The sequence below is a fragment of the Panthera pardus genome, unplaced genomic scaffold (assembly GCF_024362965.1).
Source record: "Panthera pardus isolate Hobbes unplaced genomic scaffold, ASM2436296v1 HiC_scaffold_11, whole genome shotgun sequence".
Taxonomy (NCBI): Eukaryota; Metazoa; Chordata; class Mammalia; order Carnivora; family Felidae; genus Panthera; species Panthera pardus.
In genome coordinates, this window is record NW_026526666.1 from 100,902,891 (window position 1) to 101,025,611 (window position 122,721).

At 47.9% G+C, this 122,721-nt stretch overlaps 4 long non-coding RNA genes across 5 annotated transcripts; 1 reads left to right on the plus strand and 3 right to left on the minus strand.

The window, feature by feature from the left end:
* Positions 1-1,249: 1,249 nt before the first annotated feature.
* LOC109274049 (uncharacterized) lies at positions 1,250-15,783 on the minus strand. Its single transcript, XR_008420888.1, has 5 exons — positions 15,330-15,783; positions 12,823-13,015; positions 12,185-12,378; positions 5,009-5,396; positions 1,250-2,055 (listed from the first exon to the last, which is right to left on the minus strand). It is a non-coding gene; the product is annotated as an uncharacterized LOC109274049 (long non-coding RNA).
* A 5,770-nt stretch (positions 15,784-21,553) lies between these two features.
* Positions 21,554-24,385, plus strand: LOC109274362 (uncharacterized). Its single transcript, XR_002083561.2, has 2 exons — positions 21,554-21,884; positions 24,232-24,385. It is a non-coding gene; the product is annotated as an uncharacterized LOC109274362 (long non-coding RNA).
* Positions 24,386-37,805: 13,420 nt separating this feature from the next.
* On the minus strand, positions 37,806-61,371 carry LOC109274048 (uncharacterized). 2 transcript variants are annotated; one of them, XR_002083411.2, is made up of 3 exons: positions 61,216-61,367; positions 58,601-58,690; positions 37,806-38,582 (listed from the first exon to the last, which is right to left on the minus strand). It is a non-coding gene; the product is annotated as an uncharacterized LOC109274048 (long non-coding RNA). The 2 variants fall into 2 exon arrangements; XR_002083412.2 differs by lacking the exon at positions 37,806-38,582 and adding an exon at positions 40,475-41,200 and having other exon boundaries at positions 61,216-61,371.
* Positions 61,372-75,927: 14,556 nt separating this feature from the next.
* LOC109274360 (uncharacterized) lies at positions 75,928-78,613 on the minus strand. The gene is made up of 3 exons (XR_002083560.2): positions 77,960-78,613; positions 77,083-77,199; positions 75,928-76,588 (listed from the first exon to the last, which is right to left on the minus strand). It is a non-coding gene; the product is annotated as an uncharacterized LOC109274360 (long non-coding RNA).
* Positions 78,614-122,721: the final 44,108 nt, after the last annotated feature.

Below are 122,721 nucleotides of genomic sequence, written 5' to 3' on the forward strand. Positions count from 1 at the left end.
TTGAAACCAGCTCGTCACCTGCCCAGGTGTGGCCTGGTCCCCCACCCCCTGCCTGCTGCTGGCAGCACACCCGCTTACTTTCTGGAAACTTACCAAGCTCCTGCCTTTCCTCTAAACCTGATCATCCTCCCCTATTCCCGTCTCAGCCTCTGGCTGTTCTCAGATGTCAACACTCCATAATCTAGGTTACCTTCCGTTCTCCTCTTCCTCCTTTTGGCTTTGTCCACACAGCGGCCTCCCAGCTGCTCCCCTGCCTCCAGTCTTTCCCTCAGCAGGTGCCCCTTCCTCTTTGGGGCCATTCTCTCCATCGGTGCCCTGTCCTCATCTGCACCGGTCCCTCTGTCATGACTCCTACCTTCCTGATCTGAGAGTATCTTGTTCGGTTTGCGTTTCCCCCTTGAAATACTGACCTGCGTGCACGTGCTGTGTCTCAGCTGCCTGAGAGCTCTCTGCAGGCGAGGGGTCCAGGTGATACAGAGAAGTTCCCTGCTCGTGAAGAAGGTATTCTCTAGGGGAGGCAGGACATGGGCGTGGGTGCTCATTTACAAACACGTAAATGAGGAAGGTCATTGTCAGGCGATTCGTGCTACAGAGGCCGAGAGAACCTGGATGATGGGACAGCGGCAGGGGTAGCTGGGAGACCTTTTCCACGATGTCTTGCATTTCTGCGCACCTTGGGAACGGGCGGGGGTGGGGGGCACTGGCGGCCTGTGCCCTGGATTCTCTTTTCAAAGATGTTTGTTTAGTCAACAGTCTCAGAAGATAGAGGCAGAGCCTCCCTCCGGAGCAAAGGGCAGGGCGGCTGACTGTCCAGCAAAGAAAGATGATGTCCCGTTCGGGGCAGAAGGAGGACACCAGGTGCCCGTGTGTCCGTTAGAACAGATCCGGGCTCCCTGAACTCAGGCTTCCTCACCTGTGACACAAGCCCACCGAGGGGGCAGCATCGGCCTGGATTGCTGGGTGCCACCGACGTGCGGTTTGGGGAGCAATGGAAACCCATGCAAATGTGAAGCCTGGGCTGCGGGCTGTGCTGGGGGCACTAACGTCCTGGTCTCTGGCCCAGAGAGGCCCACGTCTTCTGCCGGCATCCATGAGATGTGGCAGGCTAACCTGTTAGCCCAGGGAAAAATCTGGTAAGTGAGGAGACCCATTCATTCATTCATTCATTCACGTGTATTTATTGCACTCCTGCCACTCACCAGGCACTTTTTTAAGTACTTGCATAGAATAAACCCCTCAAATATTCCGGTCCTATGAAGCTTATACTTTATTGCAAGGGAAGACCAACAATAAACTACCTAAAGAATATAATATATAGAAAGATACTAAGTCTAATATTATATAGCATCATATGGTGTATAATGTGATAAGTAACATGGAAAGATAGATCAGGGAAGGGCTGGGCTGGGGTAGGGGAGAAGGTTTATCGTTTTAAATGGATATGAAACAGAAGTGGCCCAGATTTTTTAGTTTTATTGGTGAAGGGAGGGCAGTTAGCATATTCTCGGTGGAGGGGGAACCACTGACGGGTATAAGCAGGGGAATGATGACCTCCAATTTGCTGTTTTAAGGATCGCCTTGGCTGCAGGGCAGGGAGGGGGTGACGGTGGGGAGAGCAAGGGAGCAGAGGCTGTCAGCTGCCCAGGAGGGAGGCCGGATGTGGGCAGTGGGACGGAGATGGAGAGAAGTGTCATATTCCGAAGAAGGGAAGGGAGGGGAATATATTTTGGCAGTAGAAATGACAGAGGTTTGCGACAGATTGGTTGTGGAGTGTGAGAAAGACAGGAATCCAAGATGACACTTGGGTTTCGGACTTGAACCACTGGGTAAAATGGAGGTGCCACTGATGGGGGGGCGGGGAGGCTGGGGGTGGAACAAGTCTCCATGGAGACTGACCACGTTGTCCGTGATTTATAGATTTCATCTCAACACACACCTCTGTGCTCAGAAGTGAGAGCCACGTTTCGTGACAATCTGCCGGAATGTGGAAGCCTTCCGATCTCTGGCGTTTCTCTCTGCGTGGTCTCTGGTTCTTACATCCGTGAATGTGTGTATCTGTGTGTGTTGATGCAGGAGGCATATCAAAAGATTTGGCAATGTCATAGTAATAGAAACGTATAATAACATGTTAATAATATATATACAAATAATAATAGAAATACATAAGTACACAAATCACGACATAAAACTCATATACTATAGTATATATATTATATATAACACTTGATGGAAATATAGAAACATTTAAAATGTGCCTTTTAAATCTCAAATATATATATTTTTATAGAATGATCACAAAGTGGTAAGTTGTAACATACCTCATTCATCTATTCGGTCCGGTAATCTCTAAAGCATTGGTTGACATTTGGAAATTGCAGATGTAATTTTTGTTTGTTTCTTAGGTGTGGCTGTCACTAGCCATATGACACCACCAGCAGGTCTGAGCTGTCATTGGACATGGGGATGGCATTGTCAGGAAAAGTGGTGAGAAATCGGAAAAGGGGAAGAAGAGAACCCTGGGTGTCTCCAGTCCTTCTGGCTTATATGCACTTTTGGGTTTTTTTAATTTTTTTATTTTTTGTTTTTAAATTTACACCCAAGTTAGTTATCATGTAGTGCAATAATGATTTCAGGAGTAAATTCCAGTGATTCATCCCCTACATATAACACCCAGTGCTCCTCCCCACAAGTGTCTTCCTTAATGCCCTTTGCCCATTTAGCCCATCCTCCTGCCCACAACCCCTCCAGTTTGTTCTCTGTATTTAAGAGTCTCTTCTGTTTTGTCCCCCTCCCTGTTTTTATATTATTTTTGCTTTCCTTCCCTTATGTTCATCTGTTTTGAATCTTAAAGTCCTCATATGAGTGAAGTCATCTGATGTTTGTCTTTCTCTGACTAATGTCGCTTAGCATAATACCCTCTAGTTCCATCCACGTAGTTGCAAATGGCAAGGTGTCACTCTTTTTGATTGCCGAGTAGTACTCCATTGTATAGATATACCACATCTTCTTTATCCATTCATCTGTCGATGGACATAGTATGCACCTTTGGTTTTGAGCTACTTCACAGCTCTGTGTGTTACAGAAACTGGCAGTAGTATAATTGATCTTTGTCCACAGAAATGCAAATTAATATTATCCACTGGAGATATGATAGACTATCCCCCTGGGGATATGGACCTGTTTTGGATCAACTTGCATATTTATTTCAGCATTCTTGATTTTCTCTATAGTTTGTTCTCTGAATTCTCCTTTGCGTGGATTGTAACATCCTACTGGCTTCTTCATCAGTTAATGAGTTATATCTTTGACACACATTCATCTAATAGTTGTCCAAGTTAAGCTGATTTTACCATTTAAAAATTATTTTTAACAACATCAAATGTTTCCAAAGATCATCTATTAAGTGGGTAGTTATTAGGTTATCCAAGATCCCCATAACTAGAGATTTTCTCTTAACGTCAACGATATCGGTCAAGATGCTGAACCCTCTCTTAACTTCTATTGACCTAACAGCAATAACATTACAATCTTTTCTGACTGCTTTTATACTGCCTGATACTTTTTAAAAATTTAACATCTTTATTATCAAATAAGTCACAGACAATGTCTTGAAATGTCATTTTAATTAATTGGCTTAATTTGTTATGTTTTTCCTTCATCTGCAATCCAGAAGTTCTGTAAAGCTTGTTGGCCAAGTTTCAGGATTCAGTAAATTGGAATAACTCAAAAGTTTTCAAAATTTTTCATATGTTGTTCTTAAATACATTCACATACAATTTTGTAAACAGGCTAATATATTCAATCTTGAAATTGATACAGTCTTCCCAAATTGTTATAGATCATTTTCTTATTTCTGTCAAGTCTTTCTCTTCATTTTTGCAAATTTATCTACAAGTAAGTTCAACCACTTTATCATTCACTGCATTCATGTTGGCTTTAATAGCTGAAACCTTTCTTTCTTTTTAAGCAATCTTTACACCCAATGTGGGGCTCGAACTTACAATCCTGAGATCAAGAGTCGTATGTTCTACCAACCGAGCCAGCCAAGCACCAGGAACACTTCTTTCTTATAAAGCTAAGAAAAGCACTGAGTTCTTTTTATGACATCATTTATCAAGGTCACGTATCTGCATGATGTTTTGTTTTCCTACTGTTTATTTCCATTTCGCAGTTTATTACCATTCAAGGCTAGCTACGCTCTCCAGCTGGCTCTTGAAGGTCTAGTAGATCCAAATATTCTTCCAGTTTTCATTTTTTCGGTTCCTTCCTTTTCAGACACATTATTTGATTTTCTTTGATAGTCACTCAATAGATGGTAGAAAATATTTAAAGTTACTTGCTATGAACCTTTCATTACATTGACCCCAAATAATTGAACGACATCTATGACACAAGAGTTTCTTTGTGTGTTTAAAATTTTTTTTAACTTTTTTTCATGTTTATTTGTTTATTTTGAGAGTGAGAGACAGGGGGAAGGGCAGAGAGAGAGAGGGAGAGAGAGAATCCCAAGCAGGCTCCATGCTGTCAGCACAGACCCCAATGTGGGGCTCGACCTGAGCCAAAATCAAGGGTCTGATGCTTAACCAACTGAGCCACCCAGGCGTCCCACTTTGTGTGTTTAAAAATGGATTGTAGGGGTGCCTGCGTGGCTCAGTAGGTTGAGTGTCCAACTTCGGCTCAGGTCATGATCTCACGGTTCATGAGTTTGAGCCCTGCATTGGGGTCTCTGCTGTCAGCACGGAGCCTGCTTCAAATCCTCTGTTCCCCCTCCCTCTCTGCCCCTCCCCCACTCATGCGCTCTCTCTCTCTCTCTCTCTCTCTCTCTCTCTCTCTCTCTCTCAAAAATAAACATTTAAAAAAATAATAAGGGTGAAAAAATAAACAATAAAGAAATATATGGTAGGGGGGACATAGTTTTACAAAATCCCATTAAGGAGAATACGAGCAAATGTGTGGAAGCCCACAGCAGTACACTATTCTACGTAAGGATATTTTATAATTTATTTACCTTCTTACCTGTCAATGGGTGTCCAGGTTCTTTGCTGTCATAAACAATGATGCAATGAACATCTGTGTGTTCACACTCCCCTGAGCAGACGTTTCTCCAGATTTATGCTGTAAGTAGGATTTCAGGGTGAAAGAAATGGGCATTTTTAACTTTACTTGGTATTTTCATCTGCTCCCCAAAGTGGATGACCTGACTTACGACCCCACCACAGTGTCTCCGCGCCCCTGATTCTCCACGTCCTTGAAGACACTCGGCCCCATCAGACCTCTTCATCTTTGCACATCCTGTAGGTCTGGAGTGATGCTTGCTTCCTCACTGTCTTCTTCTGATTACCAGGCACTGTGCCAGGCCGCCAAAAAGGGACATGGTCCTGTCTTAGAGGTCCCTGCTGAGTGAAGGGGAGCAAGTCCAGAATAACTTTCAGGGACACCGACCCGTGTTGGGCTCTTCATATTTTCCCCTCTCTGGTTCTAAGAGTCTTCCCCAGGGCAGGTGTATGGGGCAGAAATTCCCCGGAAGCCATCCCCTCCTTGTGTTCTGAATTCACTGGGAAGATAGATCTTGGAGGTCCTTGGTTGGGAACAGTCCCTGAGACTGCTCCGGGGATGGAGAGACTCCTCCTGGGGGCGGCTTGGGCACCAGGGCTCCAGTCTGGGCTGGGATGCCAGTGTCTGGGAACGGCCAAGAGTGGAGTGGGTGAGGCAAGGCCGTCCGGAGTTACGGTGTCCCTCTGATGGGACTGCCTCTAATATTTCACTCTGGTTAGGGCACTGGACCAGGACGGGAAGCATCAGGAGGCCTGAGAATGAAAGTCATGAACTTTCCTGCTTCCCTGGGTACGATGGAGGCTTGGAGTCCAATTTGATTGAGGAGGAAGAGGGAGACGGATGCTCCACTGCACCTGTGTGTGTGGGTAAGCCACGCGGTAAACAGGCCATCTCGATGCATCATTAAACACGTGTTTCTACAGGGCAACGGCGTGCGTGGACACCGCATGGGCACTCAGCTCAGTCCCAAGGTCAGGGGACCTTGGAGGGGGGGAGTGTCCCTCAAGGGGGAGGAGGAATCAGACCAAAGCATCAAGTGTTAAGGAAATTGGGTTTCTCTTTGGAATAATAAATGGAGGAATATCAAAGAGAGGAATAAATCTGCATTTGTGAAAGATGATCCTGCCTGCAGTGTAGACAATGGATCAGGGGTCAGGAGACTGGAGTGAGCAGGGGAGACTTGGCAGGCAATGATGCAGGTGACACTAGGTGGTCACAATGGCTGTGACCAGAAACACAACCCCGGGGGGCCTGATGCTGCTCTGGTGGGAGGGGCTGGGAAGGCAGCGACAGGCCCCGAGGAGCCCAGGAAGAGCGGGTGTGGGTGGGTGGGTGTGAAGGCGAGGGTTCTGTCAGGGCCCGTTCCATTGGGCAGCCTGGGGACCTAACAGGAAGTGAGGACCTCGTCAGAAGCTCATGAGCAGGACCGGGGACCAGTCATTTAGTTTAAGGGTCACTTAGTTTAAGTAAAGATACAGGGGTGATGACATCACCCAGGGAGAGCGAGAAGGCGGAGAAGGAGAGAGGGTCTGGGACAGGAATGGCTATTGCGTAGTTTCAAGATACAGTTAAGTTCCATTGTGAACTGGCTGCCTCTACCTTTTTTTTTTTTTTTTTAATTTTTGTTAATGTTTCTTTTTGAGAGAGAGAGAGAGACAGAGAGAGAGACAGAGCATGAGCAGGGGAGGGGCAGAGAGAGAGGGAGGCACAGAATCCAAAGCAGGCTCCAGGCCCCAAGCTGTCAGCACAGAGCCCTACGCGGGGCTCGAACTCACAAACCGTGAGATGGTGACCTGAGCCGAAGCCGGACGCTCAACCAACTGACCCCCCCGGGCAACCTAACCAACTGACCCCCCCGGGCAACCCTGTCTCTGTCTTTTTGTTGCCATCCTCGACGTGAATTTATAATCGTTTCCCCCAACCTTACCTTACAGAGCATTTCATATAAAAATGAACCACTGCTTCTATTATCCTGAATACTAGAAAAACCGTGTCACAGGCTACAAGGGCCACATGTGCTGCTGTGAGTTGCCTTCCCGGCTGCACGTTGTGTTAGTCCTGAGACTCTTAGCTCATGGGTAGCTCATAAAGTTCCTAATTAAATGGGAGTGGGAAAATACGTTTATTATTTATTTATTAGCAAACAGCCTTTGATAATGAACCTGAGCACCTTGACGACATGTACCGACAGGATCTTTTCGAATCTGGGCTCATCGGGACGGCTACAGAGAAGGGGGTGGGCTCTTTTTTACAACCAGACCAGAACTACTCAAAAGGTGTTTTCCTCTTCGAAGCGGGAGATTTAGTCAAGCGATTACGCCCTTTGAGAGGACACGATTGAAATGCTTTTGGGGGCAAGACTCTCTCCTAAATACCTGCCTCAGGGGCTCAAGCCATCTCTTTGGAGGAGGATGAGGGGGCTTGACTTTTAGGATCAGCCAAGTCGTTGGGAGCCAAGTGTGATGAATGAGAGGAAAGACTGAGCCAAGTAATAGCAGATCAGCAAACTTGCGGTATCCCCTCCCCCGTTCGGGCCTCCCCCTCCCCTATTCTCACCTACTCACGAAGGGCATTGCCATCCACCAGCCTGAAAAACAACTTCATTAGAGCATTTGTTTATAATTTAAATTATAATTCACCCCTCCTTAGTCAGTTTTGTGTTTTCTCTAACACACATTCCAGAACATTCCGTTCCGGTAAAACACAGGCACCGAGAACGTGTTCAAAAAAATTCTAGGGGTGCCTGGGTGTCTCAGTCGGTTGAGCGTCCGACTTCAGCTCAGGTCATGATATGTTTGTTGAGTTCGACGCACACATGGGCGTCCCTCCCCCACTCTCTCTCTCTCTCTCACTCTCTCTCAAAATAAATAAAACATTTTAAAAAATATTAATTGAACTTCAAAAGGAGCTGCAAGCCAGAGGAAGTAGCAGTGGGCCGGCAATGGACGACCTACGGTAACAAGACGGTACCCTACTGTTTTCTTCAGTGATTTCAAAGCTATTCATGTAATTCGCATCCAGCCACCCAGAAAGATGGGCCAGGCAAGTCCCAATATCCCTATTTTACAGAAAAGGGCGCAAAAACCAAGCTTATAAGGGAAGGAAATGCCGTGGTTCAGACGGGACGGCTGATCATTAGAGCTGGAGGGAATCTGGTCAGATGTCGAGCCTGAGGTCACTTTACGAGTGAGAAAACGGGGGCTGGAGCAGTGAAGTGATTCATTTGCCACATCTTAGCTGCTTGCTAGGAGAGCCAACGTTAGATTCCAAGTTCTTCGGTTTCTAATCAAATTCCAAGAGGGTGATTCCAAACACGTCAGCGAACGGCAGGATCACCGCAGCGAATACATGTGCGTCCTCCCCGCAATGACGCAGGACGGCAACACTCATCTGGGGTCTCCGGCACCAGACTGCCTGGGTGGGAACCCTGGTTCCGCCCCTTTGGGACTCAGTAAACTTGAGGGACCTCATAAATCGATTCACACCCAAGCGTCCATGATTAATGTGATGTCTATCCCAGTCGAACCTACTTTTTGAAAGAGAATGCCTGGAAATCTTTAGCCCCCAGGCACCAATCTCCGCTGCTGGTGCCTCACCTAATACCTGACACAGAGTCAGCACTCCATAAATAATGGAACTCAGGCGTAGTTGAACTTGAGCGTGGAGGTTCTGGAGCAAGAGGGACCGTGCTGAAATTCCTCAGTTCATCCTACAGACGTGACGCATTCCCTATTCCCCGAGGTTTTTGTGGCCCCGAAAACTTACTTTGGGATGGGCAAGGATAAGCTAATGAATTAGGGAAATCTGGCAAAATTATAATAATAAGGTAATAAGCTCTATTATATCAGTTTTCAGGGAGTTAGAGTGAACCATTCCAACGAAGACACTGGCTAATAGGTTGCTGTGGCCAGAAGCCCATAAAATACATCAAGGATTTCCGCAAAGCTGAGAATATGTTCCCACCACTCTCAGAAGCGAGGGTACCAGATGCACTTTAATTATGGCATGTCAAGAAAATATCTTGAGGAAGAACCATTAAAAAATAATCAGGAGAAGGAGAGAGAGGCTGATATTGGGGTTAGAATAAGAAGGTAAGGATCTTTTTTTTTTTTTTTTTTTTTTTTTTTTGCCTAGAAAGACAATGGCTCTGAGGAAAAATAGAGAATAATTTCTTTTTTTAACTTTTATTTATTTTTGAGACAGAGAGAGACAGAGCATGAACGGGGGAGGGTCAGAGAGAGGGAGACACAGAATCTGAAACAGGCTCCAGGCTCTGAGCTGTCAGCACAGAGCCTGACGCGGGGCTCGAACTCACGGACCGCGAGATCATGACCTGAGCCGAAGTCGACGGCTCAACCGACTGAGCCACCCAGGCGCCCCAGAGAATAATTTCTTCACGGATTTTCTGTTTATTGGACAAATTTACCAAATGCCTACTTGGTCCAGGCACATTTAGGTGCTAGAATTCACCAACACACAAGACAGACCAATCCTTGTCCTTGTGTGTGTGTGGGGGGGGGGGGGAGGGGGGGGGTCACTGAATATTAATATAAATTTTTTTTTCCAAATTTTGGAAAATTAGGTAGAAAGATTATCTTATGAAGCCTGAAAGGGATATATTTAGACCAAGCATAAGAACCCCTGCACAATGCCCGGGACTAGAGCAGTGCCCTGTGGATAATTGGTCATTTTATCTAACAGAAGTGCTGTTGTTCTTAATATCCTTTATCTTTGCGACATTAAAACTCCAAGAAAACTCCAGAAAAAGTAGGCGAAGGACAGCAGGCAATTCAGAAAGAAGAGAAATGGCCAATCGAATCAAATGCAAATTCGACTATGTGCAAAATCAAATGCAAATGAGAATGTATGCAAATTTAAATGCAAATTAGAACACATGCAAAATTAAAGGCAAATTAAGACATAACAGTGCAAGTCGCTAGAAACTTCAAGAGTTAGTAGCTACGCAGGTAGGAAAGGCTAACGGATTCTAATAAATCCACACAAGGTGTATAATGGTTGATTAGTGAGAACTAGACATTGGGGGATATGAAAACCAACACTTGAACAAGAGTTTGTTGTCAGAGGCTCCTAGCATAGCTCATTGAGTTTAACCCGAGATTTCTGTTCTGCAGGCTCACGGACCCATTCCTGGGGACCACCATGGGGAGGCGGAAAAACGCCGAGTTGAATTTTTGGCACGCGGCCCAGCCGGGCTTTCTTATGTAACAATCGCCTGAGCTAGTTAGTATGAGAACTTTTGAAATAAAAGCTAAGAGTGGCCAAAACAAATATGTGGCCAGATTAAAGCCAGCTTGGCCAATGTTTCTCTAACATTCCTGCTTTATAAACATAGAAAACAGCAAGAAAAGAGAAGGTTGTGTTTTTGCCACAAATCATACTTGTGATCCTTGTTTGTCTGTCTCTGTTACAGCATCTTCACTATCAAAAGCTTGAGCATTCCAGAGAGTCCACTGGGAGCTTTCGAAACACCAACCAAAACAAAGCAAAAGTCAGGGATGGAGAAACTAAGGTTCCCTGGTCTCTTGTGGGTGTCACCGAAGTTTTCGCTTTCATAACCGATGTCGGGTCTTTCAAGCAAACGCCTAGAACTCTGCCCTCTCTGCAAACCAGGTATTTGTGGACCAGGTGATGTATTTGTTCAGCATATCCTGTGCCTTTATTCCCAGAAGAAAGGGAATGGGACAGAACACTCTGTCAAATAAACAATTGCCCAAGGTCTTGGGCAAGAGAAATTGGGACAGGAAGCAGACAGCGGACTCTTTGCCCTAGGTAACTGCCTGATAAGGTAAACACACCGTGTACAATGAGTTCCTGTCCTCCTGTGATAAATATTTATATGCTGAGCCCTGTGTTTGAAAGCACTAAACCATCCCTCAGTCTGAACATTGACCTTTCGATGCAGAACACCGGGCTAATTTTACAGGTGATGTAATTAATTTTTGTGGCTCCAAGCCGTACTGGGAACGAGAGAAATGGTTGTTTTGGTGATTGTTTAAGAGGGATTCGGCAGGCTGCGCACAGCGTTCGGGTAACAGTATCAGCACACGGTCAGCAGATTTCTTAGTGACACCTGGAATTCAAGGATCTTAGGAAGACGGTGGTGTAGGGAGCTTATCACAAACAAACTCAGGTTCTCCGGATGTTAGAGGAGGTGATGAACTCGACCCTGTGTTCAGGCACGGCCTTGCACTAATGTTCGGAGCACGCCAAGGGCTTTATTTTTAGCAAATGGCTTTAGCATGGCCCCAAGTTTCTGTGACCGGGATGTACTTCACTTTAACATTAATAAGATGTACAGGCAGACCACTATTTCACGGTGAGCTGAACTGACCCCGTCCCCCAGAACGTAAAAGGCCGATGACGATTGAGGAAAGATACTTGCCACGAAACAGCACCATCCCGTGGTCCAAGCTGGAAACCAGGGTCCGTCCGCACCCCTCTCTCTCGCCCCTGTGTTCGGCGCATCTAAAGACCTTGTTCCACCCCTGAAATATCTCAAATGCACACACTGCCCCCATCACACTTTGCCAATTCTCTGCCTCTCCCAACTCACCCTTTGCACAGGTGTCCCCGGGCACGAACTCACAGCAGTGCCCTCTGCGCTTCCGTTTCTCATTAACTGGCACATTCTCCGGTTCTGCATCTTGGGTCCCCCTCCCCTGACCCACCCTCTGCCAGGTCTTGTGGATCGGCCTTCTGGAACACCTTGGAGCCATCCACCCGCATCACTGGGGGTTCACTGCCTCTACCCTTTCTCACGTGGGCCCTCACGTCCCACTTGGACCGCAGAAATGACCTCCATGACCTCTGGGGCCCATTCAGCAGCTCCGGCCTCAACGTCCCCAGCAAAGCCAGAGGGACCTTTCCCAACCACAAGCCCGATGAGGCCACTTCTTGGCTGAAAACCAGTTCGGACTTCCCTCCGCCCTGAGGATGAAGACAAAGCTCCCATCCCACTTTCAGGGCCTGAGTCACTACCCTAGTGCCACCCCCAGGGTGGGCTGCTCAGCCATGCCAGCTCCCAACACCGGGCCCAGGGGACTTCCTCCCTTTTCGCTCGTTCATTCGCTTCCAAAATCTCATCCGCGTCTGAGATCAGCTTACTTACTCGCCTGAACATCACAGGTGCTCAGTGCATGTCTGTGGAATAAATGAATGGATGAAAGAACCAACCAAGGAAACCTCCGTCCCAGGGTGATAAACGGTGAACTCGTCCGAGAAAATGGCAGACCTTAAAGAAGACCATACGCTAGGAGTCCAGGCCCTGGATGGCCATCTTATCCATAGCTGTGGACAAAGAGTCTAGAAAGGAAAATGAACAGTTGCTGGCCGACTGTCTGACCGCCTCACCTTGATCTGGAACTCTCTAATCTCTGTGCCCACCCCCCAGTCCCCTGCACTGGTCTTCCTTCACATTCCAGCTCAAAACACATTCCTTCATGTTGCTGGACACGCCCGCCTGCCCGCTCCTTTGGGCCTCAGGGCCTTGCACCTGCTAATATCTCTCCAGCCCCTCCCCCTCCCACCGCAAGTGGTTATTTCCTACTCCTTCATCGAACTGCAACTCCAATGTCACTTCCTGAGAGGAACCTTCCGGAGCCCTAGGCCAGATCAGATCCCCTCACAGCATGCCAGTCCTTGCCCAAACACCAATCAACCCATTTTGCAAATACGGGTTTGGGTGCCTCTTTCACTACCATCTACCTTCTTGCCCCATGAAGGCGGGGATTGTGGGGTGTTCCTCACCTCTTCAGGCAGACCTCCATCCAACACAGCAGCTTGTCTAAAGCAGTGCCCAACTAATATTTGGTGATTTTTATGGAAGCACAGGGAGTGTTGATACTCTAATATGCTTTACGTATGTGACCCTCAGACTCCAGGAGAACGAGTGGGCAAAGGAAGTAGCAGGCAATCCAAACGATACAAACGGTCCAGCAACCTTAGTAGCAACGAGGGAAACGCACGTTAGAACATAACAAAAGATCGCTTCGACATGATAAGTTGCAAACTCTCCGAAAAGCAATCATAACATCTGCAAGATCGACGCCATCTCTATCAAAATCCTAACAATCTGTTTTTGCAGAAATAGAAAATCCCTCCCAAAAATTCACATGCAATTGCAAGGGACTCTGCACAGCCGGAACCATGCTGGACAAAAACAAAGTAGGAAATCTCACCCTGCCTGATTTCAAAACTTCCTACAAAGCTACAGTAATCAAAACGGGGTGGTCCTGCCACAGAGGCAAGACTTCTAGACCAATAGAATAATCTAAAACAGGAAAATGAAATAGATATCCCAGAAAGAAATCCTCACCTAACTGGTCAAATGATTTTCAACAAGGGTCCCGAGACCATTCCATGGAGGAAAGGACAGTCTTTTCCCAACGGTGTTGGGAAAACTGGACATCCACATGCACAAGAACAAAATTGGACTCTTCCCTAACACGATATGCCTGCTCAAGTGGGCGAGGGGCAGAGAGAGAGCAGGACATAGAGAATCCCAAGCAGGCTCCTCACTGTCAGTGCAAAGCCCGACGTGGGGTTCAGACCCAGGAACTATGAGATCATGATCCAAGCCCAAATCAAAGGTCAGATGCTTAACCAGCTGAGCCACTCAAGCATCCCTGCAATTGCATTTTTAATTGTATCTGGATGGTCTTCTAGAAGACGCGGGAACAACAACTTCAAAGGCCACAGGTGTCCCTTCAGCGGCGGGTCTTAGATGGATGCTGTGGGGGCCACTTGCCGTCCTAGGGGGCTCAGGGGTTTTAGCTGTTTGGGCATCTGATAAAGGACTGATCACCACTCCCGGGTACCCGGCCTTCCTCTTTGTTACCAGAACTGGGCTTTTACTTCTGAATGTTATGAACCAAGCTATTTGAAACTTTCAAGAAAGTGTCTGCACAGTCCAAATCATAAAAGAAGCCAGACACCTGCAGAGGAGGTGGGCAGGTATGAGGGTGATACCCCAGCGGTGATGTCTGCTTCCCCCACAGCCCAGGCGGGGCCCTGTGCTGGTGTCATGCTTTTAGGGGCCCCCACTTTGGTCTGACTGCACCCGCCCTCATAGAGCAAGGAGCCTGGTCTCCACTTCCAGGCTGTACTCTGGTTTCCTGGGACCCCGGGATCCTCTGCCCCAAGGGTCCCCAGCCAACTTGTAGGGTCTGCCCTTCTGTCAGCGGGCCAGGCTATGGTGTGTGTCCCTCTAGGCAAGAGGGCCAGGGGAGGGACAACGGGCCTCATCCAGGGCCATACTCTCGTGACCGCTGTGCCCAATCGCAGGCCACTGTACCACTGCAACCTGCATTAAAAAGAAAAGCAAAATAGGTGGGGGGCCTGGGTGGCTCAGTTGGTTAAGCATCCGACTCTTGATTTCGGCTCGGGTCATGATCTCATGGTTCATGAGTTTGAGTCCCACGTTGGGCTTTGTACTGACAGCTTGGAGCCTGCTTGGGATTCTGTCTCCCTCTCTCTCTACCTCTCCCCTGCTGGCGTTCTCTCGCTCTCTCTCAGAATGAATAAACAAACTTTAAAAATGTTTAAAAAACACAGCAGGGGCGCCTGGGTGGCTCAGTCGGTTTAGCATCCGACTTCAGCTCAGGTCATGATCTCGCAGCTTGTGAGTTCAAGCCCTGTGTCGGGCTCTGTGCTGACAGCTTGGAGCCTGGAGCCTGCCTCGGATTCTGTGTCTCCCTTTCTCTCTGTCCCTCCCCTGCTTGTGCTCTGTCTTTCTCTCTCAAAAATAAATAAACATTAAAAAAAAAATTTTAAATAGAGCAAGATAGAAAATACAGCAGGCATATATAACTATTTTGGTAAAATATTGGTTTCTGTTATATAGTCTGGGCTTAATGTCAAACGCATCTCCTCCTGTGCGTCTCGGCCCGGAGAGCCTGACAAAGCAGGTAGGACACACAGGTGGGCGTAGCCATGGCCCCTTCGGTGGAGAGAGACGCAGGGAGGCCCTGTGTCCACAGACCCCCGAGACCACCTGCACCAGGCGGCTCTAACCTGCGCCCGCGACGAGGCCAGAACCCTTGTCCCGCTCTCCATCCTCCACCACGATCACCCTCAGAACCGCTGTTGACTTGCCCAGACACCTGCAGGAGCCTCCTCCCTGGTTTCCCGGTCCATGTCTCCTCTGACCCTCTCCCCTCCCCCATCCATTCTGCTCATCTGTCGCTCCGTCCCGCACAAGCCCTCAGGGCCTCCTGTCCAACACCCCAGCTCTGTCCCAAATGAGCCTCACTCACTGGCCTCTGGCCCTGGCTTCTCCTTCCAGCAGGAGTACTTTCTGTCCGGTTCTCCTGGCTGCTCCCATGTCTTCCAGGTCTCAGCTCAGACGTCCTCTCCTCGGAGGCGCCTTCCCGAGCCCCTCTGTCCCTGTCACAGCCCTGAGAGGCTCTTTTGCACACTTGCCTGCTTGCCGCCCGGGCCCCTAACCTTCCCGCCAGAGGGCAGCTCCAGGACAGCATGCCTGGCGCACAGCAGGTGCTCAATAAACACATCCTGGGTGAATAAGGAAGTTATCAGAGTGACCTTCTAATGCAGGACGGTGCGGGTGACCCAAAGGGGCAGATCGGCGCACGGCTTGAGGCTGGCGTGGAAGTGACGTTAAGGTTCTACTCGCGCGGAAGGCCGGAGGGTGAACGTGCAAAGATTTCTCCCAGCGTCTTCGGTCTAGACTCTCGGATGTCTGCAAGTCTGCGCGTAATCATTAACTTTTATTGGGGACGTATCGAGCTGTACTGCAGATATAATGTAATTGTTTCCTCGCTGCTAGCCGGCTGTCACTGGTTGAGGCAGGAGGATCTATGTGGAGCCCTGCTAGATTTCCCACAGAGACCTGCCTCGGGCACTTTCCAGTTATTACACCCCGGGAAAAGGCCATAAAACTGATATTAGGCCCCAAATGACTTTTACAGCTGGAGACAACCAAAACTCCTGTGTTTTCATCCCAGGACCACAACTCAGTCGCGAAACGTCCCAGCATCCCACTTGCCAGCAGCATTTTCATTTTAGTTCATTTTCGGGTGGCCGTGACAGCCACGAGGGGCGGGATTTGATTTTCTCTACCTTCGGTTTGTAGAGGAGGACTTTCGTGCACTTTGACTAATGGGACCTTCACTCCCTGGCTCCCTTTATTACCCTGCCCGCGGGACCCCGGGATCCCTTTTCCTCTCTCCAACATCGGCAATCTGTGTGATGGGAGAGGCCGTCTGGGGAGACGCAGAAGTTGGTCGCCAGCCTCCAGTTTTACTAATGGGCTGTCCCCAACTTCTCTAAAGAGCCAACCGAGCTTGGGGATTGGGGTCAGCTGGGACCCCGGTTTGTGGTTCACGGCTGCTGTGGGGTGCATACTCTCAGGATGAATAGAGGGTCACCGAACATTTCTCTTTTTGGAAAACGGAGCCTTTTACTTTTCACGGCTTTGTGGAGACGCAGCTCGCGTCCCCTCCAGTTCACCCGCTTGAGGTGCACGACGCTGGGGCTTTTAGCGCGTTCACAGACCCGTGCACTTAACCCTGCAATTCCAGAACGCCTTCGTCACCCCAAAGAGAAACCGACACCGATTAGCCATCACCCCTCCGGCCCTCCCTTCCCCCCAGCTCCTGGCAACCACGGATCTACCTTCTGTCTCCGTGGATTGGCTTCTTCCACACGTCTCATCTAAGTGGAAACCTACCACATGTGGTCCTCTGTGTCTGGCTTTCACGCAGCACGGTGTCTTCAAGGTTTATCCCCATCGTAGCTTTTCTGCAGGTGTCTGCGTTTTTATTGCCAAACAATAGCCCTCGGTGTGGGTGTGTCACTTCATCCATTCATGGATGGAAAAGTTACTGACCTTTGGTGCTCGAAGGGACATGGCAGGTCCTCCAATGCAGCCCTCAATTTCACAAAGGAGAGAAAGGAGGCACAGAGAGGGGAAGTGACTTATCCAGGGAGGCACAGCCAGCCTGGGAGACCTGATACTGACTGGAGCTTTGGTCTTATAAATCATGAAATATTTCATGCTTACTGGAAAGTTAGAAAAAAAATACAGTGAACTCTCTCTCTCTGTTCACAGCCTTTACCCATTTCTCTTCGGGGTTTCCTTTTCTTTAATCACTTGTAGGAGTTCTTAGTAAATTCTAAAGGCAAATCATTTGTTGCTTACAAACCGTACCCAGCTTTTCCCAGTCTGTGGCTTGTATTGTCCTTTGGTTTCTGGTGTTGATGAGGTTTGGTGGACAGAAGTTTCCAATTTTAGTGAATTGTCTGTCTTGTTATTTATGGTTTGTGCCTTCCGAGTCTCGGTTAAGAAATCCTTTGTTAGGGGAGCCTGGGTGGCTTAGTTGGTTTATCATCTGACATTATATATATATATATATATATATATATATATATATATATATATAATGTTTATTTTATTTTTGAGAGAGAGAGAGAGAGAGAGAGCACGAGCAGAGGAGGAGCAGAGAGAGAGGGAGACACAGAATCCGAAGCAGGCTCCAGGCTCTGAGCTGTCAGCACAGAGCCCAACACAGGGCTGGAACCCATGAACTGTGAGATCGTGACCTGAGTCGAAGTCAGACACTTAACCAACTGAGCCACTCAGGTGCCCAAAGCATCTGACTCTTGATATTGGCCCAGGTCATGATGCAGTGTTCTGGGATCAAATCCCGTGTCGGGCTCTGCCCTAAGCTTGGTGCCTGCTTAAGATTCCCCACCTGCCCCCTTTCTCTCTCTCTCTCTCCTTCTCCCTCTGCTCCCTCCCCCATTCATGTGCTCTTTCTCTATCTCTAAATAAAATTTTTTTAAAAAATTAAAAAAAGAGAAATCCATTGTTAGTATTCTCCTAGCTTTTCCTCTAAATATTTTCAAATTTTGCTTTTCACATTTAATTCATCTGGAATGTACTTTCTTTCTAGGTTCTTGGCGGGGGCTCTGTAGCAAAGACAGATTAACAAAAACACCCTTTTTTTCTTAATGTTTATTTATTTTGAGAGAGAGAGAGAGAGAGCACGCACACAGTGAGGGAGGGGCAGAGAGAGGGAGACACAGAATCCAAAGCAGGCTCCAGGCTCTGAGCTGTCAGCACAGAGTCTGACGTGGGGCTCGAACTCACAAGCTGCGAGATCATGACCTGAGCCAAAGTCGGGTGCTTAACCCTCTGAGCCACCCAGGCCCACCCAAAAGCATACACTTTTATTTCAGATAAATTCTACATGACACAGGAGCCTTCACAAGGAAATGAAGACTCGAAGAGTAGTTAAAGCTGGGTGCTTTTTTTTTTTTTTTAAATCTGAGTGCTTTTATACCGGGTTCGATGAGGAGTAGAAAGTCATGGGAAAGCATGATAGGACATTGGGGTAGGAGCCAAGAATAGTAAATTGGAGGAAACTTAGTGAGGTCTATTCATTCAGATTTCTCTTGGCATCCCCCTCATCTTTGAAGATGAGGATATTCCTTTCCTCCAGGTATACAGAGAGCACCTGTCGCATGAGGGTCTATGATCTACTTCAGGGGAAGGTCAGAGAGTCCTTCCAGCAACTACTGCTGCTCAGATTCCTTCCACGTAGGTCAGTCAATATGCCAAAGTGCCATATTTGGGGGGAGCGTGTCTCCCACCCTGTCAAGACAGTACCTCCTTTACCACATAAATTATACCCATATACCTGTGGGTTTAATTTTGGGGCTCTGTTCCTTTAGTCTTTTTGTCTACTTCTGTGCCAATACCATATGTCTCAATTCCTATAAGCTCATAATAAGTCCTAATATTTAGAAGGGCAAGCACAAGCCCCACCACCTCTCACCTTGCCCTCTTTCTTCAAAATAACCTTTGTTTTAAGTTTGTTTTTTTGACTTGAGAAAGAGAGAGAGAGAGAGAGGAGAGGGAGAAGGAGTGTGTGTGCATGTGCATGTGAGCAGAGGAGGGGCAGAGAGAGAAGGAGGGAAAAAGAAAATTCCAAGCAGGCTCCTTACTGTCAGCTCAGAACCATGAGATCATGACCTGAGCCAAAACCAAGAGTCAGACACGCAACTGACTAAGCCACCCAGATGCCCCTAAAATAGTCTTAACTTTTTGTCTTGTTTGCTTTTCCATCTAAACTCCAAGATAAGCTTGCCCATTCCTCAAAACTCCTTTTAGGGCTTTGATTGGTATTGCATTGAATTTATATGTTAATATGAAGTGTACTAACGTCTTTATGAGACATTGAATATTCCTATCCATGAAGATGGTATATAGATCTCCTTTTTTAAATGTTTCAATACAGGGCGCCTGGGTGGCTCAGTCGGTTAAGCGTCCGACTTCAGCTCAGGTCATGATCTCGCAGTCCGTGAGTTTGAGCCCCACGTTGGGCTCTGGGCTGATGGCTCAGAGCCTGGAGCCTGTTTCCAATTCTGTGTCTCCCTCTCTCTCTCTGCCCCTCCCCCGTTCATGCTCTGTCTCTCTCTGTCTCAAAAATAAATAAACATTAAAAAAATTTTTTAAATGTTTCAATACATAGATTTTAAACAATTTTATAAATTGTATGATTTATGTTAGAAATTTTACCATTATAGTTTTACAATTTACAGAAATCATACACATCTTTTGTTACATTTATTCCTTGGTTATATAATTCTTCTTGCTATTGTAAATGGCGGTTTACAAACTATATGCTGTTGCCAGCATCTAGGAATACACATGAGATTAAATATTAATCTGAGATTCAGCAGCCATGATAAATTCTCGGAGTTCCCAAAAATGTATTGAGTTTTTATGCAGATGATCACATTATCTGTGACCTATGACAGTTTTGGTTTTTTCCGTTCGAACTTACACCTTTTATTAACTTTTTTGTTCTTCATGCACAGGTTAGGACCCGAATCCTTCATACGGCTGAATGGAAGTGGAGACAGTGGGCACTGCTCCTCATACCTGACATTAAAGGAATGTTTCTCATTTAATCTTTAAGGGTGATGTTTGCTGTAGGTTTTGCCAAATGTCCTCTATCCAGTTCTAGAAGATCCCTTCTGTTTCTAGTGACTCATGAATCCTTCCTCTGGTTTTAAAAATGGTTGTTATTAATTCATATTTGCATTATAGAAGTAACATATGCTCATAGAAACAGAAATCAAATAGGATGGAAGTAGAAACACTCCATCCCAGCCCCAGCCCTTCTCTTCAGACAAAACCGCTGTTACCATTTTGTTATTCCTTCTAAAAATTTTCAATGCACACGCAAGCATATGTTGGTATGCCCCTATTTTTCCACACAAAAAGATTACATTGCCGTCCTGTTCTATAATTTTATTTTTTTCAAATAAAGCAACTTGGGCATTACTCTACGTTGGGACACGTGGGTCTACGTCATTCTTTTTATTTTTATCTTTTTTTAATTTTTTAATGTTTTTATTTATTTTTGAGGCAGAGAGAGACAGAGCATGAGCAGGGGAGGGGCAGAAAGAGAGGGAGACACAGAATCCGAAGAAGGTTCCAGGCTCTGAGCTGACAGCACAAAGCCCGATGTGGGGCTTGAACCCACAAACTGCGAGACCATGACCTGATCTGAAGTCGGACGCTCAACCGACTGAGCCACCCAGGCGCCCCTACGACATTCTTTGTAATGGCGGCACCATACTCCACCGTATGGATGCCCACGGCGGTTTAACCAATTCCCTTCCAATGTACATTTAGGCTGTATCTGTATTTGCTTACTAGTCTGTTTGCTGGCTATTACACATAATGCCTTAAGGCACATGCTTGGGCATAATCTTTGTGCCCTTGTGTGGGTACATCTGCAGGATGAACAGGGAAAGTTCCTAGTTGTGAATCTCATTGTGTGACTCCCAACCCCCTTTCCCTGAATCACCCTGCTCCTCACTAAAGGAGACCCAGGAGGACTTTGCTTGCCTCAGTCAAGACCCTCCCAAAACACACGGGTCTTCTCTCCCTGACAAGACGTCAGGCCAGGGACACAGGGGGCAGGCAGCCCGCCTTCCTCTGCTGTTCCCATGGACCCATCGGTTCCTCTTGGCTTGTCTCAGCCACTGCAGACTTTGGAAGGTAGGTCCGCTCACCACGACGCTGCCAACGCCTGCTGCCGCTGCAGACTTTGGACCTGACTGTTTATTTAGACTCACAGTGTCTCCTGCTCCTTCCTCGCCCATGCCCTGCCTACCTGGGTGCCTGGTACCTGCCGGCTCCGCCCCCCTCTCAGGAGCACCTGTGGCTGCGTGCTGTCTGCTTGTTCTTCTTTTTTTTTTTTTTTTTAATTTTTTTTTTAACGTTTTTTTTTTTTGTTTTTTTTTTTTTTTGAGACAGAGAGAGGCAGAGCATGAACGGGGGAGGGGCAGAGAGAGAGGGAGACACAGAATCCGAAGAAGGTTCCAGGCTCTGAGCTGACAGCACAAAGCCCAACGCGGGGCTCGAACTCACGGGCCGTGAGATCATGACCTGAGCCGAAGTCGGGCGCCTAACCGACCGAGCCACCCAGGCGCCCCTGCTTGTTCTTCTTGACACGACTCCTGCATCTGTGGCATTTGTTTGGTCCTTCTTGAAGAAACGGACTTGCCACGCCAACCCCTTGCCTGTCTGGGTCCCATGCCTTCAAAGGGGGCCAGATACGCCATCCCAAAATATGCTACTGTGGCAGGAGGACTATTTGGGGCTGAAGGCAACTGAGAAAACGCGAACACAGGAAGGCCTCTCTGCTCTCCTGTTATCTGCCTGACACCAGGGCATGGCCTCCCCTTGTGAAGGTGTCCCAGGCTTCTCCTGTACCACGATGGGGAGAACAACCCTTATCATCAGAGATGGAGACTCTGCAGGGTGTACCAAGGTGACTCTTTATGTACCAAGGTGACTCTGCACAAGCAAATCTCTAAATCACCCTATCTGCCCTTAGTTCCCCCGTATATCTACCTTCCCGCAATTTGCTGCCCCCTAGAAGCCCCCTTTTCTTTGTCTAAGCCCTTTTTTTACAATATAAAGCCTTTTGTTAAAATGGTACATAAACTGCCAAGCCTAGCCACTTTTTGGGGGGGTTTGCTTCTTTTCTGGGCAAGTCCCCTGCGTGTAAAATCAAAAATAACATTTAGGGGCACCTAGGTGGCTCAGCTGGTTAAGCGTCTGACTCTTGGTTTCTGCTCAGGTCATGATCTCACGGTTTGTGAGTTCAAGCCCTGCACTGGGCTCTGTGCTGGCAGTGCAGAGCCTGCTTGGGATTCTTTCTCTCTCCCTCTCTCCCTGCCTCTCCCCTGTGCATGTACACACTAGCTCTCTCTCTCAAAATAAATAAATAAACCTTAAAAAAAAATCTGTATGCTTTTTCTCTTACTATTCCGTCTTTTGTCAGCTTAATTTGCACATCCCAGCCACACACCTACGAGTGTTGAGGAAGTTTGTCCTCCCCTGCGTGATCCATACTCCATTCTCAGCCACAACCCTATGCTGACCAAGGGCCCACAAGGAGTGCTCAGTCCACTGAGTGCCCTCTGTCACATACTGACTACCCTCCAGCCAGGTGATCTTTCCAAATGAACACCGTATCGCCTCACTTTCTCTTTTAGGACCTTTTTTTTCAGCATCTCAACGCAATTAGAGAAAACCCAACCACCACTTAATGACCTGCCTCTCACTCCCCCTTGCAACCCCTGCAACCGCAGGGACTACAAGGTGCCCCCTTCCTCAGTTCTTGGCCCTTCCTCACTTCCGGGCTTTGGGTGCGCTGCTCTCTCTGCTGGACGCCTCCTTCACCATCTCTTTGCAAGGGTCAGCTTCCTCCCCGCTACAAGCAGGGATCATTCTTGATCACAGCAGCTCCTGTCTTCCATGGTCAACTCACCATGTTTCCCCCACCGGAAGGAAGCTGATTTTCCTTGGAAGAATTACCCGTCCCCCATTCTATGGTGTCAGCCAACATGCCCCACCTTCCCAAAGGATGTGGCAAAAACCCGGCCAATCCGGACCCTCCCTCTGGAATTTGATCCCTGACGGTTGGGCATTTGAATTTTCAACAACAGCAAAACAGTTGGAACAGATTTATCTCAAAAGAGAACGCCCCTTAGCTGTCGTCCTTCTGACAGTCTTTCCCCCGCTGCTCTCTCCCCTTGTTCTGCCCATCTCCCTCCTTTCTTTACACGCCCTCCTACTCCTTCTATTTGGAGAGTTTTCCCTTCCCTCCCCCAGCCTCCCCTCCTCATCAGTCTCTGTTCTTTGCACTCAAAGAACCCGCCTGAGACTCTCCACCACCCTTCTCCTCCGGGCCCCCTCCTCCTCCCATTTATCCAGCGCCCAATATAAATATTTGATGAACGACTAACAAAGGCTAATAATGAATGTGTGGCACTTTCCAAGGGGGCGGGGGAGACACCCTGCAAGCAACAGGAGTGAGGTCTCTCGAGAAAGGCACAAACAGCATAATTAGTAAGTGCATCATATACTTACTTTTCGCTTTGTTTGTGCGGCCTCCTTGGGCATAGACATGTGGCTTCCGGGAGAGGCTGGGAGGGACGAGCGAAACTCCGTGCCGTGAATTCCTCGGCACTGAAACACCCCGTCTGGCCACCTTCACCACGGAGGGGGACACCAGTGGTAAAAATATGGGACGGTGTTGTCTTTTGATGAGAGGGAAGGTACTCCAGGGAGTGGAAGAGCGACACATCTATTCAACTTTCTGATGACTTTCTAAACGCTGAGACTTGACCTCATGCGTTGTTAAACTGATGCTTTGCTGCACTCCAGTGACCAACAGGAAGTGACCAAAGGCCCGCACTTGCCCGGCAGGAGGGACACAGGTGCATCCACAGGAAATGAAGATGTCTGTCCCCAGACCCCGTGAGGGCCACCAAGTCCCAGTGCCTGGTGTGCTGCAGGAGCTCAATAAATATGTGCCCCATGGCTGGATCTAGTTTCTGATGTTTAAAACAATTTTTTTAATTTAAAAAGAAATTTATTTATTTTGAGAGAAAGAGAGAGAGAGAGAGAGAGAGCAGGGGAAGGGCAGAGAGAAGGAGAGAGAGAATCGCAACACGGGGTTCTATCTCACGAACGGTGAGATCACGGCCTGAGCCAAAATCAAGAGTCAGAGGCTTCAACACCTGAGCCACGCAGGCGCCCCTAGTTACTGACGTTTTGTTAAAAGACTTACGTTGCTAAAGCAAATTCTTCGTTTTCCCTTGTTTCAGACATAAACCGGACGGATGGAATCTGGATCTGGAAGATCATCTCCGGCAAGCACCCCTCTGATGATGAAATCCCTTCTAGATCCTGTTGGCTATTTCTGTACCGCTCTGGATTTGGGAAGTTTTTCCTTACGTTAAGCCAAAGACCCTATTACAAGTGTAGACAAAACGAGTCTACACTCTCCCACGTGGTCACTCCCCAAATACGCGGAGACATTCTATCCTTTTCTCTGGGACCCCGACCTTCACCCCCCCTCCCCCCAGCTTGTAGCCTAAAAAAACCTCACCCCCACTGACTGTTTTAACTACCACTCTGGCCCCTTCACCCAAGACCCCTCCATCTATTCTCCAAAACTGGGGTCCCCAGGGCTGGGTCCTGGCCGTACTTCGTGGACCGCTCTAAGGGCTCTCCAGTCTCACTCATGCCCGTGACTTGAAGCACCTTCAGTCAGCTAATGTTTTCCAGATTTATACCTGTGGCCCTGACGCCCGGTCCCCCATGCCAGACCCACATCCCCAGTCAGCTGTTTGGGCCCTCCCTCGGATGTCCCACCTCCTCCCCCTGCACCTGCTCCCACCTGGACCCTCTCTCAGTGGGCAGCACCCCCTTGGCCAGCCGCTCAGACACAAACCTGGGAGTCCTGCTGCTTTCTTCCTGCTCCCGCCTTGCCTCAATTCCAGTGAATCACAAGGCTTATTGACAGTATCTCCAAGGCTTGTGAGATCCCTCCCACCCTCCACCCCCACAGCACGGTTATGGGAGCCTCCCCTCACTCCTTTTGAAAAACTCATTGATGAGTTCCCATGGGACCCAGAATAATATCAAAATATGAGCCACGATCCCTGACTCTCCATCTTTATTCTCTACTCTGTGATCTCGACTGTCTGCCACTCTGGGCTTATTTGGGCTCCCTGGGAAAAGCAACCTCTTTCTACCACAGGGCCTTGGCATATGCTGTCTGGGTCCCCTCCTCTCGGCATGGTTGTCTCCTGCTTCCCCGAGCCCCCTGGTGCTTTCTCACAGCACCTAGAATAATTTGTTATCTAATGAGAAATTTACCTGTATATGTATATGTATATATGAGTATTTACGTATATGTATTTTTGTGGTACGCCTGTCCCCACGACTAGAGTCTCAAGTCCATGCAGGCAGGGGTCTGGTCGGTTATCTTTCTCCCATGTCGTTCCTGACACCAAGAAAGCTCTTGGCACATAGTAGGTGGTTGGTGAATATCTGCTCGGTGACCACGCTGATGATTCAAGGGCACATTTCCCGCCAATCTCTCCCTTGGTGGCCCATGGGGCCAGGCAGCTCTAACTATTCAAAACCCACACCTCATTGTCTCTCTCCCCAATCTGTTTCTCCCTGTGTAACCCGGGTCTCAGCGAGCAGCCCCACGACCCTGGGGGCCACCATCACCCCCATATCCAAAGAGTCCGGCCAAGTCTCGTCCATTCTGTCTCCTTAATAACTCGCATTTCTGCGCCGAACTTTCTGCCCTTATGACTCTGAAGGTTTTGTTCAACCCTCAGGCCTCACACCCAGTTGCCTTTGTAGCCTCTGATCCCGGCGCGTCCCCCTTCCAGCAGTGCCAGCAAAGCACCCTTCCTAACTTCCCCGTGACAGCGTCGCTCCTTTCTTTGCCGCTGGTGGGAGCGCCATCTGACTGCCCCATTCACCCTTTCCCCCCCCCACCAGTGTGTTGGGGAGAAGGGACCAAGCCCCCCTCCAAGCCGGCGACGCCCTGCTCCTTGGTGCCTCGGCTTTCTCACTTCGGGGAGAATTGGCAGGTCCGCTTGGCTGGGAAACCAGCAAGGCCACACTGTGTTCGCTCTTCGTTCGGGGATAAAAATGACGCTTTGGTCTCCAACTGCCCTCTCCTGTCCCAAGCGCCCCTTCCTAGCGTCTACCCATCCCCCCCCCCCCCCCCCCCCCCCGCAACGGTGAACGTTAAACGTAAGATAAAAGGTGGGAAGCACTTCGGAAAGCGTCTGGCACAGAAGTGCTTCAGAAACGCTACGAAACATAAACCTGATGGGGAAGGGGATTGTCGTCAGCCCCCGCCACCCCCAAGCTGGGGGAGGCGCTCATCCAAAGCAAAGCTGTGCCCCCCTTCCCCCCCCCCCACCCCACGCCTGGGAGGGAGAGAGCGGGGCTCCATGAGCAAGCCCCAGACCAGATCCCTCGAACCAGAGGGGCGCTGCTGAGAACCCGGTGCCCAGGCTCTGCGTGGGCTGTTTTCCTTTCCTGCACCCTGCAACCCACTTAATCTGCACTGAGGGCCAAAGCTCGCTTGCTGGGGCTGTGACTCAAAGCCCTGTCATCTTCCGAATAACTTCTCCTTCCTCCCCTTCCCCCTCCTCCCCCCTCCTCTTTTCTTCTCCTTCCCCCTCCTCCTCCCCCCTCCTTTCTGCTCCTTCCTTCCCCTCCCCCTCCTCCTCCTTTCTTCTCATTCTCTTTCCTCCTCCTCCTCCTTTCTTCTCCTTCCTCCTCCTCCTTCCCCCTGTCCCCCTTCCCCTCCACCTCCTCCCTTTCCTCCTCCCTTCCTCTTCTTCCTCCTCCTCTCCCCCTCCCCTCATCTTCTCCCCCTACCTTCCCCTGCTAGTTCCTGTTTCTCCCCCCTCCTCCCAACCAAATCCCAGACCTGCCAGGTCTGCCTCTGAATGTTTCCTCAACTGTCCCCTCCACCCACTGCTCCTGCCCGTAGGTCTCTGGATGATTTATTACCAGCCCCTAGTCCCAGGGCTCCCAGCCGCCCCTCCCCACTCGCAGCCAGAGGCCTCCTTGCTCTCGTCATCCCCAACTTGGAAACCCCTGACAGCTTCCACTGCTCACAGGATGAAGTCCATACATCCCTCCCCAGCTCCGGGGCAGCCTCTTCTCTGCCTCCCTTGAGCCCCCCAAGCACGAGGAGGGTGGGGGTGGGGGGACACACGAGCCGCCTTTCTGGCTGTGCCCTCGCCAGACTTCTACTGTCCTATCACCCTTTCAAAGGACCAGTCCACATTCTTAGAAACAGCAAAACGGACCCGGGGTAATTTAGGCAGAAGGACAATTTTGGAAGGGTATTGAACTGAGCAGCGGCCAGTAAGAAGGCTCAGAACCAGACCTGCGAACAGCCAGGAAGAGGCCCACACACCACGTGCCATTTTCCTGGTCCCGGGGTCATGCTATGGTCGCGTGAGACCTGACCACAGCGGGGAAGGGGACCCGGGACCTCTCTACAGTCCCTGTGACTAGCTGTGGCTCTATACGTATTTCAAAGCAAAAAGTTTTAAGGAAAGAAAGACAAGCCGGGCAGGGACAGGGCAGGGCAGGGCAAGGACGCTGTTGCTGCTGCCTGGGCAAATCTGGCAAAATCTCTCAACAGTCCCTGCTTCCACGCGAGCCATTCAAGAGCATCCCATCGGCCACATCCAGGTGTCAGATCCTTGGCCACCGGGGAGGGGAGAGTCCCGTCCCCTCACGCTTCTGTCTAGGCAAGTGAGGTCTGTTCCCCACCTCCCCACCCAGGCTCCCAACTGGGCAGCCGAAATCGATGCCACGGAGAAGGGCAAAGTCCTCGTCAGGGAAAGTCTGCAGCCCCCAAGCCCCAAGCCTGGATCATTTGCATATCTTTATCACAGCAGCCCTATGACACCTGTGTAGTCATTCATTCAACAAACATTAACGAGCGCCTCTCTGGGGCCAGATGGGGGGGGGGGGTACCGCAGCCAGCAAGGTGCAGGCACGAATCCGCCCCCCCCCCCACCCAGTCCTGCCCTCATCATTTTTCATTTTGCCTTTCCTTTTCTCAGGGAGGAGCATCCCTGCGATTGCTCTGAGAGGTCCCTACCAGTCTTGGATTTGTCCACGGCTCGTCACTGTCTTTTCTTTTTAGGTACCTGCTCCTAAAAACCTCAGCTCCCTCCCCCGCGGAAGACGTCTATGACTCTGAGCCCATCTCCCCTTTTGAGATGCACGTCTTAGAATCATGAGCCTCCTCGATACCTTTTGAAATCTCCCATGCTGAAGATTAGAAACTACGCCTGACTCTGTTGTCCTTCTCAGATACCGTAAATGCTAAGGCTCCACAGTTGGCTACTTCCAGATTTCTAGCCTGTCTACCTGGCCAACAGTCCCTCCATATGGTGGGCCATTCCTGGGAGTAGTTCCTTTGAGACGTGAAATTGTTAAGTCGGGAATTTGTCAGAAGCCTCACGATCTAGTTTCCACATAGCAGCAAAAATGACTTTCTTGAAACACGAAGCAGATCATGTCACCCCCCCCGCCTTGTTGGACCCCCGGAAGCCCCTGCCCTCCTCACCAAACCCAACCTGTACCACTCCTACTGTATTCTTCCCACTCTTTGAATTATTCTTCCCACTCTTTGAATATCCCCAAGCCTTTCCTGCCCCAGGACCTTTGCACCTATGGTGTCCGCTCTCCTTTGCTTAACTAGCTCCTTCTCTTCCTTCACGTCTCAGGGTGATTTCACACTCCAGGAGGTTTTCTCTGATTACCCTTCCCTCCTTTGGTCCCTCTCAGTTATTTTCCATCTCAGCCCCTTGTATTGAGTGCCTAGGTTAACTTGCATTATATTTATATTTATATTTATATTTATATTTATATATTTATATTTATATTTGTTTGGTGTTGGGTTTTGCTTGCTTACTGCCATTGGAAGGCCAGGTTTAGGAGGGCAGGCACTATGACGTCCGGTCTCATTCACCATTGTGTCCCCAGCACCTCTATCCCAGTGCCTGGCCAATGGCTAATGCTCAGTAAACTTTGGGGGGCGGGGTTGCCAACGGTGAAAGGATCTGATTTTTGTCAAGTGGCTTCCCGTAGATGTCTCACTCCTAGACTCTGCTCTCTGCCCATTTGCAGAGGTCTGTTGGAAACAGGATGGAATTTCTCCTGGGTCCAGGTGGCCCACAGCATGCCGTGACAGCAGCTAATGTCTGTCTCCCTCTGATCTTTACAGGGAGCTCCTCTTCATCCCACGACCCTCGGACTTACAGCCAGGTCTCTCTGTTGTGGATGGAGCACTCCTTACTTCGTTCCGCGAGACCCTGCTTCCTTCTGGGCCACGAGTATCATTTCTGCCGTCCTCACTGTTCCCCAGGCACTTCCTGTCTCCTGTCCTTTCTCCATCACCCCGCTGTCCTCCACAGCAACCCAAATCACAGATCCTTGGGAGTTTTTCCCCTCGCCTCCGCAATATTCAGCGTGAAGCTTGCTTGGCGTGCAGCCCGTCTTTGGGCAAACACATTCTGCCCCCGGCCCGTGCCTTCCGCTTCTAGCTAGGAGTGTTCTGGGATCTGAAGACATATGCAAGTCCCAGGAAGTCAAAATTCAAGCAGCCAACCATTCACCTGCCTCAGTTTCTTCTTCAACCATTCCACGGCAGAGGTTGGGAAACCTCGCTTCTGCCTCCTTCAGTGGGGGGCCGGGGACCCCAGTCTCCTGAGGGAGCCACGCTGGGTAACACTCGACCACGCATCTCCCGTGGCCACGTCAGGCCCGGTGGACCCCACCACTCCCCTTCGCTGAGAGTACCCCACCCCGGTGACTCATCCCGCTCTCCCACATAACTTGCCTGCTTCTCCGGAAGACATGGTTTCTCCCCGGGCCTCCTGATCTCCTTCCTCTCTGGGGCTTTCCCACCCCCACCCCTGACTTGGGTGTTGACTCCTTGAACGGCCCTGTGGTTCCGTGAGCACGTGTGGCCCACCGCTGCTCCCCGCGGAAGGCCCAGGCTCGCCACACCGGGCCGGCTCTTGGCCGGCTCTTGGCCGGCTCTCCGCGGAGCCCCAGGCAGCACAGCTAGGCTTTCTTCCGTCTTCCGTGCTGCAATCTCCTACTCTCTTTGATCTTGGCCTGGGTTTCACAGGGATCAACTGCTTGCTTCCTCGGTTCCTACTGGACCGCAGGTTCCACTAAGAAGCCAAAGCCTGAGGTCGGGACCACCTCTGCCCCATGCACCCTCCTAACCCCAAGCCCCAGGCATACTCCCCACGCAGTGCCGGCGCCCTGATCTTTTTGAAGGAATGAAGAGACTCCGTCCGGGAGCCCTTCATCTTGCCGGGGACGCCAGACTCATCCTGAACAGCGTTGTTTTCCTCTAGACCTGCTAACCAGCTTGCACCTGCTGCTGCTGTCACCCAGAAAGGTGCACACGGCTCACCGCGTGTCCCTGGGACTGCCGTCTCCGTGTCTCGGATGGGAACGGAATCCCCACCACGGCTGTGATCGCCCATGGCTGTGAGATGATGTGTGTTAAGCCTCCGTTTCGGCACTGGGCATGGCAGATACAAGCAGGTACCATGACTACACAGTGGGGAGGAGGAGGAGGAAGAGGAGGAGGAGGAGGAGGAAGACAAAGGCATCAGTGATGACCAAGGTGGTGATGAGGATCCTCCCTGGCTGACTACGGAACTGAACCACGTCTCTTCCCCAGGCTGTAGTTCGTCCCCACCCCATCCTGAGGAAGCTTTAAGCCACTTCCTTTGCACACATATATTTCCTCCCACCCAGGATCAGGAATAAAGGCTTGGCGACTCTCAGCGAATGATGACCCATCAGCCAGCGAGAGCAGGCGGGCAGTGAATCACCTGGCAAATGGGAGGAAAACCCTCCAGGGCAAAAAAAAAAAAAAAAAAGCATTCACATTTCTTTTGTTTCAAATTTGCAAATCTCTGCAGTCCCCGGGAGCTCTTATCTTGTTTGTCTCCAAACTCAGGAAGTGGATATTCTTGGGATTCTGGGATGGATACAAATAGGTCTGGAAAGAATCTTCAAAGAGTTCCATGCAACGGTGATCCACTGGATGTTTCTTTTCCAAAATCATTTATCATATAATAAAATCTTTTTAAAACAAAAATGTTTAATGCTTATTCATTTTTTGAGAGAAAGACAAGAGAGCCGGAGCACGAGTGGGGGAAGGGCAGACCGAGGAGACGCAGAATCTAAAGCAGGCTTCAGGCTCTGAGCTGTCTGCACAGAGCCCGATGTGGGAACTGTGAAATCATGACCTGAGCTGAAGTCGGACGCTTAACTGAGGGAGCCCCCCAGGTGCCCCGATCATGTAATAAAATCTTAGGGATCCGATTAAATGATAGAACCACCCATTTTAATTAATCTCAATAGAAAGTACGGCAGGCGAGGAAAACACTTTCCTCTTCCCTCTTAGGTTCTATGCCTGGGCCTGTGAACTGAGCCGACAAAAGCCAGATCAACAGGAAATAGACATACAAATTTTACTTGCCATCGATATTTTAATTTTCAAGTGAGCAGAGGCCTTCCTAGAAAAGAAAGAAAGACCCAGAGGAGCAGTTCAACGTGGGGAGCTTAGATACCATTTTAACAAAGAGGATAAATTATGGAGAAGTGACAAGACAAAGGAAAAGGGATGTGGGAAGATATATGTATGGGGGAAACGAATGAAGACAAGGGGTCCTGAGTAAAGTGTTGTTTACGCAGACTCAAGTCGGGCACCCTCCGCATCTCTGGTGATTTGCCTTCTTCCCTTCCTGGTATGAAGAAGGGAGAAACATCTTCAAAGGAAAATACAGGCTCTACTTGAGGCTCGATAATAGCACAGAATGCATTTCCTGAGTCCGTTTTTTTCTCGTTTGCCTTCAGCTCAAAATAACCCTCATGCCAAAGTATGCATTGCTTTTAATGTTTACTCATTTTTTGAGAGAAAGAGAGAGAGAGAGAGAGAGTGCAAATGGGGGAGGGGCAGAGAGAGAGGGGGAGACACAGAATCTGAAGCAGGTCCCACGTTCTGAGCTGTCAGCACAGAGCCTGACGCGGGGCTCGAACTCTCGGACCCCGAGATCATGACCTGAGCCGAAGTCGGACGCTTAACCGACTGAGCCGCCCAAGAGCCCCATAATCCCCTTCAATATTTTAAAAGAAATTTAGTTATGTCACCCTCAAAACTTCTTAGAAACCCAAAAGAAAGGAAAATAGAATCTTGCCCCCTGGAGACACAGAAGATTTATTTAGGGAACAGAGAAGGATCATTTCAATCAGCATTAAGGTACTCATAGACAAAGGAGGGCTGCTAAAATCATACAGGTATGTTTTTCTCTTACATAAATTAAATGTTTTCTCTCTGGGGGGGCACCTGGGTGGCTCAGTCGGTTAAGCGTCCGACTTCGGCTCAGGTCATGACCTCATGGTTTGTGAGTTCGAGTCCCGAATCAGACTCTACACTAATGGTGTGGAGCCTGCTTGGGAGTCTCTCTCTCTCCCTCTCTCTCTCTCTCTCCCCTTCTCTCTCTGCCCCTCCTCCATTTGCTCTCTTTCTCTCTCCCAAAATAAATAAGTAAACTTAAAAAAATGTTTTCCCTCTGATTTTTCTTGTTCAGCAAAACTTTTTTTTTTTTTACAACATCCATGTAAATGATTATAGTCTTTAAACTAGTGAGGTTGAAATAGATTATGGTTGATGTCACTCATTATTTAGAAGAGGGTAAATCATTCAAGAGGAAGAGTATCTTATTTGTAGTTTTCCTAAAAAGCTTGGTCTTCGGACACCTGTGAATGGAGAGGACGGTTCCCGAAGCCCCCAGGCGGCCCGCGCCACAACATGCCTCTGCTCTGCCCCAGGGTAGGACGCCTGGGCTCTTGCCAGCTTGAGGCCCGAATGCCCAGGCCTGCCTTTCTCTCTTGAATTATGCATAACACTGAAGGTAGTGCTTTGGGCAGAGACGATGAACTTGGATCTGGCCACTTTCTGGCAGTCATTCATACATTTCAGTGGAAGCTAAGACTGACACTCGTTCCATCAGGATCAGGGTGAGACATCCTATTTAGAATGTTTCCTCCAAAAGCCCGCTGTTCCACAAAATTACATTTTGTTTTATTTTACTTATTTGAGAGAGAGCGAGAAAGGGAGAGGCAGAGGGAGAGGGAGAGAGAGAAACTTAAGCAGGGTCCATGCCCAACTCGGAGCCCAACTCCGGACTTGATCTCACGACTATGAGATCATAACCTGAGCTGAAATCAAGAGTCGGATGCTTTACGACTGAGCCACCCAGGCGCGCCCAAAATTACATTTTAAACATACTCTTCCCATCTCCTGAAGTATAAAGGTAAGAAAAATGGAATCAATTTTGTTATACATGGGCAACATCACAGAAGACCATAGAGTTAAAGTCAAGAGTTAAATTTACGATAACATCAAAAGTAATTTTTTGCTCTTAGAAGCTTTATAATTTTCCTAACCAATAAATAACGCTTAAATGTTTTTTTAAGTTTATGTCTTTATTTTGAGACAGAGACAGAGAGAGCAAGCGAGAGAGGGGCAGAGAGAGAAGGGAAGAGAGAGAATTCCAAGCAGACTCCGCAGGGTCAGCGTGGAGCCCGATGCGGGGCTCGAACTCACAAACTGTGAGATCACAGGCTGAGCCGAAGCCAAGAGTCGGACGCTTGACTGACTGAGCCACCCAGGCGCCCCAATAAATAACTCTTTAAATTAAGAAAGCATCAAGGAGTGACACCAAGAGAAGAAAGCATTGTTTTAAATAACCCAATGTTCAAGTCAGATTTTAGAATGGGTGTTGCCTACGCTCTTGAGGATGGGTCGCTATCTTTGTTTGTGACCAGGAGCCCCCAGAGAGGAAGCTTCTAGTAAGTAACCAGCTGACCGAGGCAGCCATTCTCCTTCAGGGTAGAAATTAAGAAGGGAAGAGTAAACCCCCAAAGCTAGCAATCTGCGAGCTCCAGGGGTCGCCCAGGAGGACGCTGGGAAGGTCTAGAATCAGAAGGCGTTGAAGATGTTCAGCCTGAGGGTGGTCCTAGTGGGAGCCCTCTTGACCCCTGCAGTGTAGACAGTTTTTTCTGCCTCAAGTCTCTCTTTTAAGATTCTTGCCCTTTGCCAATCATCCCTCTCCCCAAAAATAGAACACACAGAGGGCGCCCTCCCTGCCCCCCTCCCCTCCGGCTGCTCAGCCAGAAACAGGGGTCCCGGCCGTCCCCAGGAGCCGCAGAATCTCCGCAAGGGACCATGAGCCTGTAAACCCTCCACTCCCACCACAGACCCATTTTCTGGAGAGTAAAAGCAAAATCAAACAAAAGGTCATCATACTCCGATCCTTTCTTTTTGAACTCAACTGCTAGGCAAATGGGGGTTTTACAGTTTAGAGCTGAATGAGGGTGACTTCAGCCAAATCCGGCTTGTTTCGGAATAAATGTAAAATAAATTCAAATGACCCTGGCTCAGAGATAATGGACCGGCTAGCCGCTCCGGGCAAACGTAAGAGAACCAAGATGGGATTTATTCAGCTCTGAGTTGTGCCTCAAGCCCCAGAGCTCCAAAAATTACCATGAAAGTGTCCATCAGGCCCAAGCAGGCCGGTTACATGGTTGGAAGCATCTGAGCGCTCAGACTCGAGTCCAGAGGTGGTTTTTTTTGCCAGAACCGTCTTCCGGGACTCCAGGCCCTCTCTGGGCAACCCCCCGGGGAAATTTCTGTAAGTCACCGTGATTACTACACGGAGAGGGCCAGCCAGTGGTGGCTCTGAAACCCATTCTTATGTCATACCTTGGGTTTTTTTTTTCTGTTTCTAAAGTGGCTTCTTCCGGGGCGGACAGCGAGGCCCCTCAAACGTCAGGGGCAGAAGGAGCGGCTCCTTGTGGGGCCCCGTCCCAGCATCCCACCTTACTGGGGGTTACCTGGGTGCCACTTAGCAAACGGCTGGATTGTCTCTGTCAAGTGGGGATCCCTGTCGTCGCCCTGAGCCCCCCCAAACCAGGACAAGTTTAGTGGATGCTTAAGTCTGAGCCTGAGGGTGACTCAAAAGCAAAATCTTTCCGGAGTCGAATATTGCTCTGACCTCAAGGGGGGGGGGGGGGTACATCACCTAAGGGCGGATGAAGGTGGGCGTGTTCCGCACCCCGAGTGGGGGGTCCAGGGGGAGGACGCCTTGTAGAAATTAAGTGCCAGCCACGACCTCGCTCTTCGCCCGCCCCCCTCCACCAAGCCCAGGATTGAACTCTGGTCGGTGTTTCTTTCCGGGCCCCCAGGGACACCCCCCCACCCCCACCCCACCTCCAGGTCACTGCTGGAAGGTCAACCAAACCCTGTCACCAGGTCAGGTGGCAAGAAAGCCAGGGTTCACTCCCGACCTGCGAGCACTTAACAGGAGGCTCAAGTTCGGGCGCGGAGTGAAAATAAACACCCGCTATAAATAAGCCGCTGAATTTCTTCAAGGCCCAAGCGCGACAAGGAGAAGGTGCCACCGCACAAGAGCTCACTTGAAAAATTCTCAACGCGTAAAAATAACTTTGATAACCGCGCGAAGACGCCTGGCTCAGGGGAAAGGAATGGGCCCGCCGCGGGCCCCCAGCAGGGCGCTGCAGGGAGGGGAGAGGCGGGGCAGGGGAGGGGGGCGCTGCTGGGGGAGGGGGGGTGGATGGGCCAATGGGGGGGCGCTCAGTGGGGTGCAGCCGGGGAAGTGGTGCGGGGGTGGAGCGGAGGGGGGGGAAAGGGGGACGTTGGGGGGGGGGGGCCCATGACTCACCGCGGGGCTGCGACTTAAAAGGGCCCTGGCTTCTTCCGGGAGGGGGGAGGGCACGGTCAAGGGGGCAGACTCTCTCCCAAAAGTGGCCCCACTCCACCCCAAGGCTGACCTCCAGGCCTGATCCAAATTGTCACGGGGTTTGGGCCCCTGCCCCCTTTCGCCCCTCTCCCCCTTCCCTCCTTCTTCATCCATCCCTCCTCCTCCTCCCCTCTCCCCTTCCCCTCCCTGCCCCCACTCTGCCCCTCCCCCTGTCCGTTCCCCTCCCTTCCATCCCAGCCCTCGCCTTCCGTGTCCAGACAGTTGTTTCAGCCATAAAATATGCTCAAACACCTACTCCTTCTCCCCCTCCCCATCTTTCACAAAGTCCCACCCTCCAGGGGTGGGCCGCCCCCCCTTTTCCTCCCCCTCCTGGGTACACTCTCTGAAGAGCTTGCGCCCTGCCCTCTCCTCAACGTGTTCTTTTTAAAACAAGGAGATCTTTATATCATTTTAAACTTAAAGAAGCTTCAAGAATATTAAAGAACCCCCCCCCAAGCCCTTCGACCAGATTCCCCTCTCCTGACCATGTGGTAGCATTTCCTTCATCATCGTCTGTCTCTATAGATGTCTTTTTCCAAACCATTTGCAAGTAAATTGCAGACATCGTGTCTCCCTCTCCCTAAATACTTGGCTGTGTTTTCACCAAGGCCAAGGACATTAAAGGCAGAGCTAACAAAAGAAAGACTTTTGGGGGATGCCCAGTGACCTCGCAGGAGATGCCCAGTCCGGTGGCCTGGCAGGGTTCATTGGGCTTGACCTTTCTGCCTCTTGGTCTCTGCCTCTGTCTCTCTGTCTCTCACTTCTCAGAGGTGGGTCTCTCCAGGGTCCAGCTCTCTGTGTCATATTGCAGACTATCTCTGGAGGAGGCCATGGGCTCCCAGGAAGTCAGCTGTCACCGAATCTTCAGCCTGGGTCCCCCTTCTACCAGAATGTCCACGGCTTTCCAGGAAGTGATGCCCGAATACCGTTCTCCCACTCACTGCTGTGCACTAGACAAGTCATAAAACCGGAGTCATGGCCTCTGTCCCACACCCTCTCCCACCTCCCTCCGCTGGGCGCTCCAACAGAATCCCCCTCACCTTTGAATTCTGTGGCCTCCCCCCACCCCCCTCCCTCCTCCCTTCCTGCAGACTCCACTTCCCAGAGCCCCTCACCTACCCATTGTCTCAGCACGGATGTGGACAAGGCTGTTGTAACAAACAGGCCTCCGATGCACGGGCTTAACTGAGAGGTGGATCTCTCAGCCTTTCCTACAACAGCCAGGCCGAGTGGCTGGCAAGGAGGCTCTGCTCCCCTGTCTCGCTCTCTGCCTTCCTGTCCCGTTCCAGGACACTGGACTCATCACTGGTTGCAGCTGGGTCCCTGACAAGCTTGTCGGCCCAGAGAAGGGGAAGGGGAGGTGAGGGGCCACGCCGGTGTTTTAAGGCCCTACCAGTAAGTGCGTATCTGACCCCAGCTGACACTGGCAGGAGCTTGGTCAGACAGCCCCACCGGCTGCCGAGAAGGCTGGGAAATGTAGTTTTGAGCCAGGTAGGCCCGTGCCCTCCTCCCCCATAGTCACCTGCTCTGTGAGAGACCCGAGGCAAACATTTATTGGGCACTTAGTGTGTGCCAGGCTCTATGATGGCCATTGTCCCAACATCAATCCTTTTAATCTGCACAGGTGTCTCAGCAACATGGAGACGGCTAGGAAGGGGCTTAGGTAGAATGGAGACCTTCTAAGGAATGTTCTACCAAAGTCCTCACACTTGGGGCCCGGACTTAGATTATTTTCTTTGCGTGTCTGTCTCTCCCCTCCGCCATCTCCCAAGTACAGGCTTGATCAATGTTACGCTAAGTGGTCAGGCAGAGTGGGAGTTTTAAGGGAGCTCGTGAAAATGGCATAACGTCACCTCGTTGGCAGTGTTCGGTTATCCCCCTGCGTCCACTGTGTGATAAGTAGCTCTCAAGCCCTGTAAGAGGTCAGGCAGAGTCTGGATGCCCACCTCAGGAAGATTACATGGGATCAGATGAGTCTTGAAACCCTGGCAACCCTAACATGCTGTATTTCTCTGCCACTCAATCCCGATAATTCAGAGTGTGTTTGTGATTCCAGGCGGCAAACCTGTTCCCCTGTTCAGGTACCGAGCACATCGGCATGTCCTAAGAGGGCTCTTGCAACGTGCGTCCTGGGAGGAAGAGACGGGTAGGAAACACATCAACACGCAAGTCAACAACAGCGCAGACCGAGACGAAAGCTAGGAACGGCATGAAATAAATAGGACGAGCGCATGCCTGAGGACCAGGGAAAGCCTCTCTGAGCAGGTGACCATTCAGTGGAGACCTCTACAAGGGAAGGGGCAGCCTGGAAGACCGAGCCCAGGGCTGGAGTGTCTGAGGTTCCCAAAAGCAGCCAGGGAGGCGGAGCGGCTGGGGCTGGAGAGAGGTAGGAAGGCAAGTCAAGGCAGGCGACATAGCCAGGGGCTGGGGCCCGTTCCAACGGGCAGATAGATAGGTCTCACTCCGCTATGAGTGGGGCAGTGATGCAATTCTACTTAGATTGTGAGACGATTGTTCTAGCCGTTGCACAGGAGGTGGGTTTGGTAGAGCCAGAGTGGAAACGGGGCACATGATGAGAAGATCTTTGAACGGTCTTCCTCCGGAGAACTGACAGGGGCCTCGAGCGGGGTGATGGTCACGGAGCCAGAAGTGGTGGGTCTGTGTTTCATGGGTGGCCCTCAGGCCTTGCTGAGAGTGCTTCTCTGTAGGTAGCTGCTGTCTCCTTTTCTCTTACGTATCAGTACTCAGTCGTTATACCCCTTGGAATAGAGGAATCACAACACAGGACCTGTCTGGTGATCAGCGTGACCTCCTACCTCCCAGGTGCTCTAAAGCTACGTCTTGTCTCTGGCTTTGCAGATAACGCTCATGGTGGGGCTCATCACGTTGGCCTTCATCACTCTTTGGGTAATAATAACTCCCGGAGAGAATCATGGACACTGGCCTTGCTTCCTTCACACCCAGTCCCATTGGAGAGACCGACAGTGAACAAGTAAATACACAAGTCTGACATGGCACTTATGTGGAGAGGTACACAGTACCAGGAAGACCCACAAGGGGGGCTTTGACCCACCGGGAGCAGTAAAGGAAGGCTTTGAGGAAGGGACTACAGGAACTGAAACTGGAAGGAAGGAAGGGGGTGGGGGTGGAGAGCACATGGACAGAGTCAGTAGCATGTGCAAAAGCTCTGGGGCATGAGGGTCAGAGTTCCTTCCAAGAACCTTTACTGAGCAGATAACAAGGTAAGTAGGAGGGGACAAGAGTGTTTGTATCCGAAGTCGGAGACATTCCTTTACCATCTCTGGGTCATCTGTGCGGATGAGGAAGCTGGTCAGAGACTTGGAAAACAGAAAGGAGTTGATAAAGGCATTCGAGCAACATTCCCAGACTATTCCTGATTTGCAACTTGTATTGCTAAAAATGCCTATTTAACTTAGAGATGGTAAGTCCTGTTAGAAGCCAGTGGTTTATATGAATGACCCAAGTTCTTTTGGAATCTCTCTGCTAGCCCAAAATTAAGAGAGCATATAGGATCAGTTTAGCATTTATAAGCACCCATGGCACTGACATCCTTGGATAAGATTCCTGAGTAATGCTAATCAATCCCACAAAAGGAGAGGAAACCAGTTATTCAGCTATTGTTTTATCTTTGTGCAAATTCCAGGGCAGTCCAAAGGCTGCCCCAAACTATTGGAAGGAGAGCTTCCGTATCTCCAGATCCGGAGACCTTGCCTACTAAACTTTTCTTTATTAAAAAAAGAAAGAAAGAGAAAGAAGAAAGAAAGAAAGAAAGAAAGAAAGAAAGAAAGAAAGAAAAAGAAAAAATGGATGGGGCGCCTGGGTGGCTCAGTCGGTTAAGCGTCCGACTTCAGCTCAGGTCATGATCTCGGGGTTGTGAGTTCGAGCCCCTTGTCGGACTCTGTGCTGACAGCTCGGAGCCTGGAGCCTGCTTCGGATTCTGTGACTCCCCCCCTCTCTCTCTCTCTCTCTGTCCCTCCCCCGCTTGCATTGTCTCTGTCTCTCTCTCAAAAATAAATAAACGTTAAAAAAAGAAAGAAAGAAAGAAAATAGCTCATTAGGACTGATGAGAATGAAGTGCCCACCACAACACAGATGGCCTTCTCTTCATTTTTTTTTTTCTTTTACTATCAACTTGGAGCACCTGGGAGAAAGTAGGCCCAACTTCCCACCCACTCCTGCCCTGCTTTTTAAAAGAGTTCCCTGGGGAGAAGTTGCCACATTACAGAAGTCGTGAGATGCCTGCCAGTTAGAAAAAAGTTCTTATAACCCGAAGCAGTGTGTGTGTAAAAGCAAAATTAAAACACAAACAAAAAAAGGGGGGAGGAAGGGGCCTCAACACATACTGCTTTAAAACCAAAATAATTTTTCTCGATAAAAAGATCACTGGGACCTGATTTAAAAGAGAAGAAAAAATTCAAGCAGAGTCATGGCACAAAAATTAAGTTTAAAAAAAAAAAAACCACTTAAGATGGAGACGAAAGGGGGGGCGGGCAGGTGGGAGGTGTATTCGTGTTCAGTTTCAGATGTATGAAAGTGTTGACAGATACCAATATCCCATAGCCTTCAACCCTGGGAATTTATCTCTAGGAAATAATCTGAATGATTAAAGTGAGTCGTATCAACACAGATGTTCACTGTTTTATTATTTGCGATATTTTAAAGAAGTAAGACTTTTTTTCTGGGGAGAATGGGAATGGGGTGTTATGTGTCAGTCAAATGGTCCAAAGGCATTCAGAGTCTGTGAAGGTGTGGAGGGCGGGTTAAGAGTGGGAGGACCAGGGGTAAGGTGGTGGTGAGCTGGTCTAGATAAGAGACGAGGAAGGCCTAAGGCTGCAGCCTCGAGGTTAGAGAGGAGAGATTAGCCAAAGAGATATTTAAAGGGTCATCTAAATGTGCACCGGGAGAGGAAGGGAAGATTCTGGAATGATACTCAGTGGATGAGGGTGGATGGTGACGTAACCAAGGAGGATGGAGAAAACAGGTGAATGAGTCTGGTGTCTGTCTGTCTGATCAGCGGCTGGGGGGGCTGGAGTGAAGGGGTGGAGCTCTGTTTGGGGTATGCTAAGCTTGAACTAGCCAAGGAATAGCAAGGCAATGATGTTCAGGAGGAGGCCATGGAAAATGTTGGTCTGGGCTGAGAGACAAAGGTGGCTGGAGAGAAACGGTGATAAATAAACGTTTCCCCAAAGAAAGGCGAGGTCATCGGTGGCTTCCTCCTTTCTTTCTCTTGGTCTTCATCCTGTTGGGTCTTTCAGAGTAGCTGACTCAGTTGACTGTCTTCTGGAAGGTCTCTCTTCCGTGAGTCCTTGAACACACACATTCCTTCCTTTTTCTTACTTTCACACTTGCTTCTTTCCTTTTCATTTTAAAAATTATTGAAAAGTAAATATTTCTCCCCCAAGTAACCTAGGACACACAGCCAATTAAAAAGAAAAATTAGGGGCGCCTGGGGGGCTCAGTCGGCTGGGCGTCCAACTTCAGCTCAGGTCACGATCTCACAGTCTGTGACTTCGAGCCCCGCGTCGGGCTCTGTGCTGACAGCTCGGAGCCTGGAGCCTGCTTCAATTTTGTGTCTCTCTCTCTGTTTGCCCCTACCCTGCTCGCACTCTTGGTCTCTCATAAATAAATAAATGTTAAAAAAATTAAAAAAGAAAAAGGAAAATTAAAGTCACAAAGCATTTTGCTGTGTATTCTTACCCCCCAAATGCTAATTGGTCGGGTCTCTTCCCCATCACACACACTGAGCACACACTCTTCCAGTGATCGCTCATCACAATTAAAATGGAATAATTCTTTGGATTGTCCCTTCTCTAAAAAGCTGAGTAGTTAATGAATGTATTCACATAAACGCGTTTTTACCGAAAGGAGATCAGTTGGTAGGTAATGTTGTGCAGTGTATTTTCCATGTGCACGAATGCATCACGAATAGTCTTCACAGGTTCCTGTCAATCTGCAAGAGCCCTTTTGCTGCTACCTGGTGTTGAATTTAGCTGTACGGCTGAGCCCAAATTTATCTCAATCCCTTGTTATGGGACAATTGAAGTGTTTCCAGTTTTTCTCTAATCTACTGCTTTCGACATCTTTATATATAAGTCTCTGCCTGCTTCTTTGATGGTCTTTTTAAAAAATTTAAGGTTATTTATTTTGAGAGAGAGAGAGAGAGAGAGAATTCCAAGCAGGTTCAACACAGTCAGTGCAGAATCCGACGCCAACCTCGAACTCAAAAACCGCGAGGTCGTGACCTGAGCCAAAATCGAGAGTCGGATGCTTAACCCACGGAGCCACCCAGGCACCCCTCGTGTCGGGTTTTCATTGGGTCCCAACCAAACTAGTCACAAGTTCCTCCACCCACTAAATCCTGAATTGTTCTAACCCGGTTTCCACTGTCCCGTGTCTGTTTGCAGCCTGGGCAAACCCTGCCTGCAACCCACTCCAGCCTGGCTTCCAGCACCCGCCTCTGGGTCCACCTTCCGTCTGTCTGTCCTCTCCCTTGCCCACTTCTCTGCAGTGGCCCCACCGCTGGGACAGACACCGGTCCCCAGTGTCCCCAGCCTGGCTCAAACGTGCCTCCTGGAATCAGTCTCCTCTGACCCACTCCTGGAACATTCTACTCCCCTCCCCTGAGCCCCACACATGGTGTGCCCTCCACTTCATGACGTGGACGGTGCAGTCCACCCCAACACTGGGCCCTTTGGGACAACAGATGCCCTTCTCTGCTCACGTCTGCGCCCATCACCCCTGTTCCCCCCCACCCGGCTCCCGCCACAAACCCGCAATATTTGTTTGTTAACGGCACTGTTAATAAATAACATTCCTCTGGGATTTAGATGTACACAAGTTCACCCACGGGCCAAAGGTGATCATTTACCTGTCCTGTGACTTATTCTGAAAAGGACGGAGCCTGGAACCGGCTGCCATGCCCCTCACCAGGGCTGATGTGTCCCTAGAAGCCCCGCACACGTGTAGCGACTGTGCTGTGACCAGTGCCCATGACCGTGCGCACGGTGGGCATGGGGTGCACATCATGTGCATCTTTCTCACCCAGGCGAAGGCGGGACGGCGGAGGTGACAGTGCTTGCCCACCCTTCCTCTGGGGCAGGGTAACCGAGCGGCCCCACAAAGGGAGGGGTGGGGCCGGGCCGCGCTCTCCTGCCTCTCTTTCCCAGAGGCATGTAAGTTTCAAGGAACTCTGTTTCGTCCTGTTCAGAAAGATGAGGCAACCCGTCTAGAAAGGAAGCGGGGAGTTGCCTTCCTGCTACAAGCTAAGGAATGTCACGTCGCTTCAGTGCTCTTCACATTCCCAGAAATCCGTCTTGGTTGAAAAGGAGGCAGATGACTCAGTATGTTCGTTCCCCTGGCTGTCGACAGATTAACCGCTGAGCCTGAGTGGTGCTCCTGGGGACGGGCTGGTGGAAAGTGATTGCCAAGAGGGCGCGTCCCCGCATGGGGGCGGGGGGGACGGGGGGGGGGGGGGGGGCCCCCGCTGTGGTCCCCGGCCGTGTGGGGACAAACCTAGTAAACACCGTATAGTTTTCTCAAAGCTGGAATGGGTGGTCCTGGGTCCACATCGCGTTCCTGTGAGCTCTGAGCTATCTAGAGGTGCCTGACCAAACCCCCGTGAATTCAGTCATGGTTCTGATTATTTGCTTTGCAGAACTGGGGGTTTGTGTATGTGTGTGTGTGGGGGGGGGGCGGGGGGGAGTCTGTCCTTAGAACAGGTTCCTGTAAATGATCCCTCTCCTTTTTTTTTTTTTTGGAAAACGTGAAGGTTTATTCTCACTTGGTTCCTCCCTCCTTCATTCTCCAGATTAAGCCTTTTTCTAGCAGAGAGACCTGGAAAATTATTTCAAGGGCAAGAATTTGGCAACTGTCCCTGAAAACGAAGCACATGCTTTGCAGGGGTTTTATGACCTTCCAGAAGGGCAGCCACCTGTTCCTTCCCACCCACCTCCGGGCGCCTGGCTACGGGGCTAATGAGCCATGAGACGGGACCAGTTGCCAGCCTTTCCTGCACAGGCTCTGAGTTTTTCAGGGGCCTCCTCTGACCTGCAGTCCACAGGCGCCCCACCCGCATCCTGCCAGCCCGTCGGTAGTCACTGGTCCAGGGCCAATAGCCAAAAGCAATGCTGAGCCATGGACACCTCCCACGGTATTTCGGTTTGCAAACTTATATGTCCAAACATATATTTACTCACCTGGAAGAGAGAAAACTCGGATTTCCCCGTGGGTGCCACCCTGTGCCCCCAGTGTATCTCAACGTCTCCTAAGCCGATGATCACAGAAACCCTCCCTGCTCCGTGACGCCACGCTTCGTGCCCATGCGGCAGTTCAACTGACGAAGACGCAGCCCTTCTGGATCACCCGCCCTCGTGGTGGGGGCCTTAAAGCCCCTTGGATATGAATACGAGGCAGTGGCGTGGAGGCCAGAGGCCAAGGGCTTGGGGCTAGACAGACCAAGGATGGCTGAGACAGAGTCCGCCCCAAATCTGTCATGGCCCGGGTCGTGATGGACAGGAGCTGGAGGTCCTCCAGGAAAAGCTGTAGCCAAAGGCTTTCGGGAAGAAAGGCAGACACTCAAGGCATCCCCACCTGACCTGAGCCTGTCATCCCCCAGGGCCATTGCACCTCTGGCCACGTCCTGCTTCCTGGTCATGTGGCAGTGAAACACACAGGGCCCTGTGCTCAGAGGGGACCTGTGCATGGGGTTTACTGCTCCATGATCATGATCTTGAACTTTTTTTTAAGTTTATTTATTTATTTTGAGAGAGAGAGAAAGCAAGTGGGGGAAAGACGGGGGGGGGGGGGAGAGAGAGAGAGAGAGAGAGAGAGAGAGAGAGAGAATCCCAAGCAGGCTCTGCACTGTCAGCAGGGAGCCCGACATGGTGCTTGAACTCACGAACCTCGAGATCATGACCTGAGTGGAAACCGAGAGTTGGGCGCTTAACCAACGGAGCCACCCCGGCGCCCCTGGGCTTGAACTTCTTAATAATTTTCTTCCTGACCTTGCGATAGATAATGCAGGATCCCTACTGTCCTGGCCACAGAGATCTTTTTAAATAATTCTCGGTGGTGGAAAAACAATGGAAAAGGACCTACGTTTGACGTGCCATTCCATGATCCAGCTTTACCGTGTGAGAAATTTCACGGCATCTCGGATCCTGGGCTTGGTGGACGGTGAAGGCAAAGTCAAATCAGAAACATAAAAATTACGGAGACCCTCTCTGTGACAACGTTCCATAATTGTTGCTCTCTTTAGAAAGCTTTCTCGTGGAGAGGCGGATCGAAACATAAAGCTTCACGCGCCGTCGTATCCCAAATGAGCCAACATCGTGTTGACCCCCCAGAGCCTACCGTGGGCTGCTGACGCACAGCTACACCAGGTGTGCACGGCAGAGCCTACATAGTTACTGTTCTCCAAAATACCACAGAAGTACGTCTAGAAAGGGCATAAGGAGGTTCCGGATCGGTGGCTGAACTGTCCTCCTCCAGATCAGCACGAAAGTACACAGTCACCTGGGAGAGGCGTGTCCCAGACGTAAAAATCTCCAGCAAGGAGTTCTTGGGAACACTAACTACATCCCCACCGCCGTCCGGGCAAAACCTCTTCCGGGCTGCAGATGAGGAACTCGGTCCGTCCAAACGTCAGGGACCTTTTCCCTCTACCCAAATCTGTGGCAGACAGTTTTCCACCCATAAGAAGGAGACTCATACTCAAAATTCCCTGCCTTACTTTTACTTCTCCCTAAAGCGGGACGCGGATTCTAAGAAACCGTGGTATCGCCTTACTGCACGTGCCGACACATTTTACAATTTGGGACAGAAAGTTAGTATCCACACGGGGATCCGCGGTGATGGCTCGCGAGATTTCCATGCTGTGACAAATATGTTTCTGCACTTGAGACTTTTCGTTTGGAGGGCTAGAAAGGGGTTTTGAGGAAGTTGAGGATCTCGCCGTTTCTATCTGGCGCCCTCCAAGGTGATGAATTACCCTCGGTTGTGAGAGAGTCGTAGCTCTTTGCCTTGTTACCTGGCACGGGCCGGTGTTTTAAAACAACTCGCCGGGCCCCCGTGAGCAAAGTCTTTGGCGATGGAGCGCAGTTGGGATTTCAGAAATCCTGTTGATTTAGAGTGTCAGGCTGGCCCAGGAAAAGGGCCAGACAGCTGTGGGGAAAGTATATAAGTGGGAGGTAATCATCAGGAAAATTAACAAAAGGCTTCACGGATTGTGTCATAACAGATGCTGAAAACAGTTAAAATCGCACATGTTGTTATTCCTTCTGGTTCAGACTCAGACAGTGAAGTTAGCGATGAAGGAATTTCCTCCTTGACTCCGAACAAAGCTGGGATACAGGTCCAGGGTGTCTTGAAAGAAAAGAAGACAGAGGCTTCCCGTCTGGCCTTCATTAACCTGTAATCTCATAGCAGGTGCAGCAGTCTGGGGCAAATACTTGACGGAAAGCAAGAGGCGACTCTCTTCTCTTCAAAGATACGAGTGGTAGAGACCCCAAGGTCTACTTAGCCAGGATCTAGCCAGTTCCAGGCCGAAACTGCTCTCCCTATTGACACATTCTGGAAAAGCAACCAAACCTTCTGGTACACGAGTTTTCCCAGGCGCAAAGTCAGAAGAAAAGACCTCGACCTGTTTCATAGAACGGTTGCAAGGAAAGCACAACCGTGGGTATCATTCGAGAAAGATTTCACTCGTAGCTAATTGTTACGTAAATGCCTAAGACTGCCAGGCCCCTGGGGTAAAGTTGCAGCCTCTAGGCCAGTTCACCTGTTTGGAATCTCTTGTCGGGCATTAGCAAATGTCCCTTGTGGGAGCCTTCGAGACATAAAAGTATATGGGAACTAGAATGTGCCCTGTGATTGCTAGAGACTGAACTTTCCGCAATTTGGGGCTGAATAAGGAAGCAAGTACTTCTGTGTGCTTCCTTGGCCCATTATAAAGTCTTTTTGGTTTTTTACAGACACATTTCATCTGCAAATGGCCCGATGGGCCGGGTACAGTTATCACCTAGTATTTCCTCCATCTTAGAGATGAGGAAAATGAGACACCCAGAGGCTTTCCTCTTTCCCTCGATCATGGATCAGAATGTTTTACAGCTAGAAGGAGTTTCAGGGATGTTCTAGGTGTTTCTCGTTTTACAAATAGCGGGCCCCCGAGCTGAGCGGTGCCACGTTTTCCGACTCGGAGCACTGTTCATAGGAATCGCTTAGCTCGACCCATCTACAGCCCGGTGCATCAGCCCTGGTCACTATTCCCACCACGGGGCAAATGAAAGAACATTCTTCTTCGGACTTGGCTGCGATGTGTCTTTTTGCAGAAGGCACCCTCACTGGCGGAATGCCAGAGGGCCACGCGCAGGGTGGGACCCTCGGTCTGCCGGTGGGAAAGTCGGCCAACCGTCGTCTGTGATTTCCCGAGTTAGCATTTTGTGACCTGTACCGCAATCTCATGAAACAGGCATCCACGGAAAATGCGGAAAATGCAAACAACTTCTCCCAAGGGTGGCCATTCCCCAAGATTCTCCCAACCCCGGGTTCCAAGGCTCGCCTTCTTGCCGCTGTCCCTAAGGCATTGTCCTGGGCTGGTGACCAAGGCAAAGCCTTGAAAGGCTGGAATGGACTCCTGAAACTGGAGGGTAGGCTAGAAGGAACAAGCAAGGAGCCAGTTCAGAGACGGGGGCGGGCCCAAGGGAGGCAGATCCAAGTGGAGGCCAAGGCTGGGAACCTGGGCCCCGGAGCGACACGTTCCCCTGGCCCTCTGTCCTGAGCAAACCCAGCGCCGGTTACTTGTTGACTGATGGGGCCTTGACTCTGGGATCTAGCAGCCCTCCTGACTTCTACCAGAATGTTTTAGGCTGACTCAACCGCCTCGCAAGCTCCTTTTAGCACACAACAGCTGGTCACTGAGCCGGGGCATGTAACCCCCTGGACATCTGAAAGACTCGTGCCCGCCTGGCTCTGAGGCTGCCTCCCTCACTTCCCAGCCACATCCACTTGGGCAGGTCCCGGAGCCTCTGGGTGTCTCGTTTTCCTCGTCTGTAAGTGAGGAAGTACTAGGTGATAGCTGTACCCGTCCCATCGGGCCATTTGCAGATGAAACGAGTCCGTCCACATGGGAAGCACCTGGCACGGAGCTGGCGCATAGTAGGTGCTCAGGTGCCCACACCGGGTGGTTGTCACTGGCTCCTGCACACATCCCTCCCAGCCCCGGGCGGCGCTCCCCTGAAGGGACCTCACCAGGACCTCATCCAGGCTGAGGACACGCTGCCTTCTGAGTCAGGCCATTCCGTTTTTGGACTGCTCTGACTAAGAACATTCTTCCTTATGTTCAGTCCCGTCCACCTCCCTGCAACTCCCACTCACTGGTCCCGGCTCTGCCAGAAGGCAAATGTCAAAAAAATATTCTTGAAAGAGAGGACATAGAATGTAAATAATAATGAAAGAATCGGGTTGAGGCATTACAGCCACCGACCCCCCCCTTCCCCAGCCATTCCCACAGCTAAGCACAGACAAGGGGGGCGGGGGGGGAGTCAGACCTTTCAGTTGAATTTGAAAACCGGCAAAAAGTGCCTCGTTCCTCTGTGCTTCCTTTAGAAATGCACGAAAACAACCTCTTCCTCCATTTTTTTTTTTCAGACCCAGAATGTGCTGTCAGACTGCCGTGAGACCGAATGTGCAAAGATGATAATCACAAGGGCTGCTGCGGAGACGTGACCTGACCTCACTTAATACGTGCCGTCCACCCCGTAATCACTGTGCGTCCAAGGGGGTGTGCCCCAGGAGCAGGTGACTCGTGGCAGACCTCCCGTTTGCAGAGCCTTTCTGGCGTCAGTTGTACGATCACGACCCGCGTGTCCCTTTCCCGCCTTCGTGGCATGTGCCAGGAGGGCAGACGAATGCAGACATCTTTTCCTCTGCAGATTTGACAGCTCAGCTCTCCAGCGACTGAATGATTCAAACCATTTCAAATGATTTGAAATAGAGCTTTTTAGTATTGCAAGATGCGAAAGTTCTGGAGACCTGTTGCACAAGCCCGTGAGTACACCGAACACTTACCGAACCACAGACTGAGGAATGACTCAGATGGTAAGTCCAAGGCTACGTGCTTTCCACCACAAGAAAAAGGTGTATTCAGGGCGAAATATACAGATGAAACCATATGACAAAGTGGCTTCAAAATGGTACCAGAGGAGGCAAAAGTTCATCACGCTGTAGATGTACGACTTGTGCACTTTTCTGTAACATTAGACCTTGTTGGAAAGTGCACGTACATGGGGCCCCTGGGGGGCTCGGTTGGTGGAGCGTCCGACTTCCGCTCAGGTCATGATGTCGCGGTTCATGAGTTCGAGCCCCGCGTCGGGCTCTGCGCTGACGGCTCAGAGCCTGGAGCCTGCTTCGGATTCTGTGTGTGTGTGTGTGTGTGTGTGTGTGTGTGTGTGTGTTAAAAATAAACATTAAAAAACTTGGAAAAGCGTCCATACAAGAAATAATAACAGAGGAGAAGGATGCAAAGGGGCCATAGTGGGAACAAGTTCATCCATAGGCTGGCACCTGCAGAAGTTGGGTGGGCACCGGGTCTATGCCTGTGTGTTTGTAGTTTTTCATAAAAAAAAAAAAAAAAAAAAAAAAGAAAGAAAGAAAGAAACGCACAGAACATTTAAAATGCTAGAAAAAAAATGACTTGAGCATTTCAAGCATAAATCAGTGAAAACTCAGGGCATGGGCTGGGACTCCCCGTGGGTGACTTGGGTCCACAGCTCTTGGTGGTAGAACCGTCACATTATGTTTCGAAACCAAACGTCATCTGGCCGGGCAGGTGCCAGTGGGAGTACTACTCCCAGAGCCCGCCAAGTCCCCATGCCTGTGGGAGCCTCCTGCCACTTTGCGCTGTCCCTTGGGCTGAGCCCCCTTCCCTCACCGTGGGACAATCCAACTGTCTCCCTCCTCGAGCCTAAAACAAAAAAGCTTCTTAGCCCCACCCTCCCCAGGGGTACTGGCTGGATGAGGCTCAGACCTCTCAAAATCAACCAGGGGTTTGGGAAGGAAACGGTCTGCCTTTCTCTGCGGTGCCGGCAGGATGGAGCCCGGGTAGGCAAACACCCAGGCGTTGGGTCTGGACTTAATCCTCACCAGGTCACAGCAGCTAAGACCCTCAGGGCTCAGGAGGCCACGTGCTCACTCCCTCTCCGGGTCTCCAGGGACGGCCCAGAGTGCGCCTCCCGGGCAGGCTGGCTCCCAGCGGTGCCCCACGGAGTCAGGCCTGGGGTGGGAGTTGGGCCCGGGCCTGGCGGGCAGGGGGCCCCCCCTGCCTGGATTCTTCAGGGCTCAGAAAGAAAACCTTGTGTTTTCAGACAACCGTGTGTTTTCAATATGAGCCGGCCCCGATGCCTCCCTCTAAGTGGGTCCTACATCCCTTGCAATCAGGCAACCCAAAAAGCGGGGTCCCTGAGGCCTCCTGACATGGCTCCGGGGGCCACTGCCTCTAGAGCTGACCTCCCAAGGCTTCTGGAGGACAGCAGCGTCCGGCTCACCTGCTGCTCCCTTCCTCCCTGCACCTGGCAGAGGGGTCAAAGGTTCTGGTCTTGAACCTCTGTGCTCTGCCCTTCCAGGGTCACAACTGCTAGTTTAACAAGGGCACGAACTCCTTCCTGAATCACCAAGGGACACTGACTGACTCAGCGTCCAGACGGCCGTCCCGGACCCTCCCTCCACCCGGAGCCCTGGCTCCACCATCTCGCTGCCCATGCTGGCCCCGGGGTCCCCTCCTCACTCACCCAGCTCCCAGCTCCTAAGTCACGGGAGCCCCAGGGGGACACAGGGCTGTCTACCCCTCCAAGTCATTCTTTTACCCACCTGTCACTTTCTTGCACGAGAAACCTGCAGCTCCCACGACCAGAGCCTTTTACGCGGGCCCCCAGCACCTCTCCCCACCTGCTGTCAGAAAACACTAACAGGGAAGTCGAACCCACGGGGGGACTCCCCTCGAGGGTGCCACGCACCCCTAACTGTGGGATTGCAGAACCCAGGGGCTTGGCGAGGTGCCAGGTCAGCTCCAAACGCTCTCTGGGGAGCCTTCCCTTTTCTCTGGGTGCTTCCACCACCTGGGCCACTACCCGGCGTTGTTTCCCCAGCCTGGACTCAGTCTCCAGCAAGTATTTTACTGACCCCCTGCTATGTGCCAGGTGCCGGGCTAGACGGCGGTCACCCTGGTGACGCTGAAATAGAAAAGGGACGGAGGTCACCGAGCTCCCCCCTGGGTGCCAGGCAGCGTCCTGCGTGCAGATTTGGACTCAGCTGATCCTCAACACAGACCCGGCTGGTCCTCAGAAAACCCCGTGAAATGGGTGCCTGCATCATCGGGTTTCCCAGGTGAACAGATGAACAGAAGTGCCCGAGGTCGCCAGCCTCCAGCCCGTGTCCCTGCAGAGCACGTCTAGCAGAGGGCAGGGCGGTGAAGGGGGTTGTGGACAAACACGTGGCCCTATGGGGTTACAGAAGGAAGCGTGTGAGAAGGGCCCCCGGCCCAGCGCAGGAGGGACGGTGGGGAGGTGACCGCCGGACAGAAGGAGGCCGGGTGAGCAAGGTGTGTGTGCAAGAGCTGTGAGCGAGAGGACCCAGGGCTGTCCTCCGTCCTCGGTTCGGTCCCGGACACAGGAAGCTACAAGGGACGATATGGGGACAATGGATGAAATTCGAATACGGACTGTGGATTGGACACTAGCTTTCTGTGTATGTCAAGTTTCTTGATTTTGATCATCGTGCTGTGGTTGTGTGCGAGAATGCTTTAGTTATTAGGAAACACACACTGAAGTATACGGGGCACAGTGCCTCCCACCTACTCTCAGAGGGTTCAGAGACGATATGCACCTGTGCGCCTGTGTGTGTGTGTATATACGCGTGTACGTGTGGCTGTGTGAGTGGAGAGAGCTGGAAAGAGAGACAGATGATGGTACGGCAAACAGGCAAAGTGTGAACGAGTGAATCTGGGTAAAGGGTATATGAGAGTTCCTTGCACTCTTCTTGTAACTTTTCAGCAAATTTGAAATTATTCAAAAATTCAAAGTTACCAAGAACATATGAACGTAAACAGCAGTACAGCAAACTATAAAAACCAAACAATCCCCATCAAATACGTTAGAGGGATTGCCTGCAGGAAGGAGAGGGTGCAGGGGGAAAAAGGATGAGAATGGAGGGCACCAAATGAAAGAAAGGAGTAGAGAGAGGGATGGAGGGAGAGAGAGAGGGAAGGGCAGAGGAAAGGAAGAAAAGAGGAGGAGGGAGGAAGGGAGAGAGGGAAGAAGGGGGAGGGAGGGAAGGAAGGAAGGAAGGAAGGAAGGAAGGAAGGAAGGAAAGAAGGGAGGGAAAGAAGGAAGGGAGCAAGGAAGGAGGGAGAGAGAGGGAAGGATAGAGGAAAGGAAGAAAGGAGGCAGAGGATGGAGGTAGGGATGGAGGGAAGAGGGAGAGAGGGAGAGAGGAAGGAAGGACGGAAAGGAGGAAGGAGGGAAGGGAGGAAGGAAGGACGGAAAGGAGGAAGGAAGGAAGGAAGCAGGGAAGGAGGGAAGGGAGGGATGAAGGGAGGAAGGGAGGAAGGAAGGAAAGAAGAAGGAAGGAGGAAGGGAAGGAGAATCAGAGAGAAGAAGGAGAAAGCCTGGGTCCTTGGAGCTCCTTCCTTCTCCAGACTTCCTCTTTTCATCTCCAGAGGATGGCTCCCAAGACCTCCTGTCTGCCCGGGTCAAGCATGCCAGGCCTGCAGGCAGAATTGCTTGGCACAGGACACTCCCACTGTTAACTACGATGCCCAGCCCCAGTCACCCCACCCCCTCCTTCCCAGTGGCCCTACTTTCCCGGGGGGGTGGGCAGCATGGCTCCCTCAGGCTCCAGCTCCCTCTCTTCTTCCCTTCATCCAAGCTGCAGCCAGGTCTCACTCTGTCTTCCTTTGACCTGTTCCTCTCCATCTCCTTTTCTGTTCCAGCGCTCAGAACCTCACCGGGTGGCCTCCTGCCTGGGCTCATCCCCCCACCCCAGTCTGTGCACCTGCTGTTCAGAGACATTTGCGGCCCGCCGCGCGTCCCTGTAACACGGCCACTCTCCCGCATGTAATCCAAGAATATACTCTACCTCAATCCACTCTCTCCCGTCTCTGATTTTTTCACAAGTATTTGTCTCAACCTCCAGCTTTATCAAAAGTCCTTGGAAGCAGGCGCCTGTCCTACCTGGACATCGATTTTCCCCCTTGTGGTGCCTTGCATGTGACTGGATGCCTGGCAGGGGGAGTATAATAGACGCCTAGTCCATTAAAGGGTTTTTCCTCATTTCTGAGTAATTCAGTTATTCCAAAAGACATTCCGATGCTCATCTCCCGTATTTGGAATAACAGCAGAAGACGAGAAAGGACATGATCAGGACCCTAGGGCAGTTTGGGGTCCCTCCTCCGGGTGCCCCAATGTCAGAGGCAAAGGCCCTCAGGATCTCTCCTAAGGAAGGCTCTGCTAAAAACCTGTCCCTCTGGGGAACTAGAGTCCGGTTCTGAACAGCTCTGTATTTCCATGTTCCTGATGGAAAGGGTTGAAAAACTTACGGTGTGGCTTTTAGAATATACATTTATTTTTGTGACTGTTCCAAAGCTTACCCCAACTTAAAACACACTCCCAAATCGGGTGCTGCCTCTGAGACGCCTCGTTTCCCAGCCCAAGACCTATGTTTTTTGGTATGGCCACAAACAGCAATGGATTCTGTTTCTGGTTTGCTTCAAAAACAACTCTAATGGCCCAGTCACTGTCCAAACAAGGAAGGGGCCGGGGGCGGGGGGGGGGGGGGGCCGGTAAGCCCGCCTCTGTCATCATCGGAAGTCAAGTCACTAGCTAAATGTCTCACCAACCCCAGTCAATATATTTAATTCCTTGTTTCTTGATATTTCATAATTTCAGCTCATAAAAGAGACCATGATGTAATGCCTAATAAATGCCAGAGTAGCCTTTTCGAGAAGCAACACCAGGCAGGGTGCCTAAGCCAAGTTTGTTCAGGCAAGGGTTCAGGTATCTGTCGTCATGTTTCATCGGAGAGGCGGCTTCACAAACAGGGTTCGAAGAGGTTTTGATCTATCTGGACTTCAAAGCCTGGTGGTTTGACCCCACACAAGATGGGCTCGCTAGGATGTCTACGTCACTGGGGGAACAGGTACCAGAACAGGTACGTCCTCCCAGGGCCAATGATATCAAGGACCACTTCCTGTGAATGGATTCCTTTTTTTTTTTTTTTTTACTATAATGTAAACTTCCTGTTGCGATTGTCACTCATTTCCTCTCGTCCAGTTCTCAGGGGAGCCGGTCTACCGGTTCGTCATAATTCTCTGCACAACGTTTTGGCTTTTCCGTATGAGCATAGCGTGATGGGTCTTGGCTCTCCGTGGACCATCTGCTCTGAGTTGTTTGTCGAGGTGTGATGCGTTTTTCTCCCTAATTCCCAACCAAGGTCTCTTTTTTCTTTTGAAATTAGAACACATCCTGGCTATTCACAGATCCAGAGGGAAGAGCAGTGTCTTGGCCATGGAAGGGTGTTCAAACTGTGACTTAGGCCCATCAGATGCTATATTCAAAACAACCGGTGGGGTGAACCCCGGGCTGCCTCTCTTCCAAGATAGTAATCACAGGAGGAAGAAACCTCAGGGATTCTCAGGTCCAGCCTTCCGCTGCGTGGGCTTCCGTGGAGGCCCTAGTCATCCACAGTGATGGTTTTTAAGGACACAGGTGAGAGGCACATCCAGAATTACCCACCTATGGACTCCCCCTCCTCCTGACTTTCTGCTGAAATAATCCAACAAATGTATCTGGGGCGATGCTAGACCCCTCTAGACCCCCACGCAGCCCTGGAGTCCCCTGGCACGGAAGCTGTCCAGGATGCAGGTGACTAGCAGAGAAGGGCCACTCGGGGCCTTTCGGGGAGTCAGACGGGCTCGGCAGAGGGGGCATCCACTGTGGCTGCGGGAAGCAGGGTCGGGTCCCAGGTGGCTTCAGGCTTCCTGGAGAGATTGCTTCCACCCCTCGCACCCCTTCTCCCATCATCCCCCTGGACTGCTAAAGAAAAATGACAATGCAGCTTTAAAATATCCCCTGCCCCCATTTTTGACTGGATCTAAATTAAATGCCCAGTAACCCAACCGTGTGGCTTTGAAACTTTGTTCAGGATTCCATTCACTTGAGGGCCCAGTATGTCCTGGGTTCTGTCCTGGGACTAGGGACAAGGTACCTGCTCTCATGAGCCCAGTCCAGGAGGGACCGGACTGCCAGATAAAATATTGCAAAGAATATTCTTCTACTAAGGAACTATGCAGAGTTTATCTGAGATCCACATTTAACTGGGTGTCCTGCTTTTCCATGTGTTAAATTTGGCCACCCTAAGCAGGGAAGGTAGACATGATTAGGGAGAGAAAAGCCCAGAGCCCCCAGCCCAAGGCTAAGCTGTGGGATCCTGGGAATGCAGTCTCCCTTACAATGGGTAAATTTTTTGTTTTTAACATTCTTTTAACAATCTTTTGTTTTTAACATTCTCCCCTCACTTTTAAATATGTGCAAATGGCCTGACATTGCAAGACTGGTCCTGTGTCCTTTGCCTCTAAGGCTCCGTCTCCCCATTTCCCCATCCTGCTGATCCTTTGCCCTCTGGCTTCTGTTGGGTTTGGCCAGAGGGCAGTATGTGCAGGAGACGAGTGACCAAAGGTTACAGCTCCTGCCTGGGGGCTTCTGGCTTCTCCGCACAGCTATTGTCTCTTTAGAGCCTGCGGTGGCCTCAGCCAGCCCTCCCCTCCCACCACCCTGCTTCAGCACCTAGCCCCGGTGCACGTCCCCATGGCAAATAAATCCTGCTGAAATTTCCCGCTTTAGTTGAGGGACCCACTTCCTGCACAGAACCGGACTACACTAATAACAGCCGTCGTTTCTTGCACAAATTAGCCTACAAACACAACACAAGTAACCCAAAGTCCCATTAGGATTTCTTGTTTTGTTTTGTTTTTTAAAAATTGATGAAACGATTATAAAACTTGTTTGGAGCAAAAGTAGGAAGAATAGCCAAAACTTTTTAAATTTTTATCTTATGGAAAGTAATATTAAGAGGGAATTTGTCCTCTTAATTTTTAAAGCTTGGGGTTTTAAAACCTGGGGTTAAGCTACAGTAAATAACAGGTAACACAGAAGAGAAGGCTCAGAAGCAGACCAAGTAAACATAGGACTTGAGTAGACGAGAAAAGATAGCATGCTAAATCTTCTTAAAAATATTATTCAATCAATAGTTTTGAGACACCTCGTTCATGATTCAGAAAAAGAGGAGAGGGAAAAAAAGCTAGATCCCTACCTCATATTTTACACACACACACACACACACACACACACAAACAGTAAAAGGATAAAAGAGTTAATGTTTAAAAATATATTATAATATTTGATGAATGCATAAGTAAGTATTGTCATCATATCAGCATGAGAAAGAGATTTTTTTTAATTTTTTAATGTTTTTATTTATTTTTGAGACAGAGAGAGACAGAGCATGAGCAGGGGAGGGGCAGAGAGAGGGGGGAGACACAGAATCTGAAGCAGGTTCCACGTTCCAAGCTGTCAGCACAGAACCCGACGCGGGGCTCGAACTCGGAGTGTGAGATCATGACCTGAGCTGAAGTCGGGTGCTCAACCGACTGAGCCACCCAGCCACCCCTAGAGAAAGAGCTTTCTATAGCATAGCAAGAACCATAATTTTTAAAATCCTGAGATTTGAAAAAAATAAATAAAATTTAAACATCCTGAGGTTTGCATATGTAAGTATTTATACTTCTGAATGCAAAAATGCCATAATCAAAGTTAAAAGACTGATAACAAGCATATTTTCTGCAAACATTAAAAAAAAGTTACAGGTTAAATTATATAAAGAGGCCTTATAAATCAATAAAAAAAGATGAATTCTCCAATAGAAAAACAGACAAAGACTGTGGCTAGGTAGCTTTCTAAAAATGACTGATAGGTTACCAAGATGTGTTTCATCACATTAATGATCAAAGATATTCAAATTAAAATAAGATTTTTTTTTGGACAATCATATTTACAATGTTTAAATATAAGAGCCCTTGTGGATAAGGATATGGGAAGAAACACACTGGCAGGATATTTCTGGAAAGATACTTGGCAATAGTTATCAAAGATCTTAGAAAGAGAGGGGGGCAACTGGGTGGCTCTTCGGGTCTAACTCCTGATTTTGGCTCAGGTCATGATCTCATGGCTTGTGGGTTCAATCCTTGCATCGGGCTTTGTGCTGATGGTGAGGACAAGAATCCTCTTTGTGTTCTCACCAAGTGTTATGTCCACTTGCCCATGTGCCCCCAGTCCCTAACACAGTGTCTGACAAATAATCTAAACTCGCTATCTTCAGATTAATCGATTTCTGGAGGCTTTGAACCTTCAAAACTTCCTTAAGAGGCATACTTTTATTAACTAATTAATTTATTTTGAGAGAGAGAGAGCAGAGGTAGCAGCAGAGAGAGAGGGAGGGAGCCAGCATGGAGCCTGATGTGGGGCTCGAACTCACGAACCATGAGATCATGACCTGAGCCAAAACCAAGGTTGGAATGCTTAACTGACTGAGCCACCCAGGCGCCCCAAGAAGCATAATTTTATTCAAAAGTCTTTCTTCTTTTTCAGACCTCCATAGATATGGAGGTCATATGTTTGCATTCTTCCATTAAAAACCCTTCACATTCTTGATAAAGTAATCAAGATGCCTCTTAGTCAACTGTTTTATTAATGAAACCACTCTGGTTCGCTTAACTACTCACAAAAAAAAAAAGAAAGAAAAGAAAAGAAAAGAAAAGAAGAAAAGAAAAGAAAAGAAGAAAAGAAAAGAAAAGAAAAGAAAAGAAAAGAAAAGAAAAGAAAAGAAAAGAAAAAAAAATCTATGGTCAATCTACACCCTGTCCAGTGTCTATATGTCATTGTCAAGTCTCACTGGGTATCACATTTCATAAGTGTTTGACTGACGCAATACACGGGTAATACAATTACTCTCCAAATCATACTGGTTGTTATTGTTTGTAATGTCAACTGTTACTCATGTTGTGGTCATCCGTGGGCCCATGCTCTTTACCCTCCCACCTTGGATTTAGTTATTCCCTATTCGCTCTTCTAATGAGTTCATTTTCTTCTATAACTTTTGTCTTGCAATTCTCCACTAAGTTTTATAATTTTTAAGATAATGTTAAATCTCATTCCTGTTTTACAGACGTGTTTGCTCCTAAAGGTTCAGTGAATACCATTTGGCCAGATCTTGAGGGTCCGGTCATTAAAACCAATATTTGACCTGGCATAAATAACTTCCATAAAATAAACTTCGAGGATATAACAGAATATCTGAAACTTTACTTCAAACATTCAAGAATGAGAGCTTTTAAAATTTGATAGCCATATTTTAAAGGTTTAACATTACAGGGGAAAAGTCTCTCGGGGATGCCAATGGTATCTCTCTCATAGGCACAGTTACAATATTAAAAAAAGGTGCTCACGGGTGCCTGGGTGGCTCAGTCGGTTGAGCCTCTGACTTTTGGTTTCAGCTCACGTCATGGTCCCGGGTTCACGGGATCAAGCCCCACATTGAGCTCTGCATTGGACGTGAAGCCTGCTTGGGATTCTCTCTTTCTCCCTCTGCCCCTCTCCCCTGCTGATGTGTGTTCTCTCTCTCTCTGTCAAATATAAATAAATAAAGTGCTCACCTCCCGTTGCCGATGGAATAGCACATAATGTTTCTCTTCTCTCCAACACCCGTGTTCATTTATTCACACTTTTTATATTCTCAGCTATGCCTGGAGAGAAGATAAGTTATCATTAATACATTATACATGAGTTTAGAGACTTTTTCTCCTGGTGCAACTTGGCTGTTATGCTGGTAATTCACCCTTCAAGATGTGGAGACTTCCCAAGTGGGGCTTCTCTTGAAAGGCTCATCACCTAGATGGATTTTACTGTAAATTATGGTCCTTAAATATTTTGCTCAATGTTATGAATGCAAGTCGCCAAAGCGATCCCACGATGAGAATCGCAAAACAATCTAATCTCTCTTGCTCTACTTTGTACAGTTATTTACGTTTTTATAGACCTTTTTGCCACAATGCTCTTTCTAAAGTTATCTAGCCAACACACATCCCCTGTTCATGTTCAGTGTCGACCTACCTCCCTATTTTTTTATTTTTTGAGCATCATCATTTTTGCGCATAAAATTAACATCTCACGTCATCAATTACTACAGCATCTTTTTCTTTTTTTTTTTTAATTTTTTAACATTTTTTTATTTTATTTTTGAGACAGAGAGAGACAGAGCATGAACAGGGGAGGGGCAGAGAGAGAGGGAGACACAGAATCTGAAACAGGCTCCAGGCTCTGAGCTGTCAGCACAGAGCCCGACGCGGGGTTCGAACTCACGGACCTTGAGATCGTGACCTGAGCCGAAGTTGGACGCTTAACCGACCGAGCCACCCAGGCGCCCCTACAGCATCTTTTTCTTGCAATAACCATTATGCATTGATGGTTCAGCTGACAGAATTTTAAGATAAAGAGCACCTAGAAGATATTTTCCCCAAGGAGCATCTAAAATACATATGTTTTGGGGCTCCTGGGTGGCTCAGTCGGTTAAGCGGCCAACTTCGGCTCAGGTCATGATCTCGCGGTCCGTGAGTTCAAACCCCATGTCGGGCTCTGTGCTGACAGCTCAGAGTCTGCAGCCTGTTTCGGATTCTGTGTCTCCCTCTCTCTGACCCTCCCCTGTTCATGCTCTGTCTCTCCCTGTCTCAAAAATAAATAAAAAACGTTAAAAAATTTTTTTTAAAATATGCATATTTTGAAAGGGAGTGTATCAATACTAACACAGCATTCTAATTATCTTACTTATATTCCTGACATTAAGCTCATGGGTTACGGTGGCCACCTTTGTGATTACACACAAGGTCAGGGATGTCAGAAATGATGTGTGGAGGGCAGGGGTGTGGCTCCCCTGTCAAAGTCAAAGCCACAGTGCAGATTTGGGGCAAATACTAGAGCCAACGCTAAATTTTGGTGCAACCCTATGTCGTCAAAGAGTGTGGACTGTGGAAACAGATGGCCTGGGTTTGCCTCCTGATTCTGCCACTTACCGGCAGTGTGGACTTGGATGAGTTCCTCTGTCTCCCCATCCATAAAACGGGGATAATAGATTGTGGTGCTTGAAAGAGTGCCTGTCATATAGTTAGTGTAAGCGTATAAGTATTCGCTGCTGCCTTTCTTATTACTAACTGGTATCAGTGAACCTTAACTCATGATTTGTTGCCTCCGGTAAACTATTCTCAAAAGGAAAGAAAAGAGAGAAATCAGGCAACAAGCAACAAGTGACTGGAGCACAGAGACCTTCCGTGTCATTTAGAAAATTTTGTAAGAGTATAAATAACAGAGTTCATCACAATTCTCTCTCATCCTTTACCCTATATAAGGGTTTTTAGTTAGCTGAACAAATGTTTAATAACTTAATTATGGGAACTGTCAAACCTACGCGAAGATAGATTAGTGTAAGGAACCACACGTGCCCACCCCCAACTTCCACGATGAGCGACCCCCCGGCTTCCTGTTTCACTGGGCGCATTTGATCAGAATCCCCAAATCCCTAGCATCACTGGTCACGTGCCAGACAGGGCAGCGCGGAGCCAACTGTTCCACCAAATCACACCGTCTAAGGTGTGATGGCTTTTAACTTATCTGAGAGATGGAAGGAAGGAGGGAGTAGGAATTTAGCCCCTGGTCCAAGTGTTTATGCTCAAGAATCATTTTTCACACTGTTGATTCAAATTCTGTTCCAACTCTTGATAATAGAAGAGGCACAAATCACTTCAGCTGATTTTGGTCTTAGGTGTGCTCACAAGTGTCAAATACTTCTGTGGCCAGCAGATCAAACAAAAGCTCAAAACACTCCGATGTCAATGGACCAAACACAGACTCTTAATGGTGGCCTCATCTGGCTGCATCAATGCATTCATCTGCCAAGTCACCCACACCCTCAGGCCTAGAGAACCGGTCCCCATAGCGCCCTTCAGGCTTGGTCATATCCCGGCCTCCTTAGAAAATGTTTTAGGCACATTTAAGGGTGAACAGACAGGGATGCTGGTAGCCAGGTGCCCGGAGTCAACAGGTCTATCAGCCATGGGAAGCCTGTGTGCCTTGCATGACGGTTGGGAAGCTGTTCACGGTAGTTAGTGCTTGATATATACTGACTTACTTAATCCTTACAACTCCCCTGCAAAGAAGACACCATCATCCTCTATTCACAGTCGAAAACACTGAAGCACAGAGAGCTGAAGCCACTTACCCATGATCACACAGCCAGAAAGTGGCAGCCATTGCCAGCACAGGATCCTGGGCACTATCAGTCTCTCTAGGAAATCTTTTCTCATTACCACGTTTCCAACTTAGCCACTCCATGACATGCACGAAAGCCCAAATGTATGGCCTCTTCCCCCACCTCATCTGTCCTCGGAGATTCCATATGATGTCCCAAACTGCTAACGCGCATGAGCCAAAAAATGCTGACCACAGGTGATGCTCAGATGCCCTCTGGCCAAATGGCCAACCACACAGAAACTATTTAACCCATAACACCTACAGCTGCTCAAAGTATTTGATGATGATAAAAAGGAGGCAAAAGAAGCAAGATAAGATCGGGGAGAGATGATTGAAAACCTGTTTTATCGTCTTGGATGGGTCAAAAAGCCCAGAAAGGAGAACACTTCTAAGTTCCTCATTGACACAAGATGCAGACTCTGAATGTTTTAGCGTTCTCGTGCTCTACTCTTATGCATTGGGAACTTCTTATTCTTTCTGGCACGATCTCAGATCTGTGTTTTCATCTCTGTGAATTCCTGAGAATGCAATCATATTACCTAAGTCACACTCGATCTGCCCTAAAACAAATACGCAAACAAAAAAGTTTCAGAAAGCTCAGTGATTACCTGAAATTGATGCCAGTGTAGACAGACATCGTGACCGGCACAGAATAGGCTGCAGAAATGAAGCACTCATTGTTTTGCAAAGTTTTTGTTAGCCAGAACAGCACAAATCTTTCTTTTGGTTGAGATGAATCACCCAAATCAGGAAACAAAGTGATTTTAATAAGTAATGATCACAGTGACGCATCATATTTGTAATATTTACAAAACGTTCTTGACATCATCAAGGCCGTGGGCCTGGAAGAGGGGAGGGAGGAAGAAAAAGTGCGAACATTCACTGAGCACCTGCCATAAGCCAGGCTCTTCCATTTGCCTGGTAAATATCGTGGGGAGGCAGGTGTGGTTATTCTTGATTTCTAGATGAAGAAACAGACTCAGAGAGATTAAGGAATGCACCCCAAATCCCACAGCTAGAAAGTGGCAGAGCAAAGGTTAGGGGACAGTTCTGCCCAGCGCTGAAGCCCATGCATTCGCGTAAGCATTCTGCTGCCCCTTAGAGTTTCCTGAGAGAAACTTTTGAGAAATTATGTGGCTTCATTCATTTCCCAAAGATGTGGTTTCAACCCTACACCTAAGCAGAAAATGACATTTTCTTAAGATGCACAACTTAACGGAAGCACCATGGAGGAAAAGCCAAAGACAGTCAACATGCCTGAGTTTCAGATCACTGGCTTTAATTACTGGCAAAGATATGTCATCTTGGGACTCGTATTCTCTAGTGTTGCCGCATTAAGATTGTGGAAAGCTATATCACAATATTCATGATCCTCCCAAATATAAATGGATTGAATCTATCTGTTAAAAGGCAGACATTACTATATGGGGAGAAATCCTGTTTGGGATACACCTAAGCAAAAAACACATGGAAAAAGATGTACCAGGAAAGTATTAATCAGAGGAGAATCAGCATAACTGTATCACTATCACAAAAAAATACACTCTAAGACAGAAAATGTTACTATGTCATGATGTAATTTTCAACTCACCAGGAAGACGTAAGAATTCCAGGTGTATACGCGCCCAATAAAAGAGTCTCGCTCCATATAAATAAAAAATTGATAGACATAGAGGGAGAAATTAACAAATCTACCCACAGTTCTCTCGCGATTATTGCTAAGTCAAGCAGCAAAAAATACTCAACAAATGTATCTGGACAATTTTGATCTAATGGCCATATGTAACATCCTAAATGTAACCATTGAAGAATATCCATTTTCCTTAAACACACACGGAAGGGTTATAGAAATTAGTCACATACTAGATCATGAGTCCATCTCAACAAATTTCAAAAAATAAGTATCGCATCCATCGCGTTCTTTAAACACAATATAATTAAATAGAAGTCAATAACAAAACGATAGGAAGTTTTCATATATTGGAATTTAAAAAAGAGAATTCTAGGTAATTGATGACTCCAAAAAGAAATTATTATGAAAATTTAGAAATACTTAGAACAATAATGAAAAACACACACTTGTGTGTCATGGCAAAAGCACTACTCAGAGGCAAATGCGTGGTCCTAAATACTTACACGGTAAAACCTTAGTTTGTGAGCATAATTCATTCCAGAAACATGCCTGTAATCCAGGGCACTTGTATATCAAAGCAAATTTCAAGAACCATTGGCTCAGTTGTGATCATGTGACATTCCGCGTCACGTGCGACTCATCCTGCAAGACATCACTCCTTTATCAAGTTAAAATCTATTAGAAATGTTTGCTCGTCTTGCAGGACACTCTCAGAACAAGTTACTCACAATCCAAGGTTTTACTGCATTCGCAAAGAATAGAGACTTGAGGGGCGCCTGGGTGGCTCAATCAGTTAAGCATTGACTTTGGCTCAGGTCATGATCTCACGGTTCGAGAGTTCAAGCCCCACATCAGGCTCTGTGCTGACAACTTGGAGCCTGGGGCCTGCTTTGGATTCTGTGTCTCCCTCCCTCTCTGCCCCTCCCCCATGCACATTCTGTGCCTCCCTCCCTCTCTCTCTTAAAAATAAATAAACATTGGGGTGCCTGGGTGACTCAGTTGGTTAACCATCTAACTTAGGCTCAGGTCATGATCTCCCAGTTTGTGGGTTTGAGCCCCAAGTCAGGCTCTGTGCTGACAGTTCAGGGCCTGGAGCCTGCTTCAGATACTGTGTCTCCCTCCCTCTCTGCCCCTCCCCCACTCTCTCTCTCTCAAAAAATGAATAAACATTAATAAAATTTTTGTTTAATAAATAAACATTAAAAAATGTTTTCAAGAAAAGTGCAATTTCTCAATGCTGACTCAAGAAGAAATAGAAAGCTTGAATAGTCCTATAATTATTTTAATAATTGAAATAGTCCTAAAAGACCTGCCAAAGTAAAACACCAGGTTCGGATAGTTTCACAGGTAAGTGCCCCCACATTTTCATGGAACCTATCATTCCAATCCAATGAAGATTCTTCTTGGATTCACGAACAAAGACAATACTCTCTAACTCATTCTATGAGCCTAGTGTAATCTTAATTTACAAAAGCAGACTAGGTCAGGAAGAGAACGAAAATTATAATTATATAAATATTGGTGCAGAATTATTTTAAAAATTAGTAAAATAGTCATTTTTTTGAGAGAGAGAGAGAGAGAGAGAGCGCGAGCATGAGCAGGGGAAAGGGTTAGAGGGAGAGAGAAAGAGAATCCCAAGCAGACTCCACACTCAGCACAGAGTCCAACACAGGGCTTGATCCCATGCCATGACCTGGGATCCTGATCTGAGCTCAAATCAAGAATCGGATGCTCAACCACCTGTGCCACCAGGTGCCCCAGATGTATTCATGTTCTTAAAGGATCATGTTATATTTCTCCAGGAGTGCAAGGTTGGGTTGACCTCAGGAGACCTATGAGTGGCATTGCATCATGAAGAATTCACTTTATCCAAAGAGAGATCTGGACTTTGTTCCAGCTCCTGGGAGGTATCCTCTAAATTCTTGAAATTTCCTGAGTAAGAGGAGCGTTTTTGTTATTCATGATGGGCCCCCTGGACCACCCTTATGAGTTTATCCTGATAAGATGACTCAGGGTGGGGACTGCCCATGCCAGAAAGACCAGTGATGTGATTAGAGAGCTGGGGCTTTGGGCCACTTAAAATCAGCCTGCCTTCGGTGGGGTGGGGAGCAGGGGTGTTGCTGGAGACGGAAGTCAAATCCACATTGATTGAAAATAATTCAGTCAATCATACCTATGTAATGAAATCTTGAGCACAAGTCTGGACACCAAAGCTTCCTGGGTTGGCAAACTTTGCTTATTGCCACACTTTGATGCTGGGAAGGTAATGCCTCCCTGAGGACACAAAAGCTTTGTGTCTGAAACTCTCTCAGTTCCAAATTCTGCCTTAGGTAACTCTTCCTTTGGCAGGCTCTGTTTTGTATCTTTTTGCTAAGATAAACTGTAGTAATAAGTATAGCACTTTCTTGAGTGTGTGAATCATTGTAGTGAACCAAGGGAATCCAGACCCCCAACTGTGTAGTCAGCTGGTCTGGGAGACAGGGATGCTGAGGACTCCTGAACTTGCGCCTGGCATCATAAGTCTTGGGCAGACTTGACAGTCTGGAGGACTGTGCCCTTCACCTTGAGTTTGGACAACTCTGGGTTACCATCCTCCACAGTAACAGACTGAGAAAAAACTCGATAATTTCAATGGGTGCAAAAAAAAAACCTGATAAAATTCCTCTTCGTTTCGATTAAAAAAAAAAAAAACTGTTAGTAAACTAGGATTAGAATAAAATTTCCTTAACCTGACAAAGACTACAAACAAACAGTATAAATACAAAAATGTTTGAGATACTCCCTTAATTTTCTTAATGTTTATTTATTATTGGGAGACAGAGACAGAGCATGAGCAGGGGAGAGGCAGAGAGAGGGAGACACAGAATCCGAAGCAGGCTCCAGACTCCGAGCTGTCAGCACAGAGCCAGACGTGGGGCTCGAACTCACAAACCACAAGATCATGACCTGAGTCAAAGTCAGACACTTAACCAACTGAGCTACCCAGGCACCCCTAGAATGCCAAGTTTTGAATTGGGAAGCTCATAGAGGTAATACAGAGCAAGTTCTTTTCGAATGACTAGAGCACTTGACTATAGCCTATTTTACATTGTTCTAGCTTCTAGAACAGAGGTCTTATGTCACCAACAAGAAGAACTTCACTGAGCATATGGACCAGGTAATATATTATTTTTTAGCATCTCTCAAAGAGTCAGACATTTACATAGTAAGTAGTTGGTTAATAAATGTGTGTGGTATCTGACCAGAGTCTGCAATCGGTTAACAAAATGCTAAAAATTTAGGTACTTTCTTTCTCTGCTTTTTGTTTTAAGTTTATTTATTTATTTTTGGAGAGAGAGTGTGTGTGAACAGGGGAGGGACAGAGAAAGAGTAAGAGAGAGGATCCCAAGCAGGCTCTGAATTGTCAGCACAGAGCCCCACGTGGGGCTCGATCCTACCAACCATGAGATAATGACGAGCCGAAATCAAGAATGAGTCAGATGCTTAGCCAACCGAGCCACCCAGGCGCCCCTCGGGTTATTAGTGAATTAAACTTATTTTGCCAAGTTGAGGAGGTAGCGTTTTCAGTGATGTTTGTGTGCACGTGCGTATGTTCACGTGTCGTGCACACGGTATTGGCTCGAAGAATACTGCTTCTTTTGATGAGCACGTGGAATTACTGAAAGCTGTTGTGATTTGCTACAAAATAGTCAAGAACAGTAGAAATCCCAGAATCTAAAGTGAGTAGGACCTTCAATTGGTTGGATAATTGAAAATTTGGGTCAAAGCAAGTGATCATGGAAAGTGAAATGGACAGGGGTGCCTGGTGGCTCAGTCAGTTAAGCGTCCGACTTCGGCTCAGGTCATGATCCCGCGGTTCATGAGTTCGAGCCCCGCATCGGGCTCTGTGCTGACAGCTCGGAGCCTGGAGCCCGCTTCGGATGCTGCGTCTCCCTCTCTCTCTGCCCCTCCCCCACTCGTGCTCTGTCTCTCTCTCTCTCTCTCTCAAAAATAAACAAACACTAAAAGAGAAAAACTGTCAAAAAAAAGAAAGAAAGAAAGAAAAGAAAAGTGAAATAGAGACCCCTACACGTGTTATTACCACGTAAACCGAGTGCTTTCGCATGCAGGTCTGCTGACTGGAGGGGAGCTGGGTTTTGCGCGGGTCCCCAAGGCCACGTCGTCCACAGGGGTCCACGACAGCCATACATCTCCAGTGGCACTCAGCATGTCTGGAAAGTCCGCGTCACCTGGTTATCGCATGTTTGCTTTCCTTCCCACCCTCTCCTTAGTCGTGAACACCCGGGCCTCTCCACACGGGAGCCCTGGAAAGCAGCCCAGCATCACCTGCGACCGTTCTAGAAACACACATCCTCAGGCCGCACCCCAGACCTGCTGATTCAGAAGGAGGTGGGGCCCAGCTGTGTAATTTAACACAATCTCCTCACGATCCTGACGCATGCTCACGTTTGGGAACCACTGTTCTCCGCTCCGAACTCTCTGTCCCTTTCAGTTCCTCTTACTTCGCTGAAAAAAACAAAAAACAAAACCAGAAGTGAACCTTCCTTGCCGCGCCCGGAATCACTCCCAGGCACACTCAGCCTTCTTTCTGCTCCGATGTGCCACGCACCTGAAAATCGTCCCTGATTCCTCTCCCTCCTTGAAATCGAGTCCTGTCCCCGGAGTGTGACCGAGGCCGGCCACTGCTGTCCATCTCCTTGACCACACCCCAGTCGGAGTCCCCAGGGTCTCATGACCGGATTCCACAGTAGCCCCCTCCCTGGTCTCACTGCCTCCACCCACAGCCACAGGCCATTCTCCCCCAGTACCCAGGGCGCTCTCCTCAAGCACAAATCGGATTCCACGGCTTCCCTGCTCCAACCCCTCATGAACCTGGAGGAAAAGTCAGACCCTCTATGCAGGGTTAAAAGCCCTGTCCGACCCGGCTCCTTTCAACCTCCCTCGCCACTCGTCACATGGTTCCCAGAACGGCTGCTCCCCACACTCGGCCACGTTGGCCTTCTTCCCCGAAATACACCAAGGTTTGTTTCCACCTCAGGCCCTTTGCACAAGCTCTTCCCGCCTGCCTAGAAGGCTCTCCTCAACTCTGCGGAGCTGGATTCTTCTTGTCATTCAGATCACAGTTGAAACAACACAGAGAACCTTCTGCCGGTCTAATCTAAAGTAACAAGGGGGGCGCCTGGGTGGCTCAGTCGGTTGAGCATCCGACTTCAGCTCAGGTCACGATCTCGCGGTCTGTGGGTTCGAGCCCCGCGTCGGGCTCTGTGCTGACAGCTCGGAGCCTGGAGCCTGCTTCCGATTCTGTGTCTCCCTCTCTCTCTGCCCCTCCCCTGCTCATGCTCTGTCTCTCTCTCTCTTTCTCTGTCAAAAATAAATAAACATTAAAAAAAATTTTTTTTTAATAAATAAATAAAGTAACTAGACCCGACACAATGTAGCTATGAGCTTTTCTGTCTGCCTCCCCCCACCAGAACCTCATGGGGCAGGGACCACAGGGTCCTTTCCATCCTCCCTGCATCAGGAGCGCAGCACGCAGTGGGGCCTCAAGTACCACTAGCCGATGATGAACACGCGTCGACAGGAAAGCCGCCTTAGAGGGGCCGGTCGCCGATCCTGTCTCTGGAGCAACACATAGACGCTCCACTCTCTTTCCCAGCTGATCAAAAAAGCCTTCCGGGTCCGGGATGCACACGTCTCTCGAAAGCCCGCGACGCTGGATTTGTGCGTCTGTTAGACGCATCGCTCTCCGAAGCACACTTTATTTAGGATTTCCGGAGTCAAGGAAGCTGCCGCTGTCCACGGACGTTGGAGTGTAAAAAAGTCCTCTCGATTCTCACGCGTGGCGCTTAGGGTTAACGAGGATTCTCTCCGCTCTGGGCTCAAACGCCCATGAGTCTATGAATTCCTACATAGAATAAGCAGGCAAAACCCAGCGTCCTCTGTGTGCTTCTTCACAGATCCTTGCACTATCCCCAACTCCCTTCAACCTCCCCACCCTCGCTCCCCAGGGTCCGTCTCGCCTGGTGCAAACCCTCCCTCCGCAGCCCCTTCCATCCACACCCCTGCCGGCCGAGGAGCCTTTGAAAACAAGTATCTCATGGGATCGGTTCCCTGCTTGATATTCCAGGGGCTCCTCTCTGCAGGTGGTGACGTCCCTGGATGTCACGGTGCTCTGCCAGCCAGCTCTGACGCCCCCCCCCCCCAGCCCCCGCCCCACTGTGCCACCACCGCCTCATTGCCCCTGCTCTTGGGCTGTTTCCCTCCCCACCCCCCAACCCTGCGCTGGTCCCTTTCCTTCCTTTTCTGCTGTGATCTGTGGCTCAGCAGCCCCCCCCCCCCTTGCCCCGGTGAGGCCGGGGTGTCCTGGGGAAGGAGCCCGGTTCAGGGCAGCAAGAGCGGTCACCTGCATTACAGGCCCCGTCGGTGGTCACTGCCTTTACCTCCCCTCACCATGGCTTCCTCCCAAGAGGGAAGCGCTGTCATGAGCCTCCGGGCGGGGACACCAAGGCCAACTTCAGTATGGTGTCTGCGCCCCGGGGGATGGGGAGACAGGGGTTCGGATAGAGGCCTTTGAGGCCCAAGCGCACAGCCCTGACCATCGCCTTATGCTGCTGATAGCAGAGCGGGGCTCCAGGTGGCCCCTGTGTCATTGGAGCTCTCGCTCCCGCCGGGGGTCCCCGCAGCCCGGGCAGGGGCCTCCTTAGGGCCAAAGGCGACACCGGCCACCTGTTGGTGCACGCTCAGGACTCACTGTGCACGGGCTTGGTCCTCACGGCCCCTAAACTCCCTGTGCTTTTTCCTCGTGAGGAAGGGAGGGGGGATGGTCTCCCTCCTGGAGCTGCCCACCCCCCCCCACCACCACCCGCCGTGGGCCGCACGACCCGGGACGGGATGACACCGCACGACCCGGGACGGGATGACACCACGGAGGGCCACCAATCGGTCACGCTTCACCTAGGGGCAGATATGCGACTTGCGCTCAGGGGCAGCCCCTCCGAGCCTGAACAGAGGCTGAACCGGATGAAACTTTGGCCTCGGCCACTTTTTTTTTTTTTTTATGTTTTTAATTAAATCGCTTGGGTCACCGACACCCTGCAGAGACTCTGAAACGCAGCCTTGCATTTTGTTAATGATACACCATCTGTTTGTTCACACTGTGCGATCACATGATCTTTGCTCTGCAGAACATCCTGTCTCACTGGCCTAAACCAGTTTGTGGGTGAAATGCTTGGGACGAGTGCCAGAAAGTCTTCTCTCCGCCTCGCCTCCCCTCTCCTCCCGCTCCCTCCCCTCCCCTCTCCTCTCTTTTCCTTTTTCTTTTCTTTCCTTTTTCTTTTTCTTTTCTTTTCTGCTCTTCTCTTCCTTTCTCTTCCCTTCCTTTATTCCTTCCTTCCTTCTTTTCTTCCTTCTTTCTTTATTCCTTCTTTCTTTTTTCTTTTCCCTTTCTTTCTTTCTTTCTTTCTTTCTTCCTCTCCTCGCTCCCTCCCTCCCTCCCTTCCTTCCTTTCTTCTCTCTCCTCCCTTCCTCCTTCTTCCCCACCTTCCCCCTCCATCTCACCCATTTTAAGATCAGCTGTTGACCCCAGATTGGTGGGCAGAATTTGTGTTATTACCCAAGCCACCCACCTGCCCCTTTTCTGTTGCAGTCTTCGGGCCTGACCTCTGATAGGTGCCAGCACAGACAGATGAGGTGCAGACAAGCTCGGCCAACAGGGGGAGAGCCCACGCCGGACACTGGAGGGCCGTGCTGCCCACCCAGGCTGCAGAGAAATCCGCTTACAACCCCGGGGCAGCAGAGGCTGCAGCTGCCCTCTGCCCTCACCACGGAGCGTCACCGACTCATCTTTACCTACAACACTCAGGACGATAAGCTCTTCTTACACGACAGTTGGATTCGATCCCTGAAGAGGCTGCAGTGGGGTAGTTTTTAAGAGCTTTATTCCTTTCAATGAAGACTGGCCCTCAAAGAGAAAAAGCAGGGGCGCCTGGGCGGCTCAGTCGGTTAGGCGTCCGTCTCTTGATTTCGGCTCAGGTTGTGATCCCACGGGTTTGTGAGTTCGAACCCCGCAGCGGGCTCTGCACTGACGGTACGGAGCCTGCTTGGGATTCTCTCTCTCTCCCTCCCTCTGCCCCCTCCCCAGCTCTCATGCTTTATCTCTGCCTCTCCTGTGCATGGTCTCTCTCTCTCAAAATAAATAAATAAACTTTAAAAAAGGAAAACGTAACAGAAGCACAGCTTTTGACCCTCTTATGGGAAGCTCCATTGCTCTTGAACCTGGAGAGAGAGAGAAAGGGGGGGGGGCAGGCTGGTCTACATGTCGCTTCCCACACGCAGGTGTAGGTGTAGGGAATGCAGCCATGACTGACACCCCACCACTGACCTCGAGGAACCTGGGATTTGTGTGACAGTTGTACGGCCTCAAAATATTATCCGTAGAACATTCAGAACTTGGACACTCCGAAGTGTTGGTCTGTCTGCCCTGAGCAACTCTGCTTCAGTCGCTGTGGGACACTGTGCGATAAGGTGACAAGCTCCGGGAGTGCCCTTCCGAAGGGACCAGGTGCCCAGAGCACCGGGGAGTCTGTGGGGAGGATACCAGGAGACGGCCCAACCCACTGGCATTTAAAAGCCTGGGATGCTCATAGGCATGGAATCCCAACGATGCACCTGTCAACAATGACTCCTTGTGCACATATCCCTGGGTCTCTTGGCTTCTTCCTTATGACAACAACTCCCTCGGGGCCGCTCTTTCCCTGCTCTTGGAGCAGATTTCACTTTCTGACTGTAATTGGGGGGGAGGGGTGCGACGCGCTGTCTGATTTCACCACTTCCTCAGGGGCCCAGATGATAAGGTTTAAGGTTTGTGTGCATGTGTTTGTATTTATGTGTGTGCGTGTGTGTGTGTGTTTATGCCAACAGATAGATTTTTTTGTGGGGAACGTGGCCCATGTGGATGATTCATCCTTAGGTGTTTCACACTTGGGGCTTATGAAATACTTTTCCAATCAGCAGAGAACCAATAACCCAGAACCTCTCTTATCAACTTCTGATAGGAGTTTGCAGCCCATAAAACCCAGCTCGCATACTCCCTGCCGAGAAAACATGTGCACCTGCACTTCTTGGCCCAGAAGGTCGTTAGTCACTTCGTGAGTCAAGTGCAACCATTGTTCCTCCTGTCCCTTTGTCGTTGAAGGAAAGCAACCCCACTCCAGGAGTGGACAGCGGCAGGGGACCCTGAGGGGACACGTGCTCCTCTGCCGACTGTGTCAGGCTGGACAAGCGGCGAGTGATGCTGACCACGGGCTTTTCCTGAAATCCATCAACGCCTCTGTGCAAACTCAGTTTTGGTAGATGGATCCATACCGGCACCAAAATAATTTGTGTCCTTACTTCTTTTTTTTCTTTAAAGTTTAGTTATGTTTATTTTTGAGAGAGAAAAGAGAGCGCGAGTGGGCAGAGAGAGAGAGAGAAAGGGAGACAGAGAATCCCAAGTAGGCTCTGCACTGACTTGGGGCTCACACTCACAGACCATGAGATTGTGACCTGAGCTGAAACCAAGAGACAGACGCTCAACAAACTGAGCCACCCAGGCGCCCCTGTCATTATTTCTAAAGGATCAAGTTATAAAAGAGAAAACGGTGGCCTGTGACCTGTACCAGGAAAGGAACACGAAATACCCCTTTAAGCTTGGGGTAAGAATTCCAGCCCCGGCTTCCCCAGGGAGCCCTTGGCTTCATGCACAGAAGAGACCATGCACTGCTCTCACCCAGGCCCAGGGGTGACTCTTTGGGCAAGAGCGTGATTCACTTTGCGAGGCTCCCCGACCACTGCTGCCCTGGGGCTGCGCTGTTTTCCTTTTCCCTTCTCTGCATAGCCGGGCTGGATAATTTTATAATCCAAAGAAAGCAGAACTAATTTTACTGCTGGATCCACTGCAGAGTAAAATAAGCCACAGAATGAGTGATCAAGATGTGTTCACCCGGGAACTACCTACAGTACGATGCTCAATCACAGAAACTCTTCCTCAGAAGGTATATCCGGAAGCAGCTTCAGCCCTGGAAGAAAATCAGAGTAGGAACGTGGTCTTTGCAAAGGGTCATTGAAATGTGTCAGGGGGCAGCACACCCCCCACGTGGGTCTTTTCCAGAATTCTCGCTCCCCTGGCCCTCTGCCCACCACTGCCGTTCCCATCCTTGAGGGCCTGGGTCAACCCTGCCTCCTACAGCGGCCACCCCAGCCCCTCCCTTGGGTGAACTCCCACGGGACGTGGGACGTATAGGTTAGGACAATCTAGGTCAGGCCACGGCCCTGTACGACCTCAAATCCTACATGGCACGTCCTACCTGGTCTATAAGGCTCTGGCCGTCAGAGTCACCCAAATGGACGTGGGCTCCATCGGTCACGTGTGCCTGAGGTCAGGGCACGTGCAGAAGGAAACAGGGCAAAATGCACACTGACCTTTCGAGGTTCCACTGAGTCAAATGGCCACAGAGTGGATGGGCAGTGCCCTCGTACAAGAGCCCAGAAAGGAAGAGACACGAAGTTCTGGTAAAGAACTCTAGTGACTTCCACAGGGCCCAGATCACCACATGAGGTGCCAGCTTGGCACAGGGGTCCACGTCTATGCAAATGTCATAGCAAAGAGCCCCAGGCCGGAGGCAGGGGAGGCCCACTTGGCCAGCCCGGGCTATCGGATCCACACACAGTATCCAGTTCTGCATGAGAACAAAGGCCTCGTTCTCGGGGTGGTTGGGCCCCAGCTGCCTGCCCAGGGCCCATGCCGGCGGCTGCTCTGCCGACCCAGCACGGTAACCGGTGCCTCTGGGCTCAGCACGGTCCTGGGATACAAGATGTGCCACCCCTCTTACGCCTTCGCCTTCGGCTTCCTGAGGACAGGGGCTTGTCTTACCCTCTGTGCCTTCGTTGATTCGGTAGCATGTGCTGGGCACTAAATCAGAATAGGAAGAGAAAACAAAGCCCAATCTCTGTCTTCGAGGGTCTCAGACAGACCCTACTGTGAAACACGTGATCAACGTGCTGAATGCGGTGATCCCACACCACAGACGTCTTCACGGGGCCCGGGCAGGTGCACTTGGGAGCAGGAAGGGGCCAGGACAGGGTTCTGTCTTCTCCCGAGAGACCAGTGAGGAAGAACACAGAGAACCAGAAGTGCTTTCTCTCCCCATCGGAAGGGTTAGGGTTGGCCGCCGGGGTGGCCAGCCGAACTCCAAGGGCGGAGAGTGAATGTTCTAGGCTTTGTGAGCCACATTTTCTGTGTGTGTGTGTGTGTGTGTGTTTTATAACGCTTTAAAAATATAAAAGCTATTCTTAGCTTGCAGCTTGTACACAAACACAAACAGGCCAGGGCACACCCACTAAGATAGAAGGCTTGTAATCGAAAAGACAGATAATAACAAGTATCGACGAGGATGTGGGGAAATGGGAGCCTCATACAGCGCTGGTCAGGGCACACAGTGGCGTGGCCACCATGGAAAACAGGGTGGCACTTCCTCAAAAGGTTAAACATAAGGGCGCCCGTGTGGCTCAGCCGGTTGAGCGTCCGACTTCAGCTCAGGTCATGATCTCACGGTTTGTGGGTTCAAGCCCCGCGTTGTGCTCTGTGTGCTGACTGCATGCGAGAAGCCTGCTTGAGAGTCTCTCTCTCTCTCTCTCTCTCTCTTTCTGTGTGTCTCTGCCCATCTCTCTGTTTCTCTCTCTCTAAATAATTAAATAAACTTTAGAAAAAAACCAGGTTAGACACAGAGTCACCCACCGCGTGACTCAGTGATTCCACTCCAAGGAAAAGACCCGAAAAACTGAAAACCTATGTCCACAGCCAACTTGTACCCGAATGTTCACGCCACATTATTCGTGACAGCCTAAGAGCAGAAACAGCCCAAATGTCCATCAGCTGGTGAACGGGTGGGTGAGACGTGTTCCATCTGCACGATGGGATATTACCCGGCAACGCAAAGGGATGAAGGGTTGACACGCTACAATGCGGATAACTTTGAAAACACGCAAAGTTAAAGAAGCCCGATGCAGGAAACCCCCTGCTGTCGGGCTCTGTTGATACGAAATGTCCCAAACAGGCAAATCCACAGAGACAGAAAATAGATCAGTGGTTGGGGGAGAAAATGGGGAGTGACTGGTAGTGGGTACAGAGCTTCTTTCTGGGGCGATAAAAATGTTCCCGAGTTAGATAGTTAGGACGGTGGCACAGCTCCATATAAATACGCTAAAACGCACTGAGTTGTATACTCGGAGTGTGAATTCTATGGATGTGAATTACATCTCCATTTTTTAAATGTTTCCATCCTACCGGCCTGCCCTCTGGATCTCGGACTTGCCAGCCCCCACGATCACGTGAGCCAGTGCCTGGAAATGCATTTCTTCCTGTATCTATGCTATCGCTTCGGGAGAACCCCGACCGTCCCGGTAACGTTGTCTACTTTACAGGTGAACTAAACCTTTTACCACTTTGGTAACCCCCCAAAATCTAACATGGCAATTCAAAACCAGTTGGGTTCCTAGTGTAAATTCATAAGCAGCTACTCTGGTGAGTTTGGGCTGTTCCCCACCCTCACCCCCTTCTTCTGTCCTTATCCTGGGTGGCACCTGTATTCGGGGGAGTTTTACCCGGCACCTGAATGTCACAGACAGAGACGTCCTTGACCTTCTGTCCTTTCTGGCCTCTCCCGAGAGCTTTCTTTTGAGAAACAACGCGGGCAAACAGCATAGAATTAACAAATCAGGGACCTGGGTGTTCATCTCAGCGGTACCATTACCCTACATGATTTGGGGCAAATTCCTTAATTGTCTTGTGTCTTGATTTCCACCCCAACGTAACAGGGAGAAGGATAGGGGGGAGCTGTCAGCTGTTGCAGGGTGGGCATCATCTGGTGTCCCCTGGGGAGAGCTCAAGGGTCCCGGGATGCGGCCCGCGTGCGCTCAGAAAGTCCTTTTCTAGATTCCCATGAATATCACTCACAGAAAACAAATTACAAATTACCAAACCGGAATGACTATACTGATGCTGTCACGTGAACTGTTTTTATTCACATCCCCTCCGACACCAGGTGCGTGGGTTTGTTACCCCACACCGACACCAGCTGGGCGTCCACGAGTTCAGTTCAGTTCTGACCTTACCCCGGGTTAGAGCCAAGCCCACAGGTGAAGGGCTCAGTGCACATGACCGTCCTCCCTTCAGATGCCTGGATCACCGGCACTTCTGCTCCGGTGGCCATGAATCAGGGGTTCCCACACCCCCGTCCTCAGGCTGGACAACTCGCAGCTCACAGAACCGAAGAAAGACCTTCACTTACGGCTATTACTGGTTCCCTATAAAGGGGACCGACTCAGGAACAGCGAAACGGAAGAGACGGGTAGGGCAAAGTAGGTTGAGAGGGCATGGAGCTTCTGTGCCTTCTCACGTCACCTTCTGGCACCGGGATATGGCCGTCAACCCCCAAAGCTCCCCCAGCCCCTTGATCTGGGGGGTTTTATGGAGGTTTCAGTACACAGGGGTGACGGATGACATCTTCGGCCAATGGCGATTAGCTCGATCCCCAGCCCTCTAATCCCGCCTCGGGTCTTCTTGGTGACCAGCCTCAATTCTGAGAGCTGTCTTTGGGCTCCCCAGCCATCCGGCCCCTCATCAACATATAAAAGACCCTCATCACTCCAGAGATTCCAAGGGTTGTGGGAGCTGTGCTCCAGGAATGGACAAAGGTCGAAGATTTATTTCCCGTGGTACCACACCAAGTATATAATACTGCATATTTGTGGTAAGCGGTCAACAACTCCTTGGCCAACAGCAAAATCTAACCCAGTCATCCAACTGGATGTAGGTATGGGACCCATGGGAGAGCATCATGGGGGTGGAATAAGAGAGGGAGCCCCCCTCCACTAGAGACGAGACGAACCCAACCTCCTGAGAAGATTCCTCAAGTATTAACCGCCCCCCCACCGACCCCCGAGAGTTTTTTCACAATGTAGTTGACGTGTTTAGAGCAAAATAAATCAACATCAATCGTCGTGGTTGGAGGCCTGGGCGCAAGGGATCAGGGCCGCGGTAGGGCCAGCCAGGAGGGACGTGTGGGGGCAGCCCAGGCCTCAGGCCCTCCAGCTCCTGGAGAACCGGACTGCACTGCCGTGTGGTGCTTCAGAGCCCGCCCGCCTCCCCCCTCCTCCTCCACAAACCGCGTTCCCAGGGAGGCGGAGACTGAAACCAATTTTTCCTGCCGGGACTGGGCAAAGTTGGGTCTTAGCCTTCAGCTTCTGGTTCTTCAGGGTCTTCCAGAAACCACAAAGGCCTGGCTGGGTGAACAGAGCAGAGGCAGAGCAGAACACAAAAGAAGCGACTCATGAGTTAATTACTCGTAAATCTCATTGCAGAAACCACATTACTTTCACATTTTTTTTTTTTAAACCACCTGAACATAATAAGTTCCACTGGGGGATGCCTGGGTGGGCTCTTTAAGATCATTGGAATGAGAATGAGTACATACATACATGATACGTTAAATTGCATTGAGGACCCTTTGATCCTCGTCAGTGCCTGGGCGGCAGATTTCTCTTACCCTTGTTGTCCTGGGATCAGGGTCAGAGGATATGGTTTCCCTCTTTCTAAAAACCAAGGATTATGTCATTTCATTACTTTTTCCCTTTTTTACTCTATGTTCCTTTTTTTTTTTTTTACTATTATTTCAAAAACATTTCTATTTTTCCATAAATCTATAATTTGAGGGGGGGGGAGCCCTTTGCATATAGTCTACATCTTCTCTTTTAAGAAGACTTACCTTTTTCCAAGATGTAGCACAAAGAAATGTTTTCCTTCCTCCTCTAAAGAAGTGAGAGATCTAGGGGCACCTGGGTGGCTCAGCTGGTTGAGCGTCTCACTCTCGATTTCAGCTCAGGTCATGATCCCAGGGAGGTGGGATCGAGCTCTGTGTTGAGCTCTGTGCTGACAGTGAGGAGCCTGCTTGGGATTCTCTCTCCTCTCTCTCTCTCTCTCTCTCTCTGCCCCTCCCCGACTTTCACTCTAAGTAAGTAAATAAGTAAGTAAGTAAGTAAATACCTTTAAAATACGATTTACATTTCTGACTTCTGGCAACGGGATTACTTCGCACCTAGCGTGGATTTACTTTTCACGATGACATTTGTGTTGATGTGAGGCTTGCTTCACCCTGGGCTCTCTGTCCGGAGGGTGGGCAAGCCCCCAGCAGTGATCCCCAACCACTGAGTCCACAGGGAGGCGGTGGCAGAGATGGTGGTTGAGTTGTCGCAGGGCCACCAGTCACCCGTAGTTCGGGCAGCTCGGCCGCCAGCAGCCGAGGGGTGGGGGGCGGGATGCTCATGAACAAGTTCTTTGTCCTCGAGGGATGAAGAAAGCCCAGGTGTTCGTTTACCCGAGAGCTGCCCTCGGCATCCAGGATTCTGCTGACAAAGCCAAGGCGGGTCCTCAACGCACACTCATGACCCTCAGCACTCACACCGGCCGGAAGCGTGACTAGATTCTCCTTTTAGGCTGCCTTACAGAAAGCTGCCGTGGCTGTGTTGGCTGGGAGGTCGAGGGCGTCAAGGTCATCAGGAGACCAGAATTTCCCGGTCCTTTTCACTGAGCCGTCTGTGGCCCCTCACTGGTCGGTCCACGTGTTGTTCTGCTGGCCTCGTGCAAAAACTCTTCCTACGGGGCTGCTTGAAACCCTGTGGGCCCAGATAGGACTCGTCCTCCTGGATCCGTGGCGGGCAGACGGCACAGCCTTCTGGGTGCCGCCCCTGACCCGACCCGCTGGTGGGCCTGACCCAAGGCAGTAATTTTATGCGGGCATAAGGGTCAGGCACTTAACCGATACCACCCCGAGTCCTAAAACCAGCTCTGGTGTTAACAAGCCGTATGCCCACAAGCAAACCCTGCACATCTGTCCGGGCCCCTGACCTTCAAAGTCCCTTCGATTCCCACATCTATGGTATCGTGATTTCCTTTGCTGATGCAAAGAATGGAGCGAGAAGATTATACTCTAAAACTCGGAATCTGTCATAATAAGAACACTGTGCTTTGATTTCTAAAGCAGCCCTTTTCATTTTTTTTATTTTTTAAGTTTTAGTTATTTAATTTGAGAGAGAGGTGCAGAGGGAGAGGGAGAGAGAGAGAAGCCCAAGCAGGCGCCGAGCTGTCAGCACAGAGCCTGACATGGGGCTCGATCTCACAAACAGTGAAATCGTGACCTGAGCCAAAGTCAAGAGGAGGACGCTTAACCGACTGAGCCACCCAGGTGCCCCATAAAGCACCCCTTTAAAAAAAATGGAACAGATAAGGAGATAAAGAAACATACAAGACACATCTGGCCCAGCCTTGGCTCAGCTTGGAAGCTGAAGGACAAAGCAAAATCCATAAAATCTGATCACGGCAAGCACTCATCCAGAGAAGGGATGTTTCCATCATCCACTCTACCCCCACAGGTCTGTCTTTATTAACCACAAAGTCCCGTCCGTCCTTCCCAGATTTTTTAAGTCAGGGGATTGCTAAGAAATGGCGATACCTAGGGGCGCCTGGGTGGCTCAGTCAGTGGAACATCCGATGTCAGCTCAGGTCATGATCTCGTGGTTGGTGGGTTCAAGCCCCACTTTGGGCTTGCTGCTGTCGGCCTGTCGTCATGGAGCCAGCTTCGGATGCTCTGTACCCCCTCTCTCTGCCCCTCCGCCACTTGGGCTCTCTCTCTCTCTCTGTCTCTCTCTCAAAAAATAAATAAAACAATAAAAAACAGAAACGAAATGGTAATCCTAGGATGTCTAGTGGAAGTCCAATCTGGCCATCACCCATCATGCTGTTTGTCCCTTCTCAATGAGAAGTTTGGGACAAGTTCATCTCTGAGTTGGCCTGTGTCTCCTGGCAAAAACTGATCTGTTTCCTTTCGCAGACAACATGCTCTGTGTAACCCATCCCTCCCCGGGCCTGCCTGTCGGAGAATTTCAGAACAAAGATCTGGTTTCGCTGAGGACTTTTTCTTACCTTGAGCTCTCTCCACTGTTAATTGTACCTGGCACTTCATTCTTGATTTCATGGTTTTTGGTTTTACTGAGGCCCTGAATTGTTTCAAATGAGTTATTTCTTTCAGTCATTCAATCAAGCAGGCTTACAGAAAAATGGAACAGGAAGTACAGAGACTTCCCATATTTCCCCTTCTTCTTGTATATTGTGTCCCCGGTTATTAACATCTTGCACTAGTGAGGCGCACTGATTAGTTATGAGCCAGCATTGACGCGTTATTATTAACGAAAGCCCATGGTTTACATCAGGTTCGCTCTTGGTGTTGTGTTTTAACAAACATAGTGCCACGTGCCCACCATTTCAATATCCTCCAGAATAGTGACCGTGCCCTAAAAATCTCCCCTCCCTCCCCCATAACTCCAGGCACCCCTGATCTTTCTGCTGCCTGCATAGTTCTTGCCTTTTCCAGAATGTCACGGAGCTGGAATCATACAGGGTGTCTGTAGCCTTTTCAGCCTGGCCTCTTTCACTGACCAATATGCGTCTGAGTGTCCTCTGTGTCGTTTTTGTGACTTGCTAGCTCACTTCTTTTTTTTATGTTTTTATTTTTTTATGATTTTATTTTATTTTTGGGAGAGAGACAGAGACAGAGACAGAGTGTGAGTAGGGGAGGGGCAGAGAGAGAGGGAAACACAGAATCCGAAGCGGGCTCCAGGCTCCGAGCTGTCAGCACAGAGCCCGACGTGGGGCTTGAACCCACGCACCACGAGATCATGACCTGAGCCGAAGTCAGAAGCTTAACCGGCTGAGCCACCCAGGTGCCCCTCACTTCGTTTTATCACAGAATAATTGTGTTGTACAGATGTGCCATGGTATGTTTGTCTGTTCCCCCACCAAAGAACATCTCGATTGCTTCTAATTTTGGGCAATTATGCACCAACTGATTTTCATTCCTATTATTTTATTGTAAGCCACCTCAAAGCCCTTATGGATGTAGATGGGAGTATAAATTAGGACTGCAACGTGCTTCAAAGGCGGTTCACATGGTATATTTCTATGTATTCACATTCACATGTATGTATATATTAAAATCGTACCTCTTGGAAGCCAGCTAATTTGAATCAAGGTCACCACGGACGTGGCTAAGAGAACTGACCCTGTGTAAAGACCGTGGCATCCCTTGTGCTGAGTCTGATGTGGACCGAGCACAGAAGACCTCGGGGGGACCTCAAGACATATGAAAATTTCCGACGCCAGAACTCTCTCGCTACCTCGCTGGACTATAACTGAAATTGTTGTTTATCAGAAACAAGCAGATAAAACCACACTTCCTGCTACTAATGACACTACAAGATTCTTAGCCTGTAACTAATTATTTTCATTTAATAGCAAAATGTTTGCACTAGGCACCTTAGCGTGTGCACAGCCTGGGTACTATGCCAGAAACATAAAGGGCAGAACATCTTCATGGGGCGTACATTGGGTTAGGCTTGCCTCTGCAAGATGGGAGCCCCAGTTGGGAATGGAGTACAAGCCCCAACTGGTTTTATAATTTTAATTTTTATCGAGGCAAAGCATGAGTGTCTGGTTCTTTGGGGGGTTTTGTATGCTTGTTTTACCAAGTAGTATTAAAAAGCTTCTTACAAAGCAGAAACGGAACAAAAGAGCCGTCGATCGCCCGGCTCAATTGCTTTGGGTACCTTTAACGCTTCTCACTTTCTTCTGATTATTACTTCGTATGTTTAAGCACAGCCATACCACTCTGTCTCGATTAATCCATTTCAGAATCATCTATTACGATAGCGCAGGATCTAGTGCTCTTGCCTCCGAACATAGTCCCAGCGTTCCTTTTGGTTGGATCGGCGTTCAGGATTTATGCTATTAGAGGCATGTAAATGCTCTCCGTTGCCGAATCAAGCGATAAACCATGATTATATTTCCTTTCTTTTACAACATTTTTTGTCCCAAAGTTAATAGTTGCCTTATAGTTGGACTTACTTTGTTTTATTTGCACCTGTGCTGTCTCCCCACACCCCTTAACACCTTCTCATGCTACAGGGCTAAACCTATCTGATAATCAGTCGGTTCCATTTTTGTTTCCAAGAGACTCTTTCTTGGGCGCTGGGCTCCCGCATCCCAGCTAGTCTGTCCTCTTTGCGGCTGTATAAATTAGCCCTTGGACTTTCCATCACCACCACCCTGGAAATTCCCTGGGCGCCTTGAATCCCTCCTTTCTGGGATTTCCTGTCTTCCTTGTTCTTGGCTGTTGTCGGTTCCACCCCCCATCCCGATGGACCACATCTTCCAGTAGCTTCCTAAGAAAGTATGCAGAGCTAGCCGAAAGATGGGTGTTGGAGCCAGAGAGATGGGGATCAAAACACCAGCTTTCTCACCACTGAGGCTGTTTGGAGAAGGCGGCTTCTTGTCCGCTGGCCAAGGAAGCGTCCTCCCACTGCACCCTAGAATTAAACGCACCCACTCAGCTGTGCCGGAACATGGCAGCCTCCCCAATGGGCACAAGTGGCAGGACACCTGCTCTCTGCAGGCCAGCAGAGCCCAAAGAGCAGAGGAGGAAGGGCACAGAGGTGGAGCCCAGGTCCTTCCCGACGTCCCCGGTCACACAAGTCACAGCATGGAGGGGTTTGGGCTGGTCTGAACATCAGCATTTTTCAAGGTGCTCAGGTGATTCGATGCAGCTAGGGCAAGAAGCTGGCCGCGAATCGGGCGGAAGCGAGAGAAACGAGAAGGCAGGATCTAGGGCTGCTTATGAGACCCCCTCAGTCGTCAGCCCTCCCCTCGCCCCGCTCACTCGGCTCCACAGGCTGTAGGATGCTTCCCTGCCTCCACTGCCCTGCTTCCTCATCAGCGACAGTTCAGTTGTGTGATTCTGTCCAGTTTCATCCAGGACTGAGCTTGTGTTTCCGTCTCTTGTTCTTCTTGTTGTGAGAGGGATTTCCAAGAGTTGGTGGTAAAAAGGTGTCCTCTGTCATCTCGGAGGCAAGCTACTGAGCAAAGCCAAACTGAATGGTCTCTTTTACCAAGCGTTTTGCTTAAACATTTGAGAAATGACCCAGAGAGATAACAAGTGGGTCTCTTTCTATGGAAACATTTGTTGTTTGAAAAAAGGAGTTACAGATAAAGGGTCATGGGAGTCCAGGGCAAAGTGTAGATGGCCTTCAGCCCACACGTGACCCCGGGGGGACCCAGACCTGCCCATGCAGACATGGGGTGGGTGCGGTGGGGGGGGGGGCACCAACAGACACTCTCCTCTTTAAATCGTTTCATATAATTCCGTTTATTACAGCAGTTGCCAAAAATATCCCCTTTGCACAGCACCGCACGGCATGACCATCCTCCCATTCCCCATGTGAGCAGGGGAGTCCTGACTCTGACACTCCCCTGGGCTGAGGCATCTGACCAGAGGCACCAAGGTGATCACACATGAATGGGTGTTTGTGGACTGGGAGGCGTTAATCAGAGGTGTTGCCATTAGAAAAATCCACCCAATATTTTTTCCTTCAGGCCAAACAGGTCATCTCAACTCTCTGCCAGTTTCCCCACAGAGTGTATGCTTCTGCATGACCAAATGAGGAAGGGGGAGGGGGAGGGGAGGAGGAGAGAGAGGGTGGAGGGAAAGGAGGAGGGAGAGGAGGGGGAGGAGGGACAGAGGAGGGGGAGAGGAGGGGGAGAGGAGGGGGAGAGGAGGGGGAGAGGGTCTTCTCTACTTTCACATTCAAATACAATCATCAGGGTAAGGAGAAAACAAAACGTAAAGACAAACATGAAATACCCTGTACATTTAAACCAGTCGTGCAGCTAAATTCTTACACCTATTTCGGGAAGGAAGAGTTTAGGGAAGCACGGACTAGATTTCAGTGAGACACGAACCGGGGGCAAACCACTCTGCGGTAGTCTGCCCGGGACCGCCATAATGAAATACCACACACAACAGCAGAGATTTATTATCTCCGTTCTGGAAGCTGAAGGTCCAAGATCAAGCATGGTCAGGCTCTGGTGCGATCTCTCTTTTTGGCTTGCAGAAGGCCGCCTTCTGGCTGTGCTCACATGATGGAGAGAGGTGAGCTGTGGTGTCTCTTTCCCTTCTTACAAGGACACCAGTCCTATCAGATCAGGTCCCCACCCCCATGACCTCATTTCACCTCCTTAAAAGGGCTGTCTCCACATACAGTCACACTGGGGGTTAGGGCTTCAGCAAAGGAATTTGGGGGCCGTGGCGGGGGGGCGGTACACAATTCGGGCCACAGCAGTCAGCCTCCTTCCACACATCAGTTCCGTCTCCCTGGACGAGCAGTGCTAGAAGATCATAATGTTCTGGGGCTAAGACAAAAGCCTAGTCTAAACCAGAAGTCGAAATGAACGGGAATTCGCATAATTAAGACTATGGATTGAGGCCAGGCTGGTCTCACAGGCTTGGAGAGCTTTCTAGACTCTGGGGCATCATCAGTAAGCACTGTCTCCTAAGAGCCCCACTCTCTGCTGTCCGCACATGAATGCTCTCGGGTAGAGTTTGAACCCTTGTAAACTCTCAACCGCGATCCTACAGCATAGCTGTCCTCATTCGAGGATTCTGGAAGCATTTCCCTTCGAAAGCCTGTCAGAAAGGGCTACGGAAAGACCGCTTTTCTGACTCTGAAACCACATGAGGATTGAAGGCTCTGTGTGTTGGTGGTGAGGTCAGAGAATCTGCCACCACAGAATTCAGAGTTCTCTGCGGTTTGACATGATAGCTACCTATTAAGTCCGCCTTCCGCCTGACCTGTGGGACTGCCATTTAAGAAAGAGGAAGCTATCATCCATCGTGTGTCTTCATAAAGAACTTCTTTAACCTTTAAGTTGTGAAACTTCGTAATTATTTAGCTGAGCTCGGTTTCCAGAACAGTATACAAGATGTACGAACGGAGGAAACTCGTAATCCTCTAGGATCAGGCCAAAAATATCTTCCAAACCCACAAGAATAAAAGGGTACTGTAATTTTTTTTTTTCTGGAAAAGGACATAAATCATAATGAAACATGCTCATTTGAGATTGACTTTCAACCAAAACATCCAGATTATGTCCTGGTGTTAGTTGGGTTATTCCTTCAGTAGGCCTCATCCAACCTCTTTCTGTTGACAACCCCCCCTACGGTGATAATTAATGCTCAAAACTAACGCTGATTCCAAGGCACAGTAAAATCCTGAATCATAATTCACGATTGACTACTACGCAGTGGAATACAGAAAAAATACACTAAAATATTTAGCTGTCGTTGATAGTTTGCTAACTTTAAGTCATATAAAAACAATGGCTTTATGTATACTTTTTAAATTTCATCATTATGGAGTGTGTTGTCAAGGTACAAGGTCATTAGTGTGGTTAATTTTTTGAACTTGGACGCAACGTGGAGGCCTCCACCTGTATTCTCGCCTAAGCCCCACAAAGGTCAGGGCAGGCCTACCCACTACAACATGAAATTTCAGGCTCTTTCTGTCTTTCTGCTCCATCACTCTGAGCATAAGACTTTTAGCTCATGTTTTTTACCTCATGGCCTCAAGATGGCTGCTCCAGCTCCAGACTCATCCTTAGGTCCATATTCCAAACAGGAAGAGGAAGACAAAGGGAAGGAAGACAAGGTGGTGCTTATGAGAGCAAAGAAATTTCCAGAAATTTCTGGCACATTCCCCACACAACTCAGAGCCATGTCACCTGGCCAGCCCTAGCTGCAGAGGCCTTGGGAAATATGGGTATTTTTGCTGGGCACTGGTGCTACCCTGAACAAAATTGGACTTCTAATAGTTAGGGAAAAGGGGAAAATGTTTCTCAAGTAGACAAGTAACAGTGCCTCCCACACACAAACTTCTAGAGCAGTGACTCCTAGGAAGGCTTGGTCTCAGGCCTAATGGGTCACACAAGAGACAGAATGGCCCATTAATCATGCCGGGTGACTATGTCCACACCAGAAGCTACCAGAAGGTCAAAGTTCTGATCAGCCCATATGTGGAAACTGGGATAAGGCTCGGACCGCCAAGAAGAGATCATCGGAGAGCCCTGCTTAGAGCAGCCACAGAAGGAAGAGGCAAATGGACCAAAAGACAAAGCTCCCGAAGTTGTTCTAGGAGGTAATTTGGCAACTTTTGAGTTGCCAGATCGCCAGAGCTGTTCTGAGACCTGTGACTGGGCTTCTTCCGTCCCTCAGGATCACCTGACACGGTCTTTTGTTCTTTCCTCGGCCAGCGCTGGTTTTAGTGGCAGCCACGAATTTTCCACGCCACGGGCCCGAGGAGCAGTATTCCTGCAGGATTTGCACAGCAAGGTGCTGGCATTTTCAGGTTATGGATTATTTGAGTCGTCCGAGGGTGAGTGTGGGTCAGGAACCAAAGTCCTATTCCGACTCGGTCCCTTACTGCTGTGATTGGCCAATCGCTACGGCAGCCCCCAAACCCAACTTATGTAACAGTATTTATTTCAACTTTATCATATCTAAGGGGAGACATATACCGTTTTACTTAAAATTAATCACATTAGGAAAAGTATGACTTCCCAACAAATTTTAAAGCGATATATTTTGTGATAAATGTAGGCTCAAATGTGGATTAGAAGTCACGCACGTAATACAACATTTAAAAAAAACGGATTCTAGGAACTGCTTGGAATTTTTACATTTTGAAAAATCAGTTTTGGGGGTGCCTGAGTGACTCAGTCGGCTAAGCATCTGACTTAAGCTCAGGTCATGATCTTACGGTTCCTGAGTTTGAGCCCCACATCCGACTCGATGCTGACTGTGGAGTCTGCTTGGAATTCTCTCTCTCTCTACCCCTCCCTCCCAACTCTGTCTGCCTGTCTCTCTCTTTCTCTCCTTCTCTCAAAATAAATGAATAAACTTAAAAAAATGAGTTTTAATAACTGAGGTTTTTTTATACACATAGATCTCATATTTTGCTTCTACGTGAAAAGCAGAAGGAAAGGTAGAAGGTTAAGACAGAAGGTTCCAGACTGCCTGTGGTAAGAGCGCCTCAGCAAAATATACGTGGGCATGAGTAATCTTTATTCCTAACAAATGACAAGCAAAACTAGACGTCATAGTCATTACATTTTTAGCTTCTCATATTGGACAAATTTAATGTTGATCCAATGAAAAAGACTAAGAAAGCTGAGAAAATTCATGTTATGGCCAATTTGTAGAAATTTTATCATTCTGTTCTCTTCGTTAGTCCCTTCCTTTTTCTTTTTTTTATTAAAAAAATTTTTTTAACGTTTTATTTTTGAGAGAGAGAGAAAGACAGAGAATGAGTGGGGGAGGGGCAGAGAGAGAGAGAGGGAGACACAGAATCCGAAGCAGGTTCCAGGCTCCGAGCTGTCAGCACAGAGCCTGACGCAGGGCTTGAACTCATGAACCGTGAGATCATGACCTGAGCTGCAGTCAGACACTTCACTGACTGAGCCACCCAGGCACTCTAGTCCTTATTTTCATAATCATGTTCCTTAAGTTTGCCTTTAATCTGAGATGCATTATGGGTATGAATTTTAAACTGGAAATGGCTCCACAGTGTATCTTAGCTGCTCTAGGGGCGATCGGAAGATCCAGCTTGAGGGCCCGAGGGGTCAGCACCGCTAACCGCTCCACCTTCAAGGTTAAGAGACTTTAAGAGTTGTTTCACTTTAAACAAAATGGAATCAGGAGCACTTCTCTGCCTTCGATGATACGAACTCTTTGGTCCACTTTGACAAACTTCATTCTGCCCCAAGTCTTTGTTTACTAATCCTTCAGATCCCCAAGTCGAGGGGCCATCCTTTCCAGCTGACTGACTCTTCCCCAACTGAACTCTGGGTCAGACGTCCGGAGCAAGGAAAGCGGTCACTTCTGACCAGAGAGAAGCATCCAGCCATGCTGGCCCTCGGTCAAGATGAACTAAGCCTGCCGTCGTCCCCGGGGAGCTGGTAAGTCGGCAGCTGTAGAAACATTCGGCTCTGTGTTTCAAAACGCAAATGACCACATTTCCCTGACCTGGGGTGTTCTCCCAAACATTCCCTACAAATGACTATCAATCCTGCTCTTGGAATGTGGTAAATTGAGAAACGTAACACAAATACCCCAAGCTGATAACTTTCCTTCTGGCTTTCCACAGTATTGTTCACGGAGCTAGATTTTACGAAACGAATTCCTCTAGGTTTGAGGTTTTAGGCCTATTTACTTTCTAAATGAGAAACTGTAAATTCGTTAGTGAGAGGAAGTTCCTCTTCCTTTACATAAAGAGACTGGGGGTGGGTGTTGGGTTTCAGCTGTCCTGTGACCGTTCTCCCGGGCTGATAGCACCTGAATTTCCTTTTATGGGATTAGCTCTTCCCCTTTGGGGAAATCTGATGGAATGAAAATCCCAGCATGCTCCTCCCACTGGGGGGGTGTGTGGAAGAGGCTCTTTGGAGCCAGATTATTTCCACTTCCAAACCCCATGAGTGCCTCAACCTCACATCCCTTCTAGAGCTCCCGAAACCCTTCCAATATAGTCCCTTTTGCTTAACCTAGACTCTACCTGAGAATCCTCTTGTCTGTCACAGGAGCTCACCCCATCTGCTCCAAAGCAGCCTCCTGGGCAGGACCTTGTTTTATCTCAAATGTATATTCTTTGGTCAAAACACATGTGTTAGGTGCAGACTAGTTTCTCAGACTTGGTGGAACCCTGGCCCATAGATGCATTCTCAAGGATCCACGAGTTCTTTACAACAGTGTTTTACAGGTTTTCTTTTCGATGAAAAACTTCAAAGGATTAACACAATCATCTTCCGGTGGGATGATGGTGCTCACAGCACTCTAGGTAAAAACATTCATATTAATGGATATTGACGCAGAGTTGGAGGGACAGTTTCAGGGACATTGACTTTCCAGAACACAGTAGGGATCTGGAGGCAGCGATGGGGCTCAGGGAAGCCCAGATTTTCCATTTCTCTTCCCCCTAAGGAACTGCCCTTGCCGAAGCTGAGTTTGGGTCAAGAAACAGGAGAACCCAATGCTGGTAAACATTCTCTTGAACGAAAGCCATTGATTGCTCGAGCAAATTCCTCTTGTTGAATTGTGATCGTAAATGCAGAATATAAAAGTTCAAGGGCATAGCAATACTTGTGGATGGTGATGATCAGCCCTGGTGGGGAAGCCAGGGGGGTGGCCAGTGCTGGTCCAGGGGGAGCTGCACTGAGATGCGTTGCATCTGTTTCCTATATGCCTCTTCCTACTCCTATAAGTTTCAGTACCCTTGCCTAAATAAATAGGGAATTTAATCTTGCAGCGAGGGGGGTGTATGGCTTCTTCCGATTAGTCGTTTATCCAACTGACATACTACAGCTGGTGTCAAACATGAGATTAGTGTTACCATGCTTACAATACTCGGTAAGCTAAAAGAAGAAACAGCAAACTAAATATTGCTGAGAGAGACACAGACTAGCCCTTGGCGTGAGGCCAGGGGGTGGAAGGAGTTGCATCAGTGGAATCCATCCAGTTTTCCTGCCTGAAACATTCACGTCGGTGATTAAGAAAGGTGAGGTGAGGGTGGCTTAGCCCAAAGGCTGTTCTCTGACTCCCTCCCAACCCCATCAGCCTAAGAAGTGGGGACCTCGGTTCAGCAGCAGCTGGGAGGGAGTTAAGAGCTAAGGACCCTCAGGTGTTCTTGCCAAAACAAAACAAACAAGCAACAACAGCAAAACCGGGAATCGTCTCCAGTCTCTGGAGGGAATTTCCATTATACCAGGAAGATAGAATGGGCCAGATGCAGAATGTGGGGAATTTCTACCCACCAACAACCGGGTTTATTTGTCATGGAAGTAAATAAACGTCATTAAAAAGAGAGAGAGAAGGAAGGGACACTTATAAATTAAAAGAGATTCAAAAGAAGTAACAGTCAAATGTAGAATGTGGATCTTTTCGGGACCCCGGTTTGAATGAACCAGCTGTACAAACCCATAATCAAGGCACTGGGGGGATATTTGAGCATGCCCTGGAATCACATGATCGTGGTGATGTGTACTGTCATCTTGGCTAAGCTGGAGCTAGATTCCCCGAAACCCCTTTCCCGGGGTCACTCTAAGCTAGCAGCAGCCAGGAGAGGAATACCCGTAGGAATTGGGATGGGGGCAGACAGCAGTTACTCTCCCAAGACTGTTATGGCAGGACAGACAGACACAGAGGGGTTGATGAGCTCCAGCTTGTCCTCCTTCCCGTGTGTCCCCACCCAGCCCTTCTCCCTGACCACCAGCTCTGCTGACCAGCTGCGGCCCTGAGCCAATCCCCAGATGCTTGGCCCAAGTCCATGGTGACCCAAGCAGTCATTATGGAAGGATTTTTGTGAACTGTGTTAGGTTGATAATGGCGTTGCCCTTAGAAAAAGGAGAAAGTCCCAGGGCACCTGGGTGGCTCAGCGGGTTGAGCATCCAACTCTTGATTTCAGCCCAGGACATGATCCAGAGTCGTGGGATAGAGCCCCGCGTCGGGCTCTGCTCTGAGTGTGGAGCTTGCTTGGGATTTTCTCTCCCTGTCTCTCTGCCCTTCCTCTGATCATACATGCACATGCTCTCTAAGATAAATAAAATGAAAAAAAAAATTTTTTTTAAGAAAGAAAAGAGAGAAAGTCTCCATCTGTTATAGGTACAAAGTGAAGTACTTATGGGTAAAATAATGTTCTAGGACTGGCTGTAAAAGAGTGATTAAAAACAAACAAAGGTTGGGTTTTGTAGGATATGCATGAACAGCATGGAGCCATGGGAAGGGTTGGGAAGGCTGGGAGGGGGGCACAGGGAGGGCCACTGCCCTAGATGCCCTACGCATCTGCGATGCCATATTTGTGTGTGTTCGAGAAGCAAAGGGGGAGGCAAGAGCCCGTTGAGGAAATGCAAAGATCCTCAGGACTCCCTCAAGAAACCCCTGCCTCCATTGAGCACCAGGCAAAATTGCACAACTGCCCCAAGGTGAGATAAGGGGAAGGAAGGAAGACAGGACAATCCTTCAGTGCTCCCAGAGCATGTGGGCTAAAAACAGGGAGGAAGGTCTAGAGGTGACAGGAGCCTGATTAACACACTCACACCCAGAAGAAGAAAGAGAACCAATGAAGTCTCACTATTACTTTTAGCCCAGAGTGAGACATTTTAACGTGTGTGAGCAGGTCCTGGTGTGCTTACCCACAAGGGGAGAGAATCCGCGACCTTGGGATCCTGAGTTGTGTGGGAGCTGTTGGTTGTTTTTTTTTTTTTAATTTTTTAATGTTTGTTTATATTTGAGAGGCTGTTGGGTCTTTTTTAAATGATGTTTGGAGGACAGGGTTTCAGACATACATATGCACTTTTTAAAAGGTGCCTTCAAAATTGACATTTTAAACTATATAATTGAGACATAGAACTCTTTTTATAGGAAAACTGTAAAAATCCTCATTCTTGGGGCGCCTGGGTGGCTCGGTGGGTTAAGCATCTGACTTCGGCTCAGGTCATGATCTCACGGTTTGCGAGTTCGAGCCCCACATCGGGCTCCTTGATGGCAGTTTGGAACCTGCTTGGGATTCTCTCTCTCCCTCTCTCTCTACCCCTCTTCCGATCCTTGTGTGCACTCTCTCACTCTCTCAAAATAAATAAATAAACTTAAAACAAATCCTCGTTCTCTCAGGCATTGTTTTGGTCAGGACAGAAGATGATGGTGCAGGACCGAGTGTGGCCAGTACAACGGCGGGGAAGGTGGCAGGGGGCGGGGCCCATGCTTCTGTGAGCCGATGTTCTCCTCCAAGACTAAGCTTCTTGTAAAAGGATTTATTTTATACTACTCCCCACCCAGCTCCACTTTTGGGGTCAGTTTAGGATTTCAGCTGGTGGCCACACAGCTTCTTCAGGCTTTTGAGCCAAACTCTGTCTTTTAAGACAGTGAGGATTACTTAAAATGGGAATTGTTTTCTAAAGGGGGATTATTTACGTAGAGGAACGTTGTATGGCCAATAGTAAGCAGAAGGGAATGTTTCGTATTGGAAAAATAAAGGATCAGTGTTCATGAACTGTGTTAAGGTCAGCAAATCCAGACAAAACATAAACCCAACAGAAACAAAGTCAAAGAAGAAAAATACTGCATGGTGTTTTAAAAGAGATAAAAGGTATTCTGAGTGCCCTCTCTCAGGATAAGAGAGCAGGGAGGGAGGAAGTGGGAGAGTCAGCTGACCTGAGGGGTGCCCAAGGCAAGAGAGAGGGAGGTGCATGCGGGCTGGCAGACATAATGAGGAGGTATTCAGACTGCAAAACACCAGCCCCTAGAGGAGAGTCAGCTCAGTCCTCCGGGCAGACTGACCCCAGGTCCTCATACCTCTTTGTCCCACAAGAAACTGACAGTAAAATGGTTGGGCAGTTGGGTGGGGAGCAAAGGCACAAAATCTTCTAAAATGTTCAATTGCTGCTGGTTTTCCCTGGGAAGGGGATCAGAAGACACCACCCCCATATACGCTTCATTGGCATAAGTATTATTCTGAGTAGAAAGCAACCGAGACTCAACAAGTGCAGGGAGAGATCTCTCCTCTCCGGTCCACTGTCTAAAAGCAGGGCATAAATTTCCCTTTGTGAAGGTGTCTCCTGCCCCCCACCCCAAACTCTTGCCAAATCCCATCCCTCCTCTACCCCATCTCTTGTAAGGAAAACGAGAGAGCCCTTATCACCAGACAGCGACACCAAAACAGGTTTGCAGAAAACCGTCTTTTGAAATTTTTTTTTAGTTTAATTTGCAGGCTCTCGGGACTGAACAAAAGAGGGTAGAGGAAAAGTTTTTCTTCCCTGACAAATGCATGCGAGGACTATTTAAACACACACAACAGAGCCCCGTGGGTTAATTACCAGCCCCCACGAAAACAATTCATCTAAGGCGGTTAAAATCCTTGAGGCCACCCATGTCCTAGCGAGAGCAGGTGGAAATAGATGACCGGCCCAAGCCATTTCCAAGTCCAAACAAAAAATCCAACACCAGGTTGACACAGCTACCAACTACAGAACTGGTTTTAGCATTATTGTACGCCATACTTTTTTTTTGAAAACAGCCTTATTGAGACATAAAGCAAAACAAACATAAGATATACTGCACATTTTAAAAGTGCACGGTTAGAAAAGTTTTGACATACACGTACACCCATGAAACTATCACCACAATCAGGATAGCGAATGTACCGGTCACTCCCCAGAAGTTTTCTCATGCCCTTTTGCTATCACAGTTTTTTTAGGTACCAAAGTAGCCGTATGTTTCTGGGTGTAAAACCATTATGTTGGGCTTTAATGGTCAATTTGCTTAGATTTCTGGTTTTCTCTTCAATCCCTTTTCCCTGTATACCCCTCCCAACCCCCTCCCGAGCCTGACACCCTCACCCCAAGACCTCCCAGCTGTCATCACCACTTACCTCCTGAACCTCCCACCAAACCCTCTTGCCCCCATCCCACAGCTAAGTCAGGACACCAGACACTGGGAGATGTCCTGTCTTTACGGAGGCAAAGTTTGATCCAGTCCACCATTACACGAATTTGAAAAGTTTTAAATAGAATACTGATGTTATTAAAAACGGCATTTTGATATTACCTGGGAAAAACACTACAATGTTGGTACCATCATTTCAATGTGATACGGGCAAAAGGGCATCTCATGGGACTATGCCACCAGATGACCCGAATTAGGTAACTTTGATCTCTGAGGTGCTCGTGCAGTTAGCCCAGAGTAAAAAATGTGGGGATGCCACATTTTAATCCACCCAAGGATCTGGATGTTTATAGTAGAACTTTCTGTGGCTGTCCTGATCTTGCTTCTATTTCAAAAATCCCTGAAATGTGACACTTCAAAAATGGTGTATTTGGGAAGCAGATAAAATTAAAATTAAAATTTCAACCGGAATGTGTTGTGGCTCCGATTCCTCTGAGGGTTTTTTGTTTCTGTTTGTTTATTAATTCATTTTAATGGAATCAGACAATATGGGTCCAAACTTCCTTTTGAAACGTCACACTTACATTTAGGGGGTACACTCACACTTAAAGCCTCTCATAATTTTTAATACGAACTTTAGCATCTTTCTGACATTCTTAATTAGCTTTAAAAGAGTTAAATTGATATGATACTGAGGGAATAAATACCTGTTCTTATTTAAATGACCAAACTACCTGCATAAAAGGTAAATAATGGTGCTAATTCCATTTTTAAAAACGGACCAAGCGTTGAAAAAGATACATTTATCTGTATTTTTCCCTCTCGGAGATAGGATCTCATAATTGCATGAAATTGCATCTGAGATATCAGATGTCCTGTGCCTCTATCTTTTGTGCTCCTCTGGAGAGACGTGAAAATTCTTCATGCTTTTCTGACATGAAAGGCGCCTCAGTGAAGCTGACAAACTGGCTGGTCCGGAATGCACACCGTAGAGCAGAGACCAGGATAGATGGATCGTCCGATACAGAAAGAGAGGTGGAGGGAGGGGTGCAGACGTGGCTCCACTGGGGGCGTTTGTGTGATGTAAACGTAAGTTCCGAAATGGTGGTGTTTAATACGGTGCTCCAAAGGTGAGAAAACAGAAGCTAAAGAAATGTGATTGGCCCTTCCTGATCTCCTTCCCGTGCCTCTGGCACTTCCTCTCCTTTGTCCCCTCCTCCTCCCCTTCTCCTTTCTTTCTCTTCCTGTTCCTTTCCTGGGCAATCCTGCCCTGAAGTCACGAAGGGTAGTAGAGCAAGGTAGGTGTCTGTGGGGACTCGGAGCCCAGATGGGGCAGTCGAGCTTCCATGCGTGTGGCAGACCCAGCTAGGGCGCAAAGCCGGGCAGGGTGAGGAGGGAGTCCACGTGGGGAGGGCGTGGCCAAAATAGACCCCACACAGGGACTCGATCAAAGAAGTGAGTGCCCTTGGAAGGACAGGAGCCGGGCCTCTCGCTGTTGGAGAAAGGAGTTACACACATGGAAAGGGAGGACGCCAGAGTGAGGCCTGTGGTTTGGGGTTGGAGCTTGAGGGAATTGGTATACACTCTAAGATTTCAATAAAAATAGATACCAAAACAAATGTCTGTCTGTGAGGAGGCCCCTGGAGCAGCAGGAGCTCAATAGCAGTGAGCACATCTGGTGCCCAGATCTTGGTTTCTAAATACCATTTGCCACGAGAAGCTCCTGGGAGAAGTCGCTGATGCCGAGGCCAGCACAGGGAACGTGAACGTAGAAGTTACACCTGGCACGTCCATCTGGGTCAGAAAAAATGGGGATGCTCAGAGGGTGATGGGAACGTGTGGAAAGGACACAGAAATCAACCCGGAGGGGCTACCAACTGTGGGACAACTTGGACATCCAAGAAAAGACGGTGAGAGATTTTTTACGCGGTGGATAAAGTAGGAACTCATCAGTCGATACTAAATCGAGAGTCTGATGCGGAGGGGGATGTTTTTCAGTACCTCCCTCAAAATACACATTAATTACAGAGCGCAGGAGAGAAGCTTCGCGGTGAAGAAGTCTAGCAGATGCAGCCTAATCAGGTGATTGGTAATGAGACAGGTCAGAATCCTGCACTGACCGAGGGTGCAGGGGGAGGCGCACCACCGCCTCTGAGCAATTCCTGCTCTACCGATGTGCGCTTAAATCTAATCATGAGGAAGCGTCATACAAATGACAGTGGAGGGACAGTCCACGCAGAATAAACACTGTCCTATTCTCTACAAGAGTCGCGTGAGCACCAAGGTCAAGGAAAGGCAATGTTGACCATGACCTGGATCTTTTCTCCGTAAAGACCGTTCCTGGGACAACTGGTGAAACTTGACGATTAGGGGGATGTGAATGACTGCTGGTCCTCTGATGCTGACGGTCTTTGTCAGTTACGTAGGGGAATGTCCTTGTTTCCAGGAAGCGTTGGGTTTGATGGGCACCAGGTTGGCTGGGGGTGGGGGGAAAGCAGGGGAGAGGCTTTTGGACTGTAATTGCAGCTTTTCTGTAGGTTTGTGGCGGTTAGTAAAAATAGAACAAAAAAATTAAATAAATAAGGGATCGTGTTCTTTTCTTTTAGGTGCATAGCTTACAGGGGATTATTCACCACCTCAAAGAAGTCAGTCAGCCTTTCAGGAGATGGACTGGAAGAGGGGGGCCTTCCCTGGTCTGGGTGAATCATTCCCTCCATTTTGCCTTTTCTGATTCAAAGTCTAGCCAGGAGCCCTCCTTAGAAGTTTTTGCATGACCCTCAACTTTGCCCATCACAGCATTTACTCTCCTATCATTGTAACTGCCCGTTTGCCCACAAATTCCATGAGATTAGGAACATTGACCTGCCCACCACCGTATTCCTTATGATCAACACAATTTAGAGGTTGTCCAGGAAAAATTACTTTTTTCCTCCTCTTAATACTTCACTTCTGACTCCAGATGTGGGGCAAGGGGAAGTCCCCACACCAAATATTTCTGCCACCCTCCTGCAGGCACCACATGGGCATCCTACCATTTAACTCAATTCTGACCCCCTCTACCTGGAGGGAGCATCTGATCCCACAGGTGAAGGGCTCAGTCCCCCCGGGACTGTCCACTCCAGAGGCCAATCGGACGTCCAGGTGGTACCCTGGGCTTCTGAGAAACACTATTGTCACCCAGGAAATTACATGGGTTTCAGGAGCTCTGTGTCAGGAGCTAGAGTCAAAGACCCAATATTGGAGCCAAGGGCAGAGACACACATATATACTTATTATTTCACACAGGTACACAACAGTTCCTGAACAAACATTTGCTGAACAAAAAAAAAGATTAGTTCCCACTGACCCCAAAGAAGTCTTCCTGGTAGTTTTAGAATCTGTTTAATCAGATAATGAAAAGGTAAAGACCAAGAGATACAGCTCAATGATTAGCGTGTTCCTCAATGCTGATGGGGTCTTTGGCTTCCCTCGGGGACTATTACAAGGTTTTATTATCGGCTCTTGAGTCTTTGCAGTGGAGGGCATGACAAGGCCTGGCATGAGTCACTGCCGTAGATCAACATGACCTTGTTCTCTGAAGGGCTTACCGTGGGGAAACCTAAAAAGGAAGAAAATCCGAGTTCCATCAAGGCTCCTGAGCAGAGTCAAGGGCTACAGGCCAGACACCAAAGCTCCAGACTCTTCATAAATTATCGAGGCTGCAGACTCTCCTTCCCTTCCCAAACTGAAGCATCATGGCGGGCAATTCTGAAGCATTTGGAACAAATCCCTGTAAAGAAAACTCTGCTGAGAAACCCGGGGACGGACATTTCTGCCTAAACTTTGGAAATAATGTCTGCAGACTGCCCACAGAGCAAATCTCCCTGCATTTTCTCGCTGCAAAGCTGGGCGGCCTGGCCGGCCCACGGAGGCAGGGCTGACATTTTCTTCTGCCTGGCCTGTCCCCCAGAAAGAGTTTGTGTAAAGACCAGAAGAAGCCGGTACTCACTCCACAATAGGGGCGTGGCCCTGTTCGGAGCTGTCACCGCCCGACCCGACCCGTGAAGTGTTTACCTTTTCGTTTTACAACCCCACAGGAAGTGAGGGGCCCAGGATTTCTGATTCCCAGATTCCCCTCTGGTCAAGGATAAAGGACGTGGGTTGTTTCTCTAGATGCTCAAAAGGGAAACAATAACAGGTAGGAAATTAGCACTTGGCCAAAGACTCTGGGTCACAAGTTTGAGTTTCAACCAAATTCTCCAGCTTCCCAGGAAGGGCATAGAAACGAGCCTTAGTCAACCGTCTCCTGCTTTCCATGTGCCTTGGGGACGGAGCGAGTGGAGCTGAGCATTTTAACCGTCGGTCTATTGAACGCCGTCAGCGGTCAAGGTATAAAGCTGGGCAGAGGCTGGGCTCTCAGGGCTTCCCCGTGCTATGCCCTCTGCTGCACGTGCATTCCTCAAGGGCAGATCACCACCCCGTGCTGGCTTCTGGGAGAGTCAATGTCGGTCTCAAGATGCATCCACAGAACGGTCCAGCCAGAATGGACACCAGAGATAGGAACGGGGGCACCGGAAAGCAGAAGTGAAACCTCTCTGGGCTAACCTCTCCTAACACGCAGGTTCAGGTCATACAGCAGAATACCTCTTAGGGCATTTCCAACTTTACGATTGCCTTGCAAAATAACAACATTTTATTTCAAAAAATTAAAAATCCGTACTTTAGTCTTAAACGAGATCGTCATAACTAAAAATCACTGGTTTGCAATACTTTGATATATTTCTAGATTAAAGTCCCAGTCTCTGTCGGGCGCCTGGGTGGCTCTGTCGGTTAATCATCCGACTCTGGGTTTCAGCTCAGGTCGTGAACTCACAGTTTGTGGGTTCAAGCCTCACATCAGGCTCTGTGCTGGCAGCACAGAGCCTGCTTAGGAGTCTCTCTCTGCCCCTTCCTTGCTCAGGCCCTCTCTCTCTCTTAAAATAAAATAAAATAAAATAAAATAAAATCCCAGTCTCTGAGCATGGAAGGTTTGGGTTCAGATCTTGTCTCTCCCACTTACTGGGTGTGTAAGCCAGGGGAAGCTGCTTAACCTCTCTGTGCCCCAGTTTCCACATCTATAAAGTGGGGAGAAATGACAATATGAGTTTCATAGGTTTCTGTGAAGATGAAAACATAAACCCGTGTTAATTCCTGGCACATCGCGAACACCCAATAAATGCTGACCTTAATCACTTATTGTACTGCTGTGACGCTTTAAGAATTTTCTGTTTGAGAAAGAACGTGAATATGGAAAACAGAACAAAACCGAAATGAACAGATCTGCACACAGAGTGAAGATCTGCACTTTCAAATTTCAAATAATTTCTTACCAACACTGAAGTTCTGGTTTTTCAGACCACAGAGGGGAATTCACTAGTGCTTTCCTAGGGCTGTTCATATTGTATTTTTAAGTCTCCTCTTACTGTAAGTGGTACAGACTGAATTCACACTAGCTTAGGCAAGAAGAGGTGCAGTGTGGGCGAGCCCAGAGAAATGCATTGCAGAAAAGGCAAGGATAGAATTTGAGTCAAGAGCTGGATGGGACTCATGTCCCCTGAATGCCTCGTCACTCTCATCTACTGAGACAATGCAACCGGTATCCGTCAGACTGGCTGGGTTGGAAGCCGCTGAAATGTCATCCTTCTGCAGACACTACCCCCCACATGTGGGAGCCCTGGCCACCGGCAGCACCCAGAGCCACACCCTGAGTCCGAGAGCATGGAGGAAAGTGGATTTTCTCTCTCTCAGGTCCAGTTTGAAAAATCTTGAGGAAGAACTCCGATTGGGGTACTCTGGGTCACCCGGAACCTACACCGGGTCCCAGAACTGGTCCCTGGGTGGGGAGAGGTAGGCGGGCAGACGAGGGGGATCTATCAGAATAATGGCAGAGAGGGAGGCAGACACGGCCGTCGGATGTTCATCAGGACGTCTCCTGAATCTAGAGGAAACCGGGCTCCCCTTTATAAGCGCCTTATGAACCAGAGGGCCTATGGAATAAATGGACTTCCCAGCGGGAAATCGCAGTCCCGGGGACACAATCTTTCACGATTGTCCACCCGTTCGAAATCCGCCGAGATGCCCGCAGGACGTAACGTTTTGTCCATTCAACAACGGGCTGCTTCCCGGCCACCAGGCCCCGGACAGGCACAGGGCAGAAGGAACAAGGACCACGTCCTGCCCTCTCTGGGGGTGAGTCTGAAGAGACAGGGAGCCACTCACCCAATCCTCAGGGAATGACTTCATTACTAAGCTGGGGATAGATGAAAGAAACAAACCAGCGTTTCCAATTCCCTGAATCCGCCGGAGTTCCGTGGGCTTCGTGTTTATGTAATTTCCACTCTCTAAATGGGTTATAAAGTTGGGCGAAATATTTTTTGGGTCTAGCTCTGCACTCTGACTTCCTTACACCTTCAAGTTCATTTTTTAGTCCCTCAGGTCTGTCTGGAAGTTCTAAGAAAGACCTTTTTTATGGATTTTGCTCGGTGCTGCAAAGGAAGGGTTTGTTTTCATTCGTCATGTACTGACACAGGCCCACCTCCAGGCCTCTGGGGAACCATATGAGGCAGTTTCCAGAGTTATTTCCAGAATAAACAAGGCTTGAAAGGCTGGCCTTGCTTAACCACTGCCCACAGCTTTACTTCTCCGTTCCAGGCAGGAGGAGGAACTCCTTGACCCTTCTGTAAATATTTCAACACAGCCAATTCTCTAAGGAATTAGAATTTGTATTTTTTTGTGTGAAGCCTGAAACATCTGGAGAAAAGGCACCTTTTTTTGTTTGTTTTTATCGCTATGTGCGCGCTGTTGATGTTGAAAGTTTAAACGTTGTATTTTTAGGGCGATTAACAAAAGAGTTTCACATTCCAAGACCCTCTGGCAGGAAGGGCACAAGAGAAAAGTCTAAATAATCAGACTATAGGGGTTGCTTTTACCCAGCCATCGGCATGGGCAGAGCTCAGGGACACTCTACATGATTGAGAAGTATTTCTGGCCACTCTCGTGGTCTGCTCCATTGGGAACGCCCAATACTCTGAAAATGGGTCTTAGTAAATGGAAAACTAAGATGGCAAGAAGGCACAATGTGATGTATTAAAAGCATGTAAAGAAGGCACAATGTGATGTATTAAAAGCATGTAAACTGGCCACACAAATATCCGGGAGAAGCTGTGGCCTGTGCTGAAAAAGAGATTCCTACGACTTCCGCTGGTCCCTTTGCCGTCCACATGCAAGGGTCCTTATACGGATCATTATGGGGTAAGGGAAGCCCGAGACATTTGGGGACTAGCAGCTACTTCCTTATGCAGCAAAAGGCGGGAACTTGACCTCACCTTTGCCTTCAACCCTCCCCAGTTTAGTGAACTTTCGATGAACCTCGAGTCGTAGAGACTATGTGTAAATGACATCAGCCTCTTAGTGTCAATAAGGCTGTGCGTGTGGAGGGGACCTTGGTGAGCTGCGGAGGACACATCTGCCCCAAAAGACAACCCTGCTCACCTCCAGACAATCCATGGCAATGTTTCATTCCAGCAGTCCCTTCTGATTTTTAAAGAGAAATCAGATCTCCAAGTTTTTTGTATTGCCAACTAAAATTGTTTGGCTGTGAGCCAACACTGAAAAACCATGAAGACATCCAACGAAGTTCTGATCTTCCCATGATGACTTCTTCATGACTTTTCCCAAGATTTCAAACATAAAATTGCTTCGAAGGATGCTTCGGTACCCAACCTGGGTGTCACCCACATCATCCCCATGGGGCCGGCCGTGGAATGAGCAGAGGCAGCAGAAGGGCACCTGTGGTCTAATGTGGAAATAGTTGTTCTTTGTCCTCGGTGCCTGGCACGGAGCTCCTAAAACCCTTGGTATTTCCTGAGTGATGGGAGTGTCTCATTATTCCTAATGAGCCCCTTGTGGTCACACCTGAGTGTATGCTCATGGGGTGACAGGCTGGGGCTCCTAGATAGCCTCAGATGGGCTGGTCCCCAGAAAGACCGAGAGATTAGAGGGATGGAGCTTTCAGCCCCACCCACCCACCTCTGGGAAGAAGGAGGAGCTGCAGACTAAGCCCTATAAAAACCCTTGAACAAGATTTGATGTGCTTTCAAGTTGGTGACCACTGGGAGGAGTCAGGGGAATAGTGTATCAAGAGAGGGCACGGAAGCTCCCAGCAGCCCGCTGCTCCCCTAGACTTTGCCCTATGTGTCTCTTCTGTCTGGCTGTTCCTGACTCGTGTCTCTTATAATGATGGTAAACATAAGTGCCTCCCTGAGTCCTGTGGGCCGTTTTGGCAAATAATGGAAACCTAGCGGTGGGTCATGGGAACCCCTGATCTATAGCCAGTGCGTGAGAAGGTGGCCCAGGACTTGCAACTGGGGTCTGAAGTGGGGACAGTCTTGTAGGACTGAGTCCTTACCTGTGGGAACTGCACTCACTCAAGGCAATTAGTGTCTGGATTGAATTGAATTGTTGGAGACCCAGCTGGTGTCGGAGAATCAGAGAATTGGTCGGTATTGGAGACCACTCCACAGCACCCGGATCTCCAGGCTTGGGCCTCGGGCTTTACAAGTCAGTGCATCTGGCATCCAGTCTGAAGCTGCTAGGGTCAATTTCTGTCATACCAAAACTTTCAGCAAAGCTTTTCGGGAAGTAATAGCCTAGTCTTTGCTCACCCTACAAAGTCATAGATGCGCCCTGCACAGATGTCTAGCTATGGACACCCAGCATAGACATCCAACCAGAGCTGAGATGTCTGCCTAGACGTGGTCTTCCTCTGATCTTTGATTATTCCCCCTCTCTTCCGCCTCTAGCAGGTGGAGTCTGGAATCATAGGACAAGGGCTCGCTCAAGTGGTTTTGTAGACAAGTAAGTAGCTTTGGGGAGCCTGATGACAAACAAAACTTCTTGCAGTCAGGGAGGTAAAAACAAGGATGACTCTAGCTCCATCATTAAAGAAAGTGTGACGTCACAGGACAGCAAACTCCAAACAGGCGGGTTACATGAAAAACATGAAGACACACAGCCGTCCTGTTCCCTGTCTGCCCCTCCTGTATTCCTTTTCCTTCCCAGCCTTGTCTCACCTGCTGGGACCTTGCTGTTTTCGGTCAAGCTCTGAGATACTTTATACATGCTGAGGAATCAAGAATGCAACCTTGAATATCCTCAGTGCCCAATAGTGGTCTAAAATGTATACATTATTTACTATTTTGGGGGGGGGGATATTTTTAATTTTATACTTATTTGTTTTTAAATGAATCGACCCTTTTTTTTTTGAGCAGCTTTGGGTTTACAGAAGAAATCAAGTGAAAAGTCTAGAGTTCCCATATATCCCCTTGGTCCTTCCAATTTCCCCCGTTATTAACAGCTTCGTTAGTGTGGTATATTTCTTACAACTGATGAGTCAATGGAGACACATTGTTTTTAACCGAAGTCCATCTACATCAGGGGTCACACGCTGTGGGTTTTGACAATGTATGGTGATGTGTATCCACTGTTCTGGTGTCATACAAAGTAGTTTCTGTGCCTCCAAATCCTTATACTCACCCCTCCCACCCTCAGGTCCCTGGTAACAATTGAACTTTGCATTGTCTTTGTAGTTTTGCCTTTTCCAGAAGGTCATAGAGTTAGAAATCACCTGGTATGTATGCTCTTCGGATTGGCCTCTTTCACTTAATAATATGCATTTAAGTTTCTTCCATGTCTTTTGGGGGTTTGACGGCTCATTTCTTTTTATCGCTGAAGAACATTCCATCATACAGATACACCAGTTTGCTTGTCATTTGCCCACTGAGGAACATCTTGGCTGCTTCCAAGTTTGGGCATTTATGATAGAGCTGCCGTAAGCCTTCATGCCCGGACTTTGTGTGGACGTGAGTTTTTGACTCATTTGGGTCAAGGCATTTGATTCATTCAAATGCCAAGGAATGCAATGGCTGATCACGTGCGAAGACTATGTCCCGTTTAGGAAAAGGCTGCCAACTGTCATCCAAAGTGGCTGTATCATTTTGCATTCTTTCTGTGCATTTTTAAACCATAATAGCTTTTGGATTTATAAAACCTACAAATGTCTACCATTTTCTGGGGTTTGCTTATTTTTGTATTCTCAGATAGGGAACAGACCATCTTCCTTCAAAACTTTAATCATTGCGTAGAATTTCATGGAATTTCACGACATTCCCTCTAACTCATCATCCGTATAGACCAATCCATTCTCTTGCCTGTCGGAGCTCGTCTCACGTTTCAGGAGCAGGGCCTTTGGGGGGATCTCCTCCCTGGTACTAGCAGAACCACAGAGCTGCCTCCATCATGTTTCTCTCTCCTCCCCGCAGGACCTCTCCTCCTATGCATCCACCTAGACGTGGTCTTCTCCTGGTCTTCAATTATTCCATCTCTCTTCTGTCTTTTCTTCAAATCCTTCCTCTCTGTGGGATCATGCTTGTCAGCACTCCAACCTTCTCCATGGTCTCCCATCCTCTGACAAGAAAATGAGGGGCAAATAACCAGACAAGATGGGTCTACACCCTCCTTCTTTACCTTTCCTTCTGCCGCCTTTCATAGACAAGTCCTCAAGAGTGGTCTACACATCTTTCCTTGATAACTTCTTTTTAATATTTTTAAAATCTCCCTCCCCTCACCAAAGTCAATGTGCCTCCTCTTACCTCCAACCCAAGCTTCCATTCCAGAAAGTACCACAAATGAGTTTTTAATAAACATCCAATGACAGAAGTTTCCTCTTCTAAAAAAAAAATCCATGTTATGCAAATTGTTTCAATAGGAAGAAGAAAGAAAGAAAGAAAGAAAGAAAGAAAGAAAGAAAGAAAGAAGGAAGGTGCCTGAGTGGCTCAGTCAGTTAAGCAGGTCATGATCCCAGGGTTATGGGATCGAGCCCTGTGTCAGGCTCTGTGCTGACAGCATGGAACCTGCTTGAGATTCTCTCTCTATCTCTAAAAATAAAGAAAAGAAAGAAAGAAAGGAACAAGAAAAATTTGAGGGAAAAAACTGCTCAACTGGTTTAATGAGAATAATATAACTCTGATTCCCAAACTGAAGACTGGATGAGAACATTAAAGGGGGAAAAAAAACAGTAGGCCATTTCACTTCTAAAACAGAGATGAAAAATTTGGCAGTGGAAATGAATATGTGAATTATGGGAGAGGCTTGACTAGTTTAAAAGTAAATGAAACTTTACTCAGACTCACTAGCAATCAGATACACTAAGAGAATATTTAAATTTCATTTAATTTTAAATAATTTTAATAATAGTTACATAATAAAACACTGTGTTCCATAAATGCAAGGATGGATTAACATCAGAAAACCCACAAAGGTAATTCACTATATTGAAGATTTAATAGAGCAAAAGAATATTACTTTAATAGATACAGAGAAAACATTCAATAAAAGTCAACGTTTAGTAAGGCTGTACATACACCAAAAATATCCAACAAATATTTTGCTTAATAAATTTTCGATACAAAAAGTCATTTGTGAGAACAATTGTAAAAAAGAAAAGCACACACATGTGCACACACACACACACAAATTCATAATCTTACTGTGGTTGGCAGAATTCTATGATGCAATCTCCCCACCAAAATTCCAGGTCCCTGGAGTGGAAACACCTTCTTCCTCTTATTCAGTTGAGCATTAATATAGGTACTGCCCTGCAGAGGATTTGCAGATTAACTAAGGGGCCAAATAAGTCTAAATTGAAATAGGGAAAATATTAAGTTGGGCCTGATGTAATCACACAAGCCCCACCCACCCCCTTTTTAAAGTATTCTCTTCACCCAACATGGAGCTCAAACTCCCAGCCGTGAGATCAAGAGTCACATGCTCTACCCACTGAGCCAGCCAGGGGCCCCCACATGTGAGCCCTTTAAAACAGAGTTTTGAGGCACCTGGGTGGCTCAGTGGGTTAAGTGATTGATTCTTGATTTCGGCTCAGGTCATGATCTGATGGTCATGAGATCGAGTCCCAGGTTGGGTTCTGCACTGAGCATGGGGCCTACTTAAGAATCTCTCTCTCTCTCTCTCTCTCTCTCTCTCTCTCTCTCTCTATATATATATATATATATATATATATATACCTATCTCTATCTCTGTCTACCTCTATCTATCTCTATCTTTCCCTCTGCCCCTCTCCCCCACTGGCGCACTCTCTCTCTAAAAATAAATAAATAAATAAAGTAAAAACAGTTTTCTCTGACTGGTCACAGAAAAGGAAGTCAGAGGAGCTCCTGGGTGGTTCAGTGGGTTGAGCGTCTGATTCTTGATTTTGGCTCAGGTCATGATCAAACCCCAAGTGGGGCTCCACACTGAGCATGGAGTTTGCTTAAGATTCTCTCTCTCTCTCTCTCTCTCTCTCTCTCTGCCTCTCTCCCCCCACTTGTGCTCTCTCTAAAGTAAACATAAAATAATAATAAAACAAACAAATAAATAAAAAAGAAAAGGAAGGCAGAGAGTCCAAGCATGAGGGGGATTCGGCACTCAATTGCTGGCCGCGAGACGAAATGGGTTGCACGGCAGGGAACGTGGGCACCTTCCATGTGCTGAGAACAGCCCCCAGCTGACAGCGAGCAAGGAAACAGGACCTCAGTCCTCCAACCCCCAAAGAGCTGAATCTCACCAAGAATGAACTTAGAAGCAGATTTTCCTGCTGAACCTCCAAAGAAGAACTAAACCCAGTCTCTACGTTGATTTCAGCCGTGTGATATTCCGAACAGAAAACTCAGCTGCACCATGCCAGACTTTTGACCTTCAGAACGGTGAGCTAACAAACAAACAGGTGTCTTAAACTGCTAAATCTGTGCTAATATGTTGCATAGCAATAGAAAATAATCCCTCCATCCAAATTTTTTCCCAGAGCATTTATGCATGCAGTGCATTTATGCATGCATTTTCACCTTTCACAAAATGAAATCTCATGGTATATGCTGTTTTATAACCAGCAACCTAAAGATTCAGTTTGCCAGATTTCACCAAAACCAAAAAAAATATGAACCAGTTGGTGAAATTTTCATTGGAATAACAGTGAATCAGTAAATCAGTTAGAAGGCGATTGACAAGTTTGGGAAGTTATGGAAACAAGTCAAACAGAGAAAGACAAATACTGTGTGGAATCACTTCTGCGTGCAAATCTGCGAAAGCCAAATTCATAGAAACAGGAAATGGGGGGCTTCCGGGGGTGGGGGGAGATGGGGAGATGTTGGCCAGACTTCCAGTTAGCAAGTGAGCAAGTTCTGGGGATCTAATGCCCAGCACTGTTATTGCAGATAACAACACTGCGCTGGACAGACTGGTAAGTTGCTAAGAGAGGAGATCTTAAATGTTCTCACCACACAGAATAGATGGTAATTGTGTGATGTGATGAAGGTGTTAGCTAACACTAAGGTGGCAATCATATCGCAACACACAAGTGTAGCAAATCAACACCTTGCCCACTTTAACGTTACACAACGTCGTATCTCAACAAAGCTGGCAGGGAGCAAAAGACGTTATGTCTTCACACACATGATGGAAGTCTCCATTTATTTAGGTCTTTGATGTCTGTTGGGCAAATTTTAGAATCTTCTCAAGAAGAGTCCAGTTTTGCAAATGGTATCGTTTTTATTACCGTTTTTCACTGGTATTGGTTTAGCAACACCATAGAGATGGAATTGATTTTTGTGTTTTGATTTGGCAGCAACCTTTCTAAAACCCTCTGTTAATGTATGTGTGTATTCTTTAGGATTTCCTAAGGAGCCAAATACATGTTGAATGGTTTCTATTTTACGTTTTCCTTTTCAATTCTGTAACTTTTCTTTGGTCTGTTATTCTGCTGTGTTGACTGTCTCCATCACCATGTGGACTAGAAGACATAGAACTTGGTGTCTTTGGGTTGTTCCAAATTAAAAAAAAAAATTTTTTAACATTTATTTATTTTTGAGAGAGAGAGAGAGAGAGAGAGAGAGAGAGGGAGAGAGTGGGAGGGGCAAAGAGAGACACAGAATCTGAAGCAGGCTCCGAGCTGTCAGCACAGAGCCCAGCAGGGCTCGAACTCACAAACAGCAAGATCATGACCTGAAATGAGTTGGACACTTAACCGACTGGGCCACCCAGGCGCCCCTGGGTTGTTCTGAATCTTAAAGAAAATGTTTTTGGTGTTTCACCATTAAGCTTGAGGTTTGCTGTAGTGTTGTTTGCTTAAACAAATTGTCTTTATTATGTTAAGGATATTCTCTCCTACTTTGTAGTCTGTTAAGATATTTGGGGGGATGGTCATGGATGAATGTCAAATTTTATAATCTGTTTTTCTGCATTGATTGACACAATGACATAGTTTTTCACCTTTAATTGTTCGAGAGGGCAGATTACAATAGATTTTCCTATTTTGAATTTTTTTTTTCAACGTTTTTTATTTATTTTTGGGACAGAGAGAGACACAGCACGAGCGGGGGAGGGGCAGAGATAGAGGGAGACACAGAATTGGAAACAGGCTCCAGGCTCCGAGCCATCAGCCCAGAGCCTGACGCGGGGCTCGAACTCACGGACTCACGGACCGCAAGATCGTGACCTGGCCGAAGTCGGACGCTTAACCGACTGCGCCACCCAGGCGCCCCTAGATTTTCCTATTTTGTCTTCCTTGTACTTCCTTGATTTTGTTTGTTAATATTTTGCTTAGGGGTGCCTGGGCGGCTCCGTCAGTTAGGCATCCCACTTCGGCTCAGGTCACTCTCTCACAGTTTGTGAGTTCGAGCCCCGCGTCGGGCTCTGTGCTGACAGCTCAGAGCCTGGAGCTGCTTTGGATTCTGTGTCTCCCTCTTTCTCTGCCTTCCCCCCCACCGCCCCCCTCTCTCTCTCTCTTTCAAAAATAAACATTAAAAAAATTTTAAATAAAAAATATTTTGTGTAGTGTTCTTTCAACTATAATTCGTGAGTGAAGCGTGTCAGGAATTCTCCTTTCTTGTACCATTCTTGCTGACGTTGGTGTCATGGTTACACAAATTGATTTGAGTTTCAATCAATGAGTTAAGGTGGGTTCTTTTCATCCCTATTACTTGGAAGAGTGTGTGCAATGGTGGAATGATTTCTTCCTTGGATGTACGGTAAAACTTAGCTGCAGCATCACCTGGCCTTGACGTTTCCTCAAAGGAAGATTTTATCTTGTGTTTCATTTTCTCTAATAGGTTTAGAACCAGTCAGGTTTACTATTTCTTCCTGAGGCACTGTTAAAAAGTTATATCTTTCTAGGAATATATCAATTTGTAGTCCTGAAGATGTTCATAATATCCTCTGCCCCGTCTGTATTGGTGTGTCCCAATTCAGTCTTGGAACTGTTTATTTGCCCACATCAATTTTATGGGGGGTGTGTACTTAGCACGGGGCGTGCACAGTGCTTGGAGCAAATAATGAATGATTCTCTTATGACAGCATGCCATATACATTATGGATAATGCATAATGTATTATTATATCTTGTGCCAGTAATGAAGCTAGGCTGCTGTTCAGGCAGAAGGTGAGAGGGGGGTAGGATGGGCAGGTCCTCCTGGTGATGGTCACAGCCAGTGACCAGGGCTACAAAGGAACGTGTCAGTGATATAGAGCCTGCAGACCAATTCTTGTTGCCACACGGGCCGAGATCTGATTTCTGGATAAAAGACTAGAAAAATCTTTCATTTTACTACATACCAACTCTGACTGGATCTTAGCGATACAATTCCACTTACTTACAATCACTAAATAAATGTATTACTAAAGACAAGTATTAGTAAGTGATACTAAGTATGACTAAATACTAACGAGATAATCCAAATTTTAAGAGTCTACGGGCGGGGCGCCTGGGTGGCGCAGTCGGTTAAGCGTCCGACTTCAGCCAGGTCACGATCTCGCGGTCCGTGAGTTCGAGCCCCGCGTCAGGCTCCGGGCTGATGGCTCGGAGCCTGGAGCCTGTTTCCGATTCTGTGTCTCCCTCTCTCTCTGCCCCTCCCCCGTTCATGCTCTGTCTCTCTCTGTCCCAAAAATAAATTAAAAAAGTTGGAAAAAAAAAAAAAAATTTAAAAAAAAAAAAAAAAAAAGAGTCTACGGGCATTCTACGGATCTCAAATCTATTTTTGTTCCACATGTTGGTTCATCTTTGAGAGAGAGAGCATGAGCAGGGGAGGGGCAGAGAGAGAGAGAAAGAGAGAGAATCCCAAGAAGCCACTGCACTGCCAGCACAGAGCCTGTCACGGGGTTTGAACTCATGAACTGCGAGATCATGACCTGAGCTGAAGTTGGACACTCAACCGACTGAGCCACCCAGGCGCCCCTCTTTTGGTTTCAAATGGGGGGGGGATCCCCCTAAAAAAACCCCATTTTCCTTTTTCCTGCTGTGCCCTCACACAGAATAGGTTGTCACAGCTGGACTAAATGATTCATTTACTATTTAATTGTGGCCTTCCAATCAAGAGGCCTCCCATTGGAAAACAAAATTAATAAGATAGACTCTACACACCCAAGAAGACTGGTTCAAGGAAAAAGAAAAGGTATCCATTTTAAAATAGAAAAGCTATTTTTGGGTTTGTCCTGAGGGCCAGGAAGGCAAGTAATTCACTAGATTTGTTCATTCACTCATTCATCCGTTCACCATGTGTTCGCTTAATGGCACAGTAATATAATTTGCTTGTTTCCAACATCCCTACAAATGTCCCCCAGCATTGTGTTTGACTTGATAACTCCTTCCTGGGTCATAATCAACTCCCCAGACCGCATATTCCTCTTAAATATAGTTTAGATGATATTTCCTTAAGTACTTTGCTATATACTTATCCACATGATGCTCATCTACTATTTGTCTGGTCACGCACGCTGCCCATGCAGCTGGGATCCATTACCTTGAAATCTTAGGTAGCTGTGGCCACATTGTCTGCCTGCACAATAAAGGTTTCGCACCTTAGGGTGCTCAATAATCATTGAAATAATAATAGATTCCATCCTCGATAACCACTGACTTCAAAAAATTAGGCAGTTGCCTTTGTACCTCACTACATTCAGTACAAACTATAATTACTTGCTGCTATGAAATCTATCTGCCAGTGACAATATGAAATTATATGATGTGGAACATGTGTCTTAGCTGCATGTCAGGCTGTGATTTCAGACACATCAAGGTATGTCTGTAAAAGCAGAACTAGGAAGTAAGTGTCCCTGGGGCCTCAGGCAATGCCCTGACCCTAGTCTCATTCCCTTTGACTTTCACTTCCCTTTTTCTGTCTAATAGAAATTCTTTTTACCTAATGTGCTCTTTCTTCCCTGCCCATGCACGTCATTATTCTGCCACCAGTTTTAAGCCCACTGGGGTAGGGGATGAGGGGTGGTGAGAAAATGTCCTCCTGCGAGATGGCATTGGTAGAGTTCTGATGGTGATAACCAAGAGATAACACAAGTGACAGCAGGTACCACAAAGAGCAATGTCAATGCAGAAACTGGGACGTGGGGTGAGAGACAGAGCGATGGGGCAAGGAGGAAGGCTGCTGTGCACTATGGGAAATCACTCTAATGGCTCCTCAAAAATTATATTTGAATGGATAAACCTTGAGGATGTTATGCTAAGTGAAATGAGCCAGTCACAAAAAGAGAAATGCTGTATGATTCCACTTCCATTAGATACCTAGAATAGTCAAATTCATCGAGACAGAAAGTAGAATGGTGGTTTCCAGGGGCCAGGGGAGGGGAGAATGGGAAGATGTTTAGTGGGTATTGAGTTTCAGTTTGGCAAGATGAAGAGAGTTCTGGAGAGTTGAACTCATACATACTCTTTTTGTACCTGGCTTCTGTCACTCAGCATGTTTCTAAAATTTATCCGTATGAATCATCAATTTGTTTCTTTGCATTGCAAAATTATATTTCATTGCATAGATGTATCATGATTTATTTATCCATTCACCTGTGGATAGATGTTTTGGTTGTTTCTAGTTCTTTGGTAATTACGAATAAAGGTGAACACTTGCACACAAGTTTTTATGTAGACCTATGTTTTCATTTATCTTGGATAAATACCTAGCAGTGGAATTGAATCATGTGTATAACTTTAAAAAAAACTGCCAAGCTGTTTTTCAAAGTGGTTATTCCATGTTGTATTACTAACAGTAATGTATGAGAATTCCAATTGTTTCACATTCTTATCAACACTTAGTATTGTCATATTCTTAAATGTTAGCCATTCTGGTGGGTATGTGTGGTTTTAGCTTGTATTTCACTGATGCCCAATGATGTTGATGTTCGTGTGCTAATTGTATTACAAATACAGTCTCCTGATCTGTGACTTGTGTTTTTATTTTCTTAACCATGTCCTTGCCAACACCGGAAGTTTTTAACTTTGATCAAGTCCGTTGTTCAATTTTTTATGGTTCATATTTTTTGTGTATTTAGTTTACATTATAGAATATGATCCATTTCAAGTCAATTTTGTTTAGGGTGTAAGGTGAATGTCAAGGTTCCTATTTTCCACGTGGATGTCCAGTTTTACTACAAATTTGTTGAAGAGATTCTCCCTTCCCTCAACTGAATTATCTTGGCCACTTTGTCAAAACTCAATTGGCTATATATACATGGGTCTATTTTCAGTAGCTTCTAAGCCATTTCATTGATATATATGTCTATCTTTATACCAATACCACATTGATTACTGTAGCTGAATATTACATCCTGAAATCAGATAATGTGAATCTTCCAATTTTGTTCTTCACTTTCAAAATCATGTTTGCTTTTTGTAGGCTCTTTCCATTTCCTTTTAAATTTTAGGATCAGTTTGCCAATTTCTGCAAAAAGACCGCTGGAATTTTATTTGGGACTGTACTGAACCTACAAATCAATGTGGAGATAATTGACATTTTTTTTAATTGAGTCTTCCCATCCATGAATATGGTCTATCTATCTATTACTTTTTAGCTTTTAAAACTTCTCTCAGCAATATTTTGGAATTTTCTGTGTACAGGTTTCGTACATACTTTGTTAAGTTTATCCCTGAGTACTTTGTAATTTTAGAAGCTATCATAACTGGCATTTTTTATTTGAATTTTCAATTGTTCATTTCTAATATATGGAAATTCAACTGATTTTTGTATATTGACCTTGTATCTTGCAACCTTACTAGACTCGATTATACCTAATTACATTTTTTTGTAGATCCTTAGAATTTTGTACATACAAGATCATGTTGTCCATGAATAAAAATAGTGTTACATCTTGGAGCACCTGAATGACTCAGTTGGTTGAGCATCTGACTTCTGCTCAGGTCATGATCTTGTGGTTCATGAGTTCAAGCCCCACACTGGGCTTGTTGCTGTCAGCAAAGAGCCCACTTCTTTTTTTCAAATTTTTTTTCTAACGTTTATTTATTTTTGAGACAGAGAGAGACAGAGCATGAACGGGGGAGGGTCAGAGAGAGAGGGAGACACAGAATCTGAAACAGGCTCCAAGCTCTGAGCTGTCAGCACAGAGCCCAATGCGGGGCTTGAACTCACAGACTGTGAGATCATGACCTGAGCCGAAGTCGGACGCTTAACCGACTGAGCCACCCAGGTGCCCCAAGAGCCCACTTCTGATCCTCTGCTCCCCTCTCTCTGCCCCTCCCCTGCTTGTGCTCTTTCAAAAGTAAATAAACAAACATTGAGAAAAAAACAGTTTTATGTCTTTCCAATATGTACACCTTTTATTTATTTTTCTTGATGTTGCACAGGCTAGGACCTCTAGTACAATGTTGAATAGGAAAAGTGGGAGTGGACATCCTTGTTTGGTTCCCAGTCTTGGGGAAAAAGTATTCAGTGTTTTACCATTAAGGACATTGTCAGTGCTAGGGTTGTTGATGTCCTTTATCAGGTTGAGATAGTTCTTTACTATCCCCAGCTTGTCAGCAATTTATAAATAGGTATTTTTGTCAAAAGTCTTTTGTGTTTTGTTTTGTTTTGTTTACGTGGGAAGGGGGTGCATCTGTGGAGATATCGCACAGAAGAGTTAACATAGCAGGGCTGAGCCTACTACACTTTAAAAGACCTGTTTGCAAGGTTGTCCTTTAGCTGCCATCTAGGGACTTAGATTTCGGGAGGGTTCCCACCATTCCCAGGACTGGTAAGGGGGGTTCACTGTGCCTGAACTCTTTGCACCAGCAGTAAGCACCTGCTTTCTTTCTTGGAATCTGGAATCTTGGTATATGCCACGCAGAGGATGCCTACGCAAGCTGCCCCACCTGAGCAGAGTCTCTAATGAGCTTCCCCGGGGAGGGGCGGTGGTGGCAACTCACAATGTGTTGCAGGGGGATTAAGCACAGACAGAGGACCCCTGGAAGGCTAAATCTATTCTCTTCCAGGCTTCACTTTGTTGCTGATTTTGCTTTATTATCCTGTCGCTGTGATAAACCTCAGCCATGAGTATGGCTATATGCTGAATACTGTGAGTCCTCAAGAATCACAGAATTTGGAGGTGGCTTGGGGATCACGTACACAAATGCCGCATTCTTTTTCTCTTTTATTCTGTGAGTAGTATTAATCGATTTTGAAAATGAAACCAATCTTGAATTCCTGGATATAAAATTAGATTTGATTTGCTAATCTGTTGTTAAGGAATTTGCCACTTACTAATAAGGGATATTGGCCTATAATTTACTTTATTTATAATAACTTTATCTGACTTAAGTATCAGGGTAAGTGAGACTCACAAAATGAGTTGGGAAGTGTTACCTCTCCTAGTTTCTGAAAGTTTATGTGGGATTAGTATTATTGCTTTCTTAAATATGTGATAGAATTCTCCAATGGGGCCATCTGAGCCTGGTGTCTTCTCTGTTAGATGTTTTAGAATTACAAATTTAACATCTTTTTGTTTATGTTTATTTATTTTTTGAAGGGGAGAGAGAGAGAGAGAGAGAGAGAGAGAGAGAGAGAATGAGCGGGGGAGGGGCAGCGAGAGAGGGAGACACAGAATCCAAGGCAGGCTCTAGGCTCTGAGCTGTCAGCACAGAGCCCAATGTGGGGCTCAAACTCACGAGCTGTGAGATCATGACCTGAGCCGAAGTCAGATGCTTCACCGACTGAGCTACCCAGGCGCCCCACAAATTTAACATCTTTAGTAGACATAAGCCTTTTAAGATTTTCTATTTCTTCTTGAGTCAGTTTCAGGGTTTGAATCTTTCAAAGAATTTGTCTGTTTCTTTAAATTTTTCTTTTAATGTTTATTTTTGAGAGAGAGACAGAGCACAAGTGGGGGAGGGGCAGAGAGAGAGGGAGACACGGAATCCCAAGCAGGCTCCAGGCTCCGAGCTGTCAGCACAGAGCCCGATGCAGGGCTTGAACCCACGAACTGTGAGATCGTGACCTGAGCCGACGTCAGACGCTTGACCGACTGAGCCACCCTGGGGCCCCTGAATTTGTCCGTTTCTTATTTAAGTTGTCAAATTCGTTGGCATTAATTGTTCAAAATATTCCCTCGTAATCCTTTTAACGTCTGTGGAATTTACAGGGTTGTCCTTCTTTCACTCCTGATCTCCTGATATTGATAATTTGTGCTTTACCTCTTTTTTCTTTTATCGTTCCGGCTAGAGTTTTATCACTTTTACCAATCTTTTCAAAGATTGATACTTCTCTGCTGCTTTGATTTCATTAGTTGCCATTTTTACCTTTACTTATGCATGTTTTGTTTTGTTTTTTTTTAGTTTCTCTACTTGGAAACTTAGATCATTTATTTTAGATGCTTTTTCCCCTTAATATGTGTATTTAATTCTATAAACTTCCCTCTAAACACTGCTTTAGCTGAATATCACAAATTTGTATATATTGTGTTTTCACTTTCCTTCAAAATATTTTCGGGGCGCCTGGGTGGCTCACTCAGTTAAGCATCCGACTTCAGCTCGGGTCATGATTTCGCGATTTGTGGGTTCGAGCCCCACGTCGGGCTCTGTGCTGACAGCTCAGAGTCTGGAGCCTGCTACGGATTCTGTGTCTCCCCCTCTCTCTGTCCCTCCCCCACTCGTGCTCTGTCTCTCTCTGTCTCTCTATCTCTCAAAAATAAATAAACATTTAAAAATGTTTTAATATTTTCTAATTTCCATTGTGATTTCTTTTTAGACTCATGAGTTCTTTAGACATGTGTTATTTATTTTCCCAATTATTTGGAGACTTTTTGGAGATTTTTCTGTCCTTTGTTGTTTAGTTCCTTAATTTTCGCCGAGTGCCTGGTGGCAGGGGTTAATAGTCGGTGCCATCCCTTGGCTGAAAGCTTCCCAGACATTTAAACTATTGAATTTACTGTACCGCCAATTTTTTCCATGGCCCCTGCAAAGGTAAATCTCAGACACGTGTGCTGAATTAGTGAAATCTTAGTATTAATGTTGACATTTAATATGTGACATTGTATACTTTAAGCAAAAAATATTAATGATTTTAAACAGCCACTAACTTTAAGTTAAACACTTAGGTTCTTGTGCTTTTGTCAACTTCTGGATTTTCACTCATATTTAGATCATTTAATTTGAAGCTAAAAAAATGAGATGTCTGAGGAGGCAGAGCCCAGAGGTTTTTAGGGCAGTGAGATGACCCTGGCTGTTACTATAATGGTGCATACACGTCTCTATTCATTTGTCAAAAACAGTAGCGAGCACAATGCCAAGAGTGAACTTTAACGTGAACTATGGACTTTGGGTGATCGTGATGTGTCAGTGTGGGTTCACCGATTGTGACAAAGGCACCACTCTGGTGCCAGACGTTGATGGTGGAGGAGGCTGTGTCTGTGTGGGGGCAGGGGGCATGTGGAAATCCTGTACTTTCTACGCAGTGTGGCTGTGAACCTCAAACCGTCCAAAAATAAAAAAATAAAGTCTATTTTTCTAAAGTGCTCATAAGGTCTTGTGACACTCTGAGTGTTAGATTAATGTTTCGAAATAGTTCCACATGCATTACTGCCACTAAATTAGTTTCTCGACTCCCATATGGTTTCAAGGGTGACTTTGAAAAATCCGCCTTAACCTTTAATAAGCTGAACCAGTTGACAGTAAAATAACTTAGATGAAGCCTGTATTATTTTAGAAATGAAGGATTTTGAGGACTCCATCAAGTCCCTGGGATGTGAGTCAGCTATTAAATTAATTATGATCTTAAGGAAAAAGCACCCCTGTTACTACTCACTCACTGCCTTCCCTGCTGAGTGCTTAAGATTAGCATTACATGTGTTGTATAGCTGCCTCTCCTAGGCGTCCAGCAGAGCTTGGTAAATAATATCAGAACTGAGTCATTTATGGTCGAATGACACAGAATGAAAAATAAATGACTTTCAGGCAGTTCCTGTTGCCTAATATGGACCAAGAAGTAGACAGTTTAACTAAAGGGCCCCACCTGTGACCCAAATGAACCTTTCCCTATAAGGATATTGATCTGATTTCCTGATCAAAAAAAAGGAATCCAGAAACACCGTAAGTGATCTGTCTGGGCCTGAAAGCAGGCTTATCTTCTCTTCCCAAAGGCCTTGGCAATATAAGCGTGCCACATTACTTTTATTTAATTCTTTAAAGTTTATTTATTTATTTTGAGAGGGAGAGAGAGAGGGAGAGAGAATGAGTGGGGGAGGGGCGGGGGGGGAGAGAGAATGAGTGGGGGAAGGGCAGAGAAAGAGGGAAGGAGAGAGAGAGAGAGAATCCTAAGCAGGTTTTGTGCTGTTGGTGCGGAGTCCTATGTGGTGCTCCATCCCACGAACTGTGAGACATGAGACCATGACCTGAGCCGAAATCAAGAGTCGGACGCTGAGCCCACTGAGCCACCTAGGCGTCCCGCCACATTTCTTTCTTGACTAGTGGAGGGTGTTTTGTTTTTGTTTTGAAGAATTACAGGTAACGCCATGATTTCATCCTAGTGGAAGGACACATCGTCCATCAGTCCTCCGGCAGCTTGAGTTCCCTGCTCTAGGAAACGGAAACAAGGTAATGTGAAAAGAGAACTCACATTTCAAACTTGGAAAACCGGGGCTGGTATTTCCATAGGGTTTTGGTTTTTTGTTTTCAGGACCACTTTCCATTCTGCAGTGATCCAGAAGTTCAGAGCAGTGATGTCTGACACAACTTCCCTCCATGAGTCCCCAGCCTCCCACGTGGTAGCAAAGGTAAGACTGGTTTCTAACATCTTCTCTCTTTAAAAGGAAACACAAGGCTGACATGACAGCTTTCAGATAACTGAATCGAACCTTAGGAAGCCATAAGGAAGGGGAGCCCTTCTCTCTAAGGAAGTGATTCGTAAACTGCGTGACTCATCGACTGCTTTCAAGTTGCAAAACTGATTATGAATCACCAAAGAAAAACTTCAAATCTCACCAAATTGGAGTTTTCTTTTCAGAATCAACAAATAGACCCTCTGCTGTGCATGAACGTATTCTTATTCACCGACCTGAAATAACCTTATGGTGATGCTAATATAGGTCAACCTGTACAACAACTCCTTAGAAATTCTTGTTTGAAAACCTTGATTGGGCTCTGGATTTCTTCTGAATGAATCATAAGAGTCTGGATGATAGAAAGATTATGTTTAAAAAAATATATTAGAAACAGGCATTGGATAAAAATACAGGAATTTCTTCTTTTGGTAGAAATCTGTGTGTTTCTGAGCCCTTCTTCAGAAGGTGATTCTCTTGAAATAAGATTCTGGTTAAATAACAACCTGGAAAGGGAAGACGTGGCCTTGACAATCATGACCACCGGTCAAGAGGGGAAATGTTCAAAAGTGGAGATCTACAGGTGGTTCTTTATATAAAAAACCATTCACAACAGGTGGAAATCTCTAGAGGTCAGAATCCATACTGTGCCATTTATGAACCTACATTATGCTGTTTCAGAACTGCAAACTAATGGATTACCCAAGAAATGGTGAATAATGTCCACTCGAAGACTTTAATCATTAACTTCAGAGCAACCTTGGACACGTATGTCCAGGTTCAGGAGCAAGTGAGGAAGGACAGTAGCCAGAAAGATGACATCGTTTCCAACTGCCTGGAAGCTTCAAGATAGTGAAGGTAGATAAAAATAATATTTGAGCGTTGGGAATTTTTTCTCATGTTTATATAAGGGCAGTTTTACTATCAGCATGTAGGAAATTGAAATATAAATAGACAATAAAAATTTATCTAGACCATGTAAACATCATGGGCTTTACAATTTGGCCTGAAAATCTCCTAAGATTTGCTTGCTGGATTTCCATGCGATAACCTTGTTGAACATTAAACCCCAAAATGAGGACGGGAGGCCAGTGACAAGGGATTCTGAAACCAAACGGCCCTCAACTCCGAAGTCTGTTTGTCAAGAGAAGTTTTAATTCCCTTTACGCCAGAGTGTGGGCAATTTGTTTCCATAGATCCAGAGATGAATCTGTTTCCGGAGTTTTGATGTCACGGGGCAGCCTTGAGAGAGTGGAAACGCGGAGAATTTACAACCTTGGCACCTGGGTTTTGATCCCTGTTCTGCCATTTACTAGTAGGAGGTTGGGAGGTTGGTTATTCAACCTGTCAGAGCCTCAGTTCCCTCATCTCTAATATGGAGCTGGTAAAACTGACTCACAAGGTTGTCGCGGTCACTGCATTAGGTAGGATAGGTGAGAGCGTGAGGTGGGCACCCTGTGAATGTTCAGCCAGGGTAAATCTTAAAGCCAACGGGAATCATTGTTTTTATGTGTGAAGTATTTCCTGGTTAAAAGTATTTTAGGGGCACCTGGGTGACTCAGTCGGTTGAGCGCCTGACTTCGGCTCAGGTCATCATGATCTCACGGTCTGTGGGTTCGAGCCCCGCGTCGGGCTCTGTGCTGACAGCTCGGAGCCTGGAGCCTGCTTCCGATTCTGTGTCTCCCTCTGTCTCTGCCCCTCCCCTGCTCACACTCTGTCTCTGTCTCAAAAATAAATAAAAACATTTTAAAAAATTAAAATAAAAAAAATAAAAGTATTTTAAAAATAGGGGTGCCTCGGTGACTCAGTCGGTCAAGCGTCCGACTCTCGATCTCAGCACAGGTCATGATCTCACGGTTCATGAATTCGAGCCCCGTGTCCGGCTCCTCGCTTAACAGTTTCGAGCCTGCTTGGGATTCTGTTTCTCCCTCTCTCTGCCCCTCCTCTCTCTCTCTCTCTCTCTCTCTCTCTCTCTCTCTCTCTCTCTCAGAATAAATAAACTTAAAAAAAAATCATTATTATTCAGGGGAAAAAATATTCCCAGGGTCATTACCAACCAAGGACACTGGTTTCAAAGACTGTATTTGTGAAGGCTGCATCGCATAGCAACAAAGGATTCTAAATTCTCTCCTGCAAATCCCTCTAATTACCTTAGAAACGATTCTACGTAAATAAATAAATATTACAGGAAAGAACAGAAACCGTCTCCTCTGTGCTGCAAACAACCTTCTAACCGTAGTAAATACTCAACAAACGCGTGTTGAAATGAGTGTATACAGGAATCGTGAGGGATTTCAGTGTTTTCTTGCCTTTTGCCCTTCAGTTCATTGCCGTGTGGAAAGCGTCCCTGGGGCTGGACCAGAGGACCAGCCGCCAGCCTCTCCTGATTTATAGCCTTTTCCTGTGAACCGCTTCTCTCAGAGCTAGAAGCAGAATGTCACGTTCATATTTGTTTTACTTCTTGCCTCTCACCAGGCACTTACATCAACTTGGATGTAAAAACCAAAACGTGCACCATGCTTTTTGATCTTTGGTGGAAGTGTCACGGGTGCAGCAAGCTCACTCCCTACACACACACACACACACACACACACACACACACATACCCCACCAGCCCCGTCTCCAGTGGATGCTATGGAGGAGGCCACCACATCTCAGTGAGAAATACAGAGCCCACTTGCTCTTGGAGAATGGATGTGTCTCCCTATGAGTCCTTGGTGGCTCTCATGAGAGTGGGGTAACCAAACTTTTGGGTTCCTTTAAAAAATTAAACCTCTGCCAGGATTTAAAAAGTGAAGTCAATGAAGTGACTTCATGTTTGAATGAAAGAGGCAGTTCATTGGGTGGAGTTAATGAGGGCAGAGGTGACTCATAGAGTCCTGAGTTGTGCATATAATTACAGCTCATTTAGAAATAAGCACGTATGTACATGACCTTTATTCTATTCTCCACCAAAGCTGCACAAACGTCCGCTTGCATGCTGACACAGACAACCAGTGGAAAGAAATTCAAACAGCAGGAGCCCGACATCTGATCACGTTCTAGGAGATTAGATGGCGCTGAGCAGATGAGGCGTTGAGAAACACCACGTGTGCATTAATCAGACACCTCAAGAGGTCAAGGTGCCTGGCTGACGGCAGGCTGGTCTCCATGACTCTGCTGGTTTGAGCCGATATTCGTTCACCAGACTGACACTGCGTCTCTGAACTTTCCTTCCAGCTTCGTGCACATTCAACCCTTTAGAGAAACCTTTGCCTCTTCCTTCCCTTCAATGATCCCCGATGCTCGGGTTCCTTGTCACGGTTCATGGTCCCCAAGTCGTGTTAGCCTTTTTGCCTTCGGATCTCATCCTCGCCCATCTCTCTGATTATTTTATATCTCATCGATTCTCTCCCCTCTCCTCTAACTTGCACTGTTTTGATAGCCGCCTCATTGCTGCTTTCCTTCACCCTTCAGCTCCTCCTATACGTCACTGCCAGATTCGTGTCCCTAACATGCCCCTTGCAAATGTCACAGCTGAGCTCAGAGATCACCCCTCCGCTGTCTGCAAGCTTCTCAGCCTGACTTTCAAACATAAACTCTGACCCAAATCTGCTTCACCAGGTTTTTCTCCCAGGGTTCCCTTGTTCCTGTCTAACCGAGGCCCCCTTCTATAACACACCCAGTGGGTTTCAGGCCCATGATACTGTCCTCCTCTAGTGTCCTCTATGCCCATGAGGTGCTCCTGGCAGGCGCACGCCCTCTGGGAGGCCTCACCCAGCCACCACTTGGCTTCTTCATTTCCTCTACTCGAAAGCACCACTGCCCTCCTTCCCAGTCATCACGTCCTCCACAAAGCATTCCCGATCTCTGAGCCAGAAAGATTCTCCCCACTGCCACCTCTGTGGCACCCTCATGACTGCTCGTGACACATATCACAAACTGCCTGACTTTATAGTTATTTCCCTGTTAGATTAAATAAGCTTATTGGCAATAGGCACTGTGTCTTACTCATTCTTTTATGCCCTGCAGCACCCAACGCAGTATGTTGTCAAAAAATATCTGTTGAATGAATAAAGCAAGTATTTAAAGGGCCTGACCAGAGCAACAGACTTCTTGACCCCAATTGATGAAGGTCCTTTATTTAGTTCACTAATTCAGGCAACGTCATACTGATCATCCTGTGTCTTTAGGGAAGATCCACCATCATCTACCTCGTTCTTCATCAAAAGTGCTGCCACGTTATTTGATATTTCACAGTTTTCTTGGATACATTTGTGTGTAATAAGGAAAATAAACATCACATATCTCGAGATACCTACAATTATCCATAGCCTATCTGTTAGAGGTCAACCCTGCCAGCCTTCTGAATACACTGCTCCAAAATACAAATTACCCAAACAGGACAACAACTGAGTATGAATAAGGTGGAGCGGTGATACACGGCGTGAGTGCCAGATCCCGGGTCTAGGAGGCGATCGCCTTACCACGCACTGTCTCTGTCCTGCATCCTGCCAAGTGTCCACCCCTTTCCAGCAGCATGGCAAAGTCCCTGCCCGAATACATCAAAAGGTCCTGAAATTAAATGTCCTTCTCCTCACCTCCCGTCTTTTTCCAGTTTCACCCTAGTCACTCCCCATCGCCCACAGCTTTTCCTGGACACGAACCTTTTTGAAGTGCTAAAACGCCACGTATTTCCGATAACAGTGACACGAATTGGCCACCACTGCGGTTCTGTGTCATGTCCATTTCAAAGACTCAGAGATTATTAACATGTTAGTAATTGACAAAATAATTCCATAAAGTAATTAACAATTATGCTCTCCACTGGGGAAACTGAAGCTCGGGAAGACCTATGTAACCAGCCCTAGGATGTGACAAGGTCAAAATCGGGACCCAAACTGGAAGCAAGGCCTCCTAATTCGGTGTTGCACTTGGTAGGTCATGCTTCCTTATCTTCTCCCCGTGGTGTGCTCTAAAAGATACAAGAAACCAGTAGCACGGTATTAAAAAAAAATGCTATCTTCTAAAAATAACATCACACGTTGAATCCCCAACTGCTCAGTTATCTGAACAAGTGTTCTATGTTCTTCTTCTTCCTTGTCTGGAGAGACCTGGCCTGTCTGTAAACATTGGAAATGGTCTTTCCCTTTTTCACAAGAGCTTCTGTGCCGCAGTCTCGGGTTCAGCAGAGCCCCTCAACCGTTCTTTCTGCTTTGGGTGCTAAGATGCAATTCAGGTCAGGTCACTTCTCCCCTAAAACCTTCTAGCAGTTCTGCCATCCTTCAGAGTAAAAACCAAAGTCC